Genomic DNA, 122,235 nt, shown 5'->3' with positions numbered 1-122,235 from the left:
TCATAAAGCCAAAACACCAACCTTATGCTGAAACTTGAACATGCATTTTGGATCAACATGGCGTTGAAACTCTATTTCTTCTACAACCAGAAACATGCCCTTAGGTCAGAAGACGCTATCAGAACACATCCGTAACAGAGTCTATGAAAAGGAAGTAGTTAACGATGGAATTTCGCAAAAACTAATTTAAGGGAACAACAAAGAGAGAAGAACCACATATGCTAAAACAACAATTGCAATGGAGCTCTTGGCTTAGCTAACATTACCAGAAATGATTACAAAGTCATTCGTTACGCAAGATCCTGTCCAGCTGAAGCAGCTGCCTACACGGCACCAACTGCCTTTTGTTACAACACTTCAGAATATGGTCAGGGAGGAACATTCTAATGGTAAAAGAAAATAAATGGGTGCTTATGCAACAATTGCCAAAGCAAATCTTCAAAGCTGCCTACCATATTGTACATTTTTATATCAGATCATCTAGAGTAACCTACTAACACCTAAATCTCTACTAGACACAACTTCGTAAAAAATATATATATGTAGACCTGAAATGGTACAAGGGAAAAAAAAAATGTACTACCAACTTTAAGTGGCGCTGGAGTAGCCACTTCAGGAGTTCATGGCTATCTGTTGCGCGAAAGCTCCTTCTCTATAGATTCAAATTCTTTGAGATTGTTGATTACATTCTGAACTTTCTTTGATAGGTGGTCACTATGCACTTCCACAACCTTCATAAAAGTTGTTAGCTGTTCTTGATACAGTGCACAAAGCCGTTTCTTATTTCGAAGCTCTACTGTCAATTCCTGAATCTTCTTATCTTTTTCATCCTATAAAAGTTTAAGCAAAACAAACAATTAAAACCAAATTTGACAAGTAAAAAGCTATGCACCGTTTGTTTGGAGAAAAGCACATAGATGCATGTAAAAGAAAACACTATGCATGACCAATTGATGACTTGATTCCATCAATGGGAAAGTAAATGCACTGTATTTGTATGTTCATGAGTGTCTGCAAAGACTAGAAAAGACAACTAATAAACAAAAGAGGTGGAGAAAACAAATAGTGAAGTCAGGGCTTCTCGAATGCAGATGAGGTTGTCATTCTATTAAGAGAACAGGAAAAAATGCTTATATATCAAAAGTTATCTACATAACAAATAAACAATAAGGTAAATGACACATGGACCCCCAACGTTTGATGATTGTATCAGATGCAGACCTGTGGGCAAAATAAGTGACAGATAAACCCTTTGCTGTTACTTCTTCTGCTGACAGTTAACTGCACTGAAGTAAAACCAGGTAACTGGAAACAATCTCTATCTACCAGACACTAAGACGTACCACAATTTTTATTTTGCTCATTGTTAACCTTATGGTTGTCTATATCAAATTATTTTCTTGGACTATTAAACAAAAAAAAAAAATTACTACACTAAAGTCCCATTTTTTGAACACAAATACTGCCACTCACCCTTACCTTATGATGAGTTTTCACTTCTTGAGATGACTAAATCGTTGCTAGTTTCAATATCTTCAGCTCCAAAAATGATAAAGCTACAAACCATTTTGTACAAAATTGTTTACAAATTGATGTGGCATGAAGAGATTGGCTAAAAAGTATAAAAAGTAATAACGGTTACTTTTTTCAATTATATGTGCCCTATAATGGTTTTTTCCAACCAATCTCCTCATGCTCCTCATACGACGTCAGTTTGTACACACTCATTTGTACAAAGTGTTTGTAGCTCTATCATTACTGTTTCAACTCTTTGTCACGTAAATTTCTCGTTTTTGTTGCTGGGTATGTGAAAATTTGTTGAGTCGTCAAGATTTTCCAGGAAATCATGGTGAATTGGTTTTGTATAAAGTGATTACCAAAGAAATGTCTAAAACCTGACTTAGTCCACACAACATTCACATGACAATGTTGACATGTGTTGCATGTGATATTCATCATGTGCCACAAAATAAAATAAAAATTAAATAATTAAAAAAAGTTAATCACAACAGATTAAACATTAAATATTTTTTCTCCTAGAGTGAAGAGAACATTGGTGACTAGGAACTGGCATCTGCATTGCCCAGTAGATTTCAAACAACTTGTGAATTACAGTATTAGCGAAACCTTGGCAAAGACCTCGACATAAAAATCTATTAATCAAATCCTACAGCTTACAAACTCCTTACCTATCAAAGAGTGGAAACCTGTTTACATTATTTTTTTTTTAAGAAACTTAAAAACTGTTGACATTATCACTTACACATACTATTCAGACTTATGCTAACTGTATTTTCTTGGATTCTTCTTTTGTCTTTGCAGGCTTCATTTTTTATTATAGAGAAATATCTACATATCTATTGTTCAATCAATACTCTACCGACTTCCTAGTAAATCCATACAACAAAGATAACCATGAAAAGCAGCAATTCTAAAAGAAAATTTTAGTCAATTTGAGTTTAAAAAAGTTGTTCAATTTAATAAGACCGAGCAGGTTTAAAGAGACTTCTAGTTTTGTTTTGTCTTTTAAGCAAAATAAATTTATCAAACTGATTCTGGACTAGCCATGCATATATGCATCCCAATTCTTTGGTTTTTATCCTTGTATCAATTTTTTTTTTAATCATAATGGATTCAATAATTCCAGCCAAATGAGAGAAATATCCAAGAAATAGAAAGTAAGGATTTAATACAAAAACTACACTGAATAGATACGTTACTTCTTAAAAGACTGTCAATACCCCAGCATGAAGAATCAGACAACTCAGAAAGAGTAAGACTAACATATTTAAACATCAAATTAGTAACAAAAATAGAAAATTACAGCAAATTACTGCTAATAACTTCTATTAGCTTCTAAACAACTGATAACCAGCATCTAAATGACTAATGGCAGCACAATAAAACTCTGTCAACAACTTCTTGTTTTGGTACTAGCGAAGTCTTAGCTAAGACCCTCAACATGAAAATACATCACTCAACTCCAGCAACTGGTACAGATACTTATGTACCTATAAAAAGTGCACAATGTGCTTAAATTATCAAAGAAGTAGACAACTCAAGCTTTAAGTAAATGTCGTTGCCGGAATTCTATCTTATTTATCTATAGGCTTCATTCTCAGCTAATTGAGAAGCATCTATTTATCAGCTGCTCATTCAGCACCCAATGAACTAGTTGGCAAATCCACACAACATAAATAACTGTGATAAGCAGCAACCTCTAAAGAAAATTTTGGTCAATCTGAACTGGAAACAGTCAATTAGTTCAATAAGACAATGCAGATTCTGAAGAGACTTCTCATTTTATTGTTTATACAAATACTTTTCACACACCATTAATCTACTTTGGGCTAACATCCTTCTTATAGTAATCAATCTCTGCTTGATCCGGCAATTTTCACATTAGCATACTAATTATCCCACACCAGACTCAAATTTTCAATTGCACCGAATCTATGCCTTTCCCTTTCTTTTTTCTTTTTCTTTTTCTTTTTAAAATAAGATAAAATAAAACATATTAATAAAAAAGGAAATTACAAAAAGTTGTACCACCAGTCCACAAAATATGAATAAAACAGGAAGAGAACCCAAAACATAAACATCATTAGAAAGCAGTTTTCCAAGTTTGATAAATAATGAAGAAAGAAACCCCCTTGAACTTCCGCAACCCAATGAGACCCAAGAAAATGCACCTATGCCTCTCTAAGACACATTATTTATTACAACAGGTTGTCATTTATTCATTTACACATAAATTTATCCATTTATTCATTTACATGCATTAAACTTCTTTTTTATTCTTTGTACAAAGTAAATGGCATATCACAATGAATTCAATAATACAAGCCAAAGATCATGAGAAATTCGGAATAATAATGATACAAACACCCATGAATACATTACTCCTAAAATTACTGAATTTGGAGAACCGAATGATGCACTAAGCCATACATCAAATGAATTAAGAAAATAACAACGTCACAATGAATTACTGTTAATAGTTATAAACAAAAGGCATTACCATAGTCTGACGAGCTTCACGCGGCGCCACCACAAGTGGATGATTGTGTTCCTTTACAAATTTAGTTATCACCCACTTTCCAGATTTATCAAACTTTACATGAATCATTGCCTTACAACCTTCTCTTGTGCTCGGTCTAGGCTTTCGAACTGGCCCAAATTTCCCTCGGATACTAACACAATAACCCTCTTTATTACATCCAAGTCTACGTGCAAGAATCCTACCATCTCTTTCTGAACGACGACAAGACATCACACGCATGACAAACCCTACTCTCCGTGCATATTCATCATAGAATATCTTGGCAGCCTCTTCTGAATCAAATTCCATTCCCTCACATGGCTCTCTAATTGAATCTCCTTCGAATATAATCAACTGTCTTCCAGCAGAGCCCTCTACTGCTCCAGCTCCCTCATCTGAATCCACTGCCACACAATAACATCAGCTGTAACTTTTATTCAGATTCCAAAACTAAACTTATATACATGAGTTTTTGTGTGTGTGTGTGTGTCCCAATTTGGAGAGCAGGTTCTCTTCTTCTCTTCTTTTTATTTTTAAGGAAGTAAAAACCACTGAAGTCATTTACCGGAGAACTGAAAAGCATTATTAATCAAAGCTAGGAGTTAAAAATAGGGGAAAAAATACAAAAAGTTTCAAATGTTGAAAACCTTGATAAAAATCTATTTCAAACATAAAATTGCACCAAAGAAGCAGAAATGGTTTTTCAGCAATTAGACGGCGAGCAGAGATGTACAGATATGGCAATTATCAAAGGCCAAAAAAATAAAAAATAAACTCCCTTCTAAACAATTTTATGAATAATTAGAGTCACATTCAAAAATAATAATAATAATAATAACAAAACAACATAAGTGAGAAGTACACCGTAATATCGAATAACAGTTAAAATAGATAAAATAGAAACCCAAATAAATAATTCGTTTTGAAAAACTTATTCAATCACTCTAATTGTAAAGCAGCAAAGCATTTCATATGCAGCTAAAAGTACACTCTTTTGTCTCAAAACAAAGCCAAACAACTCAATATAAATTGAATCCATTTCAATTCAAACCCTCTCTACTCTAGTCTCTTAGTTTCCATCTAAAACAATACACCAAACAAAGCATATTCAGCAAAAGCAATTTCTACGACAAGGGGTTAAATGAAAAAGAAACAAAATTTAATGGGTACGCGTTAAAGTTGTCCAAAGAACTGTGACTTACTGGATTGAAGAATCAGAATTAAGGAACCTTGTTGCAGATCTTCTTCGTAATTTACAGATATTGGCTCTAAAAATTGAAATTTGGCGTAAATTCAAAAAATTTGAAGGAACTTTGTTAATTAAATTTTGTTTTTATGGGGGCATTTTGGGAGTTTTAAGAATAGTGATAAAGTGGATCAGGGTGTAAGATTGTTTATAGTGGATGTCCACTCATTTGATGCCACTTTTCTTTTCTCGAGATAGCGACACGCCACTATATTTTAAATACGGTTCGGGGTCGGGTTTTGGGTTTGTCTGGATTTTGGTCTTGGATCCAAACAAGCCAATAAGCCCAGACCAAGATTAGATGCTTACCAGTATATTTTATTCTTGAAAAAAAAATTGAAAAATTAAATAGAACGTTTGGGGGGGAAGAATTAGGGGTGGCAAAGCAAAAAAATGAATTAAATTTTGAATCGAATCGTAAATGAATTGGGTCAGAGTTCTATTGATTCGGATTTGATTCATTTATCGAATCAAAATCTCAGGATTTGGATTCAATTCGTTTATTAAATAAATATTCGGTTTGATTCGTTTAATTCGTTTAATAGAAATAATAATTTAATTGAATTGAATTGAATTCGAATTTATTTATTATTCGTTTATCATATTATAAACCCATAACGAATCGAATCGAATCTAGATTCATTTAGAAAAATATAATTAATAAACAAAATTAAGCAAAATAAAATATAAAAAAGCCACAAATTATCCTACAAAATACAATTAATCCAACTATATTCTAAAATTAAATATACAGTCATCCAAATACCAAATTATGAATTCTTAACAATACAAATAACAGTAATTAAAATTCAAGTTATAAACCAAGATAATTTCTTTAATTATCTTCATTTTATCTTTGTCGCCTAGAAAACAAGAATCTTGCACCAAAAGTAAATAAAATGATATTAACGTGCTACAATACTAGGGTCTGCCTACTGTGCAACAGTTGCACGGTATCCCATTTTTTGTCTTTTTTCAACTCAGCCAATGGATCAATGGTTAAAGTGTTCAACGGCCAGGATGTGTTCAATTGGTTATTAACACTTAAGTCCTTACTGTTTATTACAAAATCATAAAAGTTAAAAGTTTTTAAATATTCACTTACATAATTTTTGTTGTTTTAAATTTTTTAAAGTTTGATCCATTGACTTAATTTGATCATAAAAATAATTGATGGTGTAAATATAATAATGTAATATCACATAAAATTTTTAAACACATGAAAATTTGATAAATGTAAATAATATTTTTTGTTATATAATATATATTTAATGTAAAATAAATAAATTGAATATGTTTTAAGAATATAGGTTATTAACCTTTATACTTTAGAAAATTATAAAATAAAAAAAGTGAAATTTCAAAATAAGAAACATGTAAAAAGTCTTAGATTGTAAAATTTTATTATTTTAATATTACAAAACTTTACTTTTTTATTACATTTTTGTTTTTAGCATTAGTTGACATGTTAGTTTATTTATACATACAATATGTTAATTTACCTATAAAATATCAATATATATATAGCCCAACAAAGTTATAGAAAGATAAATAAAGAATAACATAAAAGGAAGTTAGTTTATTTTTTTAAGAATATTTCAAAAGCATTTGAGCTTCATATTTCTTGAGAATTATCATTTTTTAAGATATTTGATCTTGTGAATCTTGTTGTAATGATAATTTATTATTTATTCTTGATTAAAAATAATTGAACAGTAAATTTATTGATTTCCAAATGCTCTTTTAAATGTAGGGTACTTGGTTAATTTTTATTGTATTAGCCTAAACTTTGTGATGATAGCTAATCAACCATTGTCAAAGATCTACTAGGATTATTTTTACTTTCTCTACATCCCTCTAGACCATCATCACTCAAAAAGTTAAAGGTCCGTTTGACACACTATATTATATTGTATTATGTAATGCACATGTATTATATTATATTATATTACATTAGCAGTATATTATAATAATTATAATAAAATTATGCAACATTTGGTAATTGGTATTATCCTGTACAGTATTAATTTTGTACTAATATTAAACTAAAATTATTTAAATTTATTATTAATTATATTAAATTATTATTTTCATATTAATTATTTTTAAATAAATATAATATGATATAATAAAATAATATTATAGTATAATTAATTAATTAATTTATTTTTTATTATAATAAAAATAAAAAATAATTAAAATATATGTAATGCTTAATTAAGGCAAAATAATAATAATGACAGTGGTATTATTTAATAGTCAAACAAAAAAAAATTATAAAGTTTAATGATGATGATGACGACGACGACGACGACAACATTAATATAAATATAATAATTAGAATAATAAGATTAATAAATTTATTAATAGTAATAAAATAATAATTCAGTAATAAATTTAATATATTTTAAAAATAGTGATGGTAATAAAATCAATAAATAATAATAATAATAACTAATTAAAGCAATCATAACAATTAAAATAATAAATTTTAATAATATTATAATAATAATAATGACATTAATAAATAATAATAATAACAGTTAAATTTTTTTCAAAAGTCATTTTATAATTTTATCCAGAGAAAAGGACCTATATATAAAGATTTGTAACTTATAGTATCTATTCAGCTTTCTTATAAATATAGGGTAGTGTAGTGTAATTGTTGGAAACAGACAAAATTCAGTGGTACCGTGCAACTGTTGCACGGTAGGCAGACCCACAATACTAATAATAGTCACTGTTATATTTCAAAATATCAAATATATAGCAAATTTGTAGTATTGTTAAGGAAATAATAATTAAATTTATAAAGCCAAGAAAAATAAATAAGATAAAACTTTACCTATTGCACTCCCACATTGTCATTAGAATAAGATAAACAGTAGAAACAATAGTTAATCTTATTAAATAAATCATCAAACTTTTCAACACATTTCATTTTAGTTATAATCCATTTTATCAATTATGAGATGGAAAATTAAATACAACCAATCATAAGCTTGAATAACTTCTAAGCTGAAAAAACGAATCACTACTAAAGGCTGCATCTTGATGATAGTGCATTTGAGGAAAAAAAACAAAAGAAAAAGAATCATATGAATTCAAATCTCAAAATGTGTGAAGATAAATCTCAACTAATGGAGAAATTTAAAGTCAAAGAATATACAATAATGTAAAATATTTAAATCTAGCTAGAGTCTAGTAAATTTCATATCGAAATGAGTTTATTTTAAAAGATAAAAATAAAAGTCTAAGTAATAGTACTTCTCAGTAATTTCCACTTGCACAACAACAAACAAATCAACTATTCATTTTAGTCTTAGTCCAGGTCCAAGTCCAGAGCTGAAGAAAAAAGAAAATAATGTAACCTATCAGCATCTTGAAGCCCAATTTTTCAGCTCCAGTAACCCATCAAAATTGGCACGCTTTTGTTTCAAACCATTGAACTTTCGGATTGAATATTGAGTTATTCCACAATGTTACCTTTACTATTATGAGTATTGTTAGGTAGCAAGAGGGACGGGAGAATGACGAGAGAAATGGCAGCAATTGCTGTCGTTTCACCTCTCATTCCTCTCGCTCGTTAAAACATTAAAAAAATTAATAAAGAAATGGCGCGTGAAATCTAGCAGGGTTTCACTTTCCGCACGCAGGCTTTCACTTTCCTCTCTCATGCAAATCACCATTATCGTTTACTCACGACTTTTGACCAGCCAGCCTTTCGACTCACGCAAATCACCATCTTCTCAACTTAGCAACTGTTCATGGCTTCTTTCTCCAGCCAGAGCAACTGTTCACGACTTCTCTCTCCAGCCAGCAACCGATAACGGCTTCCCTCTCCAGCAAGAGCAACTATTCACGGCTTCCCTCTCCAGCCAACAACTGGTCAACCGGTCACTACTTCTCTCTCCAGCCAGCCTTTCACGACAAGTAGCACTGTTTCCCCCTCTCTCTCGGCTCTCTCGGCAAACATTAAGTGAGCGGTGGCTTTTTTTCAGCTTGTTCTTTTTCTTTTACTTTTCTATTATGTGAAAGATCTGGCACGTCTTGTGGAATTTAAGCTTGTTCTTTTGGTGGGTCTCGTTGGAATTTAATCTTTTGGAATTTAAGCAATGTAATAAGCTAAGTTACTGGAATTTAAGCTTGTTATTTTGGTGGGTCTTGTTGGAATTTAATCTTCTGGAATTTAAGCAATGTAATAAGCTAAGTTGCTGGAATTTAAGCTTGTTATTTTGGTGGTTCTCGTTGGAATTTAAGCTTCTTGAATTTAAGTAATGTAATAAGCTAAGTTGCTGAGCTTGTTCAACTTTGTTGTTTCCATAAGTTTGTGTGTTTATCAAGTGACAACATTAGCAGTTAATGCTCTGTAAATTTCCTGTTTCACAAGGATACTTTATTTTTGGTTATCTATTTCTGCATGCAATGTCATATGTCAATTTTGAAAATGATTCTGCTTCTGGAGCTGTTGCGATTTATGTTATGAATTTTGTTTTATTTGAATTCTATTTGGTTTAGAAATTTTGTAAATTTAATTTTTTTAAACTGAATATAAATGTTAATTATTTTGTAGGAATGAAAAATTTTGAAAATGAGCGTGCAATTGAAGATGTGCCAGTAGAAAAATTTGAGTCAACTCTTGGTATGTTATTCGATGGTTATGAGGAAATGTTTGAGTTTTACAAAGCGTACGGTAGACAAGAAGGGTTTCCCGTGAAGAAGCTAACGAGTAAGAAAGGGAGCGATGAGCCTGTAAAATATGCGACTTTTGCATGTGACTGTAGCGGCAAATCAGATAGTAGATCTACTAATATGTGAAACTGAAACCTATTGTGAAAACTGGTTGTGAAGTTAAAATCGGAGGTTGTGTAAATGAAGAGCGAAAATGGATTCTTCAAACTTTAAACATTCAACATAATCATGGATTGAGTTTGGACAAAGCAAGATATTTCCCTTGTAACCGTAGAATTAGTACAAGTGTAAAAAAGAGAATTGAAATGAATGATTTTGCGAGAATTAACATTGCCCAAAATTTTAATTATATTGTTGTCAAAGCTGGTAGGCATGAAAATGTGTCATTTTTAGAAAAAAGATTGTAGAAATCTTGTTGATAAAGCAAGACGATTACAGCTTGGAGAAGGAGATGCTATGACAATTTTAAAGTACTTCGAGAAAAAACAAGCAGAATGCGATGGTTTTTTTTTTAGCATTGACTTGGATGAGCAGGATCGATTGAAGAATGTATTTTAGGCAGATCTAAGGAGCATGACAGCTTATAAATATTTTGGGGACGTTGTCACATTTGACACCACGTATCTTACGAACAAGTATGATATGTCGTTTGTCCTTTTTGTTGGAGTTAATCATCATAGGCAATCTATTTTGTTGATGCGGCTTGATTTCTCACGAGGATACGAAGATATTTACGTGGCTATTTGAGGCATGGCTATCATGCATGTCCGATTCTTCTCCCATTGGTATTATTATTGACCAAGATAAAACAATAGAAAAGAAAATTGAGAATGTTTTTCCTACAACTAGGCATCAATGGTGTTTGTGGCATATAATAAAGAAGATGCCTGAGAAGTTAGTGGCTTTTAAAGAACGTGAATGTATTATTTCTTCGTTGTTTTCTGCTATTTATAATTCATTGAGCCCTGTTGCATTTGAGGAAGATTGGCATGACATGATTACAACATATGATTTATGAGATAATGCTTGGTTAAATGGTTTATATGATGAGAGGTATCATTGGATTCCATGCTATTTGAAAGACAATTTTTGGGCGGTAATGTCAACAATTCAGCGAAGTGAAAGTATGAATGCATTTTTTGATGGGGTTGTTAACTTAAAAACAAATTTAAAGCAGTTTGTGAAGCAATATGAAAATGCATTACGAATGAAAGCTGAATTAGAATGGCAAGCAAATGCCAAGTGTTTCAGTAAAAACACTCCATATGTAACAAGACATAAGATGAAGAAACAAGTTAAGAAGTTGTACACAATTGCTAAGTTCAAAGAATTCCAGCAAGAATTAACTGCACTAATGTATTGTGATATAGTGGATTCTATTTGGGTCAATATATGAAATCAGTGAATCACTTAGGCAAGGAAAGAAAAAAAAACTTTGAGGTTGTTTTTGATGAAACTGAATGTGAAGTTAGCTGTATTTGCTCAAAGTTTCAGTTTATGGGAATTCTTTGTAGACATGCCCTTTCAGTGCTGATACGGCACGGTATTGAAATACTTCCAGAGATGTACATTTTATCAAGATGGATAAAAGATGTGAGGAGATGTTATAGTAAAGTGAAAGTTAGTTATGGTGTGCATAATTTATCCATTCAGCAGGAGAGATATGACAAAATGTATACTGATTTCACCGAGGTTGCAAACATAGCTACTGATGATGAGAGTAATTTCAAATTTGTGTTGGATTAGATTAATAAAACAATGAATGATCTGTCCAAACAAATTCGGTGTGCAAGTGTGGAAACAACTGTTATTGGTGAAGTAAGTTGTAGCTGCAACAACATTGAACATATAATTAATGATCAAGTAGTGGCACGTCGTAAAGGGCATCCTCCTTGTTTGAGGAAACAATCTTCACTCCAAAAAAAAAAAAAAACCTACCCAAAAGAACAAGACAGCCGAAAAAAATAAGGTTTGTTTAAATGCATATATATGTTTTATAATTTCATTTTATCTTAATTTTATTGTATATTATAATTTTACAGGATTTGCAAGAAAATGCTTCAGCGTCTTTTGAAATAACTAATGAAATCTCCACACAGTAGAGCAACATACATCAGAGCAACATGGCCATGGTATATTTTTGTGAGTTTTTATTATTAATGTTAGTTCAACTATTTTGAACATATGTAATTAAGTATGTTGTTGAATATATGTAGACGTTTCACGAAGGAAGCACTGTAAGTGCAAATCTCAATCAGCACGAGAGTTTAGGCTATTATAATGTAAGAAACAAATTCACAAGTAAATTTTAATTTTAAAATTTTAATATGAATTTTATAATTTTTTTTAGGTACATGTATACCCATTTGAAGTTGATGGAAATAATATTTACCAGCCAATTCTTTATAGCTGGCACACGACAAGTATACTTATATTTATAAATTTATTAATGCATACTTATATTTTCGTTGTCAAATTTTTAAAATGTATAATGATATTTTAATTTCTTGTGTATTATAGCAACCAGTCCCACCGTATGCTTTGTAGTCACATTATTCTTCTCCTTCGATGACGCATGAAGGATCTGTAAGTGAGAATTTTCAACAATTGTTACATCAACAATGTAATGAAGACAACAATCGCCACAATTGGTGTTTGACTTGTATTTGTTTCGATTATTTTCACTATCATTTCAGTTAGATTTGACTTGAGACGACAAATTCATGTTTGACTTGAACTTGTTTCGATTATTTTCACTATCATTTCACTAATATTTGTGTTAATGTTTACAAGTATTTTACTTTCATTCCATGGCTTGCATGTACAAATTTCAACAGGAATTCCCAAGACTATACCAATTTCAACGTATCTACAAAAATAGAGTACATGCAAGAGAAAGTAAATATAAATTAAAAACTACAGAATGAACTAGAGATGTTAGGTGCATCTTCTGGATCAACGGACATCATGTACATATCTTTTTTCGACTCATTTTCTGGATCTTCCAAGATGTCCCCCTTCAATGCCACAAGTATAAAAGAATTAGAGAGATTAAATATGGATTTTTTTGTTACAGGAACAGGCATGTTGTGCTTCTTAGCATATTCAATAGCATCCATGGAGCCACAACATTCAACTTAGGATTTAAAGCAAAGAACAATTTTGTTGCATAATGAATGTATCACCAAATTAGAACAATTTATAACCAAATTACAAGTTTTTTCAGTTCATAGTACAAATTAAAAGAACTTAAAAAAAATTCTTGAATATAAAACATAGTAAAATAATTACAAGTATTCTAATCAAATCATAACATGATGTTTGTCTTTTTTGAAGTTCATCATTAAACAATCCCTTATGGGCTTCACATAATTGAAACTTAACAGACAAGCATTCAATCTCCAATGATAACTTTTTAACTTCTTGCACTAACAAATCAATTTTCTATTAACTGCATTTATATTCTTTTGCCCATTCAAAGTTCTTACATCCTCTATATTTCCAAAATTTACAATTTGGATTCTTTGTAGTACGTGACGTAAACAACTCCATTTGTTCACTGCATTCATTACATATTTGCAATGAATTCCGAGTTTCATTTGTACTAGATGACATTGTTATTCATAAACTACTTAAACTGCCAAAATATAAAAAACAAAGCATTAAAACACAAAGCCCTCATAAGACAATATAAAAGCCTTTCCCCTTTAAATTTCCAAAGATAATCACAAGCACCAAAAATTACAGCAAGCATGCAATCTTGGAAGTTAAAAACAAAGCAAAAATTACAGCAACCATGCAATTAATCGATTGTTAAAAACAGAGCAAAAATTACAGCAAGCATGCAATTAATCGATTAAGTTGAATTTGCTATTCATTTATACTGAAAGATACGACTTTTAACAAGCACATGGAATACAAAAACAAAAACCCAACAAATTATAGATTCAAACTTCTCATTACATTCCAAAACAATTTTGCATACCAATTTCTTACAAACTAAAACGCTAAAACCCAAATCAGATTTAGATACAAATCAATTAATCGATTAAGCTCTCTCTCCTATGATTCTCCAACCAAGCTTACTTAATGTTTGCCGAGAAAATGCAAGAAAAGTACAAGAAAAAGAACAAGTTGAAAAAAGGCACAATTTTGCTTACTTAATTTTGTCGAGAGAGCCGAGAGAGAAGAGGAAACAGTGCTGCTTGCTATGAAAGGCTAGCTGGAGAGAGAAGTCGTGAGTGGTTGCTGGCTGGAGAGGGAAGCCATGACCAGCTGTTGGTTGGAGAGGGAAGAGTCGTGACAAGTTGCCGGCTAGAGCGGGAAGAGTCGTGACCAGTTGCTGGCTAGAGAGAGAAGCCGTGACCAGTTGAGTTGCCGACCAGTTGAGAAGATGGTGATTTGCGTGAGGAGGTGATGGTGATTTGCGTGAGAGAGGAGCGTGGGGGAGAGAGGAAAGTCAGGGTTAGAGATAAGGTAGATGAGGTTTGGATTTCCCTCCGCACGCACCGATTTCTTTATTCATTCTTTTATTTTTTTAATGTTTTAACGAGCGAGAAGAACGAGAAGCGAAACGGCAGCAACTGCTGCCGTTTCTCTCGTCATTCCTTGTTCCTTTCGCTCCCTAGCATTTTCTTACTATTATTTCTTTTTTAGAATAAAAAAGGTAATATATTTCAGGGATAAAGTAAAAGATAAAGGGCTTTCATAATCCTCCTATCACTATAAGAATTGACAACATCGGAGAGCAACTTAATTAAAATATCAGAGGTAGAAAACACAAGCCCTTGGGATTTTTTGAACTCCGAAATGATGGGCTTGGAATATGCAGCGCCTGAATCTCTGAAATACTTCAAGAAAATTCATTGCAAGTGTAGCTTCTATTGAACATGAGTTGAGCCATTTGTAGTAGGAATGGCAAAATGTCGGGTCGGGCTCGGGCTTGGCTAAGCCCTACCCGATCCGATCAAAAGAAATTTGAAACCCGACCCTAAAAAAGCCCAAACACTATTTAGTTAGGGTCGGGCCGAATCGGTCCAACATCGGGTCGGGCCCAACCTGACCCTACCAAAATAGTTAACCCCACAATTCAATTCCCATTTCCCACCACCATTTCAACCAATTCGGCAATTACTCAACAATTTCAAAAACAATTCAATTCCACTTTCCACAACCATTTCAACCAATTCCACAACTATTTCAACCCCACACACAAATCAATTCCAAAATCCAACATGAAAAATACACAATGCAATTAAATTAAAAACACACAATGTAATTCCACAACCATTTTACCCATACACAATTCAATTCAACAACCCAACATAAAAAATAAAAAATAAAAAACTCATGTCTTATATAAATAAAAACACAATGTAATTAAATTAAAAACACATAATGTAATTCTACAACCATTTTAGTCATACACAATTCAATTCAACAACCCAACATAAAAAATAAAAAAAAACTCATGTCTTATACAAATAAAAACACAATGCAATTAAATTAAAAATACACAATGTGTGATGTTGTGAGGATGTGTAGGGTCGAGTCGGCATTAAACCCGACCCTGACCCTAAATTTATTTGGGCCTTAAAAATTTGGCCCTAACCCGACCCTAAACTTAAAAATTTGGGTAAAAATCTTAAAAATTAAGGTCGGATCAATCGGACTAAAAATAAAATCGAGCTAAATTGTCAATATATTATTAATGGAGATAAACAATTCTTGTCAGTAGGTCGCAAGCCAAAGCCCAATGGCTCATGCCTCAGCCTTAATAATAATAGCAATATCATTAGAAAAATCCATTGATCAACCACAGTAACAGCCATGGCCTTCTCCTCGCTAATACAAATCACAGCACCAAAAGAACCATCGCAACACGTTCCCTGTCAAATGCTATGAAAAGTTGTCTTACTATTACCAAGCCGTCAACATCACGTTACTATCATATATATATAGTCCAGAATTATATGTTGTATGAGTCAACATTCGCAAAAAATTATAGCTAATGAAATTAGATCAATTTTGTGATGTATAGCCAAAAGTCCGACTATCGATCGGATATATCCGAGACCGAGACCGAGACGAACTGCTTTGCTTTCTTCAATTTTCTTTTTCTCTTCATGTTTTTCAATTGCCAGAAAGTTGGTGGGGGGTCCTACATGAGTCGGATCATTCGATTTCTCTTAGACTCATTACGTTATGCATAAAAAAAAAAAAAAAAAAACCAAACAAACAAACGTAAGTAAGAAGTACACCATCATTTCCAATAACAGTTGAAATAGATAAAATAGAAACCCCAAATAAATAATTAGTTTTTAAAACTTATTCAGTCACTCTAATTCTAAAGCAATAAAGCATTTCATATGCAGCTAAAATTACACTCTTTTATCTCAAAACAAAGCCAAACAACTCAATATAAATTGAATCCATTTCAATTCAAGCTCTTTTTACCCTAGTCTCTTAGTTTCCATATAAAACAATACACCAAACAAAGCATATTCAGCAAAAGCAATTTCAACAACAAGGGGTTAAATGAAAAAGAAACAAAATTTAATGGGTAAGTGTTAAAGTTGTCCAAAGAACTGTAATTTACTGGATTGAAGAATTAGAATTCAGGTAACTTCTTGTAGATCTTCTTCCTAATTCAGAGATACTGGCTCTAAAAATTGAAACTTGGAGTAAATTCAATTTTTTTTAAGGAACTTTGCTAATTAAATTTTGTTTTTATGTGGCTATTTTGGGAGTTTTAAGAAAGTGGATCAGGGCGTGAGAAAGATAATAGTGGGTGTACACCCATTTGATGCCACTTTTCTTTTCTCGAGAGAGCAACACGCCACTATAATTTAAGTATGGTTCGGGATCGGGTTTGGGATTTTCTGGATTTCGGCCTTGGATCCAAACAAGCCTACAAGCCCAAACCAAGATTGGATGCTTATTAGTATATTTTTATTCTAGAAAAAAGTTAATTTTGAAAAACTAAATAGAACCTTTCGGGGGAAATCTTATTTTATTAGTACTTTCATTCCTTTAATTTTTCTTTTCCCCCTAAAAACTCTATTTCTCATGACTAATTTGTGGAATTAAGTGGCACCGGAAACGCGAGGATGTAATGTCGTTTCAGCTTCTAAAATTTTTGAAAAATAAAAAATCAGGTTTCCATTGAGATAAAAATAGTTTTAAAAAAAAAATCCCTATGCTCTAATTATGCTTATTTAGTGCGTTTCGTCAATGCTCACAGCGGATATCCGAGTTTAAGATACACGTGTCGTCTCAAAATAAAAAACTTGAAATATGAATTTTGTTTGCATTATATTGTTACATTACTATTATTTATCGTTTTTGGCTTTTTGTCTTAAGAGTCTTCTTAGCCAGTGACCCAAAATTTTTCCGAACATAAAGCAACTAACTTTAATATATCAGGGAAATCAAATCGGATATTCGCTAGCTTTGGGTCATGTGGGCTATCTGCTAGCTTTGAGATAACATTAGCAGCAGCAAATTAAATTGACATTTAAAAGCACACAAGATCAATAATAGTATAATACTATTAACTCAGTTTCATAATTCAACACAGTGGCACAAAATTCACATTTTAATGAAAGAAGTACAGCGTATTTAAAGGAACACAAGTTAAACAACAACAATGAAGGGTGCCCTCCCTACTTCAATGGAAGCTTGACACGCACGCTTTTGGGGTGGTGCTGCACTGATAATCTCCCCATCAACAACAAACAAATAATATACTCATCAAACGCAAACGGTATCTCAGCCTCAGCCTTACATGGAAGCTTAAACTCGTTTGGATAGATAGTCGTATCAGGATTCACTGGAACAAAAATATTTATTAAGAAAGGAGGAGACAGGAGAAGAGCCTGTTGGAGTCAGAAATCTTTTTGATGAGGTTAACAATTTCATCGATGAAATTGCAGACGAAGATGGTAAGCAAGGAGAAGGCGTAGAGAGCCCAGGCTGCGTACTTGAGCTTTGCGGAATTCGCGACATATGGAATTGTAGTGGCCAAAACCAATGTACTGGCTGCAACGACGATTGCAGCTTTCTCTAGCGCTTGGGATGCAGCAGCAAACTTGTGGGCAATAAGTTTAGAAACAAAGAGAAAAAGGAAGGTCAGGAAGATGGCAAATGAGAGCACGCAGAAAGAAGGGGACAGTTCTTTTTTAGTTTCAGCAGACAGGATAGCGATCTGGAGGGCTGATGAAAAGCAGAACGCCATGATCACGTTCTGCCATTCAAAGACTTGATCATTGGCTTCTTCGTCCATATGGCGGGTTTGGGTTTTGGTTTTGGTGGGGTTGATTTAGTGAAGAATTGGGTATTAATTGGTTTTGTAAATGCCGTGACTGAGCCATGTGATGATTTTGCTTTATTTATAGAGTGACACGTAGTCGGATCTTCTTCGGACTGAGTTTGAACAATTTGTGTTCCTACCTATGTCGTGTGTGTTTTTTTCAACTTTTGAATGATTTGTCGATGTTGATTATTGGGAGAAATGTCCGGATACAAAATAAGTTCGATTTAATGAGAGTAGTGAACAATGGGTTCCACCAATTTTAATTTTTAATTGGAGAAAAAATCGTCGTGAAACGAAAAAGTTTCTTACCAGACTCAAAATGAATGCAGCCTTCTATCAATAAAAAAAGAATAAAGAAATGAATGTTACCTTTCAACATCTTGGAAGCCCAATTTTTCAAGCTCCACTAAACCATCAAAATTGGCACGGCCTTCTTCTCTCCCTAACACAAGTCACAGCACCAAAAGAACCATCGCAACACGTTCCATATCAAACGCCACCAAAAGTTGTCTTATCATTAACAAGTTGCCAAAATCACGTTACTCTATGATATATATTGTCTAGATTTATATGTTGTGTAAGTCAACATTCGCAAAAAATGATAGCCAAAAGCCCAACTATCGATCGGATATATTCGAGACCGAGACCGAGACAATTGCTTTGCTTTCCTCAATTTTCTTTTTCTTTTCATGCTTTTCAATTGCCACAAAGTTGGTGGTTCCGCATGAGTCGGATCATTCGATTTCTCTTAGACTCATTACATTATGCATCCAAAAAACAAAAAAAACAAACAAACGTAAGTGAGAAGTACACCATGATATCCAATAACAGTTGAAATAGATAAAATAGAAACCCCAAATAAATAATAAGTTTTTGAAACTTATTCAATCACTCTAATTCTAACGCAGCAAAGCATTTCATAAGCAGGTAAAAGTACACTCTTTTATCTCAAAACAAAGCCAAACAACTCAATATAAATTAAACCCATTTCAATTCAAGCTCTTTTTACTCTAGAATCTTAGTTTCCATCTAAATCAATACACCAAACAAAACATATTCAGGAAAAGCAATTTCAACAACAAGGGCTTAAATGAAAAAGAAACAAAACTAGAACTTATTGGATTGAAGAATCAGAATTCGGGAATGTTATTGTAGATCTTCTTCGTAATTTACAGATATTGGCTCTAAAAATTGAAATTTGGCGTAAATTAAAAATTTTTGAAGGAAATTTGTTAATTAAATTTTGTTTTTATGGGGGTATTTTGGGAGTTTCAAGAATAGTGAGAAAGTGGAGCAGGGTGTAAGAAAGATTTTGGTGGACTTCCAATCATTTGATGCCACTTTTCTTTTCTCGAGATAGCGACACGCCACTGTATTTCAAATACGGTTCAGGATCGGGTCTGAGTTTGTGTGGATTTTGTTCTTGGATCCAAACAAGCCAATAAGCCCAAACCAAGATTGGATGCTTATTAGTACATTTTTATTCTTAAAACAATTAATCTTGAAAAATTAAATAGAATTTTTAGCTAAAAAATCTTATTTTATCAGTATTGCAACTCTTTTAAAATTACTTTCATAAAAACTCCACTTCTTATACACGGAATAACATCACTAATTTGTGAAATTAAAGATTATTTTCTTTTGGACAACCAACTACTTCCGGGTTGAAAGCTTGAGAACCCATTAAACGGCAGCAGAAACGCGAGGATGTAATGTCGTTTTCGCTTCTAAAATTTTTAAAATAAAAAATCAGGTTTCGATTGAGATATAAATGGTAAAAAAAAAAAAATCCCTGAAATCTGACCATGCGTCTTTAGTCAATAAAAAACGCGTGTTGTCGAAGCTCATTGCGGACATCCGAGTTCAAGATACACGTGTCGTCTCAAAATCGAAAACATGAAATACAAATTTTATTTGCATTATATTATGGGTAATTTTTAAAAATCTCCCCTGAGGTTCGAGGCTGTTGCAAGAAGATGGCCAAAATCGTTTTATTTGTAAAAGACCCCTTACGATTTAGTTCCGTTTGATTACCGTTTGACTAATTAGGGGCATTATTGACATTTTATATTGTCATCAAAAAGTTGCCGTTCTTCGCGAAAGCAGAAGAGAGAAGCCGTTCTTCGCGAAAGCATAAGTAACCATCCCTGTCCTGAGGCAAGGCATTGGAGTTGGAAACTGAGTTCTGGAAAATCAACAACTGAGAATGCTTTCTTTAGAGGATCATAAATTGCATTCTTGGTTTCGCCGGAGAATTCACCCAAGAAAAACAGCAAAGGCGACGGAGCTTGATCTTGTTGTAGTTGACAAGGCTGACCCATGGCTGCTTTAAGTGGATGTAAGTCAAGTAACAAAGACAATTTTTGAAGTTTTGGCTGGTTGATGTGCGGAAATGCGATATTCAAAGCCAAAAGAAAGAAGGAAATTTCACAAGAATTTCTTTCCTGATTTGTTTTGTTCTTTTGTATCTTGTTTCCTTTTTTGTTTTGGTTTCCGGATCAGATGTAATTTTTCGAAAAATTTATGGCTGATATTCATCTCTTCCTCCTAACGCCCCCGTGGTGTTGTTGACTACCCCTTCCATTGACCCGCAAGCACCAATCTCAAGATGTTGTTGGAGTTGCCCAAGAGAGAAAAGGAACTTTTTGATAAAACGGCAACTTTTTTATGACAATATAAAATGTCAATAATGCCCCTAATTAGTCAAACGGCAATCAAACGGAACTAAAACGTAAGGGGTCTTTTACAAATAAAACGATTTTGGCCATCTACTTGCAACAGCTTCGAACCTCAGGGGAGGTTTTTAAAAATTACCCATTATATTATTTATTGATTTTGGATTCTTGTCTTGAGTCATCTTAGCCCACATGACCCAAAATTTTTCCGAACATAAAGCAACCCACTTTAATATATTAGAGAAATTAAACCGGATATTCGATAGCTTTGAGTCACGTGGGCCCACCTGCTAGCTTTGAGATAACAGAAGCAGCAACAAATTAAATTAGAATTTTAAAGCACACAAGATTGATAACATTATTAAGTAATTCAGTTTCATAATACAAACACGGTAGCACAAATTCACATATTAATGAAAGAAGTGAATTTTAAATTCAAGACACACGTGTGATTTTTAAATTCACATATTCACAAATTCACAAATTTAAACAAGTCATGCAAATTTTAAATCCAAGCTTTTGTCGGAGTCGTTTTTGCCTTTAAACTTTTACAAATAAAAAATAAGGTTTCAAATGAGATAAAAATAGTTATAAAAAAGGAAAAAGAATACCTAAAATCTAATTTTGCCCATAAATCTAATTATGTTTCTTTGGTCAATAAAAGAACGAGCTTAGTCAAAGCTCGATGCGGATATCCGAGATATATTATATTATTATTATTTATAGTTTTTGGTTTCTTGTCTTGAGTCTTCTTTGCCAGTGACCCAAAATTTTTCCGATCATAAAGCGATTAACTTTAATACATTAAGGAAATCGAATCGGATATTCGCCAGCCTTGAGTCATGTGGGCTAACTGCTAGCTTCGAGAGAACATAAGCAGCAACAATTAAATTAAAATTTTAAAGCACACAAGATCGATAATACTACTAAGTAATTCAGTTTCATAATACAACACAACGACAAAAAATTCACATATTAATGAAAGAAGTACACCGTATTTTAAGTAACGCAAGTTATACAACAACAATGAAGAGTGGTCTCCCCACTTCAATGGAAACTTGACATGCGTGCAGTTGCGGGTGCTGCTGCATTGATCAGCTTCCCAAGAACGATATATATACTCACCAAACACAAATGGTATCTATGCCTAGGCCTTACGTGGAAACTTGTATCAGTAGATAGTTGTGTCAAGATTGATTGAAGCAAACATATTTATTAAGAAAGGAGATGACAGGAGAAGAGCCTATTGGAGTCAAAACCTTTTGGATGAGCTTGACAATTCCATCAATGAAGTTGCAGACGACGATGATAAGCAACGAGAGGGCGTAGAGAGCCCAGACTGCGTACTTGAGCTTTCTGAATTTCGCGATAAGTGGAATTGTAGTGGCCAAAGCGAACGTAGTGGCAGCAACGAAGATAGCAGCTTTTTCTATCGCTTTGGATGCAGCGGGAAACTTGTGGGCAATAAGTTTTGAGACGAAGAGAGAAAGGAAGGTCAGGAGGATGGCAAATGAAAGCACACAGAATGAAGGGGACAGTTCTTTTTGAGTTTCAGCAGGCAGGATAGCGATCTCGAGGGCTGATGAAAAGCAAAACCCCATGATCACATTTTGCCATTCAAACACTTTTTTGGCTTCTCCGGCCATGGCGGGCTTGATTTAGTGAAAAACTGGGTATTGATTGTGTTGTAAATGCCAGACTAAGTAAGTTATAAGATGATGTTGCTGCTTGCTCTAATGCTCTTATATTTATAGTGATTTATCGGATATATCCGCTTGCTTTCTTAAACTTTATAGTTGTTGAAACAATCGGATACATCCGATTGTCGGATGTCCGGTACGAAGACGATTGCTTTCTTAAATTTTCTCTTTCTTTTCTTGCTTTTCAATTGGGAGAAAATTGGGATGACGTGGAGTCGGATTTTCTTCGAACTTATAAACAGTGCCCAACCATCGAACTTGCGGATCGGATACTGAGTTATTATTCCACAATGCTGACTTTTTATTGTTTCTTTTTTGGAATAAAACGGGGTAATTTATTTCAGGGATAAAGTAAATTAAAAGAAAAAGGGTTTTGATAATCCTCCCATCAGCATAAAAATTCAAGACATCAAAGAGCAAACTTAATTAAAATATCAGAGGTAAAATAACAAGCCCTTGCAATATGTTGAACTCCGAAATTATGTCTTGGAATATGCAGAACCTGAATCTTTGAAACAGTCCAAGAAATTTCACTGCATGTATAGATTTTATTGTAACATAAGTTGAACCATTTGTAATGAATCCGACTCCACCACCAATGGAAATAAAGGAATCTTATTGATAAGATGCATGGCGAAACCTAACGCCTGAGCCTCAATAGTAGCAATATCATTAGAAAAATCCATTGATCAACACTCAAAGCCATGAGTCCATGACCTTCTCCCCAGTATCGATTTATATATGTTGTGAAAGAAATTAATAGCTAGGGGAATTTAATAAATTTGAATGAAATTAAATAAATCTTGTAAGATACAGCCAAAGGCCCAAAATCGATCGGACAGATCCGACACAGAGACAATAGCTTCCTTCAATTGGCAAAAGGTTGGTGGCTTCATGGGTCCTAGCCACAGAGCATTTGATTGAAAATTCTCATACATTACATTTCGAAGAAAGAAATCAAATGATCCGACTCATGGCGTTAGATCGGACGAATCGCTTTTACATTAAATATATAATGATGTACTGGTTGTTTTACGTGTGCATTTGTTCAGATTGACTAAGTTTTGTCGAATTTAAATGGATCCAAAAATAAATTGAATTTCTCGTGAAAAAAAAAAAAAGAATTTGGTAGCCGTTGATTCAATTCTATCCAATCTTATAGTTCTTATTTTCAAAAGAAAATCTAATTAGAGCAAATGATCAAAGGATCAAGATTAAAAGATACATTTAATTAATTTAGACTGGAATGAAGCCGGTGTATAGTTAAAAAAAAATAGTAATAATCAAAAAGTATGGTCACTTTGTACTATTTTCGTGTTCCGTCCAAGATGCTTGACCACGAGCTAACTTACAGCATTTTTGCTTAATATTGGTCGATTACTTAATTAATTAATTAATTTTTTATTATAATTAACTTAAAATTTATTTTTATTTATTGTATATGATCTAATCAAAATGGTACTGTTACTCCTACCAACTTTTGAGATTAAATTTTTGGAAAATTGTATAATGTCGTAATGAGAATTACGACATCAATACTATGATAAACATAAATATTATAAATTACACATAAAACTAATAAATGTAAAGTAAAATCAGTAAATTCATACAAGATTATTAATATTTAAATAATTAACATTGTTTCTACAAAATTTTAGTAAAAAATATTCTATTCATTTACAAAAAAAAATTTCTTTAATTAAAAAAATTACTCATTAATTAAAAAATTATATTAAAAATAGTGGAATACATTTTATTGAATTGGTTACCATAAACTATATTTTTATTCTAGGACATTCATATACTTTTTGCCCCATTTTCTATAATGATATTTATTTATTACACATGTTAATTAAGTGCAATTATTTACTTGATGTGGATCAACTAAAAACAAAATAAAAAAAATATTCTTATATTACTAGACACATATATGACATATCAATAAAATTATATCTAATTTTGAGTCTTATGTATACTTTATGTAGTTTTCAAATTTTTACTTGTATTTAGAGACCATTTAAGGTTGTTGAGAAAGTGTAGAAAGACACAAAATAACCTCATTTCTTACAACAACTATGAAAGATATTAAAATAATATTTTTTAAAATCCGATTTTGAGCATAAATTTCATCCTTAATAAAACATCACATGTATTATATAAATGCAAAACTAACATTATTCAATTTAAATAAAAAATTTAATAAATATATAAGGTAATAAACCTTATAACGAGTTTTTGTTTTACAATTGTGATTTTCTTTTTGCAGTAACTCTTATATTAATTTACTTCTTTTACCTTTCATTCATAAGTTTTAGGCATAATCTACGAACTTTATGTTTTATTTTGCACTTAATGTTGTTTACTAGTTTTATATTATATTTATGACTTTTTATTTTATTTACTAGTAATACATCAATTTACTAATTTTATAGTAATTTACTTGTTTTACCTTCTATTTACAAGTCTTTTGTTTCATTTTCAAAATTTGTGCTTTATTTTACAATTAATGTTAATTTACTAGTTTTAAGTTGTATTTGTAAGTTTTTATTTTGTTTACTAATAATACATCAATTTACTAGTTTTATATTGATTTACTTGTTTTATTTTCTATTTACAAATCTTATGTTTAATTTCTAAAATTAATGTTTTGTTTTGCACTTAATGTTATTTTACGAGTTTTATGTTATATTTTCAAGTTTTTGTTTTATTTACTAATAAGACATCAATTTACTAATTTTATATTAATTTACTCGTTTTATTTTTCATTTACAAGTTTTATATTTTAATTTCTAAAATTTACGTTTTATTTTACAGTTAATGTTGATTTACAAGTTTTATATTTCATTTACATAATTTATATTTAATTACAATATTGATGTCATAATTTTAATCATGGCATAATAGAATAACCCTAAATTTTTGTTACTTGTATATTTAATAATTAATTAATAAAATTAAATATTTAATTATTTATTACTTTATTTTATTATATTAAATTTAATAATTACTAATATAATATTAAAAATAATCATGAAAATTAGATGTTTAAATGTTGAGGGTTGAGCATGGGAAGAAATGTTTCGGATCCCGAGTTCGATTTCATGAGAGCGGTGAAATGACGTTTCTTCCTACTCACCTTCTACCAAAAAATTTTTAAAAAAATAAAAATAAAAATAAATGAGTGGTTACCTGACAATATCTTGGAAGCCCAATCTTTCAAACTCCAGTTCCAGTAACCCGTCAAAAATTGACATGCCTCTGTTCCCAACTATCGAACTTTCACATCGAATATTGAGTCATTACACAATGTTGCCTTATTATCATTTCTTTTTTTTGGAATAAAACGGTAATATATTCCAAAGAAAAAGTAAAAAGGTTTCGATAATTTTCGAATCGATATAAAAATTCGAAACATCGAAGAGCAAATTTAATTAAAATATCAACTGTTGAATAACATAGCCTTGGGATATCTAAAATTATGCTTATAACACGCAGCACCTGAATCTATGAAATAATCTAAAGAAAATCCATTGCATGTAAAACTTCTATTGGACAGAACTTGGACCGCTTGTAGTGAATCTGACTCCCATCATTAATTGAGATAAACGAATCTTATTGGCCAGTCGCAAGCCAAAGCATAACGCCTCAGGCCTCAGCCAATTGGTATGCAAGACAACTTTTTGCATTTTTGCTTAGCTTGCCTCAGAAGTTTAGAAGATTCATTAGTGGGCTCTAAATTTTTATATACACCATGGCTTTTAAAAGCCCAACAAACATATTCCCAATACAACTCGGCTTTACTCCTTACACACCCAATGCAAGACAATGGCCCATTATTACGCAAGTAGTAAATTAATTGCATTGTATTTTATCAAATACAATCAACCTAGAAGTGACTAAGTGAACATAAAGGATCAAACTCTTTTGAAGATGACAAACATTACCATCAATGCAAGTTATATACGCGTGTCACTTGGGATATGAGAATTTGCGACATAATCATACGTTTCTTTTAGAATATAAATTATAGTATAGTTGAATTAATTCGAACATCGAACAACAACTTATTGTAATGAAATTAATTCAATTACAACCATATATGTTGAAATGTAATAAATAATTCAATTTTACATTTTTTAAAAATAACAAAACATTATTTAATAATATAAACTAATTTAATTGAATGTGGCTCATGTGATAACTATAAAAGAAAAATACATATACACGCAAACTGATTGTTGATATTGGGTTTCCACTATCTTATCCTTAAAAAAAGGGGCCCGAAAGAAGGCTGGTTCGATGGCGATGGCGTTATATCTGCTGTGCTTGTAGTTGTGATTGTCTCTGCTGTCAGTAATTTTAAGCAGAGTAGACAATTTCAGGCTCTTGCTAATGAGAGCAGTGACATAAGAGTTGTAAGTTGTGAGAGATTGGCAGACGCCGGGGTTTGTCAATCTTTGATGTTGTTATTGGTGAAGTTGTTTGTTTGAAGACTGGCGATCAAATTCCGGCCGACGGGTTGTTCTTGAATGGCCATTCCTTGAAGGTTGATGAGTGTAGCATGACAGGGGAAACTGACCGATGGCTCTGGCTTCGTGCTCGTCACTTCTGTTGGAATGAGCACTGCTTGGGGTGAGATGATGAGCTCTATTAGCCATGAGACGCCACTGCAAGCTCGGCTCAACAAGCTGACTTCTTGCGTTGGGAAGATTGGATTAACAGTGGCTGTGCTTTTGCTTGCGGCTTTGTTGATTCGGTACTTCACATGAAGCACAAGAGATGAGATGGGAAACAGAGAATTTCTTGGGACGAACACGAAGGTCGATGATGTGATCTACATTATTGCTGCTGCTGTCACCATTATTGTTGTGGCAATTCCTGAAGGCCTGCCTCTTGCTGTTACTCTTACGCTGGCTTTTTCGATTAAAAAAAGAAAAAAATGATGAATGATCATATGCTATCATCAGAAAGCTCTCTGCTTGAATTGTGCAGGCCAATAGTGTCCTTATAGCTCTCTGCTCTCTGCTCTCTGTCATTCCTTTTCTTCTTCACGAGATGTAGGGGGTGGCTCACCCCCGAATAGTGTCCTTGTAGCTCTTTTAACAGAGCCCCTATTGAATCAAAAAAAGAAAAAAAAAAAAAAAAAAGCTCTCTGCTTGTGAGACTTTGTGCTCCGCGACAACCATTTGCACTAACAAAACAGGCACTCTCACTTGAAATCATATGAAGGTTACAGAGTTTTGGATTGGAAAATAAGCAAGGAAGGGCGATGCTAGTTGCTCAAATTAGCACATAATCTGTACGAGTTGCTGCAAGAAGCAGTTGGTTTAAACACCATTTGTAATGTTTACAAATCGAATTCTGAATCGGCTACTGAGATTACTGGTAGCCCAACTGAGAAGGCAATTCTTTCTTGGGCTGTGTTTGATTTGGGGATGAACCGAAACAATACTGTAAAGTGATCAAAGTGGAGACCTTCAATTCAGAGAAAAAGAGAAGTGGAGTGTTGATGAAGAGGATCAATGAAATGGCTGTTCACACACACACTGGAAGGGAGCTGCAGAGATGATACTAGCCATCTGTTCTCATTATTATGTCAAAAGTGGGACAATCAGAGTCCTGGATGGTCAAGCAAGAGAGTAAATTTAGATAGTTATCAAGGACGTTGCAGCCAAGAGCTTGCGATGCATGGCTTTTGCTCGCACCAAAGTTGCAGAAGCTGATGATGAAGTAATCGAAGGTGTGCAATTTAGAAATCTCTCAGCTGAAGAAGGAGTGGCAAAGATTGAAAATATCAGAGTAACGGCAAGGTCTTCCGTACCAGACAAGCTTCTGACGGTACAAAGCTTGAAGCCGAAAGGCTATGTTGTGGCAGTGACTGGCGATGGCACAAATGATGCTCCTGCTCCAAAGGTAGCAGATATTGGACCCTGGATGGGAATTGAAGGAACTAAGTGGGCAAAGGAGGGCTCAGATATCATCATTATGGATGATAACTTCACCTCTGTGGTGACAGATCAGAGATGGGGCAGATGTGTCAACAACAACATTCAGAAATGCCTTCAATTTCAGCTCACAGTCAATTTTGCTGCTCTTATCGTCAACATTTTTGCTGCTGTTCAGAAATTCAGAAATTCGAGCCAATAAGCCCAGACCAAGATTAGATGCTTATTAGTATAATTTTATTCTTGAAAAAATTAATTTTGAAAAAATAAATAGAACTTTTTTTGGGGAGGGGGGTGGGGAATGTATTTTCATTCCTTAAAAATTATTTTATTTTCCCCTACAAACTCTATTTCTCATAAACAGAATGACACGACTAATTTATGGAATTAAAGATTACTCCCGAGTGCAAGCTTGAGAACCCATCAAAGGCACCAGAAACACGAGGATGCGATGTCGTCTTTGCTTCTAAAATTGTTTTAAAAAAAAAATCAGGTTTCAATTGAGATAAAAATAATTTTTTTTTTAAAAAAAAAAGAAGCCTAGAATCTAATTACATTTCTTTACTCAATACAAGAACACGTTTTGCCAAAGCTCGTCGCGGATATCCGAGTCCATGATAAACGTGTCGTCTCGAAATCAAAAACACGAAATACGAATTTCATATTCATTATATTATTTATATTATTATTATTATTCATCGTTTTTGGTTTTTTGTCTTTTCTTAGCCAGTGACCCAAAATTTTTCCGAACATAAGGCAACTAACTTTAATATATCAGGGAAGTCAAATCGGATATTCGCTGGCTTTGAGTCGTGGGCTATCTGCTAGTTTTGGGATAACATAAGCAGCAGCAAATTGAATTGAAATTATAAAATATTAAAGCACTCAAGATTGATAATACTTTTATGTATTCAATTTCATAATACAACACAACAACATAAGATTCACATATTAATGAAAGAAGTACAGCGTATTTAAAGCAACACAAGTTATACAACAACAATGAAGAGTGGTCTCCCTACTTCAATGGAAGCTTGACACCCACGCAGCTGGGGTGGTGCTGCACTGATAAGCTCCCCAGCAACAACAAACCCATAATATACTCATCAAACACAAACGGTATCACTGCCTCAGCCTTACATGGAAGCTTAAACTCGTTTGGATAGATAGTCGTCTCAGGATTGACTGGAACAAACATATTTATTAAGAAAGGAGGAGACAGGAGAAGAGGCTGTTGGGGTCAAAACCTTTTTGACGAGGTTGACAATTTCATCGATGAAATTGCAGACGAAGATGGTAAGCAAGGAGAAGGCGTAGAGAGCCCAGGCTGCGTACTTGAGCTTTGCGGAATTGGCGACATATGGAATTGTAGTGGCCAAAACCAGTGTAGTGGCTGCAACGACGATGGCAGCTTTCTCTAGCGCTTGGGATGCAGCAGCAAACTTGTGGGCAATAAGCTTAGAAACAAAGAGAAAAAGGAAGGTCACGAAGATGGCAAATGAGAGCACGCAGAAAGAAGGGGACAGTTCTTTTTTAGTTTCAGCAGACAGGATAGCGATCTGGAGGGCTGATGAAAAGCAGAACGCCATGATCACGTTCTGCCATTCGAAGACTTGATTATTGGCTTCTTCGTCCATGGAGGGTTTGGGTTTTGGTTTTGGTGGGCTTGATTTAGTGAAAAATTGGGTATTAATTGGTTTTGTAAATGCCGTGACTAAGCCATGTGATGATGCTGCTTTATTTATAGGGAGACTAGTCGGATCTTCTTCGGTCTGAGTTTGAACCATTTGTGTCCCTTCCTATTTGACTGTCTAGTGGCTGTTCCTAGTTTCCTATGTGATTGTGTGGCTCTTTTAACTTTAGAATGATTTGTCAATGTTGATTATTGGGGGAAATGTTCGGATCCGAAATGAGTTCGATTTCACGAGAGAAGTGCAATGACGTTGCTTCCTACTCACCTTCTATTAAATAATAATAACAAAGGGAAGGAAAAGGGTAGGCGGTCTATGCTCCCAATTTTTCAAACTCCAGTGACCCATCTAGATTGGCACGCCTTTGTTCCCAACTATCGAACTCTCGGATCGAATGAGTTATTCCACAATGTTGCCTTATTATCATTTCTTCTTTTTTTCTGGAATAAAATGGGTAATATATTTCAAAGTTTTGATAATTTTCTTATCAATATGAAAATTCAAAACATCGAAGAGCAAATTTAATTAAAATATCAACTGTTGAATAACAAACCCTTGAAATATGTAAGAACTCTGAAATTATGACTTACGGCACGCAGCATCTGAATCACTGAAATAATTTAACAAAATCCATTGTATGTGTAAGCTTTTATTGGAAATAAATTGAACCCCTTGTAATGAATCCGACTCTTATCACTGGTGGAGATAAACGAATCTTGTTGGTGAGTCGCAAGCCAACGCCTAACGCCTTAGGCCTCAGCCTCAATAAGAGCAGCATCATAAGAAAAATCCATTGATCAACAGTCGCAGCCATGACCTCTCCCCACTCCAATACGGTTCCATGCCAAGTGCCATGAGAAGTTGTGTTATTATTACCAAGCCGTCAAAATCACGTTCGTACATAATTTATATAGTCTAGATTTTATATGCTGTATAAGTCAACATTCACAAAGAGTAATAAATTTTGTATTTAAGTATAGCCAAAAGCCCAACTGTCGATCGGATATATCCAAGGCCGAGACACAGACAATTGCTTTCTTCAATTTTCTTTTTCTTTTCATGCTTTTCAATTGCGAGAAAGTTGGTGGGTCCCCCATGAGTCGGATCGTTCGATCCCCCTTAGACTCTTACATTACAATTCACATATTCCAAGAAAGGAATCGAATGATCCGACTCATGGCGTTCCATCGGACCAAATCATTTTTCAAATTAAATATATAACGATGTAAGGGTTGTTTTGCGTGTGCATTAGTTCAAAAAACCTACTATTTTTTGTCAAATTTAAATGGATCCAAATAGAGTACATTGAATTTGGTAGCTGTTGATTCTATTCGATCCCATCTTGCAGTTCTTATTTTCAAACGATAGCCTAATTAGAGCAATTGATCAAAGGATCAAGATTAAGGAATACATTTAATTAATTTAGAGTGGAATGAAAGATGGTGTGTGGTTAATATATATATATATATATATATATAATAATAATAATAATAATAATTGCGATAATTATAAAGCATAGTCACTTTGTACTACTTCCGTGTTCCGTCCAATTTGTACACGGCTAACTTTTTGCATCTTCGCTTAGCTTGACACAGAAGTTTGGAAGTTCATTAATGGGCTCTAAATTTGTATATACATCATGGGCTTTTAAAAGCCTAACAAACAAATTACCCAACACAACTTGGGCTTTATACACCCAACCCAAGACAATGGCCTATAATTACGCAAGGAGTAAATTAATTGCATTGTATTATATCAAATACAATCAAGTATCAACCAGTGATTAAGTGAACATAAAGGGGTCAAACACTGTTGAAGATGATAAACATTACCACCAATGCAAGTTACATGCGTGGGTCATTTGGGATCCAAGAATTTTTTTATTAAAAAGCATTGAAATGTTTTTGTTGGGCATGGGTGGCTAGTTCAATATCGGGTTGGCTATGGTGGGTTGACCCAACCCATGAGAACTAGTGACATAATCATACGTTTCTTTTAGAATATAAATTATAATGTAACTGAATTAATTTGAACATCTAAGAACTTCTTACTGTAATTAAATTAATTCAATTACAACTATATGTGTTGAAGTGTAATCAACAATTCAATTCTTACATTTAAAAAAAAAATCATTATTTAATAATATAAAATTAATTTAATTGAATGCGGTTCATATGATGACTGAAAAAGAAAAATACGTACACACGTAAACTGATTGTTGATATTTGGTTTCCACTAATCTTATCCTTAAACAAGAGGGCTTGAGAGAAGGCTGGTTCTGTGGCGGTAGCGTTATATTTGCTGTGCTTTTTTAGTTGTCATTGTCTCTGCTGTCAGTAATTTCAAGCAGAGTAGACAATTCCAGGCTCTTGCTAACGAGAGCAGTGATATAAGAGTTGTAAGTTGTGAGAGAAGGCAGGCGCCGGGGTTTGTCAATCTTTGATGTTGTTGTTGGCGAAGTTGTTTGTTTGAAGACTGGCGATCAAATTCCGGCCGACGGGTTGTTCTTGAATGGCCATTCCTTGAAGGTTGATGAGTGTAGCATGACTGGGGAAAGTGACCGATGGCTATGGCTTCCTGCTTGTCACTTCTGTTGGAATGAGCACTGCTTGGGGTAAGATGATGAGCTCTTTTAGCCATGAGCTGAATGAGGAGACGCCACTGCAAGCTCGGCTCAACAAGCAGACTTCTTGCGTTGGGAAGATTGGATTAAAAGTGGCTGTGCTTTTGCTTGCCGCTATGTTGATTCGGTACTTCACATGAAGCACAAGAGATGAGATGGGAAACAGAGAATTTCTTGGGACAAACACGGAGGTCGATGATGTGATCTACATTATTGCTGCTGCTGTAACCATTGTTGTCGTGGCAATTCCTGAAGGCCTGCCTCTTGCTGTTACTCTTGTTGTGGCAATTCCTGAAGGCTTGCCTCTTGCTGTTACTCTTACGCTGGCTTGTTCGATAAAAAAAAAGAAAAAATGATGAATGATCATATGCTATCATAAGAAAGCTCTCTGCTTGTGAGACTTTGTGCTCCGCAACAACCATTTGCACTAACAAAACAGGCACTCTCACCGGAAATCAAATGAAAGTTACAGAGTTTTGGATTGGAAAATAAGCTATGAAGGGCGATGCTAGTTCCTCAAATTAGCACATAATCTGTACGAGTTGCTGCAAGAAGCATTTGGTTTAAACACCATTTGTAATGTTTACAAATCGAATTCTGAATCGACTACTTAGTTTACTGGTAGCCCAACTGAGAAGGCAATTCTTTCTTGGGCTATGCTTGATTTGGGGATGAATGTTGATGAACCGAAACAATAGTGTAAAGCAATCAACGTGGAGACCTCCAAGTCAGAGAAAAAGAGAAGTGGAGTTTTGATGAAGATGATCAATGAAAAGGCTGTTCACACACACTGGATGGGAGCTGCAGAGATGATACTAGCCGTCTGTTCTCATTATTGGCATTGGCCACCGAGCAAATTAAAGCTGCAATGGAATAAAAGCAAGTTAAAGCTTTAAGGTCCAAATACTGCATGCACCAGCCGTTGGATGCATTTAATCTCAGCCATAAGATTAGTTTGTAAAACTAAAGGTGGAATGACAAATTACAAAGCGATTATTCCTAAATCTGATTTTCTTAAAATAATTATAAAACTAACCTATATTGTTTTCACAGTCTTTTTCTCCATTATAAACACTTTAAAATCTACAAAATTCGAAAAAAAATAATGAATTGTCATAGAATAGGAAGTTGATCTAAATACAAACTAAATTTTTATAGGAAAGATTATTTGGTGAAGTTTGTTTACTTAAGCCAATTTTTTTTTTCAAATATGCATATGCGCGTTCTTGTCTGCTTTATTTATATATTTAGGTTATTACCTACTAAGAAAAACAAAGATATGGGGATTAAAATCAGAAATTTATTAATGCTATAGCAAAGAAGAAATTAAAAGTTTGAAACAAGAGATGAGTGACAGAGCGTGCCCTGACGTAATTTTTTATTATTTTATTTTAAGTACTACACAGGGGTTTATTAAGAAAGTACAACAAATGAAGGTTATTTTAAGAGTATATATATATATATATATATATATATATATATATATATATATATATATATATATATATATATATATATGCATATATGTATATGTATTGCTTATGTATATTTGAATAGTAAAATTATTTTGAATAAGTTTTATTTGATTTTTTTTACCCTAATAATATAAAATAACCCAATTGCCTTAAAAATATGAGCTTTTAATTGTATCTAAGACTTTAGGTAATAAATTTGATTTCATTAAATCTCCAAACTTTTTTATATGTATTTTTTAAAAAATAATGTTAACTTATTATCATTATTTCTTAAAAGTGAGGTGGGTATTAAAAATTTGAGTAATGATAAACATCCCAATTTTTATTTTTTAAAAGTGAGGTGGGTATTAAAAATTCGAGTAATGATAGACATCCCAATTTTTATTTCTTAAAAGTGAGGTGCCTATTAAAAATTCAAGTAATGATAGACATCCCAATTTTTTTTATCCTGAATAACTAGCTTAAATCATTTGGCATTCATTAGTTGGTTAATAATTCTTTACAAAATATAAGTAAATTAATTGTATTATCTCACAAATGATTGATGAATACCATATCATTTGGGATAGTTATTTGGGATAAAAAATTTGAAATGTATAACACTATTCTAAAAATTTTGGGTTGAAACATTACCCCACAAAAAGAAGACAAATTCTCCTTTAGTGCTTAGGGTTTGACCCAATTACCTAATTAGTCTATGCATTTAAAAAATTACGTAGAATGTCCTTGTTGCTACTTTGATATATGTTGAGTACGTGATCTAACTTTTCGAGGATAAATTTTTCTTTTCTGTATTACAACTTAAGATTGAAAGAAACCTAACTTAATATAACAGTAAAAACAGATAATAATTAAGTAGATTTAATGAAAATAGATATAAAACTAAGACATTAGGGTAATTTTAAAAAATATATAAAAAAAATAACAATAATTGAATCAAAACCTATTAACTAAATAAGCATATTTACCCTACAAAACAATTTATTAATAAATCGAGATGGGAAGATAACATTAACCTTACTAAAATCACTCTCAAAACCCAAACAAAGAAATAGTAAAACCCAATTGAACAATGTAATGTCAGGTGGCACCCAGAGTTCCCCCAAACACTTCAGTGGGGTGACAAATTTTCTCTAAATGATCATATAGCCCCAATGAAGTGATCGGAGGAACTCCCGGAGACAACTGACTGAATTTTTTTCTCACGGTTAATTTCTTATTACTTGCTGCTGCAGCCCTCACTATTTATAGTGAAGGATTCTACCTTCATATTACTTCACATGAAGAGTTCAGCTATAGCCAGCCATGCATTTGGCAATTAAGGGACCACGGATGATAGAACTTTGAAGATGATAGAAATCCACTCAAGGGAACTAAGTCACTGATATATGTATCTAGTCAGAATGCTGGGAAAGATCAAGTCTGGAGAATAATTTTTTGGCCCATTCTTATGCCTTTCGTTTTTTCTCATCACCTCCAATTCCAAGGATATCCTTTTTGATCTTTCTCTCTCTCTCTCTCTCTCTCTCTCTCTCTCTCTTTTTAAAGATAAGTAATTAATGAAGCTTTATGAATTTAACCCACTCTCTCATACTCAATTAAGTACATTAATTAGCTAAAGAAATGAAATCTTTACAACATCGATAATTAATTAATCAATGGTAAACCCTGATTAGGGGAGCTCGCAAAAGGGCAGATTACATGCATGCATAAGGACTTCAAAATTATTCCTTACGTCCAATCTAGCATTGAATTGCGTCCAGATTCACTATTCAAAATATTATCCTTTCATGTATCTGTCTTTAAACTGGCTATGTTGTTCATACCACCATATTCGAGTTTCCAGCAATTTACCATGGTCTTGGAAAAAAAAATCATAAATAAGTACCATCGCAGAAGCCGAAGATCACAAAGTTAATCTTATGATATTGTTAATTCACGTACTGTTGAATTTAACGATTTTTTTTTTAGGGTGATTCTACTAAAGAAAAAATTTTAACAAATTTAATTTATAAGATAATAGAATTGGTGTTCTGCGTTGCTTCGATTTCCTATAGTTCTTCTAATTCGAGTTTGTAGCTTTCAGTTTCAACTTGGCATTAAAATTAGGATGAAGAATTAATTACTTAACAGTTTCATGAATTAAAAACCTTGAGCACATGAAGAAACTATTTGTAAGTTTGTTTCATCAGAGCTTATAGAGGTAGGGTGGTTTTATAGGCTTTCACTCATGTGATTTGCGAGGTTCGTACACCATAGTTTCGTTTCAACTCAAGAGATGTTATAAATTCAATTATTTTATCACCCACAACAAATGAAATTGCATTCAACATCTTGACCTGAAAAAAAAAGAAAAGAAAAGAAAGAAAAGATAATCATGTTATGATGTCAAGATGATGTAGGAAGTTAATTTAGGAATTTTAAGATTTTAGAATTTTATTATTTTAAGACTTTTTATTTTAATTGGAGTCAATTATGGTAGTTTATTATTTTAGAACTTTCTATTTTTATTAGAGTCAATTAAGATATGAGATTTAGTTAACTTAGATAAGGAGTATTTTATTTCCATTATGATTGTGATTTAGTTTTCTTTTTTAAGTTAAAGGAAGTGGGTTTCCTCTATTATAAATAGAGAGGCCTTGTCATTGTTTTGATAACTTCAGATTCAGTTATTCAATAAAACTCACATTTTATAATTCCCTCTGAGATTATATATCAAAATCTCTCTTAAAGAATCGTTTGGATTAGAGCGTCATCTAATCTCGCATTACACATATTTAAAAATCTCATTGAGTCATTTGAGTTAGAATGAGATATAATCATGCTTCGATTAGAGCATAACCTAATCACTTTGACTTGGTCCAGTACCAAAACAATATCTAGTTTTCCTACCCTATCAATTTCTGCTTTTGCTATGCCTCACTCCATTACAGGATCTTGTTGAAGAAGTTGCATGGAAGCAAATTGTCATGAGATGAGTTTCGTTGCGCAGCAACCTGTGCGGCACTTAGGCAACTTCTAGCACTCAATCACTACGTAAGCCTAAAACACTTCTCAAATTAACGAAGCAAGAACGCTTGCAGAAAATACTAGAGAGAAGTAGAGCAATGTGGCCAAAATATATTTTATTACATACTAAAAATAATATACAAGAGAGCTTTTATGAGAGAGCTAGAGAGCTTGTGTGTGTTGGTGTGTTTGTGTATGTGGTGTGGTTGGTGGGCAAACAAGGGGGCTCACCCATATTTATAGGTGTTGGAATGGTAGGTCTAGAGAGTTCTATGCAACTTGTATAAATATCTTAGGGGTCTAAGTGAAGAGTTCTAGAAACTTCTAGCTTATTTAAAATTATAGAGAAATTTAGAATTCGGGCCAGGCTTGGATGGTCGCTAAGCGCACCATGGTTGGCTTGTTATGTTGGTGGCCAATTTCTAAGCGCATCCCTCTTCTAAGTGCATCCTGCCTTTAGTGCTAAGCGCACTCCACTTCGAGGCAGACTTTTGCTAAGCGAACCCGTGTGCGCAAAATTAACTTTCGATTGCGGGAGATTTGAGCGGCCCGTGACAGAATGCTATGATCGCAGACTCTTTTCTTGAAGAAGTTGCAAATCATTTTCATCAAAGCACATCCTTGCTTCAATTCCATCCCCATCTTTAATGTTGAGTTATGCCCCATATTAGTTTGTAAAGGAGAGTTGTTTGGGTTTATAAGTAAAACATATCTCTCCACTCAATATTTAATATCAATCAACACAATCATCTCAACTTGAGATTGAGCATGGCTAACTTGGAACAACCATTACCCAACTAAAATTTGGATAAAATTTTATTCCACAATTACTTGTAAAAGACTAGGGTGCATTTGGTATTATTTTTCAAAATGTGTGTTTTTTTTAAATTTATTTTATAATATAGAGGAATGATTAGTTTCTAGTGAATTTGAAAAGCCGTTTGGTAATTATTTTCAAAATTATATCTGAAAATTAGAAGTGCGAATGTGTTTGGTTGTTTGTCTGGAAAAATGTAGACAATAAAGAGAATGAGGAAAGACATAATATTATAGAAGATAAGTATTAATTGTCTTTATTAGAAATTGAATAATTAGTATATTCTTAGTAAAAAAATTATTTTAAAATATATTGTTTATTTAAATTTTATGTATTCTTTATCTTAAATGCATTTATCTATAGAAATTTATTTTTTTAATTATGATTATTTTTAGTGGCGTCAATGTATGTGATCTTTTTTCAGATGATACATGAAAACTTGATGGAACAAAATAATAGTAACTGAATATTAGTGTAACTAGCTTAAAATTTTAAAAATTGAAATTAAACAGAAAAGAGGCCGAATCAGATTAAATGAAGAATTTTAAAGTTACCATGTTAAAATAAATTATTATAGTACAAAAAATAAAAATAAAAAAGAAAAAAAAAAGCAATTGACCATAAAAATTTACAAAAGTCACAACAAATAAAGATTTAACTGTAATTTTACTAAAAGAGAACATAGAGATAAACAAGATTTATGTGCTGTCAAATTGCCCACAGTAAGTGTAGGACCCATACACTAATCACTATGTGTAAAACACAAATTTTCAGTTTTCTTATTTTCTTGAAAACTTTAGAGAACAAGCTGTTATTGTTTTCACACATACAAAAAATGCTACAATAAATAAGCGTTACTAAACAAGTTTTTCAATTTTTCTTTTTAACAAAAAGAAAAATGATGAATGACAAGCGATACCAAACAGTCCCTAAGCATCTAATCGTCTCTATCGAATTCATCGGTGTCTAACTCCTCTCCTGGAATTGTTCACCATCAAGAAAAGTCAATAACACTTTTCTAGTTTCTCACACTCATTAATAGTTTTTGTTATTGCAAGATACCAAATTAATCCTGAAACTTCATGCTCCTATTGTTCTTTCCTGAAAATAGATAACGAACATTTTAGCCCTTTATTATACGTGCCAAATAATCGATAACGAACGTCTTCACTCTTCATCAATCCTGGCTTCAGAGGAGGCACGTATCTGCTTTCAGGCATCATATCTCTTGTGGGTAAAACTGTAAAAGCGTTGCCAAAACGAATCTGGGATGAATATTATCGACTCCATGAATCCCAATTAGGCTTGCTTTAGTCCATTCATCTAAGAATTTCTGCAATACGGTTGCCTCAAGAATCCTGTGTGAAATGCGCAAGCCGATTATCATTCCTCCGCAATCGAATAAAACTCTGCATTGTCCGAAATTGTTGTTTGAATTTTTGTGACGTCGTTAGTTTGCGTGGCCCGCAACTTCTTCAATTACAAGGTAATTGGTCTCTTTCAACCGTCATTACCTATTGCGGAAGAACAAATAGTCATGACAGTGTTAATTTGTACAAAATGATATCACATAAAATATTAATTTATTAAAAAACATAAATTAAAATAATAAAAACGAAATGGCAATAGTAGAGTTATAAATCATTTTAGATTAACTAATATGGTACAATTATTTGTTCTGGTTAGATGAAGACACAAAATAATAAAACATTAATCATATGAGCCATGTCATTTTCATCCACCACTTAATGCATTTATTGCGCATTAGTTTGTATAACTCTATCTTGTGGGCCTTATGATATTTTAATATTTAGATTAAGATCTTATAGTGATTTGAACTTTTCTGAGTTTTTAAAGATTTTGTACCACTTATCTTTTAGTGTTAGTAGATAAGTAAGATTTAATTACTTTTATTTTTAATTTATTAATCCACAATCACTTGAGTGAATTTTCCTGAGAAGCTGATGATTTATCAAATCATGAGAGGAGATCTTGATCCTGACTTAAACCAACTATTATTGCAAAGTCACACTAGCCAAAGCCCAAAACAAAGCAATAGTAATGCCGATCAACATTGTAATGTCAGGTGGCACCCGGAGTTCCCCCAAACACTTCAGTAGGGCGACGAATTTTTCTCCAAATGACCCCAATGAAGCGTTTAGAGGAACTCTAGGGGGCAGCCGACCGTTTTCTTCTTGGTTTCTGATTACTTAGAGGCGAAAATCTCACTATTTATAGTGAAGGCTTCCGTATGCATGTTATTACTACGTGCATGAGTGTGTAGATGGAGAGAGAGAATTCAGAAATAACTAGACAGCCATGCATTTGGCAATGGGGACCATAGATCTTTGAAGAAGAGAGAAATCCACTTGAGGGAAGTTACTGATCATATATGTATCTAGCCAGAATGCTGGGAAAGTTAAATTTCGAGAATAATTTCTTGGCCGAATGCCTTTTGTACTTTCTCACCGGTACCTCCAATTCTAAGGCCTATCCTTTTCGATATATATTTTTTTGTATATACGAATTTTCTTTCTTGGCTAATCTCAAATGTCCGAGAGGAGAGTTTCATGAACTTCATATATACCCAATTAAGCTAGAACGATGAAAAAAAATGAACTCAGTCTACTAAAAAATAAAATATTACATTAAAATATGCATTTTTTATATTATTTTAATTTAGTCCTCATTTTATTTTACTACGGCCTTGTAGAATCATAAAAACTAGGCAAGTACGATCCCAGAAGCTAAAGAAGAACGCAAAGCCAATCTTTACTAAGCCAATGCCCGTTTTAACACACCATTGAATTAAAAGAAGAACTTAAAGATGAATTTTATCAGTGCATGGAAAACTTCTCTATGATAATCATGTACTGTAAAATTTATTTTACAGTGAGCTTATTTGCACCCAAAAAAAAAAAAAATAACAATAATAATAATACTTTGAATTTCCAAATTTTAATAAGTGCAGTTGGCGGTCGGTGTTGCTTTATAGGATGAATAATTAATTACCAATTGTATTTTAAAATCCTAAAGTATGAAGAAATTATTTATAATGCTAATGCGTATGTTTGTTTCATCATTCTAAAACCTCCAATTGAATTGAAGAGATTTTACCAACTAAACTATTTATAACACAATTCAACATGCATCTTGAACGCAAAATAATTAGACGATCATTTGATATGGAAGCGAAGTCTGTAATGTCAGGATCTTGTTGAAAAAGTACATAATGGAGAATGAAGCTGGTACATGGATGATATATTTTCAAGCAACTTCGAAGGTTACTAGGGGATGGGTTTGCTGGTTTTACCAACTTCTTGAAAAGGATTTGAAGAGAACTTTGAGGCTGCATTTTTTAACTCTTTGTTTTCTGAAATTTTTATGTCAGAAGCTGGGATTTTAACTCATAATAAAAATGATACCCGAGGTATATGAATGTTAACCATTATTAATCAATACGTATAAATATATCCCAAATGATTGTTGACTCAATTGGCCTCCAGCTTTGCCATGTGTCATGAAGTCATTTGTCCATGTCAGAATCCAAATTCCTCCCCAAACAAACACTATTGAATCAAATTAAAAAAGAATTAAAGATTGATTTTATCTTTGTTGGAAAAGCTTATCTTACGATATCGGTAATTCATATACTATTAAATTTGATACAAATTTAATGCAATTTATTTCATGATGAGATTATTTGCACTTAAAAAAAATTGCATTCCTAAATTTTAACAAATTTAGTTTATGAGATAACAGAATTGCTGTTCTGTGTCGCTTCGATTTCCTAAAGTTCTTCTAATTCGAGTTTGTAGCTTAGATTTTCAACTTGGCATGATAATTAGGATGGCGAATTAATTAATTAACAGTTTCATGAATTAAAAACCTTGAGCTTCCACAGACATTATATTTATACGTTTGTTTCATTAGAGGTTATAAAGGTAGGCTGGTTTTATAGCCTTTTCACCCATGTGGTTAGCGAGGTTCGTACACTAGGTTTTTGTTTTAACTCGAGATATTATAAATTAAACTATTTTATCTCCCACAGCAAACACGAAATTGCATTTAATCTCAGCTAAAAAGAAAACCAGACAATCGTACTATGATGTCAGGATCTTGTTGAAAAATGAAAAAGTTGTATGGAAGCGAAGGCCATGATGTCAGACTCTTCTTGAAGAAGTTGCAAATCATTTCATCAAAGCACATCCTTGCTTCAATTCCATTCCCATCTTTAATGCTGAGTTACGCCCTATATTACATTGTAAAGGAAAGTTGCTTGAGTTTATATCTCTCCTAAAGAATATGTTTCTCCACTTAATATTTAGTATTAATCGCTCAATATTTAGTATCAATCAGCACAATCATCTCAACTTGAGATTGAACTTGGCTAACTCCAAACGGCCTCTCACCAACCAAAATTCGGATAAAATGTTATCCCACAATTATTCGTAAAAAAATTAAGGTGCATTTGGTATTGTTTTTCAAAAGGCTTTTTTATTTATAGTATAAAAGAATGATTAGTTTCTAGTAAATTTGAAAATGTATTTGGTAGTTTGTTTTTAAAAATTGTATTTGAAAATAAAAAAGTGAGAATGTGCTGGTTATTTGTTTGGAAAAATAGAGGCAATAAAAAAGAATGAGAAAATAAGGAATATAATAAAAAGAGTATTATTGGTCTCTATTAGAAATTTAGAATATTAGTATATTCTTAATAATAAAAAAGTTAATTAAAATATATAGTTTATTTTAAATTTTATAAATTCTTTATTTAAATTGTATTTATCTATAGAAATTTAACTTTTTTCGTTATCATTATTTTCTAGTGGCGTCAATTTATGTATTTTTTTTTCAAAAACGAAATGTAAACTTGGTAAAACAAAATAATTATAACTGAATATTAGAGTAACTAGCTTAAAAAGATTTTTACAAATTTATAAATTTTTAAAAAAATTGTAATTAAAAAGAGAGGTTAAATCGGATTAAATGGAGAATTTTAAAGTTACCATGTTAAAAAATTATTATATTACAAAAACTAAATAAAACAAAAAAATAATTAGAAAAAAGCAACTGCCCGTATAAATTAGCAAAAGTCACAACAAATAAAGATTTAACTGTAATTTCACAAAAAAAGACATAAGAGAGAAATAAGGTTTGGGTGTTGTCCAGTTGGGCCCGATAAAAAAATTACATTCGTTAGATGTTAGGAAGTGAAAAACTAAGTCTGAGACTCATACATAAACCACTACAAATATTTTATTGTTTTCTTGTTAGCTTTAGAGAATTAGTTGTTGTTTTCACACATATAAAAAATCTAATAGGAAACAAGCATTGCCAAAAAATTTTTTGTAAAAATGATGAATGAAAAAAGGTACCAAACACTCCCTAAGTACCTAGTCTTCTCTTTTGAATTCTTCGCTGGCTAGCCCCTTTTCTAGTTTCCCAGACTCATTAATAGTTTTGCTTATTGCATCACCTACCAGAGATACCAAATTAATCCTGAAACTTCATGTTCCTGTTGTTCTTTTCATAAAAAAAATAACCTGACGGTAACCAGCATGTGTGGGTTTCCGCAACAATTATCTGATATGGGCAAATGAGTAGTTGGCGCGTGAACAACGAGGGACGGCCTTAATTTATCATATTTAGCTGTCCCCGGAGGCAAACGTTTTAGCCCTTTATTATCCGCAATTGATCTGCGATTAAGTGGGTAGTGCCAAATGATCGATAACAATTAAACGTCTTCAGTCTTCATCAATCCTGGCTTCAGAGGAGGCACGTATCTGCTTTCGGGCACCATATCTCGTGTGGGTGAAAGCATAGCCAGACCGAAACTGGATGAATATTATCGACTCGATGAATCCCAATTCGGCTAGCTTTGGCCAATTCATCAAAGAATTTCCGCAATACGGTTGCGCCAACAATCCTGCGTGAAATGCGCGAGCCAATTATCATTCCTCCGAAATCGAATAAAACTCTGCACTGTCCGAAATTATTGTTTGAATTTTTGTGACGTCGCTTGGGAGTTTGCATGGGCCGCAACTTCTTCGTTAACAGGATAATTGGTCTTTTTCAACCAACATTACCTATGGGAGGAGAACAAATCAACAAAGAGTACAGAGCAATGATGGGGTTAATTTTTACAAAATGATATGACATAAAATATTAATTGAATGAAAACAAAAGATAATAAAAAATAATTAACTATGCTATAATCATTTTGTACTAACCGATATGGTGTGATTATTGGTATATAATTAAGATTTAATTATTTTTATTTTTAATTTATTAACCAGCAATCACTTTAGTGAATTTTGCTAAGAAGCTGATCTCATGATCCTGATTTAATCCAACTCCTGTTGCAATGTCACTAAGGATGGCAAAATGTCGGGTCGGGCTCGGGCTTGGCCAAGCCCTACCCGACCCGATCAAAAGAAATTTAAAACCCGATCCTAAAAAAGTCCGAATACTATTTAGTTAGGGTCGGGCCGAGCCCGACCCTAATCGGGCCAACATCGGGTCAAGCCCAACCCGACCCTACCGAAATAGTTAACCCCACAATTTAATTTTTATTTCCCACCACCATTTCAATCAATTCGGCAATTACTCAACCATTTCAAACACAATCTAATCCACTTTCCACAACCATTTCAACCAATTCCACAACTATTTCAACCCCACACACAAATCAATTCCAAAATCCAACATAAAAAACACACAATGTAATAAAATTAAAAACACATAATGTAATTTCACAACTATTTTACCCATACATAATTCAATTCAAGAACCCAACATAAAAAATAAAAAATAAAAAAACTCATGTCTTATATAAATAAAAACACAATGTAATTAAATTAAAAATACACAATATAATTCCACAACCATTTTAGTCATACACAATTCAATTCAACAACACAACATAAAAAATAAAAAATAAAAAAACTCATGTCTTATACAAATAAAAATATAATGCAATTAAATTAAAAACACACAATGTGTGATGTTGTGAGGATGTGTTGTGTGCATGTGTTAACTTGTGTTAATTTTTTTTTTTAAATAGGGTCGGGTCGGGTCGGCATTAAGCCCTACCCTAACCCTAAATTTGTTTGAGCCTTAAAATCTTTGCCCTAACTCGACCCTAAACTTAAAAATTCAGGTCAAAGCCCTAAAAATTAGAATTGGGTCAATCGGGCCAAAAATAAGGTCAAGCTAAATTGCCAAGCCTAAATGTCACACCAGCCAAAGCCCAAAACAAAGCAATAGTAATGCCCAATCGACATTGTAATGTCAGTTGGCACCCGGAGTTCCCCCAAACACTTCAGTAGGGCAACGGCATTTTCTCCAAATGACCCCAAAGAAGTGTTTAGAGGAACTCTAGGAGGCAACTGACTTTCTTCTTGGTTTCTGATTATTTAGTGGTGAGGCCCTCACTATTTATAGTGAAGGGTTCCGTATACATGTTATTACCTCCATGCATGTTGCAACAGGGACCATAGAGCATTGAAGATGAAGAAAAATCCTCCCAAGGGAAGTTACTGATAATATATGAATCTAGTCAGAATGCTGGGAAAGTTAAACTTCGAGAATAATTTTTTGGCCCAATGCCTTTTGTATTTTTCATCGGCGCCTTCAATTCTAGGTTCTACCCTTTTCTATATATCTTTTCTTGTAGATACGAATAATTTTCTTTTTCGGCTAACCTCGAAGGTACGAGAGGAGAGTTTGATGATGTAGATACGAAATTATTTGAGCTTTACGAATTTTAATCCACACTCGAAGTACATTAATTACCAAGAGAAAGGAACGAAATCTTCATAACATGGATAATTAATTAATTAATTAATCAAGGACAACCCCCTGATACTGTGATGGATATGAGGGCAGAATAGCGGCATGCATAGCATGTGGACTTCAATATTATGCCTTACGTCAAATATATCTACCGCTGAAAAGCGTACAGATTCACTGTTCAACATATTATCCTTTCACATATATGTCTTCTAAGTAAAGCTGTAATTTACTAATTTTCGGGTGGTTAATGTTTGTGAATAACATCAGTTTACTTAATTGCTTAAGTCATTATCTTATGATGAGTAACGTTCATTTTAATCACAAACTGACGAGGACCAAGCTGGAAAGACAAGAAAACATGAACTCAGTTCACTAAAAAATAAAATATTATGTAAATTTATTACTTTTTTATCTTTTAATTTAATCCTTATTTTATTTTACCACGGCCTTGTAAAATCATAAACAACTAAACAAGTATGATCGCAGAAGCTGAAGAAGAACACAAAGCCAATCTTAACTATGCCGATGCCGGTTTCGACACACTATTGAATTAAAAGAAGAACTTGAAGATGAATTTTATCTCTGCATGGAAAACTTTTCTATGATAAATCCTGTACTGATAAAATTTATTTTAGGGTGAGGTTATTTGTAAAAATAAAAACAAAAATGCCTTGAATATCCAAATTTTAATAAGTGGAGTAAGTTGGTGTTCTGCGTTGCTTTATAGGATGAATAATTAAGTACCAATTGCATTTTAAAAACCTTATGTACGAAGAAATTATTTATAGTTCTAACGTGTGTGCTTGTTTCATCGTTCTAACCTCCCTATAAATGAATGCGAGATTCGAATACTCAAGTGATTTTACTAATTAAACTATCTATCACACCATTCAACATGCATCTTGAACGCAAAACAATTAGACGATCATCATACTGCTGATTTGACGTAGAAGAGTAGTCTATAATGTCAGGATCTTGTTGAAAAAGTACATAATGGAGGATGAAACTGGTAAATGCATGATATATTTTCAAGCAGTTGCGAAGGTTACGGTTGGGATTGCTGGTTTTACCAACTTCTTGGAAAGCATTTGAAGAGGACTTTGAGGCTGCACATTTTACTCTTTGTTTTCTGAAATTTGTATGTCAGAAGCGGGGATTTGAACTTATAATTAAAATCACACCCAAGTTATATGAACTTTAACCATGTATTAATCGCTAAATATTAATATATTCCAAATGATGGTTCAGTCAATTGGTCTCCAGCTGTGCAAGGAAGAGGTTAGGGTTTTTATTTTTATTTTTTATTTTTTAATCTATAGTTTATGGCAATCTAATTTTATCACCACTCATATGCAGTGGCGGACGCAGAAACTAAAATGAGAGGGGCTTAGTTCAAAAATTTTTATTTAACTTAGATTTTTTTTAATGTTCACTCGAATACATTTTAAGTCTTATAAACTCAAATTTTATTACTTTTTTTTAAATTCTAAATAATAATAGTAATAAATTATTATTTTTTAAATGCGTGAAAATATCATTTTTTGAAGTAGTATTTTAAATGCGTGAAAATATTATTTTTCGAAGTAGTTTCCATAAAATATTTTAAAAAATAAAATAATGTGGCTAATGGGATTTGAACCAAGGTTTTAAAATCATTAAATAGCACTCTTACCATTGAACCACAAGTCTTTTAATATATGAAAAATGTGTCCAAATTGTTTTATCTAATTTTTTCAAAAGGGGCTTGGGGTGCATTTAAAAGAAAACTTAATGGTCCAGGGGGGCTGAAGCCCCTCCTGGGCCTTAATTGGGTCCGCCCATGCCCATATGAGTGGGATTTGAATCTCATACCTCTCGTTCCTACTTAAAATTTAAGTGAATAAATTTGATTTAAAGTGAGTTCAAGATTTAAAATAGTATTTGGATACAATGATGAGTTGTGTTTATCTCTCATAATCTTTAATGACTGTGCATTAATTTATACCAATATATAGTTAAAATTTAATTACATATTATTTTTTATCCCATAACTACCAATCTCATATTATACTTTATAAAGAAACTCAATACAAAGTTGCACTGTGTCCAAATCCTTTAAGAAGAAGAAAGAGAAACTTGTTTGTTAATTATTATCAATTGACAATTGATAGGGTGGTCATCAAATTTGATTTCTTTTATTCTTCTAAAAGGTAGTGGTGGATAAAATTCGAATTAATTTTTCAGCCTCTTAATAACGACGCTAAATGTGTGGGGCTGAAGAAGAGTGGTTTTGCTGGACTGAAGCACTGATAAGGTTGCGCTATCCGAAATTAATTGCATGGGATTTTCGTGGTACGCACATAAACTTCTTCGTCTTGTGAAGCGCTGTCAGTGTGAACAGAAGCTGTTTTGCAGGATTAAACTCTACATTTTCTAAAATTTCGTCTTTTCATTTGTGACGTCCCTTGGGAGTTTGTATGGACCAAACTGAAGAAACATTTAAAGTTAAGTATATCATGACGTAAAAACTATAAAATATAATAATTCAGGTGGGAAAATGTCAACAACCTTAACAGCACCCAGAGTTCCCCCAAACACTTCAGTAGGGCTGACAAATCTTCTCTAAATGACCCCAATGAAGTGCCCAAACTCCGGAAGACAACAGACTTTCTTGCTTCTTAAATTTGTTTCTGATTACTTAGCGGTGCAATCCTCATTATTTATACTGAAGGTAGGGCTCTGAATACACGTCAATAATTCATATATGCATTTCAGAAATAGCCAACCATTTTGGCAAAGGGGACCATAGAATGCTGGGTAGGTAAGATCAAGTTTTGAGAATCAATTTTTTGGCCTGTGCCGATAATGTTTGCCCCTGCCTTTTGCGCTTATTATTCCTTGTGTCCAATCTAGTATCCAATTGCATCCAGGTTCACTATTCTGGTGGATGTTTGACTCATTATTTTTGCAATGTTACTATATATTTACAACTTTCTCAGGATTACTTATTTTTCAGACATATTATCACCAACAACATCACCAAAACGAAAGACATAGAAGGAATGGAGTAGTACAGGCAAATGGTCGTTACTAGTTTCTGTTATAATTCCTGAAATTAGGATGAGGAATTAATTACCAGTTTCAAGAATTAAAAATTTATTGCACGAAGAAACCATGTGATTAGCGAGGTTAGAACACCAGAAGTTTGCTTCAATTATCACCCAGAACAAACACAAAATTTCATTTAACATCTTGAGCGCAAAAAAATTGGACAGTCATACAGCTCCTCCTGCTGTGTGGAAGTGAAGGTTATAATGTCAGGATCTTGTTGACAAAGTTTCATATCATTTTCATCCAGGCATGTCCTTGATTCAATTCCATCCCCAACTTTAGTACCAATCAGCACAATCATCTGAACTTGCGATTGAACATGGCTATCTCGAACAGCCTTTCCCCAGCTAAAATTCTGATAAAATGGCATCTCACAATTACTTGTGAAAAAATAAGCATCTAATCCACCTCTTTCGAATTCTTCGCCAGCTTCTCTACAGGAATAGTTCACCATCAAGAAAATATCATCTCCCTTATCTATTTTCCCACATTCGTTAATAGTTTTTGTTGTAGCATCACCAACCAGAGATACCAAATCCTGAAGCTGAATGTTCTTGCTCATTTCCTGAAAAAACCTGATGAAAATCGGCTTGATCGGGTTCCCGCAACAATCATCTGATATCGGCAAAAGAGTCCTCCCCCTCAGATTTAGCATGTGAGCGATGAGAGACGGCCTTAATTTCCCATGTTTAAGAGCTTTCCATATAACTGTTGTCACGAACTGCAGCCCAGAAGGCAAACGTTTTAGCCCTTTATTATCCGCATTTGTCCAGAGACTGGATATTGCCAGACGATAGAAAACAAACGTCTTTGATGCAGTCTTCAATCCTGGCTTCAGAGGAAGCACGTACATGCTTTCAGGCACCATTTCTCTTGTGGGTAAAAGCATAGCCAAACTGAAACTGAGTTCAATATTATCCACTCTATGAATCCCAATTCGGCTAGCTTTAGCCCATTCATCTGAGAATTTATGCAATACAGTTGCATTAACAATCCTATGTGAAATGCACAAGCCAATAACCATTCCACCGCAAACGAACATGTTGCATTGAATTGGTAGTAATGGACTAGTAATTGACTCTGTTTGATACGGACTAAAATCGATTAGCTGCTTGCTATCAACATTTCTGTCAAGAAATGGAGCTAGAGAGCTAGCTACTTTGGCTTCTAGATATTCGAACCCAAGATCATTACGATCGATTGAGGGATTCTCCTTAATATACCTTCCAGCTAAAGGATAAAACAGGGTTAAAATTTCTGATAGAAACTTCTCCAACTGCTTACTTCTTCCTGGAATTTTGGCTCTCCTTCCATTTGTGTTTTCAGCTTGGTAACAAAAGGTTTCGGAGACGTATAATGGAGGATGAAACTGGTCAATTGGATGAGATTCTCAATCAGCGAAGCTTATGAGGAGTTGGTGTTTCTGATTTTATCATCTTCTTGGAAATGATTTGAAGAGGAATAGTTTGAGGCCTAGAAGAATTTGAGGTTGCATTTTTACTCTTTGTTTTCTGAAATTTGTATACCAAATGCGGGTTTAGGCATAAAACGGTATCCAAGTTACATGAAAGTTAACCTTGCATATATAAATTAATAAATACTAATATATCCCAAATGATAGTCAAATTGATTGGCCACTAGCCATGGAAACAAAAGGATAAGGATTTGAATGTAAGTGAATAAGATAGGGTGGAGATTATGGCTACAAAAAAGATTTAAAATGGAATTTGGATCTAATATTAAGTTTACACCTTATTCTTTTATAATATTATGTTAGGTGTGTGTATATTACAGTATATGGGTGCATTTAGTACACTGTATTGTATTGTATTAATTGCATTGCATTATGGCATACATTAATTTATATTAAGTTATAATGCAATTAAGTTACAATGCAATATTATGTTTGTTGCAACATAAATTGTATTATATGTTCTAATTTTTTTTTATCATTAGTTATATCACTATTAATTTTAAATTAATATTATTCATATTATTAGTAGTTAAAAGTATTTATTACTAGCTATATTAAATTATTTAAAAATAATTAATTCTAATATCTAATTTATTGTAATATAATTAAATAATGTAATATTATATTATATTTTTATTTTAATATATTATTTAAGTATTCATTATTAGTTATATTAAATTGTTAAATAACAATCAATTTTATATATTAATTATTATAATATAATTAAATAATACAATATTTAGTTATATTTTTATATAATAAAATAAAATTTAATATTATATAATATAATATCATTTTAAATTAAAAATTATATTTATTTATTATTATAATAAAGAAAAAAAAAACTAATGTGGCTAATTGCCACATAAGCTAAACCCGACTGAGAGTGGGGTTGCTGCACCAAACATGAGATTGCATTGCACTCGTGTTATGATGGACGCCAAACACCCCCTATATACATTTACTATGTATGATCACATTATTTTACTCCTACTAAATATCAAACAAATGAAAAATAACTATTATATATATATAGAGAGAGAGAGAGAGAGAGAGAGAGAGAGATTGTAGCAATTCAAAAGGAAAGGGAAAAAAAAAGAAAACAAAAGGATACAACTGTAATGTCAGGTGGCAACCAGAGTTCCCCCAAACACTTCAGTAGGGTGACGACTTTTCTCTGAATGACCCCAATGAAGTGCTCGGAGGAACTCCAGGAACCAACTGACTCTTTTGCTTCTTAATTGGTTTCTGATTACTTAGTGGTGCAGTCCTCGTTATTTATAATGAAGCCAGGGTTCTGTATACACACATGTTACTGATTCATGTGCACTTCAGAAACTGCCAGCCACGAGTGGCTTTGGCAAAGGGGACCATAGAACTTTGAAGATAACTGGATGAGACAAATACTTACACTCAAGCGAAAGTTAATGATATGTGTATCTAGTCAGAATGCTGGGTAGGTAAGATCAAGTTCTGAGAATCAATTTTTTTGGTCTGTGCCGACGATTTTTGCCCATGCCTTTTGCACACACTTGTTTCTTATTCCTTGTGCCCAATCTAGTATTCAATTGCGTCTAGATTCAATATTATAATTTTCTCAGGACTACTTATTCTTCATGCATATTATTACTCGCAACATCGCTAAAAAGAAATAAATAAAAGGGACGGAGTAGCACAGACAAGTGATCATCATAGTTTGTGTTACAAATCCCGAAACTACAAGTTCCTGTCCTTTTCGAGACAAAAAAGTTATTAATACCAACCTGACGCAATGAGAATGTCATATACAGTGTTTCCACACATTAATAAAACGCGGAAACCATTACTAAATAAATACTGTACAAAAGTGTACGTATAAACATGATGGGATGAGATTTTTGCAACTAATTAACATCTGGCAATAAAAAAGGGGAGGATAATTTTATATCCTGCTCTCATCCTGACTTTAAGTTGAGACATAATAAAATTTCCTAAATCTCGTCCCATTAGAAATGAATCCCATCCCAAATGAAAAAGAATGAGAACTCTCTCTTAATTTTGTTTTTTCTCCCAGCCTCTTCTAGTTTAATGAATGTTCAAGATTGAATTGTAAATTTTGATGTTGACAACCAAGTCAATATTTTTCATTAGGTTCGGAAAATTTTGATGTTCAAGTTTGACAATCAAACTAATGAAGGAATCCACTCTCAAATACATTGATAATAAATCAATGCTATTTACTCAAATTCTTTAAGCAACCTTGTCCCAATAAACCATTAAGGCTGAGAAAAAGAAAATAAATACTTCAGATCTAGTTATCATTTGAATGCTATACAAGACACATCAAACTCAACAAGTACTAACAGAACACTGGAAATAATTTTATAACTTCCTCTAGGATCAACCCAATGCCCTAAACTCTTGGCATTTTTAGCACAACTGCACAAAGAAGGGCTCGAAAAACTGTACAATGAGACCCTAATTTCTTCTGTGAACCTGGTGCTCCAAAAAACGGAGCAAAATTATACAAGTTTTACAATGAATACCCCCAATTATTTCCATTTGATGATTCTGAAAGAACACCTAAAAAGCTAAGAAAAAGTCAGCATGAGATTTCTAAGCCAATCCTAAAACATAATACTGACTGCTTTACGCAACAGAAGTCCCTATACCAGTTTGGTTTAGTTTTCCAACAAAATGGGAAGAACTAAAACTGCAGATACTATGTACAGCTCTTCTGCTCTTCGTCTTCTATGTTCTTCACACTGTCAACTACGTGTTGGATCTTCTTTGCCAAACTCTCATTGTGCTCCTCAATTTGCTCAACTATCAATTCCAGATGCCTTTTATAATTTGCAGCCCTCTTTTTCTCAAGTGCCAGCTGCTGTGATAGTTCTCGAATCTTATCGTGCTCATTCTACAAAAAATAGATTAAAAGAGGTTAGTTGCAATAAGAACCTGGGTTCTATCAATAATTTTAATGACTTCAAGACAAAAGTCATGTCCCAAGAATATAATCATTCTACACAGCTATATTATCTGTCACTATTAATAGAAGTTCATCAAGTTTCCAATACCATTGGCTGATTTTCTGCTGAACATTTTGTAATTAACGTCAGAGAAATCTGGCCAACTTTGTGGCTCTAAAACTTCAAGTGCAACGAGAAAATGAAATAAAAAACTTCCGGAGTTTGACTACGTAACTAAATTGATACACTCTACATACTTAAATTAACACACCAGAAAAGCTACACATGTTAAATTTCACATTAATAGGATTCTGAACCTGTCAACTCATTTTAGGATTATATAATGCTACTAGGTCTCTTCGAAGTCTTCATGGTTGATGATTCACATGAACCATTTAGTCACCAAGATTAGATTCTCAGAAGGGAGGGAGAGTGAGACAGAGAATTGAAAGACCACACCAGTTATTACAACTTCATAATAATAAATATGATTGTACCGTGGGGAAAGAACTCATATAAACAAAGAATATATTACACAAAATACATTGCTTTAAAACTCCAATGCCATGTTAGAAAAGATACACTTGATAATATACCAGCAAGGAATCAAATGGATGCAGTAACAAAGAACCATGAAAATAAAGTAACGGTTTGAATCCCAAAGGACACCCAGAGAATCCTAATGTAAGAGATATACAGTGTAGTTGCAAAAAAGAAATGTAAGTACAACGTAAGGGTCAATAGACCACCTAATAGCACCACAAGGAATATGACCTGTCTAACTGAGAAAGAGAGGTGCGATTTATTTAACTAAATTCCAAAGAAACCTACAAGAGAACAATAAACTGAAGTCCGAAAACCCACAGCACCACGACGGGGTTAAATATGCCAAATGCTACATATATATAAAGTGCTTGTATAATGGTAATTATTGCAAAACCCTCAAGGACTAACAGAAACCAATAGAACCATGCAAATAGGGATTGAACAATGGTTGTATGAGAAGAGGCAGGTAGAACCATGCAAATAGGGATTGAACAATGGTTGTATGAGAAGAGGCAGGTGCCTCTTCTCAATTTTCATTTCCACTAAATGTCTAATGGATGCAGCGGATATGGTATTATATTTTGCAACTTTTCCCCTCCTCAATTTCTTGTCTAAGTTTACACAAATCATTGAGTCTCATATTGCCCCCATATTCTCAGAGAAACAAGTCATGGGTTCAACTAATGTGTATCCACATGCTTATAAATTAAAACATTTAAGTAGCAAATGTAATCTTATCATATAAACAAGTCAAATCAATCAACTAATCAACATGTTTATCTTATTCAGTTAGATCATATTTGATACTCGCCAGTTTTTAACTTTTTAAACATTTGCTCTTAATAAACACATCAACATTATCCATAAACTGTTTATCTATCTCTATCATATATCTTATTGCATTATTTTTCCTCTTCAACACCCACCCCAACCTTTTTTTTTTCAGTTAAAATTTTTTTAGCCCCTTCAGAAAGGAATTTCTCTAGCTTCATCCCTGCATGCAAGAACCTAATCCAGCAGTACACAAGCAGCAACAGATATGCAATGATGGCTACCTAGGTCCATATTTCAATGTATAGTCATCTTTTTCTTGGTTCCTTCAAAATGTTTCAGGGTAAATTGGAGAAATTAGAATGGAAAATCTATCTGGCGAAAGAGTCTGTGGCAACTGAATCTACCACCGCTCTAAAGTTTATAGATGAGACACCATAAAATCTCAAGCAATCCATAAAAATACTACAAGATATTTTTTATACTCAATCTCACTCCCACTGATATGGGATTGAAGTTCAATTAAGAGTATAAGCATCATAATACTCATGTATAAGTTCCATTCTAATATAATGCAGTTAATAATAATGTAATAATTTCCCGGATTTAATGTTACGTGCATAACAGTGATTTACAAATCGGCCATCAATACAAGAAAGTAAATCAGCAATCTGATAAAGGCATCCAAAGTTTATATAGCACCTTCCCTCCATCTTAAGTCATCTTCCCTTTAGATGATAAGCAACACCCAAAGACTGAACCATTTTTATTTAGCCTAAAGTTGCATAGGACCAAAATGTCTAGCATCAAATATAGCCTATGCTCTCAAAAGTCCAGGACTCACATTATTACCTTCCCACTAAAGGAAAATATTCTATTGCACACACATAAACAACTAAGTTAAGCAAGATTCTATTGTTTCTCACAAACATTACCAATGATAACTTGGTTTCTAGAAATTATATATGCAAAATGTCTTGAGGGCTACAACTACTAACAGGTATAGATGAAAAGAGCAAAAACTAACCGGATATTGATCATAAATGCAGTCTTTTCGACCTTTACCAGGAGTCAGGGGATGAGTGTGCTCCTTCACAAACTTCGTAACGACCCATTGACCAGAATTTACTTTCCTCACCAAAATCATTGCCCTGCAACCAACCCTTGTCTCAGCCCTTTGTCTTACAATCTTCTCACGTTTGTCAGGCAGTCTGTAACCCTCTTTGTTACAAACAAGTGCACGGCCAATAGCAGATCCATCACGCCTTGATCGAGAGAGCTTGCTTACCCGGATGACAAATCCTACACGTGTAGCATAGGCATTATAAAATGCATGAGCAGCTGCTTCAGATTCAAACTGCTGTCCCACATACGGCTCATCTGCCTGAACTGACGCTACAGATGGTATCCCCTCTGGGATTGTTTCCAGTGCCAAAGAATCTGGATCCACTTTATTGTCTTGATCTTGATGCAATGTTACTTCAACAGAAGTTCTATAAATTTCATCTTCATTCCCCACCCTATCGCCCACGTCAACAGAATTTCCCACCAATTCACCATTGACATTGCTGTCAATCCTGTAATCCACTGTAATAACAACCAAATTTATTATCATATCCAAACACACATGGTTAATATTAACTATAACACAAAATTAGCATCCCTCCCTTCATTGGTAAAAAACAAAAGGAAAAATGGAAATTGCATAAGCAAACTCTAACGTCCTATTTTGTACTTTCAAGCCCAAACGTGGAAGATATAAAGCTCAAATTCACAGGGTATAACACTTGTAAGAGTCTCACCACAGTTGCTATCTATTTTTATTTCTTCTTTTTTCTTTTTTCTTTTCTCTTTTTTTAATTTTTTTAGTTAATTGAACTTTGCAACATTAAAAGAAAATAAAAGCTGAGATGTTTGTCACCCATATTCTCTTCCACTCGTTTCCCTTTAACCAAATAAAGCAGCTCATTACATTGAAATTTATGAACCCCCAGACACATTGAAATCAGAAAATTTTAAATACTTAAACATTTTTGGCTGCTCACAAACAGCTATCAGATAAAGCAAACTCCTTATTTAATTACAAATAAATCTAAGAAAATTAAAACTGAATAAAAATCTTTCAGTCTTAACTTCATTGTCAATCCCCATAAATAAAAAAAAAAAAATCCAAATAGCCTCCAAAAACAAAAGAAAAAAAATCTTTATACTTCTTAGAAGAACTGACTGATGCTAACTTAAAATTTTAAATTTGCTTCTCATTTTCTTTTTGGGCAGTTCCTTGGCAACCAAATAAGTCCAAACTCAATTGTTCTTGATAGCCACATGAAATTCTTCATTTAAAAAAAAAAAAAAAGAAGTCCGATTTCTAATTTATTTTTTAAAAATTAAAGATATTCTAACTTAACATTTTTACATTCACTCACAGATTCTCTACAGCTAAAAAAATATCAAATTCATTAATTGTAAACTAAAAACAAATAAAATTTGACAAATCGCTCTGTATTATATCAAAAATTAAATTAAATTATAAAAAACCTTAACCATAATCAATAAAAGGAAAGTAAACATAAATAAAGAATACAAAGCTTTTTTTTAAAAAAAAAAAAAAAAACTTACTTGAAAATTTTGTTGCTTATCAAGCTCGACGATCAAATTTGGTTCGCCGATAGGTAAAAAAAAATGAGGTGAGGGTTCAGGGCAACCCATTATAGGGACGCGGGGGTAGGGTGACATGGCGCAACATGATTCGTTTAAAAACAATAGAAGTCAACGTTTTTAACTGGATTTAATATATTATTGACACGTCGTCATCGATATGGAAATCGTCTCGTCAAGTGACTGCTTTAAAATGATCCGGTTTATTGTTTGACCCGTTTACTCAACCCGGACCGGTTCAACTTGAGCGTTAGGATTATCAGATCAACGTCACGAGAAGTACGCAAGCTGTGGGACCCAACTTTTGGCGTTTGTCCACCGTATTTGTCCCGCTTTGAGCGTTGAATAATGAAGAGCAGGTTAATTTTTTTTTCTTTTTTCTATTATTAATTTTTTAACTAATTAATTGTTTTTAAGTATCAAATAAAGGTCGAGCCGTCAGTCGCTGCCATAACATGAGTGAGGGTAGCGGTTCAATTTCCTTCCCCAGTAGTTCGATTGGATGAAGGCAGATTTTTCTTATAGTATGAAATAAATATTATTTTAATAGTGGAAGTAGAAATTTAGATTATATCCTAAGATTAGGAATGGTAATTTTGCATGTTATTATCCATTTATTAAAATTCACTTGCTGTGAATAATTTTGCAGAGTAATAGGCCATTTTGGTAATACAAATTAAAATCTGCTGCCAAGCAATATACAAGTTTGATAAAGAGGAAAATCCAATGGATACTCGCGTGGGTATTCACTAGCCGCGTTACTATTTTTTATTTTTTAAGTTACTTGATTTTCAATATTCAAGCATGAAATATTCAAGTTAAAATTAATATTACAGGAGCAAAGTTATCTACTGCAAGTCGCTATTGAAGCACAATTGTAGCACAGCTGGAACATGATGTTGCTCCCTGTTACATGATGGCTCATTTACCTCCACAATTAGCCTCCAGTTTGTCGCCGAATTTGTATGATTCTTTCCATCCCAGTTTGTGTAGCAATTATGTTATTTCCATTTCTGGTTTGTAGGATTATGCATATATATAATTAGGGTTGGCAAAACCCAGGTCTATTTGGGGTGTCACAATGTCCGGACCCCGTCTAAATGTAATTTTTAATTGCTCGGGTAAGGTTTTTTAAACCCGGCACCGGGCCGGGTTTTGGTTTTGTATTTTTAATATTATATATGTATAGATTTTATTTTTTTTATAATTTTATAAGTTTTAAATTTATTTCAATAAAATTTGTCATGAAAATACAAACTTTAAGTGTCTAAAACTTTAGATATGTTAATAGATGAGTCAAATAAATATAACTATTTAAAATTATATATATTATAATTTTTTTTAATAAAATCCGGGTTCCGAGCCTGATTCTAAGTTTATCAAGTAATGCTCGGGACCGGCCCAACTTCATACTCCAGTTAGGTATTACCCAGCTCACAACACCCAGGTGCGGTTCAAGTCTGGAGTCTGGACCGAGCAGGTATTTTTACTACCCCTATATATAACATCTTGCCATTGTAATAGAACTCAAAGAGGGCAAGTGACGGCACTAAGCTTTGTAGCCTTGTTCTGTTAAATAATTAATGTATTAGACCTAATCCTCATTAAAATTACTTAAGATAGACTTACACATTTAGTACTTAAATTGGAGAATTTATGTTGGATTAATAAATTTTATGTATTTGTTTTAATATTTAAATTTTAAACTCTCGTTTAATCCGATAAAAATTAGAATGGAGTATTTTATATGTATTTTAGGCAAATTTTATAATTTTATAGTTTGAATTTTGTAATTTACATTTTTGAGCTCGGGAACCTATCCATTGAGTACCAGTGCTGGTAATTGCTCAAATGCTCGGTAAACTTTTTTTTTTATAAAAAAAAAAAAATTGAAACCTGCGGTTGATAATTTACTTATTTTGCTGGTGCGGGTATGGTATTGGCAAACATGCACCCTACCCCACTTATTTTGCATGTGGTGAGTAATTAAGTAAGATTATTTATTTATTTTCTACATAAGATTTTATATCTGATTTAAGTTAATCCTAGCAGATTTCTAAATGTAAGTATCAATAGCATTTTGATAATTATGTATATATATCAATATTTTTAGTTGGTTTAAATAGGCCCACCTACAAAATAAATGACAAAGACTGAATTGACTTTTTTCTCCCCGAATATAAACGTAATTGACATAAATATACTGATTTGAAAAATTAATTTATAGCCGTTGACAACTTACGAACCGCCAAGAAATGGAAGCCACGTGGCATTCGCCCAATGCCTACTTCGTTTAGGAAAACGCGGGATTCGCAACACTATATATATCCTGGCAAAGCCAGAAACAGAACGCAATTAACAGAGCCATTGAAGTTTTACTTTAATTAATCTTCGAGGCGGGAAGAAAAAATAATAATAATTCAGTAATTCACAAACACGCGTCCCTTCACACAGTCTCTCCTCAATTTCAATCATTCCTTATTTCTTTCCTTGTTCGACGATATCAATTTGGTTCCTGAATCTAAAACAAATTTGAAAATTAGAGTTCGTCGTTTTGGAAAAATCTCAGGTTTGCAGCAATATCTCTATTAATCAATCAATGAAGCTTATGTCTTTGTAATTAGGGTTTCTTTATCATAATCTGCAATGATGATCAGATCCGACTGCGGTTATGACTCGACGTGTGTTAGCGTTAGGGTTCTTCTGATATCATTCATTCTCTCACGGTTACGGTTAGGGTTAGGGTTTTTTGCTGAGGATTTTGCTGTCAGATAATGATCGAGTTTTAAGCTTACCAAGAATTTGATTGTGGTTATGATTCGACATATATGAAGCGTTAGGTTTTCATTCTTTCATTTAGGTTAGGGTTATGGTTTTTTGCGGAGGATTTTTGGGTCAGAAGATAATGGTCGAATTTCAAGATCATCAAGAGTCCGATTCTTGTGGCCATCGGCCGGCCCATTCTGTATTTAGATTTTGGAATTCCTGTTAGTGTTTACCTTGCAATCACTTATATTTGGATTTTCTAATTGGAATGGAAGATCAAAGGATCGAAAGGTGGACCGTGCTTTGTTCTTCATCTTCACTTTTTGTTCTGATTTTGGATCTTCTGCGATGGGATCGTCGATTTTCTTTGAAGGAACCGTTGTATGCCTTGTCAATTAATTTCATCTCTGTCTCTGTCTCTCTCTTTTCTTGATCTATAGTATGGACGTTAAGGCATCCAAGAGATTCACAGATCAAAGAGAACGATCATTCTTTAATCCAATTAATGGACAAGCAGGAGGCGGGGTAGGAGGAGGATGGCCCACCAACAAAGTTGTATGTGTTTACGTTTTAGAAGGAAGGTGCAATCGAAACCCCTGTAGATTTGCCCACACTGAATCACCACCCCTGCCTATTAGTAACCCTAAGCTTGCTAAGAAGAGCCCACCTGGCTATAGTCGTCTTAAGAATAATGTATGGGTTTCCAGTGGATCAGAAGATAGAATTCTCCATGTTCGAAATAGAGAAAACCCTGGTTATACTGGTCCTAAGAACTCATCATCGGCTTCTTCTACTCTAAGTGATGAGTCTGGAGATAAAAGTACTTCTAACAGGACTACCCTGAACAATGTATGTCGCCATTGGCTGTTGGGTAATTGTGTAAGAGGTGATGAATGCCGGTTTTTGCATTCATGGTTTTGCGGGGAAGGGTTAACAATGCTGGCAAAGCTGGAGGGGCATGAAAAGGCATTGCTTGGGATTTGAAACTTTTTTTGTTTTTTAATTGTTATATGCAGTAGTATAATTCATCATTGATTGATGACTTTTGACCTTTCATTGACAGGCTGTCAGTGGAATTGCTCTTCCTTTAAGGTCTGACAAGCTTTTTTCGGGCAGCAGGGATGGAACAGTATGACTTTGGGACTGTAATACTGGTCAATGTGCTAGTGTGATCATTCTTGGTGCTGGGGTTGGATCTTTGATTTGCGAGGGCCCATGGTTGTTTACAGGCATGCCTAATGTTGTTAAGGTTAGAATAGAACTTAGTATATTTTGTCTTCAATTGACAATGACCTTCTTTTTATCTCTATCTAGTTAATTTTGTGCTCAAAAGCTCATTTTCTATGTGTTGGTGATTTTGCAGGCATGGAACATTGAGTCATCGGCTGAATTTAGCCTTGACGGACCTGTTGGTGAAGTCTATTCCATGGTTGTTGCTAATGAAATGCTCTTCGCTGGGGCACAGGTAACTAGAGCATATTTGATTATCATTTGGAGCTGACATGGTTTCTTCCCTATGGTTTGATATGTCATTGCAAAGTATTGGCACTTGTCAGTGTAACTAGGTTACATTCATCATTTACGATGAATATCTTAATGATAACATTTTGAAATCACAGTTGAGAATATCACTTTGAAATTTGGATGTTCACACCATCCCCCTGCATCATCAGTTTGTTCATTCATTGCTCAGAAATGTTTAATTGTTTTGGACATGGCAGGATGGTAATATTCTGGTCTGGAAAGGCATTCCCAACACCCAGAATCCTTTTCTAACTGGCTACACCCTTGAAAGGCCACACTCGTCCTGTGACATGCTTAGCTGTTGGACGCAGTAGGCTATGTTCTGGTTCCATGGATAATACGATAAGGGTAAGTTGGTCTTATACAGAGATTTACCAGCTATTCTTTTCTTCCTGCTGTTAGGGATGGTGTTTGTCAGGGAGTCTTGGATATCTGAGGATATGTTCATGTTATGTGGCACTGGCCCGTTGGCTTACTGAATATTTATTATCATATAATTATTTCAGTTTGCTTTGTCATTGCTTTCACACCTTTTATTTTTAAATTCTATTCTTGCAAATGGTTGGTATCTTTTATTGGAACTTCTGTTATATGTGTGATCAATCTGAACCCTTTCATTGTTTTCTTCTCTCTTTCCACCAGGTTTGGGAACTTGACACCTTGGAGCCTGTAATGACATTGAATGATCATACCGATGCACCAATGTCTCTTCTTTGTTGGGATCAGTTTTTGCTATCATGTTCGTTGGACCACACAATAAAAGTTTGGTTCGCTACTGGAAGGGGCAACTTGGAAGCTGCCTATACACATAAAGAAGATAATGTATGTTGAGTTTCTTTTGCTATATATATATATTGTTCCATATGTTTATTTGCTTGGCAAAATAGAAAATTTTGTTGATTATACAATGCAATGTATGTTGCTGCTAATATGCTAAATGCATTTTTCTGTTGCTGTATGGTCGGATGTGAATATGTATTGGCTCCTTCTTTGCCAAATATTGTCTTCGTATTTGCTTCATCGAATGCCATTTTTTAATTTTTTTATTGCTTCAACTTCCTGCTGTGAAAGTGCCCGGACACATCCCGTCTCACCTGTTTATGGGTTTTACTGTTTCATTGATTATTTCTAGTTTCTTGTTCCAGGGTGTGCTTGCACTTGGTGGGCTGAACGATCCAGATGGTAAGCCAGTTCTGATCTGCGCTTGTAATGACAACACCGTTCACCTATACGAGCTGCCATCGTGAGTCTCATCTCTGTGCTGAAAGTGAAATCCATTATCCATTTGGCTGAAGTTTCTTTCTCTCTTTGCTGCTGTTTAACGAAATTGAACTCTTTTGTGCCAGGTTTATGGAGAGAGGCAGGATATTTTCAAAGCACGAAGTTAGAGTAATTGAGATCGGACCTGATAAGCTGTTTTTCACCGGTGATGGAGCTGGGATGTTGGGCGTATGGAAATTGTTGGCAAAGCCAAGCTAAGAGACGTCGTGAATAATTATTATTGAGGAATAAAATATACGTATATGTAATTGCACGTGATTGGGCCAAATTGGTCAAAAACTTGTATATAACAGATGTTGAAAATTTTGGTTATTTGCGTCATATATTGAATTTTTCTTATTTAAATAACAATTCTTCAATTTCATTTTATTTCTTTGTAACACGATAACTATAAAAAAGACTGATGCAACCTAAAATTGCAAATGAAATTCATTTTAGTGTTTAATTATAAAGCCATAATAATTTCATGCTGTCTCATAAATGTAATTCATTCCAAATAAAAGTTAAAAATTACTTCAACTGGACGGCTTGCAAATCGTATTATGTTTCGAATTAATCAGGGTGGGATGTGCTTTATCACGTAAGTCCCTTCTTTTCACTGTTTTGTTAAATAATGTTATCATTATTCAAATTTTTATCAAAGAGGTCACCGCTGCTGCTTTGACTTTGATGAATATAAATCGGGACCAAAAGGTCCGGCCTGGGTTGAGGCAATTTTAAAACACCTGTTCTCATACTCTTGGCACACTGTTAATTTATTGGAATGGCAGAGGCGTTATTATTTCATAATCTTCGAAAAGCTTCTTCTCTTAACAAATTCCTCTCTCTCAGGTACTCTCTTGCTCTCAAATTTTTTTATTTAAATTTGATCATATACTAATGTGTATAAATTTGTTTGGTTTCTTTTCTTCTTCTTTTTTTTCCCGAATTCAACTAAATTCATTCGAACCGAAACCCCATTTTTTCTGTCCGTTGAAGCACTGAAGTTCTCTCATTTTATCATACATTTATGGGTTGTCAATTATCGTTAATTAATATCGTTTCTGGATTTAGCAAAATCTGTATGGATTATGATTGCAAGGATTCGTATGCTTGCTTTGCGTTTGTGTAATTGTATTGAGCAATACAATCTGTACGTGTAGTATTTACTGATTTCATCTGTGCGGTGTGATTTTCTGTATCTACTAGATCGATTTTGCGAGCCCCGGAATCAGTTCTGTGTCCATATAGTCACTTAGGTCCACCAAAACCGATAAATCCTTCGTGGGTTTGGAGAAATGTGAGTCATGGAGCTGTGAACCTGGTCATTTCGGAAGGAAAGCCTAAGTTTGAAACACATGAAGTTGACCCTCCTAAGAAGGAGAAGTGGCAGACCAAAAAGAGGTTCAAGTTGAAGAAGAAGAGAGAGAAGCAGAAGAGAAAAGATGCTAATAAGAGGGACCCTCGTCGGCTTACTGTCAAAGGGAAGAAGAAGAAGCAGAAGTTTGCCAATGCAGAGGAGAGAATAAAATACAAGCTTGAAAAGGTCAGTGTACCTTTTCGGAGAAACTGTATTTTGTTTGAAAGCTTGAGCTTATCTAAGCTACATTAGGTATTTTTAATAATATCTATCCCATAATTAACCTGATTTACATTGAGTAATTAAACAAACCCATCTACTGCAAATAATTAACCAAGCAGTTTTCTGCCAAAATTGAACAACCAGCCAAGCAAAATCATCTGCATCACTTGGCAACCTAAGTGCTCAAACGACACCACCAGGCCAACATAAACATGTAGTAAAACTGAACAAACCCTTTAATTTGGGGTCAAGGATGGACTAAAAACAATAAGCATAGGACATTTCATGAGTTGGAATTATGGCAGTGTAATTTCTGTCATTATTTCCTTATTATTATACCAAAACCACTCTTGCTTCTAGTTTATTATGTTTGGTTGTATACAAAGGTGTTTTGGTGAAGCACTTGATATTTTTTTTTTCTAGAATTTTATTTTATTTATTTTAGTAATGGCACTTAAAATGCTTTTGGAGGAATACTTACGGGGTGCTTTAGTAGAAAGCATTTTTCATAAGTTGCTTTGTTTTTCTTCAAGATTACTGTTTATGGCTTAGTTGATGGTAGATTAGAGGAGCTAAGGAAGGTAAAAGTATTAGCCTCTTTTGAAAATTAATTGAGTTTCTTACAATAACAAAAGTGCAGTGTTTTAGACATTAGTTATTTAATTATTTTGATGCTATTTCCCTGGGTAGGAGTTATCAGGTTGAGAGTTCTCTTGAAAAAGGAGTTTGGTCGTATGGGTTGAAATGAGACACTAAAGAGGGTCATCTCATCTCCATCACAATTAAAAGAAAGGTTAGGGGGTTAATTAGGTAGAATGGATGAGCTTGCCTGGTTGCAAACTAAATTCTTGAAATTGAGTGCAAGAGCAAATATTCCAATTTTATGTTGTTGGTCTGATTTGTTTGTTTGAGTTTAATCAATTTTTTCTGGATCATCTAAATACAACTGCCATGAAATCTCTGGGCCGAAGCATGGAAAATACTAGTTTCAGATCCTATTATGCAATTATTTTTCTTGTTTACATTAAATTCATTTTACAATTTATCGTTGTTGGAGGATCAACTAAACAATTTTGGGATGCAACCGGTGTGTTCAAACACACCATGTCATGAGATAGTGGGCGCAATTGAAAAGGAGTTCCATGATAGTCTATGTATTTCCAGGGGTTGAGTCACCACCTCCAACCACGACAGTCGCCACCTCATGACAAAATTGTTTACTGAGGTTTAGTTGTCTTTGTTGTGTGAATTTGTATATTAATCTCAGTGTCTTACATTCATTTCCTTCTTTAGCTTGTTGCATCCCAAAATTGTTTCAAAATCAAAATTCTGTTGCATGTTTATGATATAAAAGTGGAGAAAAAAATTGATTTTTTCTGAATGTGGATATTCCTCTGACTTTCATACACAGCATGCTCTGTTATGGATTTTTGATTGATGGACCACAATCTTGTTCTTAGTTGTTGGTAGTTGATCCTTATACATGTTTATATGGAACTTTCTAAAAAATAATAATAATTTCAGGCCAAAATTAAGGAAGCCTTGCTGATTGAAAGACTTAAGCGGTATGAAGTTCCAAAAGTACAGGGTCCTGTGGTTAAACCACATGAGTTGACCGGTGAGGAACGTTTCTATTTCAAAAAGATGGCCCAGAAAAGGTCTAACTATGTGCCGATTGGCAGGAGAGGAGTATTTGGGGGTGTTATTCTTAACATGCATATGCATTGGAAGAAACATGAAACTGTTAAGGTCTTCTGCAAGCCTTCTAAACCTGGCCAGATACATGAGTTCGCTGAGGAAATTGCCAGATTAAGTGGTGGAATCCCCATACAGATAATTGGAGACGATACTGTAATCTTTTACCGAGGGAAGAACTATGTGCAGCCAGAAATAATGTCACCTATAGATACATTGTCCAAGAAAAAGGTGCATTTTCCAACTTCAGCATACTCTAATTTTACTTGCATGTTAATATTATGAATAAAATTTCATTTTAATTTCTGATCAAACAATGAGGATGAGAGGAAGAAATTACACTGCCATAATTCCAACTCGTGAAATGTCCTATGCTTATTGTTTTTAGTCCATCCTTGACCCCAAATTAAAGGGTTTGTTCAGTTTTACTACATGTTTATGTTGGCCTGGTGGTGTCGTTTGAGCACTTAGGTTGCCAAGTGATGCAGATGATTTTGCTTGGCTGGTTGTTCAATTTTGGCAGAAAACTGCTTGGTTAATTATTTGCAGGAGATGGGTTTGTTTAATTATTATTAGTAGTTAGTTTCCATCCTTTTTTCACCCCTTCCAAAGGAACATGTAGTTCTTCACAACTAGGCATACATTCAGTTGCTATGAAGTGTAAATCTTGGTGGCGATTTGAACCAAATAAACCTAATATGATGTTAGTGCCCCCCTCCACCCCCCACACACAACCAAAAAAAAATTGTAAAACTATTATTAGTCATAAAAGAAAGCCAAATAAGAACTGCATTATCTTTGGAAATTGAACTCCTCTGTACATTTGACGAAATATAAGTGAAACAGAGATCTGAGTAAATGGAATACACAAGTTGCCTTTCATGCTTTGTAATGGAAATCTCAAGCTGGAAACACTAATCCCTTGGGTAATATAGCTGAGAGTACTTTCCTCAGCTTGTTTTGGATTAGGTGAGCGTGCACTAGCATACTTGCTCTTAGCAAATCCAGCTCAATTCACCCTCTGATTGGAGTTTGTCTCTCCAATGGAAAACTTTCTTAGTGTTTTCTGTTTATTTTCAAACTTATCTTGAGAATTACATGTGAAAGTGATTAAATCCTTAATATGAACGAGAATGAAAAAGCAAAACGTTCACAGAAACTGTTGGAACACACTGGAGGTCACCAGATGAGTGATGAAATTTTCTGGGAAACTTTTTGTTCCTCAATTTAACTATTAGATTATGGCCAGTGGCAACTTGCCCCATTAGCTTAGATAAGTATTTTCTAGAACCCGCCTTTATTGGTGTCAACATTGACACACCCCCCCCCCCCCCCCCCCCCACAAAAAAAAAAAGAACACCCCTCATTAGGTTTTCTTGCTCATAATTTAAACGGTAATAGAACAAAGGAGAGTAATCAATAATATCAAAGTATTACAGTCCTTATTTTGTGGAACCTAATGGACTAGTACAAAAAAAAAATGATTGAAAAAGGAAAAGCACAGCCCAACAAAAGTCCCAGCACAAATTTCTATTTCCTTTTTCGCCAACTCAGTCACCATCATCCAAGTAATTAGCAGAAAGGCTGTGACCTGCCGACTGATGTGGGAAAATTAATGTTAATTTGCAAGAAAATTGCAAAATGCATCAATATAGACGAGCCTTTTTGTTCTAGAAATAGCGATTGTGCTGGTAGAATCTCAGTTCTTTTAATGCAGTCTTCAGATTGGAGCACATGGTATGGTGGGGAGATGCAAATGAGCTCTGTGAGTAAGAGCTTGTTGATTCATGAGGTTGAGTTGGATGAACTTATAAATTCATTGTTTGACCCTCGCTTTGCCACGAAACAATCCTTGGCAATCCTTTATTTTATTTTATTTGTTAAACCTCCAATTGAAAGATGCAAGATTCAGCATTATGTCATGGCCCTAATGTGATGAAGGATACTGGAAAAAAGAGGAGTGGCAAAAAAGAAAGTGGAGGTATTAGGATTTAGGAGTGCTTTGATTTAGTTTTCCTTTTTATTCCCCTTGATCTCTGCTTTGGTTGGCAAGCCAATACGTCCATGCAAAACATACAATGAAAGGATTATCTCTTAAAATTGAAAATGAATTCCTTTTTAGTTTTATCTTTCATTTTTCTCCCAATTCCTGCACTGCCAATGCCTAATTCTATTTTATGCATTCTGGTGTAATTATTTTTCATTTCCTTTGATGTGTAGTATGGTTTATTTGGTGAACGTTGGAATCGATATAGGAGCATTTTTGCTCTAAATTTAAGTTTGCATTTCCTTTGCAGGCACTGGAAAAATCAAAATACGAGCAGTCACTGGAGTCTGTTAGGCGCTTTATTGCCATGGCAGAGAAAGAATTGGAGCTCTATTACAGGCACATAGCACTTTATGGTGACCCAAATAATCGGAATCCCATGTCAATCATGGACAATCCGTCTAAAGTTACCAAGGAATCATGGAAATTCAAAATGGTGGAAAGGAAAAGCCTAGACTCCACCTATGATGCTTTATCTCCAGGTGCCTCAGAGGCAGAAAGTGATTCCACTGATCAAGCACTATCAGAACTTGATGATTATATTGAAGACGAGGGCTTATCCACAAGTGAATCAGATTCTCAAGATGACAGCTCATCTGATTTTGACTCTAAGGAAAGCCAAGTAAGCTCTTCTAGAGTGCGAGAGCTCTCCTTTAATATGTCAGGTTCATCATCTATGTCTAAAACCTTATATGATTCTAATAATCAAAATTTCATAGGACGAAATAGAGACGTCAAAATTTAATTCAAAAACTCATTTTACTGGCCTAGGTTGGTTTGCTCTACCTAATTTTTTTTTTGTTAGTATTTTTGTATTCTAATTCTACTAATTGAGTATTATTGTAAATAGCAGATTGTCTTCATGTGATGTTTTTGTTCATTGTCTACATATATGATGGGAAGAAATTATCTAGTTCAGAATCTTGGACCAGATAAGTACTCATATAATAGGGTGCCGTCAATTACGTGAATTATGATTTGAATCAAACAAATTGCGTATTCATATTAATTTTGAATAAGAATTGTGTCCTTTTCAACTATTATGGGATCATTTTGTTAAGGCCTAAGAATTAAATTTGAACTTTGTAAGGTTAATTATTTTTCTTTTCAAAAGTATTTCATTTTCATTTTCATTTTATTCCTTTTTCTTTTCTTTAAAAGTTTGTGCGTGGCGGCCTCACCACTGTACTTGTTGTATCTTGTTTGATATTGCTCTTGATTTTCTTTTTGTCCTTCTACATTCTCTGTGGATGATGACAGAGTGTCTCATTTGCAAGTTGTTTGTTTGTAGCTGCTTTTTGACCTCTACAACAAAACCTCTCTTTTAACTTTCCTATTTTCTTAATTAATTGTTTTGCTCTCTCTCTCTCTCTCTCTCTCTCATTTGAGTATACTTTATTTATCTAAGATTTTATTGTTCCACCACACTTTTTCTAATCACATAAATGGATTTTTAAAAAAATGATACAATAATCTTTATGGAATTTATATAATGCAACACAGATTTACATGAGTTGATATTCTGAAAATGATGGAGATAATTGTGAACCGTTAAAAAGAAAATGAACCTAAAGTTGCCCATTTCATTTTATATTGAGAATTATAATATTCAGTACACATATTGGGAAACAATATTTGAGTGCTCGTAGGAATTTATACCCAATTTTTCCCCTCTAATTTGTAAATAAGGAATTACTGTAAGAATAAAATAAAATAAAATAAAATAAAAAAGAATATCTATCTTATCACAATTTCTCCAAAATTATCCTCCAGAGTGATTATGGACCCAATTTTTTTTTTGTACTTATTGCTAGTGACTTGGCATTTAACTATGAAGGTCTTGCCATATGATACGAATTTTTCCTTTTCTCATTCCTTCACGAGGTGACATTTCATATTAGAGGATCAAAACACACTATTAAGACTATGATGCCATAAAAAAATTGTCAAATTTCGTCGTTTAAGGCCTGAAAAGAATATTTCAAGTTATTTTTTCTAATTTTTTTAAAAATAATTGGATTTTAATCTTTTTATCACGAAGTTGGTTCTAAGTTTTTTTTTTTTCGTTTTAGTTAGTTATTATTTTATTATGATCAAATATATAGAGTTTGCTTGATTTTGTAAGTTAGAATTATTTAGGTATAAAAAAAAGTCCAAACCCTAGCTATTGTTTTTTTTTTTTAAATGAAAAAATTTCTCTTTTGAGTGTGTTCTTTTCTATTTGTTGCTTTCACTCCATCAGAATTCTTTAAATATTTTCAATTTAACATTTTCATTTAAATACAAGATATTTAAAAAATTTCACATATCAATGTTGGACACTCAGAGGTACTTTTTAACGTATTGTTGCATCTTATGGTAAATAAATTTATAAATATGAAAAAAAAATGAATGTATAATGAAAAACTTGAGAAATGTAACATAAATTTTAAAAAATTTATAATATACAAAACTTATATCTTGATAAGATATAGTATTATTCTAATTTCTGCCTCATGTATTTTAGATATGATAATCAAATATCTTTATGGTAAAAGAATTGGATAATATTGTCTTCCTAAGGTTAAGGAGATATGGTGGGTCAAATTTATCAATTACAAATCCAATACAAATATAAATTAAGAAGATTTTCTCATGCATCTCTTTTCGTGAATGCATTGACTTTAATGTAGCTTCAATTCCGGGAAGATTGGTGTGGATTTGCAAAAGTGAATAGCTTCGCATCAAATCAATCAAAGGCAGGCTAAGGGTTTCTTTCGATCATATGAGCTACAAAATATCAAACGAATTTAGGAGGAAGTGCTTATTCTAAAGTGCTTTTTGATTGCGTCGCCCAAACTCACTAATTAATTGCTTGTTAAAGATAAAGCTTCGATTCTTAGAGGGTAAGTAAGGACCTAATTCTACTCACTTTTATTTTCTTTTATTATTATATTTCATAGTACATTTTGTTAAAGAAAAGTTTATTGAGATTCGCATAATTGAAGGTGAACTGGGATACAAAACTTTCAGGTTTGAGATACATAAAGATGAGGGATTCTTCAAAATTGGGTGGAAGTACGTGGAAGCTAGTAGGGGTTATTTTTATATTAATTTTTTTTTAAAATTCTGCTTAAGTGTGAGTAAATTTATTAAAAAAAAATGGTATTGGAATCATTTTTCTAAATTATTAATTTGTATTGTTAATGAAATAATTTTTTTATATCAGCCCTTATCGATCTAAAAGGCGGCATGTGTGACCATTTATCAAATTAAAAGAGAATTGATGTCCTTTTCCATTCATTAAAAGAAAATTCTAAATGTTACATCCCAATGAAGGAACTCACCTCCTTGAAAAAACTTGTAATAAAATATTTGTCTTCATAGTAACACGGGGCGTCAAATTAGATATAGTTAAGTAAATTGCCTTCATTCTTTAATAACTAAATTGTCTTTACGTATTATTATTATTTTATTGCAAAAACTAAAATAGCAAAGATTTTGTCTCCACCAAGTACTCATTTATGTAGGATTTTTCCTTTTTTTTTTCAAAGTAATGTTTCTATTTCTGTATTTGTTGCCTTTTGGAGTAGGGTTATTGGTGTCTCCCGATTTCAAACAAACTCATCATTTTCTTTTATTGTTTTTCAAGGTAATAACTTGGGCAAAAAAATTGAAAAGAAGACTTCGTACATTTTTTTAAATATTACATAGTAATTTTTAAAAAAATAAAGTTCTAAATAGATTTGAATTGCATTAGAATAAATTAATTGAAACTACTTTAAAAGAGAGAGAAAAAAAAAAAAGAGTTTCTTGCAAGCAACATGGTATCTGCCGATTTGGCAAATTGTAAGTTTGCAAAACAGAATGCACTAATCATGAGATATAGTGCTTGTTTGGTATGCCAGATTTGATTGGATTGGATTGAATCGAATTGAATAAGATAAAATTGGATTGGATAACATTAAATTATCTATAATACTATATTGTGTTTGGTGCAACATTAGACTAAACTATAAATAATCATATCTTTTGTTTGATATAATGTGGGATTGTCTAGTAATTAATAATATTTTTTATATATTAATTTATTAAAATTATCTTAAATTTATTTTAAAACGATATGAAATATAATCTAATTAAATCAATAATTATTAGTAAATTTATTAAAAAAATACAAAATCTTTCCCTATTGTTTTTTTTATAGTTAACATATTATAATTTATAAACTTAAATTCCTCGTCGTAAACATAACAAGAATATCATCAACAATTATAGGAAGAATATTGATCTATAAATTAAAAAAATTATTTATTATCCTGTGAACAGTGATTGGCTAAAATTATAAATACCGCTTCCCACTTGCTTCTTCGTCTATCTCTGTCATTAAACTCTCTCGGAGTAAACTCTCTCTGTTCAATATACACCGTTTCGATTTTCGTACAAATGCCGACAGACGGCGCCGTTTCATCCTCCTCAGGGCTGATCGTCTCCTTCGGCGAGATGCTCATCGACTTCGTCCCGACGGTCTCCGGCGTCTCCCTCGCCGAGGCCCCGGGCTTCCTCAAGGCCCCGGGCGGCGCCCCCGCCAACGTCGCCGTAGCCGTGGCTCGCCTCGGGGGCAAGGCAGCCTTCGTCGGCAAGCTCGGCGAGGACGAGTTCGGTCGCATGCTCGCTGGGATCTTGGAGGAGAACGGAGTCAGCGCTGACGGCATCAACTTTGACCAGGGTGCCAGGACTGCCCTTGCATTCGTGACCCTGCGGGCTGACGGCGAGCGTGAGTTCATGTTTTACAGAAACCCCAGCGCTGATATGCTCTTGAGACCCGACGAGCTTAATCTCGAGCTGATCACATCTGTACGTTATTTTTTTTCATTAATTTTTTTCAATTCTGTTTTTACTTTTGTGATCTTTTTCTTTCGATCAGTCACACGCCGTGCGAGGAATCCAGTCACTCACCGTGATAGTGGATCCCACTTAATTTCTTTTTCATTCCCAATTTCTCGATCCGGGGCTGGATTTTCTCCCTCGGGTCCGAGCTGAGCAAAAAGTAAATAAATAAATAAATACTGAATATTGGATTTTTGCAACGGCGGCGCTAAAATCACCTGTTGGCCTGTCAGTTAATTGTGTCTGTCAGTTGATTGTGTCACAGGCATTGACTTAAAGACACATATTCAGTTAATTTTCTGTTGATCCCGCTAACGTCATCGCAGGCGGGTCCCACTTGAGGAGTGAATCACGACATCAAGTGGCCGTTGTTGAATTTCTAAACAGAAAAGCTGACTGTGATCATTATTCTTTTTTTGGGATGAGGAGTATACCGGTTTAGGTGCTAACGTCACGTGCGCCTGAGCGAAAAACTCCAAAATCTCGACACGTCAGACTTATTAGTGTGGGACCCGACATGAGTCCTGTATCGAGATCTAAGGTGCGTTTGGGATTGAGGGTAGGCCGTAATTTTTAAATTATGTTGATATAATTTTTCACTTGTATAATATAAAATTTATTATATCTTTAATAATTTTATCAAAATTATTATTTAAAATTTATATTTATTATATATTATTAACTTTTATTTCATAATTATAATTTTTTTTTCACAACAATTATAACTTAAAAACTACCGCACCTCAATCCCAAACGCAACCCTAATCTTGTAGTTTTACCCACCACCTGGATTGCGTTATTAAATCGTGGGTCCTTCGTGGACTGTCTTTGATGGATTGGACTCGTGGCAGTAGCGTGGCATGATGACGTCAGCAACTTTAAAAAAAATTAATTAACCATTTTAGTTCTTAAACGCTCAAAACATCAGATATTTTAAGATAAAATTTCAAACACCAAAACACCACAACAAACCAGGTGATTAGTAAGGAGAGTAATTACCAAACTTTTTATCCCGATTTCATGATGTATGTGATTAAATATGGTGTATATTATGTGCAATTGTAAGTACCACTTTTATTTCGAAATTGACCCCTAATGGTTATTATTTTCTATTACATAAAGCACTAAAATACATACTAAATTAGAATTAGTTACTATATAAAAATTTTATTACCAGTTAAGGGACTTAAGGGTGATTTGTTAAAGGTGATGGATATTACATAACTAATGCTCATCACCACTTGTCTAATGTACTAGATAATGATAACTTATGGAAGATGGGGTCTAGGTTGTATTGCATTCAAATACTAGTCATATTTCAAATATAATCATTTAATTTTTATTATTTAATAAATTCTAAATTTGTTAAATATTAGTTTATATTTATATTTAAATAAATATACTAATTTAAATAATAATAATAATAATATAAGATAGTAATAAACTGAAATATCTAATGAACAAATGATAGTACTTTATTTTATTTTCATTACATAAAATCATTTTATTATTGTTATACTAAGTAAAAATAAATTTATAGATTTTATTTAATCATTTATTATTTACAAACACACTAAATTCAAAAATAAATTTAAATTAAACATTTATATTCGACATAATTATCCTATATTATAATAACTAACATATAGAAATAAATTATATTATAGTATAGTAATATTAATAAATAACATAATATTTTATTATTTTATTATTTAATAATAGTTTACTATTAAATCATTTTGATTATAAATCTTAATATATAATATAACATGTTCTTTTAATATATCATTTTGTTCTATACTTCAAATATCGCTTAAGTGTAATCGATTTACAATATAACATGTTCTTTTAATGAAACTAAATTCAATATAGTTAAATCCTATAATGTATACCATATTTCAAAAATGATTCGACTTCTATTTGTTGCTATCAAAAGTGTTAATGTACTACGAAGAATCGAATTAAAAAAAAAAATTAAAGTTAGTCCAATTACTACCTTATTCTATTAAAAAGATTTTAATTTATTTTACTATAATTGGTTCTATAACTTTAAATCCAATTTCAAAGTGAGTTCAAATTATATTATTAATGAATGTACGTTGGTTCCAATTGTTCTATACAATTTTCTTTCCCTTTTTTTTTTTTTTTATGAATCTCAATGGGATGAGGGAAGTTTTATTAAATTAAAAACATAATCAAATTTAACTAGTCATTCAGCGTTTTATATTATTATTCGAGTTACATTATGTTTTGATTTCTAATTAAAATTGTTATATTCTTAATAAATTAAACCCTCGGCCGTGTGGATATTGATTCTGTTCAATAGGGCGTAGAAGATGTATTGTTAACTAAAAATATTATTATTTTTTTGTTAATTACAAGGAAAGTTTTTTAATTTTCCAGTTTAATAAACCCTAGATCATTCCCTCTTCATTTTCAACATTTTTCGCTTTACAAATCATTTTCAAACCGTCTCATCCAATAGCCCACCACTTAAATTAACATCATCCGTGGAATTCAAATTCAAGATATCTAACGGTTTCGGATTAGTCAGCCGATAACTTAGGAATTGCCTTAAAATATTCATGAAATATTTGTGTTTCAATGCCAATATTGACTTCAGTAGGAGCTACTTTTTGACTAAAATCCTCACCCGCCACCTTGCATTCGCGTTTCACACGATTTTGTAATTTTATTTTTCGATTTTGTTTGTGTTTATTGTTTATTTTAATTTTATTTTTCGTCTGCGAGCAGGCCAAAGTTTTCCACTATGGATCAATAAGCTTGATAGTGGAGCCATGCCGATCAGCACACTTGGAGGCAATGAAAGCAGCCAAGGAAGCAGGAGCCCTGCTCTCATACGACCCCAACCTCCGGCTGCCGTTGTGGCCCTCGCCGGAGGAGGCGCGTGAGCAGATAATGAGCATCTGGGACAAGGCGGAGGTGATCAAAGTCAGTGATGTGGAGCTTGAATTCCTCACCGGGAGTGACAAGATTGATGATGAATCAGCATTGTCGCTCTGGCACCCCAACTTGAAACTCCTTTTGGTCACCCTTGGTGAGCATGGCTGTAGATACTACACCAAGGTAAAAAAAACAATATATATAAAACTTGCCAGCTAAGCTGAATTCAATTTCTTTATTTAGTTGGATTGTTAGTTGAATAGATGAAGGTTGCTTAAATTTTAGACTTTTAGCAGTAAACAGTTGGTATGGTGGTAGGTGTGATTCGTTTTGATAAAAAATGGAGTAGACCCACTTGCACCCAGCTGGGTAGTCACTTGTGAATTTATGATTTTGTGGGCTGATTTTAGGTTGCAAGTACTAGAAAAGTTTAATTCTCGGAAAAAAGTAGACTAATGAGGTGCTGGGGAAATTTGAAGTTCTGGTTAAAAGTGTTTATTGGTTGAAGAGCCATTAGCAATAGGTGGTGATGTCTCTTGGCTGATGTTAAAAGGACAAGTCCTGTTGTTGTTTTTCAAGTTCTTTTTCCTTGGAACCGAATCTGCTTGTGGAAGTGAGGAGCCCCCACCCTCCAACTTGAATTTTGGTGAAATATTTTATCTTTATTTTAATAATATTAAGGGTGTGTGGGTAGAATTTTAACCCCACCTTGAAGTTTTAATAATCGAAATGGTTTTGTTTGGACCATAGATAGGTTCACTTCACTATTAGCATATTCAATTCTAATAATAAAACAGTATTATAACCTTATGTTACTACCCCTTAGTGTGGAGTGGGAAACTATACTCTAATTAGTCTTCTTGGCTTCTGTGAAAATTGTAGAGTTTCAAAGGAGCAGTGGATGCTTTTCGTGTGAAAACAGTAGATACAACTGGCGCCGGTGATGCATTTGTCGGTGCTCTTCTGTGCAAGATTGTTGATGACCAATCTGTTATTGAGGTAACTTGTTCTCATATATATATTTTTTAATTACACAAGACTATTGCTCAGCTTACAACATATTACGTGATACTATAACTTATATTTACAATCAGACAATTATTGGAACTAATTTACATCAACCATTTCTAAGATTTAAAGGACGTCAACTCCACTCACATTTCGAGAGAGAAAAGACTATCTTCACTCAAATTTTGAAGAAGAAAATTAAAATTAAACTCACACGATACTTTTAGTGGTTCGAACCACAGTCTTCACACTTGTGAGAGAGTAAGTCTAGCCACTCGGGCAAGGCCGAGTGATTATTCTCATAATTATTATAACAATTGCTATTTATTAATCTTGATTTTAATTTTAAGGTAATTTATCCACTTTTGGTTTTTTTTTTTTTTTTAACTCCAGGATGAACCAAGGTTGAGGGAGATATTGAAATTTGCAAATGCCTGTGGAGCCCTCAGTACCACCAAGAAGGGAGCAATTCCAGCTCTACCCACAGAGTCTGAAGCTCTCGCCTTACTCAAAAGGAGCACAATAATAGACAAAATTATGAGTTGGATTTTTTTTTGGTTTGTATTTTGAATTTTCTTTTCGTTTCTATATAAGTTGCTTTGAAATTCAATGAAAGAAAGGGCTTCTTCTAGAGCTATCAAATTTTCTCTGCCATTTCTTGTTTTACAATCTTTTTTTTTTCTTTTTTTGGGTTCTTTGTTTCAATGTTTGGGTTACTTGTCTTTCCCTGTTTGTAACGATGGAAGACTTGTGCTCCAAGGCTTCTGCTCTGCTTTAGTGAATAAAAATATCGTTTCTCATGATTGCCATCTCATCAAAAGGGCTTGCAGCCATCATTTAAGGAGCTGCCTTAGTTTTCTTCGCTCGTTTCTCATAAAAGGATCCCATAAAAGGACGACCTAAGTGGGGAACATGATATTGAAGAGGGAAAAATGTCCATTAAAAATGAGATTTGAAATATTTTCTATGAAAAGCTTAAAAAATGAAACGTACTTTAAGATGGTGTGTTGATTCATCTTGTATTGCATTAAACAGCCTTGTTGTTTCAATTTTATAGTCCATTTATCCCTCGTGTGATCAAGTGCGGACTAGGGAGCTCTCTTCTTGGATGCAAATGCTAAATGCCGTCGGCAAAATCATTGCTGTTACTTCACACTTCCCAGCAATCCAAAGAAATGATTTTTCTTTCTGCTGAAGCCCTCTTTTGAATCAAATCTTTGAAGTGGTTAATCTTATCCCTTTCCTTTTGTAAGAATATTTTTCAACTCATTCTAATAAGATAAGACCCTGTGGTGTTTGGGTTACTTTTTTCCTACAATCGTTTTGTATCTGTAATATTTAGTCATATTTTATATTTTCACCGCCCTTCATTGCTTTGTTTCAAGGCTAGCAACATGAAAAGTGCAAAATTTTCCATGCAATTTTATTCATTAGAAGGGAGCATTCATTTACCTTCATCCGCAAAGTCCTACTTTGATTGCATTTTAGCCAGAAACATCTCTGCCCATGGCTCATTGCTTCCCTCCATGCTCAATTCACAAGGCACAGAGAAACTGTTAAATATTTTTCACATGGAAACAGATGTCAGCATGTAGTAAATAGATAATAATATCTCAAAACCCGTTAAGCAAATAAATCATCACTCAATCGCTAACAATATTCTGCTTGTAATAACATCCCTGCTTTCTCTTAAGGTAATTAAACTAGTTTTTGTATTATCTCAGTCCAGATGCATATGCCTCTCCCATATCTGACAATCAACATTGATAACCAAGTGCACGTCACCATAGATTCTTCTGAATAGCACGTCAATGAAGAATCCTATAACTATTGACTAAAACAACAAACACAAGGAGAATCATATTAAGATGAGCAGTGAAACATATTCAGTCCCTTTCAATTGCAGTACTGCACAAGTGGATCACTTAAAACCTCATATCTAAAATATTTCCTCCAACACCTCCATACTTCACCTTGGAGGCACAAACAGTGTGGTGCCTTCAGACATTCATCTTGATGCATCAAGGCAAGATTTGTATGTCGTTACATCTATTAAAAAGAGGTAAACCATTAAGAAAGACAGTGCACCAAACAAGCCCCACTTGAAGAAAATTGATGCCTCAAAACCCAAAGAATAATCGAGATGAGGCAAGAAGGTTATCTGGCATCATCAGATGGCATGTACTCAAGAAATTCAGCACAACTGGAATCATATTTAGCATATTTGATGGAAATACTTTCAGCTTGAGATTGACCTGATTAGAGAATTGTACCCTTCCGCAGCTCTCAAGTTGCACTAGTAAGTTGTACTGATGACAATGTGCCACATCATGGTGCATATTGAAATAAATTCCATCACTCTGCTAAAGTCAGCAAGTATACACCTTAATGCCAAAATATGCCCAACTGGATTATAATAACTAGACAATATGAAGGAAGCTTAAGTGTTTTTATATATGAAAGGCACACTTGCATTAGCAGTCATACCAATGATCTTCGCAGACTAATTTTGGCTTACTTGCCTACTTTTTAGAATCTTAATTTAGGAATAAACTATCAATCTGTCTACATATATTTGACCTGAAACACAATCGTTGACCTCTCTTAAAAGTTTACTGATTATTAAACCGAGGACTGGTACAGGATCCTACAATCTTGTAGTGAAAAAGTTATGGGATATAACATCCCAAGTATGTGACCCAACCCTACCCCTTTTAAAAACAAGGGTCTTCATATTTTGTTTAGACTAAATTCTACGAGCTAAAATTAAAATAATAAATGTTGCCTCATCAGTTCTTCTGGCGTAGACTCTTTACTCGAGGGACCATTCCTGCGAAGTTCAAACTTTGACATCAGACAATTATTAACTTTAGAGTCAAGGAAGATCATAAGCTACTACTTGTCAAATGTTTGATGAAATAAACTTTTAAGAAAATGTTTGATGAGGAAACTGTCATCTTTGGGTCACTAATATAAAATTGAGCAACAGTTTTCTGATAAATCTAACAGTTTTTTATAGATCAATTTCCTGAGCACATCCATGAAACGTGATCTCCTTTCTTTCAAGGGAAAGATTGAAAATAAGAGCCCCTTGCAATAGCAGTTAAAGTACTTCAGCTTTTGGAATGAAAACATTATTTTCGTATACCAACAAGAAGATCAAAACAAATTCAATGTAATTGCAAAGTTTGAAATAGAGATAATTGGACCAAAATAAATATTCTTAGAAAAACTTGACCCTTTTATAACTAGGCCACTATTTTTATTATCATGAGCAGTTAAAATCATTCTTCAGTTTCTAGCTATGTGCATTGAGAGATAAGTTGAGGAACAACAAGCCTGGTGACCAGAATTTTGAAGATACAAAGAGACTGGGTTGAAAGATTATAAATAGCATCAGCAATATGCTCCTTGCCAAACAAATACACAACTGGATAACCAAGAAGCCACGTGAAGCATATCAAATCCCAGTGTTTTTGCACCACGGTATGATAGCAACATCTAATACTAGTTTATAAAATTTCTGAAACAAATTGAGTAGTTAGTTCTTTGTATTACAATAAGAAGCTGCTAATGCATGTGCATGATAGACAAATTTCTTGCGAGGAAGATCCAGAATACAAGAATGCAGCAAACTTGTCACAACTCAAATGGGACAATTCTGCTTATGAATGACCTCTTAGACAGTCCATGCTCTGATCTCAGAAACTTGTCACAACTCAAGCAACTCTAATATAGTCCAAGTATCCAACAGGTACAAGTATAAAGGATTCCCTCTCTGATTGGAGTTTGTCTCTCCAATGGACAACTTTCAAAGTGTTTTCTGTTTATTTTCAAACATATCCTGAGAATTACAAGTGAAAGTCATTAACTCCTTAATATGGACGAGAATGAAAAAGAAAAGCATTCACACAAATTGTTAGAACAGACCGGAGGTGGCCAGATGAGCGATGAAATTTTCTGGGAAACTTTTAGTTTCTCAATTTAACTATCAGAATATGGCCAGTGGAAACTTGCCCCGATTAGTCGTGTCAATATTGATTTTTTTTTTTTTTTTTTTTGGGTTCCAAGAACTCCCCTCATTAGTGCTCTGTTTAGACTGGCTTTTCTTGCTCACAATTTAAACAGTAATAGAACAAAGGAGAGTAATCAATAATACCAAAGAATTACAGTCCTTATTTTGGGGAATTTAATGGACTAGTCCCCAAAAAAAAATGATTGAAAAAGGAAAAGCACAGCCCAACAAGAGTCCCAGCACAAATTTCTATTTCATTTCTTGCCAACTTTAGTCCCCATCACCCAAGTAATTAACAGAAAGGTTGTGACCTGCCGACTGATGTGGCACAATTGACGTTAATTTGCAAGATAATTCCAAAATGCGTCAATATAGAATTGGTTAAAACTCTAATTGAGAAATGCAAGATTTAGCAATATGTCATAGCTCTAATATGATGAAGGATCACGGAAAAGACAGGAGTGGCAAAAAAAGAAAGTGGAGGTATTAGGATTTAGGAATGCTTTGATTGATTTTTCCCTTTTTTCCCCCTTGATCTCTGCCTTGGTTGGCAAGCCAATGCATCCATGTACAAAATGCAATGAAAGGATTATCCCTTAAAATTGAAAATGAAATTCCCTTTTAGTTTTATCTTTCATTTTTCTCCCAATTCCTGCACTGCTAATGCCTAGCTCTATTTTAAGCATTCTGGTGTAATTATCTTTCATTTTCTTTTGATGTGTAGTATGGTTTACTTGGTGAACGTTGGAATCGATATAGGAGCAGTTTTGCTCTAAATTTAAGTTTGCATTTCCTTTGCAGGGGCTGGAAAAATCAAAACATGAGCAGTCACTGGAGTCTGTTGGGCGCTTTACTGCCATGACGGAGAAAGAATTGGAGCTCTATTCCAGGAACATAGCACTTAATGGTGAAAAGCGTAGAATCCACCTATGATTCTTTTTCTCCAGGTGCCACATGAGGCAGAAAGTGATTCCACCGATCAATCACTATCCGAACTTGGGGATGATATTGAAGATGAGGGCTTATCCGCAAGCGAATCAGATTCTCAAGACGGCAGCTTATCTGATTTTAACTCTTAAGGAAAGCCAAGTAAGCTCTCATAGAATGCGATCGCTCTCCTTTACGATGTCAGGATCATCATCGATATCAAATAAGGTTATATGATTCTAATGATAAAAAAAATTTCACAGAGACGAAATAGAGACGTCAAAATTTAATTCAAAAACTCGTTTTACTTTGCCTAGTAGGCCTCGTTTGCTCTACCTAAATTTTTTTATGTGGCACTATTTTTGTATTCTAATATTTACTAATGTAGTATTATCGTAAATAGCCAATTGTCGTCATGTGATATATCTGTTCATCGTCTGCATATATGATAGGCAGAAATTATCCATCTCTCTATCCTAAACCAGACAAGCATTCATGTAATAGGGTTACCACCAATTACATGAATGATGATTTGAATCAAACAAACTGTGTATTTTTTTTTTTTTCCTTTTTGATAAGAATTTTGTCTGCCTAATAATTAAGTTTTATGTAGTTAATTATTTTTTCTTTTTTCAAAAGTATTTTATTTTAATTTTATTCCTGTTTCTTTTCTTTAAAAGTTTGCACGTGGCAGCCTCACAGGTATGCTTGTTGTATTCTCTTTTGAATATATTTTATTTATCTAAGAATTTATCCTTTCCACCGCACTTTTTTAATCACATAAATGGATTTTTTTTTAAAAAAAAAGAGGATAGTATAATCTTTATTGAATTATATAATGTAGCACAAGTTGACATGAGTTGATATTCTGAAAATGATGGAGATAATTGTGAATCGTTGAAGAGAAAATGAACCTAAAGTTGCCCGTTTTATTTTATATTGAGAATTATAATATCCAGTATACATTTTGGGAAGCAACATTTGACTATTTGGGTGCTTGTAGGAATTTATACCCATTTTTCCCCTCTAATTTGCAAATAAGGAATTAATGTAAGAATGAAATAAAAAAGATTATCTATCTTATAACAAATTCTCCTAAATTATCCACTAGAGTGATTATGGACCTAATTTTTTTATGTACTTATTGCTATTGAGTTGGCATTTAACTATGAAGGTCTTGTCATGTGATGCATTCTTTTCTTTTTAACATATTATTGCATCTTATAACAATATAAGTGCATAAATATGAAAAAAAAAATCGAACATACAATCAAAAACTTGAGAAATATAACATAAATTTTTAAAAAATGTATAATACACAAAACTTATATTTCAATAAGATATAGTATTATTCTAATTTCTGATCCTTAAAGATGGAGTCTGGTGTGGTGGGGGGGAAGGCGTGTCACATGCCTCATGTATTTTAGATATGATAATCAAATATCTTTATGGTAAAAGAATTGGATAATATTGTCTTCCTAAGGCTGAGGAGATATGGTGGGTCAAATTTATTAATTACAATTCTAATAGAAATATAAATTATGAAGATTTTCTCGTGCATCTCTTTTCGTGAATGCATTGACTTTAATGAAGCTTCAGTTCCGGAAGTGTATTTGCAAAAGTGAATAGCTTGGCATCAAATCAATCAAAGGCAGGCAAAGGGTTTCCTTCTTTGGATCATATGAGCTTCAAAATGTCAAACGAACTTAGGAGGAAGTGTTTATTCGGAAGTGCTTATTCGGAAGTGCTTTCCATATCGTCATCCAAACTCACCAAGTGCTTGCTAAAGACAAAGCTTTGAATCTTTGAGGGTACGTGAGGCACTAAGCTCTGGAAAATTATGACCACTTAGAGAGTCTTGTCACACGTAATCTATATTTAAACATCTCGACATCTTATCGATCAAATTTTGTGAAAACGAGATATTAATTTTTATTTCAGTAAAATAATCTAAGGAATGATCTGACTCAGTGACTCTACTCACTTTTATTTTCTTTTATTATTATATTACAAAGTATATTTTGTTGAAAACGTTTACTGAGATCGCCCCTATTATTAAGAAAAAAAAAAAAAGATAAATTTTATTCTTGTAACACACTTAAGGAGACTTAAACTCTCAATCTCATTATTTAGATGAGGAGGTCCCAACGCTATTGAAATGATTAAGATATTGTTTAGTATCAAGTTGCATGCTCTTATTTACGATTGAAAATGAAATACTGGGGATAATTTGGTTATTTTTAAAGCAGTTAGGTTTCAGATATATAAAGAGGGAGGATTCTCTAAAATTGGGCGGAAATACGTAGAAGCTAGTATGGGTAATTGACTCCACTCAATTTTTATATTATTTTTAAAAAATTTGTTTAAGTGGGAGTAAATTTATGAAAAAAAAGGTATTGGAATCAATTTTATAAATTATTAATTTGTATTGTTAATGAAATAAGTGTCTATATCAAGCCCTATCTCTAGATCTCTAAATTTGATTTTCGGTGGCTACAAAATCTGTAATTAGTTTCTGTTGGACCAAAAATAAAATAAGTCTAATAAGGCCTAAATAAATTTAATCTCAATACGGTCCATTTAATAAATTTTCTCTCAATTAATCCCACGAAGTGGCGGACAAACCACCTAGAATGATCTTCCTAAGTAATAAGCCTTCAAAGCCCAAAAGATGTTGATATTATAGGCTCTTATCCTAGGACAAACCTCCTAAGTTTGAAGGCTCATATGATCCTAAGGTCTTAGTAAAAATAACCTAAGGATAAAATATTTCTTCCTTTAATCCGTAGACAAGTTTGTATATCCATGTGTCAATCAACATGGGTACTAAAAGACAAGTGTTGCCAAATGTCACAAGAACAATGACATTTGTCATCAAAATAACTAGGACTCAAGTCAAATCAGTTTGGCCGATGAATATGTCTTTCATTCTCACTAAAAGGTAAGAAGAAAGAGACTCAAAAGTAAAAAGGGCTAACTTTCTCCCTCTAATATTTCTCTTTCTAAATTTATATTTTCAAAAGTCCAGTGACTGATTTGACCGTCGGAGAGTTTACGCCGGCAAAGCCGACCCTCTTATATTTTTCTCGTGTTTATAGAGTATCATTAGATAAGGACATTCTGATTGCCTAAAGAAGTAAACTCATAATAGGATATATAAATACCCATTAAGATCAACCAAAATGATAAACTCACTATCATCAAATCCAATAAAGGGAACCCAAGTCCTAAGGGGGTCGTCCTCAGTCGAAATTTCTACATCATAAGTTGGGACAAAATTTGTATCAATAGTTTCTAATAAAACAAAATACAGTAAATGAATAATACACATATAAAATTGGGATAAAGTTTCATATACGAAGTAACGTGATATTGGAAAAATTCATGACATTAATAGAGACTAATATACCATAAGAATATTCCCGTCATAATTAAAAAACAAGATAAATTAATTAAAGGAAAAAAAAGACACTAACACTCTCGTGATATGGTGAAATGGTTACAAAAACTCTATATTTTTAAAAATAGTCACATACACCCCTTTTGGAACACGTAAATTCTCTTTCTAGACAAACCATGGGGGTCTATATGAATGTGTAATTATTTCTAAATATAAAAATGGGTTTATATTTCTAAAAAATAGTTCGTATAATTATTTTTAAACATATAAATGGATGCATGTTATCTTAAAAAATAACATATGTGAATGTTTATCAAACTAAAGGAGAATTGGTGTCATTTTCCCTTAATTAAAATAAAATTCTATCTTTTATACAAAAGGAACTCGTTCGCTTCCCTCAAACATATGTCATCAAACATTTGTCCTCAGATATAAGGTTAATATATGGGGTGTCAAATTAGATGTAGTTGTTTTGAACCATAGTTTCTTTAATAAGTAAACTGTCTTCATTATTTAATAAGTAAATTGTCTTCATATACTATCCTTATTTTACTTCAAAAACTAAAGTAGCAAAGATTTTGTCTCCACCAAATTGGCATTTACGTAGGACTTTTTTCTTTTTTTTTTTCAAAATGTTGAAACATGTTTCTATTTCTATATTTTGTTGTCTTTTGGAGCATGGCTATTGTCGTCTCCGATTTCAAACAAATCCATCATTTTCTTTTACTGTTTTTCTAGGTAATAACTTGGAAGAAAAAAAAAATGGAAAATGAAGTTCGTATTTTTTTTTTCAATATTACAAATAAATTCCTTAAAAACAAAGTTCCAAATAGATTTGATTTGCATCAGAATAAATCAATTGAAACTACTTTAAAAAAAAAAAAGGGTTTCTTGCAAGCACATGGGATCTGCCGATCTGGCAAGTTGCGGTGCGAGTTTGCAAAACAAAATGCACTAAACACGACATATAATAATTACAAATAAAAAAAAGGTGTTTGGAAAAAAAAAAATAATGCACATGTTGTAGAAGAGAGTCATGATCAACTCATCAAATACGACAACTAATATTTGACTCACTGCCCACATTCAGAAATTTAGTTAATAAATAAATACAAAAGTAAACTCAATCAGAAAGCATAGCTGCAACCAATCGGAAAGCAATGACTTATCAAATTTAGAAAGAGATTTTATATGGTTTATATATACAAAAAAATATATCCTGTAATGTAATTTACATGCTGTTTGTAATATGCAGTTTAAAATTTTTAATATAGCTCAATAATTGGGCTCATCTTAACAATAAATTTTTAAAAATAAAAATAACTCATTTAAAGTTTAGAAAAAAAAATTATAAATAAAATTCCAAATGAATTTGGTGTGGAGAGAGTGTTGTGTAGTGGTAGGGACTTGGGACTTGGGACTTTGGGACTAGGGGAATTTCTTTATAAATTTCATTCTCGGTTCTGAGTTGTGACAACAAAAAGACTGTCTGCTGAGAAATTTCTGATAAAAAATAATAATTGATCTTCACCAACTGCTGTAATGTGCACAACAAGCAAGTGGCCAGCCACTTGAATGGTTTTATAATTTTTATTTTCAACGTAACATAACAAGAAAATAAAAATTAAACTTATAAAAACTATGGGTGACGGACGGTGACCCACCATTTTCATCAACTCAGACTTTGTCTAAAAATGTGGGTTTTTATATCATCTGTGGTTGTGGGATCAAAATCAACCCACTGAAAAACAATTTTTTTTTTTTTGAGAGAAACTGATTGGGTAATCGTAAAATGTTAAATTTGAACCTAAATTATCTGAATAGATAGATGAAATTGAAGATGTTGAATGTATGATAAAATGTTAAGGTTTGAGTTTGAGTCTAATAAAAATTACGATTAAGGTATTAAAAAAAAAAGAGTAACAATTGGATAGGGGTAACTTACTCTGCAGGGATAATTTTAAAAAATAACAATGAATACAGAAGTTATGTCTTCCATTCATATATATATATATATATATTAAGGATTTTAAAGTGCAGGAAAGTTTTAAAACCGCACGGCTTTAAAGGCTTAAAACTGTAACTTTGTCTTTAAAATTTCGAACTTGAATATTTTTGTATATATATATATATATAAATTTGCCCATGATGTATTTTTATGATTAAATAACTTTTTTCCATAATTTTGTTATCAACATTATACAAAATGTCTTTCTTAATAGACTAGGATTAGGGCCATTGGATTTTTAATTTCAAGTTATTGAGTTGTTTAAATAATTTTAAAGGTCTTTGTATTCCGTGATAAAATTTATAAATTCTACTAAGTGTTTATAATTTTTTTAATAAAAAAATTATGATAATTCTGAAGATTCCAAGAGAGTCTTAGAATGAATTTTTAAAATTAGAAAAATGTCTCAACAAAATATTAGGGCTTTTCAAGTTCGATTAGACATTTAATTGGATGAATTTTTGGATGAATTTGTTTTATCCAAAATCAAAATCAATTTCTAGATAGTCCTGCTAATTTGATAGATAGACTTGAATAAATCACTTGATAAAGGTGTTCTGAACTAATCCAAAATGCAAGAATATGATCCAAATCCAATTGAATCTTTCACATAAGATAACAAGTTTAATGGAATAAGAAACCTCAAGAATCAGAAGTTTAATTAATAGAGGATTGCGGATACCATTCTAATCCTTTTGAACGGATTCACTTTCTTTCTTTGAAGTAAATTTAACTAAAAGAGATTATCTCTAAAGGAAAATAGGATTTTTGTTTTTTAATTTATTACTCCATACATTGATTTTCCTATAAGGGGTTATCCTAATCTAGCAATCTTTCTAGCTCGTAAAGAAAAAAGAAAATTGTTAGTTTATCGACTTAATGATGAAGATTCTGTCTAAAAATAAATAACATTTACAATCATTATTATTAATTTCTTTCACTATTTTAAAAATAAAATTAATAGATAAAAAAGGGAAAAAATAATTATTTTAAACGTTTATTTGATAAATAATTAATAACATATTGTATGAATGACTAACAAAACATTCGAGACATGAGACCAACAAGTTGAGTGCATTGTTTTCGACTATGTTAAAGACTCTGTTTTTTTATTTATTTTCAACATTTGAATTGTATTTATCTGTCATTGCGTTTGATCAAGGTAGGTTCCAGTAAATTTCTGTCAAAATTAAAAATTAAAAATTAAAGAAAAAAGAAAAAGAAAAAGTCACGGATGAGTAGAACATTCTAGAATACAAGTTGGATTTTGTCATGGGAGTGGGCGATTTTGTGTTGTTAATTTATTAATTAATTAAACACCGACTAATGTTAAAAAAAAATAAATTAAAATAAAGAAAAACCACGGTAAGATTAGACAGTATTTGATTATTAAATTTGTTTTTTTTTTTTTAATAAAAAGAAGAAGATGAATGTGTCGTATTATATTATTTGTTCAATAAATGACAGCCATTGCCCATTGGGCAACGTGATTCTCTCTATTCACGAGCTACGTAAACTTGTAACCCATCCCCTCACTTCCAACATGCTTTCTTCAAATATTTTTGGATTATTTAACTTCATTAATTCCAATTTTTTTTGGGTATATTTTTTTAGATAAAATTATTAATCTTCGTTATTCTTTATTAATAAATTTGTTAAATGAATAATAAATTTATGAATTTTCTTTTGTTTCATTAATATAATAAACATCATATCAAGCCACTTCAAATTATTCAGTGTGCATTGTGAAGGAGACCGAAAGTTTTTAAAATAGATCCAATCTATTACGAATCGGATTTTCAATCGTAAATATTAATTCAAAAGAAACTCATAAAGCTATACTCTGTAAGTAGTTAAACTTAGGGACGATAATGGGGAGAGAAGGAGAGGGGACCTATATTTTCATACTCAATCTCAATGTTCTGCATATGTCTTTGTTCCTTTCATGCCCCCATTAGAATTGCTTGAGGAGAGGAAATGAAATCCATGATTCTCGAATAATTGATACATTTTTAATTTCTAAACTTAATTTAATCATATTAAAAAAATTTAAATAAAAGTAAAATTTGATAATATATCTTACATTAACATTAATCCATTACAAAAGTTATACTATAAAATATAAATCATCATAATCATTATTTTAGTCAATTTTCATAATTTTATAATAAAAAAATTACTTTAATGTTAATAATGAAATAAATAAAATAGATATAGGTACTTAAATTATTACTCTTAATAAAAGCTCTTACCTCTTACTCCTCTGTTTGTGGATTGTGCTTTGAGTTGTAGTTAAATCTAAATTACATTAAAATTTTTATCTTAATTAATATTTATGTTGTTTGAATAAATATTATTTTACAATTTCAATTTGATTATTTATTTTTTAATAATTTTAAAATAAAATAAAAAATAAAAAGATGAAGATTTCACCTCATTCCCTCCATTCCTACATTAAGAAATTAAATATAAAATCATTTCCTATCCTTTTCACGTCTGAAAGTCTCCTAAGTCCCTACTTAAACTTAAATCTAAAATGAGAAACAAAATTATAAGAATAAATAAATAATAAATATTGCATGGACCCACAAATAAATATCTAAAACAAATTATTATCCAAACCAATTGCAATTACAATCGAAGATAAGAAAAGAAATTCCGGAAGGAAAAAGATCTCCAATTAATGTCACTTACCCATAAATTACGCTTACTCTTTTTTTTTTTTTTTAATTATTTTAATTTATAATTATTAATTAAATTTAATCCAATTTCTAACGACACCCACCAACTCCTCTCTATAAATACCCCTTCCCACGTACTTCTTAATCTCTCTCTCCCTCTATTGATATTATTTCTCTTCATAAACTCTCTCTCTATTCAATACACAACGTTTCGATTTTTGTACAAATGGCTACAAACGGCGCCGTTTCATCCTCCTCAAGCCTGATCGTGTCCTTCGGCGAGATGCTCATAGACTTCGTCCCGACGGTCTCCGGCGTCTCCCTCGCCGAGGCCCCTGGATTCCTCAAGGCCCCCGGCGGCGCCCCCGCCAACGTCGCCATAGCTGTAGCTCGCCTCGGAGGCAAGGCAGCCTTCGTCGGCAAGCTCGGCGACGACGAGTTCGGTCACATGCTCGCTGGGATCTTGAAGGAGAACGGAGTCAGCGCTGACGGCATCAACTTTGACCAGGGTGCCAGAACTGCCCTTGCATTCGTGACCCTGCGGGCTGACGGCGAGCGCGAGTTCATGTTTTACAGAAACCCCAGCGCTGATATGCTCTTGAGACCCGACGAGCTTAATCTTGAGCTGATCAGATCTGTACGTTAATTTTTTTTTTAATTTCGTTTTTACTTTTGTATCCTTTTTCATGAATCTCACGCGCGGTCTGCGGGATCTTGCCACTTACCGGGACAGCGGGTCCCACTTACTCCCCTTTTCACTCCCAATTTCTCTCGCTAGATTTTTTCATTCGAGTCCGAGCCAAACAAAAAAAAATTAAAATAAAAAATATTGACTTTTGGATTTTTGCAACGGCGGCGCTAAATCACCGGCCGGCCCGTTGGTTGATGGAGTCACAGGCAATGACTTAAATCTTTAGACACATCTTAAGTAATTTTCTGTTGATCCAGCTTATATCATCGCAGACGGGTCCCACTTGAGGCGTGAATCATGACATCAAGCGGCCCTTGTTGAATTTCTAAATAGAAAAGCTGACTGTGATCATTATTCTTTTTTGGGATGATGAGTATAGCGGCTTAGGTGTTTAACGTCACGTGCTCTCACGTGCGCCAGAGTCGAAAAATTAAAAATCTCGACACGTCAGACTTATTAGATGTGGGACCCCGCATGCGTTCGGCACTCAGATCTAATCGTGTAGTTTTTACCCACCACCTGGATTCCATTATTATACCGTGGACCCTTCCTACGGATTTCTTTTTAATTGTTGTCTCTTTCCCACGCGCCCACCATTTATTTACATTTCCGAAATTAATTATTAATGTCCCAAAAAATATTAGTTAATTCGATATGGTTAAAACACTCATGAAATATTTGTGTTCAGTGCCATTATTGTCTTTAATAGTAGCTACTTTTTGACTAAAATCCTCACGCGCCTTGCATTCACATTTCACACGTTTTTTAATTTTATTTTTGGATTTTACTTGTGTTTATTGTTTATCTTAATTTTAGTTTGGTCTGCGTGCAGGCCAAAGTTTTCCACTATGGATCAATAAGCCTGATAGTGGAGCCATGCCGATCAGCTCACTTAGAGGCAATGAAAGCAGCCAAGGAAGCAGGAGCCCTGCTCTCATACGACCCCAACCTCCGGCTACCGTTGTGGCCCTCGCCGGAGGAGGCGCGTGAGCAGATAATGAGCATCTGGGACAAGGCAGAGGTAATCAAAGTCAGTGATGTGGAGCTTGAATTCCTCACCGGGAGTGACAAGATTGATGATGAATCAGCATTGTCGCTCTGGCACCCCAACTTGAAACTCCTTTTGGTCACCCTTGGTGAGCATGGCTGTAGATACTACACTAAGGTAAAAAAAATATATATATAGAAATCTTGCCAGCTAAGCTGAATTCAATTTCTTTATTTAGTTGGATTGTTAGTTGAATAGACGAAGGTTGCTTAAATTTTAGACTTTTAGCAGTAAACAGTTGGTATGGTGGTAGGTGTGATTTGTGTTGATAAATTGTGTTGATAAAAATGGAGTAGGCCCACTTGCACCCAGCTGGGTATTCAGTTGTGAATTTATAATTTTGTGGGCTGTTTTTAAGTTGCAAGTATTAGAAAATTTTAATTCTCGAAAAAAAAAAGTCTAGTGAGGTGATGGGGAAATTTGAAGTTTTGGTTAAAAGTGTTTATTGGTTGAAGAGCCATTAGCAATAGGTGATGCTGTCTCTTGGCTTGATGTTAAAGGACAAGGCCTGTTGTTGTTATTCAAGTTTTTTTTTTTTCCTTGGAACCGAATCTGCTTGTGTAAGTGAGGAGCCCCCACCCTCCAACTTGAAGTTTGGTGAAATATTTTATTTTTATTTTAATAATATTAAGGGTAGGTTGGTAGAATTTTAACCCCACCTTTAAGTTTTAATAATCCCATCGCATATGTTTCATCTGTAGGTTCACTTAACATTAGCATGTTAAATTCTAATAATCAAACAGTATTATTACCTGTTAGTATGGAGGGGGAAACTGTAACCTAATTATTCTTCATGTTTTTTTTTTCCTGAAAATTGTAGAGTTTCAAAGGAGCAGTGGATGCTTTTCATGTGAACACAGTAGATACAACCGGCGCCGGTGATGCATTTGTTGGTGCTCTTTTAGGGAAGCTTGTTGATGACCAATCTGTTCTTGAGGTAACTTGTTCTCATAATTATTATAACAATTGCTATTTATTAATCTTGATTTTAATTTTAAGGTTATTTATCTACTATTGATTTTTTTTTTCTCCAGGATGAAACAAGGTTGCGGGAGATATTGAAATTTGCAAATGCCTGTGGAGCCATCACTACCACCAAGAAGGGAGCAATTCCAGCTCTACCCACAGAGTCTGAAGCTCTCAACTTACTCAAAGGAGCATAATAATAAACAAAATTATTAGTTCCAAATTTTTTTTTTTGTTTGTATTTTGAATTTTCTTTTTGTTTCTGCGGAAGTTGCTTTGAATTCAATGAAAAGAAGGGGGTTTCTTCTGTATTATTATTATTTTTCAATATTTGGGTTACTTGTTTTTCCCTATTTGTAATGATCGAAGACTTGAGCTTTGAACTTTGAAGGCTGCTGCTCTGCTTTAGCGAATAAAACTATCGTTTCTCGTGATTGCCATCTCATCAAATCAAAAGGGCTTGCAGCCATCATTTAAGGAGCAGCCTTAGTTTTCTTAGCTCATTTGCCATAAAAGGAGGACTCAAGTGGGAAAAATGATGTTTTAGAGGGACCAAACTGCCATTCCTCTCATGAACTAAAGTGTTTGATTGAAACATGAAAGTTGTCCATTAAAAATGAAACTTGAAACCTTTTTAATAACAAGCTTCAAAAATGAAAACGTACTTTAAGCATTAAACAGCCTTGTTGTTTCAAATTTATAGTCCGTTCATCCCTTTGTGATCGAGTGGGGACTGGGGGGATCTCTTTCTGCCCTTTTACATGAAAAAGTAAAAGATGAAATGACTCCGTTTTCTTGCATGCAAATGCCAAATGGCGTACGGTCAAAATCATTGCTGTTCCTAGCAGCAATCCAAAGAAATGATTTTTCTTTCTGCTTAAGCGCCTTTTTGAACCATATCTTTGAAGTGGTTTAACTATAATGCAATTGCTTGTGGAAAGCATTCACTTACCTCCATCTGCAGTGTCCTCCAAGTTGGCTTGCATTTTGCCCACTTTGATTGCATTTTAGCCAGAAACATCTCTGCCCATGGTTCATTGCTTCCCTCCATGCTCAGTTCATAAGGCACCGAGAAACTACAAAACAATTTTCACATGGAAACAGATATCAACATGTGGTAAATAGATAATAATATCTCAAAACCAGTTAAGCAAATAAATCATCCCCTTAGTCGTTAACAATATTTTGCTTCTGATAATATCCCCACTTTCTCTTAAGGTAATTAAAGTAGTTTTATATAAATGTGGTCCAGAAGCATGTGCCTCTTCCATATCTGACAAACAACATTGATAACCAAGTGCATGTCACCATAGATTCTTCTGAATGGCATGTCAATGAAGAATACTATAACTATCAACTAAAACAACAAACACAATGAGAATCATATTAAGATCAGTGGTATAACATATTCAGTCCATTTCCATTGTAGTATTGCACAAGTGGATCCCTTAAAACCTTCTATCTAAAATATTTCCCCCAACACCTCCACACTTCACCTTGGAGGCACCAACAGTGTGGTGCCTTCAGACATTCATCTTGATGCACTAAGGCAAGACTTGTATGTCATTACATCTATTAAAAATAGGTAAACCATTAAGAAAGACAGTGCACCAAACAAATCAAATTGAAGAAAATTGATGCCTCATAACCCACAAGATAATCGAGATGAGGCAAGGAGGTTATCTGACATCATCAGATGGCATATACTTTAAAAATTCAGCACAACTGGAATCATATTTGGCATATTTGACGGAAATACTTCCAGCTTGAGATTGACCTGATTAGGGAATTGTACCCTTCTGCAGCTCTCAAGTTGCACTAATAAGTTGTACTGATGACAATGTGCCACATCATGGTGCATATCGAAATTCCATCATTTTGCTAAAGTCAGCAAGTATACATCTTAATGCCAAAATATGCCCCAACCATGTTATAATAACTAGACAATATGAAGGGAGCTTTAAGTGTTTTTATATACGAAAGGCGCACTTGCATTAACAACCACACCAATGATCTTCGTAGACTAATTTTGTCTTACCTGCTTATTTTTTATAATCTCAATGTAGAAATAAACTATTAATCTATCTACATATGTTTGTCCTGAAACACAATCATTGACCTCTCTTAAAAAATTTGACAAAGTACTAAACTGAGGACTACTACAGGATCCTACAATCTTGGTAGCCAAAAAATTATGAGATATAACATCCCAAGTATGTGACCCAAAGGTTTTGAACCCCTACCTCTTTTAAAACCAAAGGTCCTAATAACTCACTCCAAGGGTCATATCCTTATCTTAAAAAAAAAAAAAATTTAAAAACAAAAGAACCTAGGATGTGATATAATCATTATCACATCCTCCCAATTTCACAATTTGTAACTATTTCACCTCAAAATGCACATTTCTTGGGACTCAGAGGCCATCATATCTTGTTTAGACTAAACTCTACCACTAAAATTATAATAATAAATATTACCTCATTAGTTCTTCTGGCATAGATCCTTTACTGAAGGGACCATTCCTGAAAAGTTCAAACTTTGACATCAGTCAATTATTAGTTTTAGACTCAAGGAAGATCATAAGCTACTTCTTGTCAAATATTTGATGAAATAAACTTTTAAGGAAATGTTTGACGAGGAAACTGTCATCTGTTTGTCACTAATGTAAAATTGAGCAACAATTGACTGGTAAATCTAACAATTTTCTATTGATCAATTTCCTAAGCACATCTATGAAACTTGATTTCCTTTCTTTCAAGGGGGAAGATTGAAAATAAGAGTTGAAAACATTCTTTTTGTATACCAACGAGAAGATCAAAATAAATTCAATGCAATTGCAAAGTTTGTTCGAAATAGAGATAATTGGACCAAAATAAATATTCTTAGAAAAGCTTGAGCCTTTTATAACTAGGCCACTATTTTTATTATCATGAGCAGTTAGAGTCATTCTTCAGTTTCTAGCTATGTGCATTGAGAGATAAGTTGAGGAACAACAAACCTGGTGACCAAAATTTTGAAGATACGAAGAGACTGGGTTGAAAGATTATAAATAGCATCAGCAATATGCTCCTTGTCAAACAAATACACAACTGGATAACCAAGAAGCCATCTGAAGCATATCAAATCCCAGTGTTATTGCACCACGGTATGATAGCAACATCTAACACTAGTTTATTAAATTTCTGAAACAAATTGAGTAGTTAGTTCTTTGTATTACAATAAGCAGCTGCTAATGCATGATGCATGATAGACAAATTTCTTGAGAGGAAGATCCAGAATACAAGAATGCAGCAAACTGCATTTTTAATTTAAGTCGGGTTTCCAGAAGACTTCTCAAACGGGACAATTCTGCTTATGAATGACCTCTTAGACAGTCCATGCTCTGATCTCAGAAACTTGTCACAACTCAAGCAACTCTAATATAGTCCAAGTATCCAACAGGTACATATAAAGGATTCTCTCAACATTGTATTTCCAAGTTTACAGAAATTACCCATTCAAAGTTGGAATAGTGACCTGACTGTCGCAAATGCAGCTACTGAGGTCAACAACTTCAGTAGATTGAGGAGAGATTGTAATGTTAGAAGATGTGGCTTCAATGGTGTGATCTGTCCTGTTAGGTAACCTAATTTCATCGGTCATTCCATTGAGTGGAAAAACTAATGAAAACAATTTCTGAACTGATATTAGTTGCATCCCTACTGAGCTTTTTTCTTTCAGTGTTATCATCTGGTAAAGGAATGAAATTGTATTCAGTAAAGAGGAGAAAAGAGTATATTCAAAGGGTGGCAAAAAAAAGGAATTTAAACCTATAGGGGGCAGCAACCTTTGGTGGATCCTGCTCTAGGTCCACGAAGTGCAGTTCAGCTTCTGAGCTCAAGCTTGAGCTAACATATTCGGCAAGTCCTTTAACATGTATCAAATATATCATATCTTCTATAACCATTACTCTTAGATGCTCAAAAGAGGGTGATTCCTGGATAAACAATAAATATTGAAATCTTGATAGACAATAAGCTCTTAATAAACAGAAGAAAAGTTAAAGATAAAATGATGCTGTATTATTTACAAGTATAACCACAATATTAACATCTAACCATCCAATAAGAAACGGATAGCTATGCTTAGATGTTTTAGGGTAATGCATGTCTACAGAGAACAGGTATAAGAAAACACCATGACTGTGTAAGATAACAACATATACTTATCAAGAGATAACTGACATAAAATTTGATGACCTATATAATTACATAACAAACAGTGAGCATCCCACAATACAACCATGTTGACTTTATCTATTTACAGAGAGTGTACACAGTGAGCATCCCGCTTTCACAGAACAGATCAACCCATCTAACACTAACACAATGTCAATATATCACATTTCTCATAAACTTATCCAGTGAGTAAGCCAGGAGTCAAACCTTTTGACAGCGCTTAAGAAGTTCACATAAGTGCTCTTGCAGTTCAGGCATCTTTCCACCATAGTCTACCATTATGACTGGCCTCATCCCTGTGCATAATGCTAGAATATCTGCCAAAAGTTCCAACAATTCAAGTTCACTATAAAGTGAATACAATTCAATATAATAATATTAATGAACATGCACATATCCATATGACCTCAGTATGAGTGAACGTAACAATCATAGTCTGTAACCTCAGAAGTGATGCAAAAAGCAATGAAGTTCCTAAACCTTGCACCGAAACCTATCAGGTTAATGCAGTAATGCAGCCAAAAGAACGTTGCACCAATCGTTTCTGGCCAACGCAAAAACACAAGGCAGTTATAAAGTAAATTATGAAGAACCTAAATTTCTTTACAATCATTTTGTTTTCTAACACTTGATGCCATTGAGCAGAACAGAAATTCAGGATGCAAGCATAAAAGATAAAGCATTCAACAACTTCAAGAATTTCTTTCCTCTCTCCTTCACTTTCTCATCTACCAAACAACAGCAGGGAAAATAAAAGAAATTCCCATGAGTTCACAACTACAATAAAAGCAAAAAACGCAGAAAGTAAACAAAATTCCAAATTTTGAAGGTGACCCAGAAAACTAAATTACAGTGGAAATAAATTCAGATACTAAACAAAATGAAAGAATCAGTAAATTATAAGATGTAGTGGGACGACAGATCATGAAAATAATAATAATAATAAAAAGAGGGAAAATAAAGATGACCAATCTCCAGTCGAAGCTTAGAGGAGGATTTGAGTCGCCATTTGATATGAGAAAGAGAGCTCTCCAACGCCTTCAGTGTTTCCTCCATTTACATTAAAATTGAGTGTCAGCAGCTAAAAATCAACTTCACTAAAGATAGCTCGAAGGACCAAAAAATTATCATGTTATTATTATTTTTTATCAACTTTGTGAAGTTTAATAATATGCCTAATTATTTTAATCACCAATCCTATTCTTATTATAAAAAAATAAAATTTTACAATAAATAATAGATTTAAAATCTATTTTTCTTTTTATATAAAAATTTTACAGACATAGATAATTAGAAATCAAATGATAATATCAAACCATGTCAAGACCCAAAGACTCAATTCTATTGAATTTATCTTAATTTAACCTCTCTCTCTATTCTCCAAATCTTCTCCCTCAACAATGGCACAAAAAATGTACTTTCTACCTATTTTGACTAAGGATCAGTTGTTAAAACTTAAAAGGTTGCAAGTAATATTTACTAATTCACTGAATTTGTAAGTAAATCATTGAGTATAAAAGTTTGGTAAAAGCTTTTATTTATTCAAATGACATTACAATTATAAGACCCTTTGATTACACATAATCTCTCGTTATTAGTTATTAAGATAACAAGACATCAATATTCATAATTTGAGTTATTTTCTACCCAAAAAAAAAAAATCAATAATCATGGATTGTTAATTTGTAATTGGTTTTTCTTAAAAAGAAAAAAAAATTGGTGATTGGTCAAGTGATGCAAAGAAATTTCATGTGCGGCTGCACGCGAGATGCACGTGACACTCACTCTTCGCTTTTTAACTTCTTGATTCTTTACTTCTTCTTCAGCGTTCTCTCCCTTTATCGCCGTTACATCTCGTTCCAGTTTTCAGAGTTTACACATCCAAGCGGTCGAGCTCCGATCAAACGTCGCCGGAAAACCCACCAGTCTCCGATATTCTGCGGCCAAACTATCCGGTAATTAGCTTTTCATATTGAAGGTCCTTTCTCAGATCCAAATCAATTTCTCCTTGCAAATATATATTCTTGATCTGTTTTTGATATTGGTTAATAGTGAATATGTGGATTCAAACATGATTCTGAGACTGTACAGTTAAATGGGTTTTTGGGAATTAAGTTTCAGTGATCAGAATCTGAAAATTGTTGTGTTTTGAGCTTTCACGGCTGATTTGTGAAGTAGGGTTTTGTTCTTGTGGCTTGTAGAGGCCTAAAGTTTGCATCTTATTTCTTGGGGAATTGAGAGTGGATTTCTTTTTTGGCAGGTTATGCATTTTTATAATTGAAATGTCGATCATGAGAAGAAGTTGAATTGAGTGATATTAATGTTAATGTAACTGTTGAATGTCTTAGGAGACCTACTGAAGTTTAGGATTTGGTTTTTTCTTGAGAATGCTCGACAATGACAACTTCTTGTTAGAGATGGATTTGGATTCTTGACAATGACAACTTCTTGTTAGATATGAGATGCCATTTGGTAATCGTAGCTGGTTTACGATTTTTCGTATGTGTTTGCATATCAGTTTCTTTGTACAATTTATGCTTGTTTTTGTATTTTGAATTCATTGACACCAAAGTATATACAATTTGGTATTTTTTGAATTTACTTCCAAGAAACTAGCCCTATATTTTCTTAGTGATTTTGCTTTGCTTTTTCTTTTTTGATTTCGGGTAACTGTAGTTTGTTACACCTTCTGCTTCAATAGTGAAATGTTATCATTATTGAGCAGACACTTGTGTCTAGTTGTTTCCTACGAAAGGGTATTCTGGACCTTTTGCTTCTGTTGAGTTCTTAATGCATGTTGAACACAGAAGTGTCTTCAGCAGTCTAATTTGAATAATAGAAATTGTTGTTTACGGTTTTTGGTAGAAGCTGTAGTGATGAAAGTTCAATAGAGGAGTCAGGTACTGTAAGTTCTTTTAGGGATTTGAATTTTCTTTTGATTTGATCCCTTTCTTATTCTTCTTATTCAAATCACAAGTTAATGATTCTTTCCTCTTTGTTGGTCCTAAATGATGCAGGAGCTAGGGCTTCTAGAGGAAGAGAAAGTTCAGTATAGGATATTGTAGGAGCACTGTGCAGGTTTATGTAACTAAGGCTGTTCAAGTGAGTTTAGGTTTTGTTTTCATTTTTCGAATGCTATAGATGTACATATAGGATTAGGATTGCTGTTATGAGTCAAGAATAATGTCTATTAGAGTTTTGAGATTTTGAATCTATATAGGTACAACTGTTCAAGTTATAAAGACTTACAATGATGCTTATTCTTGCTAATAAAAAATAACAAATTATGGCGTTCCCCACATTTTCCTAGGGATTATGATTTGAGAAGAGTTGTTGAGATTTTAAGGGACTGGTGCATTTTACTGCCATTTTCTGACTCATGGACTATAGGGAATGTCCTTTCTTAGTTATGTGATTTCTATGCCAACTTCTGAGATCACTTTACATTTTTCTTTTATGAATAAAGAAAAAGTGTGCTCTCAATCTAGCACCCAATAATATGCTATCTTTGGGAATGATTAAAAAAAAAAATGAGAGAGAGAGAGAGAGAGAATATGTCTAATCACGTGGTAATTGTTACTGATGAATGTATTGGCCATGCAAGACTGCAACAATAATAAAATCATTTGAGGTTAACCAATATGGGAATGAGAATCTGTTGCTAAGAGATGTAGAAACTTAGGGAGATGATGAGTTTAGACTCTTCTCAAAGCTTGTTCTGACTGTTATTTTCTGATTACAGAAATGTATAGCAATATGGGAACACAGCCTGGGCCTGGGATGCCCAGACCAGCTGCGGATGCCCAGCCCAATCCGTTCGGGAATGCATTTTACGGTGCTGGTTCAGGACTGATCCGAGGTGGACTGGGTGCATACGGAGAAAAGATATTGGGATCTAGCTCTGAGTATGTGCAAAGCAATGTAAGCGGCATGCCAAGACTATTACTGAAACACTTTTCTGGCCAAAGCTATGAAAAATAAATGTTTCATTACAAGTGTCATTTTGCCCATGCACATACACAATATGTTCACACAGTTAACTAGAATGTTGTTTTTGATGGTCCTCACTGCATTCTTAACTGCTAGTTCTTTTGGAAAGTTTTCATTCGTAAGGAAAGACTACAGTTTGAACTGGTTTAATTGTGGTCTGACGTCCTGATATATGAGTATACATGCTATAATTACCTAAAAAAAAATAAAATTGAATTTTGTAATGGAAAAAGTTTAAAATGTCTTAAAATGAAACAACAACCGAGACAAACCAAAAGTTTAAAATGTCTTAAACTGAAACAATGGCTGAGACAAACTAGTAAAACATCAACACATATTGTAGTGATCTTTGATATATATTGTGCAAGTACATTGGTTTGTGTCATTTTTATGAAATTTGCTAATACCATCATAGGAACGCCTTCTGAAGATTTAAATCCCGATGCTTCCTTAAATTTTTAGTTCTACCATGCAGAATCGTTTTCCTTGAAGTATGATTTAAATGTTTTTGTCTATGATTGATATTATCTTTTTAATGCAGATAAGTAGGTATTTTTCTGATCCTCAGTATTATTTCCAAGTGAATGACCAATATGTGAGGAACAAATTGAAGGTTGTTCTCTTTCCATTCCTTCACAGGGTAAGCACTAATTCTTTACATCTGCTTTGTATAGTTTCTTTCCCCTCATTCTATGGGAAGTAATAGTTTTTTGTTTTTTCTTTTGCCCAAATATTAGGGCCATTGGACACGAATAACTGAGCCAGTGGGTGGTAGGCTTTCTTATAAACCTCCAATATATGATATAAATGCACCAGATTTGTACATTCCATTTATGGCATTTGGCACCTATGTCGTCCTTGCTGGCTTCACATTGGGTCTTCAAGGAAAGTGAGTGTTATCAAATCTTTCAATATTATGCTGCTTCTCATTTATCTTTTGGAATTTGAGGGTCTCCTAACTAGATTTGTCTAGTAATGAACACTTTTCTTTTCTTCACTCCAAAGATTTAACTGTGGCACTCCTTGGTTCCAGCTCCTAATGATGGTGTTATACAATTAGTAAAAGGAGCAAGATGTAACTGTTATTTGCTTGCATGTGTAGCAATGAATTTTTCATTTTTGGTTCCTATTTACTTCTATTGTTGTGGCATTGAACATAATGATGAGTCGTATAAAAAGATAATAAAAACTAAACTATGATGTGAGAAGAGTACTACTTAATAACTGGAAAAGTCATAAGCACCTAATGTTGTTGGTGACAGCAATTATGGTGGTGGCAGTGGAAGCATAGTTAGTAGCAAAACTGGTTTAGAGACTTATTACCACTGCGTTTCTTATTTATTTTTAATGCTTAAAAGGCCTTTTTCATCCTCTTCAATTAGCTTAGTTGGAAAGTACAATGTGTTTCCAAGTTGCTGGTAGTTTTGTCTAAAGTTTTCAGTCTTGTTTTGTATTGGTTTTATTTGGTTTTTGGCTTTGCCTTTTTAACTTGTGGCTTAAAACACTCCATCATTGGATTACATAACATCAATGGATGAGAGTCTGTGTGAAAATTCTAAGTAAACTTTTTATAGACATAACTCATATGCTTGTGGCTTATAGGCAAGTGAAAGAGTATGAGTTGAGGTCTCACTGTAAACATAAATTGCTTTTTCAAATGGTGTCCGAAAAAATTGTCCCAGTTAAATGACTTCCTTTTTAGTTGTTGTGGTTAGCTCTTGTACTTAATATTGTGGTACATTTCCTGCAACAATTTTCATTTTTCCTCCCAGGTTTACTCCAGAAGCTCTAAACTGGCTTTTCATCAAGGGATTGTTTGGATGGTTTATGCAATTCATGCTGCTGAAGGTCACTTTACTTTCATTGGGTAGTGGGGAGGCACCGTTGCTGGATGTTGTGGCATATGCTGGGTATACTTTTACCGGACTTTGTCTAGCAGTCCTTGGGAGGATTGTGTTCAGTTACTCTTACTATTTTTTGATCCTTTGGATGTGTATGTGCATGGGTGTCTTCTTGGTGAAAACAATGAAGAGAGTCCTATTCGCAGAGATGAGGACACACGATTCAAGCAGACATCACTATCTCTTGATCTTTATTGCTTTTGCCCAACTACCGCTTTTCTTATGGCTTGGCAACATTACTGTTAATTGGCTTTTCTAAACTGCCTGCTTTTTTTGTTGTAGCAAGAAACAATTCTGTCTATAGCTGATTTTTAGAATGTTACAGGCATTTTGGCTCCTACTTTATTATCTGGTTGTTATATTTCATTCATTATATTCATATGCTGACTTCCATTTGCTTCCAGATTTTAACAATTACAAAATTTTCTATAAATGATTTTTTTTGTTGGTGAAGAATATTGGTGGAAAATGTGATTTTAAGTTCGAAATGAGAGTCTTTGAATAGATTCTCTTCATTGGAAATGTATTGGTGAAAAAGATGCTCAGGAAATCAACCAAAGAAAGCAAATGATACATAATTTTATTTTCTATTTATTGATCACAAGAGTCGTAATTCTATATTCCTAGTTTTGAGGGGTAAGATTCAGTTAAGGAAATAGTCTTCACTAGAAATTAATAGTATTTCCCAGAAATGAATTGACCTAGGACGGTTTGCAAGTATACTCTAAAATTATTTAAAATCTGCTTCTGAATGTATAATATTTCTCACTCTCTATCATTCTGTCCTACACATTCTGAAGCTGGCCTTTGCCCTCCATGGCACAATCGAATGGTTTCGGGACAGCTTAGGCAATTTTTTGCCAAACTTCCTCGAATCCTCGTTATGCTACTAGAGAACTCTGGTGGAAGATTTCCCCATAGAAAGTTGTGATCTAAGAACAAACTTCTCCAGGAGCTTCCCAATTTTGCTCCATACTCTTTGGGAATATGACCAGATAACTGATTACGAGCAAGGTTAACAGAGGTCAGATTCCGAAGGCTCACCAAGTTGATCGGCAAGTGACCCCGCAACAGGTTGCCTTGTACATCAAGCTCCTGAAGATGTGTGTCTCCAGATAATGTGGTCATCTCTATAGCAGTCAAGCGGTTGACTGAAACGTCGATGCTAACCACCTGTGGCAAGGTAAGTACCTCATGACTAATGGCACCAGTAAACCTGTTGGAACTCAAATCCAATGACTTAAGGTTCACAAGATTCCTTAGAGAAGAGAGATGTCCTGACAGTAAATTATGGCTCAGAGACAGAGTTCTCAGGCTTGTGGGAAATTTGGGCAAGTTTCCATAAAGCTGATTGCTGTCAAGGTCTAGTGTGTGGAGTTGCCAAGCTCCAGTAAGGCTAGGAATCTTGCCTGAGAATGCATTATGTGACAACCTTAGGGCGGTCAAGCTTCTTAGTCCACTAAGTTGGGCAGGAATTATGCCTGAAAGGCTGTTGTGTGACAGGTCTAAAGTCTGAAGCTTTTTGAGTCTGGTAATTCCTACAGGGATATTGCCAGTGAAGAAATTGCCTGGAAGGTAAAGTGTAGTAAGCTTTCTTAGGTCGGTGATGGTATCTGGTATTGGCCCTCGGAAGTTATTTCGGCTTAGATCGAGGGTGGTGAGCTCTGTTAGGTTTCCGATTGATGGTGTTAGAAACCCATCATATCCGCTGCTGTCAAGATAAATTGCTGTTATTCTACTTGTTGAATTGTCTGAAGGAATCGAGCATAAGATTCCCAGAAACTGTCCTCCGGAACTTTCACATGGATCCAACTTGAAGTCCCAGCTGTCGAGGAAGGAAGATCTTGGAATAGTGTTAGGATCGATGGAACGTTTGAGCAGCCGAAGAACTTGAGTATCTGTAGCTAGAGTTGCCGAGTGGACAATGGTCGGAACCAGAGCTGCAAACGCTATTAATATGATACAATGGAAACACGAATGAAAGATGGAATGCATGTCTATAGAGATTGTCAATTTCTGGGAAGTTAAAGACCGATTAATTTGTTGGTTTTCTGGTTGTCAAACTCAAAAGCTCGTTTTTAAAGGGCTTGTGGTAGCCGGTGATGCATGAAAGATTCATTGCAAACCTAAAAAGATGCTTTGGTTTACACTAAGCAGTTGCCTCATGCCAGGTAGCTTTACTCGACTACCAATTGTTTAATGCCAATGAAATTTCAAATTTCAAATAGTAATATTCTGACCCATGAGGTGTAGGTTATCAGACAAACTAACTTAATTACAACATCAACCTTACAAATAAAATGGTTTTACTAACACAATCGCACCATTACTTATCCTCGGGGCCTCAGGAATCATAGTTAAAGAACTCCGACTTTTATCTGAATGTCCTATCCTACCCTATCAACTGTAAAAAGATGCTAAATCCCAAGCCCTAAGCTATATCACCCAACATGATCACTTCTGCCCCTGTTTTGAGGAGCCGAAACAGTTCAATGATATGAACTTCGCATTGAAGAAACCAAAAGCTACAGAGATGGCAAGACCTGCCTTTGAACAGCTGCTGATACAGTAGGCATAGTATTCTTATTAGACCAAGTAGTGTGAATTATACAGCCATAAGCATGGGTAACACATCTGAACTTTCAATGCCAAAAAGAACAAAACACTGCACATCCATGGCCGATAAAGAAAAGTAAAATTGCTAAACAAGACCTTTGCTCAGCGTTGGGATTGATGATACTCCTAAAAATGTATTATAACACATAACATGTGTCTAAATACATATTTATATGTACGTGTACATAGGAAAGTATGGGTAGTTCATCAACCTATGAATGACTGTAGATATTATTTCTTTCTGTTTAACCAAGATCTGGGACAGTGAAATGCTCATCATCATCATCTGGGATCTCAATCCTTGGCTTCTTGTATGGCATATTGAATTTTGTGGGCCTGTATGATGATATTAAGTTGTTGGACTGGGACACCGGGAGTTGAGGTACTTCAGCAGCTGCTAGAGCCTCCTGAGGAAGTTGGTCGTTGAATATTCCCATGTCTGCTATCCATTCAAGCTCTCCAAACTCGAGTTGCTCTTTCTACAAACAGAGAAGAGCAAGGACTTGATAGATCAACTTTTCTGTGTTCCACCCATATTAGGACATTCTTGTATTCATAATAGAATATGCACTGTGCAAATGTTCTAATATGATGATTCTATTGAGTATCTACATATATATCTTTATTACCTTTCCGGAGGATTCAAAATCTGAGAATTGTAAGAAGTCGTCCACGGCCCAAGGAGATGAGATGCCCGAAGATTGCTGTGTAGGCATTTTTACTGAAGTTTGTGATGCTTGCTGATTTGGTGGCTCAGATATATTCCTTTCAGCATCTTTGGAACAACTAGAGCTTAAGGCTACTCGGATTCCGGTGGCCAAAAACCTCTGATGGTTAGCAGAAAGACTACCAGGTGAATGGATAGGTTCATCACAGTCCTTACAGAAGAGTGCTCTGTCTTCCACACAGAAAATGAAAGCTGCCTTTTCCTGAACATCATATAAGACACACAGTAAGCATTATGCAACTATCAAACCAGAGGAATCAGTATTAGGCATAATTAAGAAGCGAAAAGCTTAAACAAGTAAACAAGAGTCCAGCATTGGTGTTTAAAGTCTTCACAATTCCCATCAATGGTAACACCAATAAATCGATTGAGATCAAGTAAGTGTAGACAAGTCACTTGAAACACAGGATCTCGGCTCTGATACCATGTTAAACAACCTCATGAACCTACACTAGCACTAATAGGTAACAGAACGACAACCCCTTAAAATTTAAAGCCTAAGACTAACAATATATTAAGACAATTCCCCAAATTAGTAAAACAATAGCGTCTGCAAAGAGAATTTCCATATAATATCCCAGATTCCTAATCTCTAACAATTTTTGGGGCATAATCATGGGTGACTATAATATACACTAGAAGCAAAGAGACCACAAACATAACATAAATAAAAACAAAAATAACAGGAAAAAATCAACAAATTACATATCAAAACCAAGGAAAATCATAAAAAGAAAGAAAACAAATAAAAGCAAAAAAGATTTTTAAAAAATGGAAGAAATGAAATTACTTGGCATATATCACATGGAGGAAGCTTATTGGAAAGACACTGAAGAAGAAGCCTCTGGTGCTTGCTAGCTAGCTTGTTTGCTGCGTGAACTTCAACATCACATTTAGCACACAAAGCAGCCTCATCTGCACAGCAAATCACTGTTGCTGGAGCTCTCTCACACACATCACACTGTATCTTCATCTTTTCACTCTTTATATATATTTACACATATAAAAGGAAAAATAACCAATCTATTCAAACTCAAGATTAAATTTTCATCCTTGAAACTTCTTTTGAAGAGAAAATCCCAATAGCCCTTTAAAGAAAATCTGGAGCTACAGTGGAGAAAGGAAAGGAAAGAAAAGAAAAGAAAATAAGACAAACGATAAGTGAAAGTTATAAAGGAAAGGAGAGTATGAGACTGTGGAGATGTATAACCTTAGCTAGCTAGAACATGTGGAGGAAACAGCTAGTGAAAAGATTGGGGGAGAATCTGTGAAGATAAGGGGAGTCAGATTTTGCATATCAGAAGCAAGGAAGCTGGCGTGTACAGCAAAGCATTCGTGGGGTTCAGAATCAGAAGCAATGTGTGGCTGTTTGCTGACGGCAAGTCGATTAGTGGTTGATAGTTGTTTTGGATTTTCTTGAGGAGACTGGAATGTAGTGTGGTCTCGCTCGTTTTGTTGCCGTAAGTTGTCGGTTTATAGATAGAATACTGATCGTCGGATGGAGGAGGGTTATGATGTGATGATGAGGAAATTGATAATCACATGGTTTCAACCAACGTTCAGAATACCTGGTGGTTAGATAGGGTTACTTTCATTGAGTACCCCTAATTTTAACTTAAATGTGAAATATACGGCACAAGTTTTAAAATCACTGTATTATTGATGATGATGCGGTAGTTTAGTGTTGTATTCTTGCAAGAAACTCCATCATTCAACTGGTGCATTTATAAATTAATAATTAAAATGGACTAAAATAAAGATGAGTTAGAATTTGAATGAAAAATAAGAATCAGAATTATTTGTTTAGTAAGAACACAAATTGAAATCGAAAAAAAAAATTATATTACTATTGGAAATATTCATTTTTTCTTGGAACAGGAATAAATGAATTACAAGTTATTAAAACATCTTTAATTTATTATAATAATTATCATTATTTGTAGTGCTATTTATGATGTTATTATTTAAAAAATTATTGTTGATGATAGCAACAATAATAGTGGTAACAACCAATTAATAATAAAAAATGCATGTTGTGATACAATAATGAGAAAAAAAAAACAATAATAGTAGTAGTAGTAGTAATAATAATAAATAAATAAATAAGTAATAACAACAAAGTGGCAATCGAAATCAAGCGGGCAAAGCCGGCAGCAATGACATGCAACAAGGGGCGAGTGGTTGCAACAGTTGCAGCGAGTGGCAACAGCAACGATGGTTGGCAGCAAGCCATAAGTAGCAACCAGAGACAAAAAAACAACCAGCGATAGTGAGAGCAGTTGTAACAATGAATTTTAGATTTTTTTAAAATTTTTTTAATATTTTAAGTGAGACAAACTGTAAATTTTTAAATTTGAGTAGAAGTAATTTCGTCGATATCTTAAGAATTAGAACCGAGGGAATTATTCCCAAATTGGTGAGTAACAACCAATTTGATTCCCAATCCCTGCTTGTCATTTTTGTTAATAAACAAATTAATGAATTACATTTCATCATTTTCATTCTTATTTCCAATTAGTAAATATGTTATAAGAATAATGATAGATATTTTAAATTAGAGAAAGTTTTTGATGTTTTTGGCGTATTTCTACTTATCCATCTATTATTTGTCACATCTGTATGGATATTATCACGATTAGTTAAAACATACACATGAGACAAGGGATGAATTGAAAAAAATGTTGTTAAAACACAAAAACTTTTCTCCCAAACATGCCAACCCCATGATTGAAAAAAAAAATTGAACAGAAAATTTACCTATCCTATGTGAATTTCAAACAAGGTCCCTTCATAATTTTATAATTTTGTTATAGCCTATAGATTCTATAGTTTATTCAATATAGCCTTCACTATTGGCCTCTTCAATTTTATAGATTTATGTTATAGCCTAGTATATAACTCTTTGGGTCAAGCAAAATTTTGGTTCTACCACTGCCCAAATTTTATCCAAAGGTAACAATTTAAATGCGGATTTTTTTTTATAAATAATTTATCCATTATAGCCAAATATCATCCTTTGTTTTTTTCATTTCCGATAAAATTTTATAAAATTTTCGATTTTAAATTTTGATTAAATTGATGTTATAGTAATAATTAAAAAAGCTTGGCCAGCCCCGATTCTGGCATAGGAAAACATAATTGAATTTATTTTCTTTATAATTTCATGCACAATTCAAATAAAGGAATTGTAATAGGAATGGAATTAACAGGCACTTCTGGGAAAGCTGAATTCATGACAAATACCTTTCTATCATCTGGAAGGGCTTTGTAACAATACGACAACAACCTCATGCAAGTATTATCATCAAAACTACGAATCATCCACTGCAAAATGTACATCTAAAATAAATATGTAAAATGGTATCAGGGTGGTATTAGTATTACAACAAGCTATCTATGTCAAAAGCCACATGTAAAATGCTGTCCAGAGAGTAACAGAGATTGAAGCCACAACATAAGTCCACAGTAGAATGTAAGAGGATTCACTCACACCAATCTCTAACAACTGGGAGATTGTACCTGTTATAAAATAAATTAAGTCAGCGCATGCCAATATGGGGCTCTTGATTAACGGGCGTGGATGTCTTAAAATTTTTAACCTCATTTTTGCATTATTGCATCTATTCAATCCATTGATCTAGGCGTAAAATGAGCAAAGCAGTAATAAATAGAACGCACTGTCAAAAGGTAAAATGTGTTATTTTCACATCAAAACTAATTAAAGTCTATATGACGATTATTATTCAACCGTGTGTTTTTGTAATTAGAATCGAGAACGAAATGAGGTATTAAAAACTTTCAGGAGCTCAAACTGTGAAATGAATTTTTAAGCGAGACCCGTGGCAATCACTCCAACATTAATCAGAGCGGCATTCACAACATTACAATACCTGTAGTCATTGCTGGTGGAACAGCAAATTGAAGCAAAAGCATGAATTGATAGAATGAATCAGATCCCACAATGCCGAAATGGCAAGCACCTTTAACAACAACAATGCCCGTGAGAAGGATGAGTGTATGTTGTGCGTGGAATGCGGAATCAAGTGCATCAAATAATCACAGAAAAATAAAGGATACAAGAATTACGTTCGGTAATTATGCCTACGTCTACAGGAACAAGAGAAAATAATTATATAATTAGCAATTATTGGAGTACAATATTTGAGTAATGAAAACCTCACTTCCCAAAATCTAAATACACCCAAAGTACTCTCATACATACTCTCCAATTGTTCACACTCTCATAACTCTAGAATTGCTTCACTTGTAATTTCTCTTAAGCTCTCAAATTTTTGCGATGTTATGGAATGAAAAACTGGCTTCAATTTATAGGCTTGAAGCTTGCACTATTCCACCTACCCCAAGCAAATTGTCAATGGTGCCCATTTGGCAAATTTGACAAATTTGCCAACTTTTCATTTTTTCTTCATTTGTTTGGTAGCCTTCTGAAAATTTGCATGCTTTCTTGAAATTTGGATGCCAACATGCATGTGCCCAATGCTTTTCAACAATTCTCTACCTTGACGAAAATTTGTTCAAATCTGAGCCGACTACCAATGAACCATCATCCCTAATGAAATCCTTCAATAAGGATTCAGAGCCGACGGTTCGTATTTGTGGAGATACGGTACTGTTCATATATACGATACTATTAATGTACAATGCTATTTACGAATACGATGGAGATGATCATTTGTACTTGGGAGACAATTTATTGTAAATAGTGTGCAATTATGCATGTTTAGGAAAGTTTTATCAACAAGATGATAAGAGTTTAAGGAGTTTGAGTTTTAAGTGAGACTATTGTGACCCCTCTATTCTCCTAGAAACTTTCTTGGTGCATTTATTCACGCGAAATTAACATCATAGAGGCTGTTTTTCAAGTGGAAATAATTTGTTGAGAAAATGGTAGAATGTACAACTTTCAGAATTAGGGAGGGATTTATCGAGACTATTTCATAAAATACTTCAGATGGAAGGCGAGATTTGTCAAATTGTTATTCAACACCTATTATAGTCGGCCAAAATATCGATGTTGAAAAGTTTGATGGGAAAATCAATTTCGGCATGTGGAGGCGCGAAGTTATGGATGCCCTTATTCAAATCGATCTCGATGTTATTTTGAAAAATTAAAGATTGTGATGAAGAAACTTGGGATCGCATGAACGAGAAAGCCTCTGGTCAAATCAGATCTTGTTTAACTAAGGAGGTGAAATACTTGGTGAAAGATAAGGAGTGTGCAATGACTTTGTGGCGTACATTGGAGGAGAAGTACCAGCTGAAAAGTTCTGAAAATCGCCTTCATGCAATGAGCCAGGTATATGACTTTTGAATGAAACATGGGGTGTCAATGCATGATGTCTCAAGATTTGAGAAGTTACTTGCTGATTTGAAAAATCTTGATGAAGCTATTAAAGATGAAGTCAAAGCTCTGATATCACTTGTTGTGCGCGGAATGCGGAATCAAACGCACAAAACAATCACAGAAAAATAAAGGACACAAGAATTACGTGGTTCGGCAATCATGTCTACGTTCATGGGAGCAAGAGAAAATAATTGTATAATTAACAATTATTGGAGTTCAATATTTGAATAATAAAAACCTCACTTTCCAAAACCCAAATACATCCAAAAGCACTCACACACACTCTTTCTAATTGTTCACACTCTTAGAACTCTAGAATTGCTTCACTTGCAATTTCTCTTAAACTCTCAAATTTTTGGGATGTTATGGAATGAAGAAGTTTCAATTTATAGACTTGAAGTTTGCACTATTCCACCTAACCCAAGCAAATTGTCAATGGTGCCAATTTGACAAATTTGACAAATTTGACAAATTTACCAACTTTTTCATTTTTTTGGTAGCCTTTTGAAATTTGCATGCTTTCTTGAAATTTAGATGACACATGCATGTGCCCATTTCAACAGTGTATACCGCACTGCCAGAATCCGTACCACAAGTAATGGACTTACTCCTGATCCTTTTAAACCTTCAGCCACAAAAAGAATCACAAGAATCTACAAATAAGTGTACATTGACTTTTTTCAGAAGGCAATGTAATGAAAAATATATATTAAATTTACCTCGTCGAAGATTTGCCCCAAGTAACAGAATAATTGACGGAATTGCTGCTTCTCTGTCATATATAATCAGATTTCATTTACAAAAGGGAAATGTTAAGGAAGATTAACACTTTCTCCTTACAGTTTTTATAATACTCTTGTTAGGTTTCTGACGACACGAAATCTCATTCCAGCGACCGTAAGACAACCATACATACATACATACATACTTGGGTTGAAGTTTTGACATCAATAAGTGACAGGGTCGGGTATTATGAAAAACTATAGTCTGTGAAAGGATAAGTGGCAAAATCACGAAAAGCTGTGGAGGAAAATTAAGCATCAGAGTCGTAGTAATTGAGGGTGATCATACCCAAGCAAAGATGCAGAATTATCAATCAAGCGAAGAAGAGCATTATCACCAATCATTGCCTTTCGGATAGGAGGGACTATCCTAATGATCAACCCAACAACCTTTTTATTCAAAGAAAATAAAAACCATTAATACTAGATCTAAAAAATTATAGTATTATTATTGCTTTTTAATAAGTTGTTATTTACGATCATAAAACATTTCATGTGAATACTTTGAAAACATATATTGATAATGAACTTTTGTATACCGCGGCAATAGTGGTTGGATTGAACACCATCTTCAGGTTTATCTCCGCTAGAAACATCTTAATGTAGTGAATTTACCCTTCCCGGAAATAGAACCTGTCCAAATAATAAAATTAGATATTCATTTAAACCCAGTAATTGTTTTTGTGGTTGTGTGTGTATAGAAAAAATGAAGCAATGAGCACCAGCTCAACAAGTAGCACAAATATGTGACTCCCTGTGAATAAAACTGCAATTAACTAGACGTGCAACGGATAATGTCGCTCGTCATAATGTGAGCACTGTCTCCCACTAAATTATTACTCTATTTTAATGATTAAATTAAATTTTCAAACAATCTGTGCATTTAATGTAACTATTTTTAGCTTTAATATTACATTGTATCTTACCAAAGATCCAGTGCGAAGCATTTCAATAGAGTTAGAGCAATCCTTCGAACAGGGTAGAAGTGGTTCGGTGAAACTCTCGGAGCGTATTCGTGATGAAGTTTCTGCAGAAGATGATATGCTGATTGTGGAATCACCATCTGTTCGTCTTAATGATACCATTTGCAAATCTTGCCATGATGGCACACACGTATGTCCAAACATAAAATCCCCCAGTCTGTAACACCAAACCATGAAATTCAATTAACTAGACTCTGTCTGAGTACCACAAATTGATATAATTAATTATTGATAGGCACATATTAATATTATTACATTGAAAATTCTGGAGCATATATATGTCAGAACATCTTTAAGGGTATAATATGGGTTTGTGATTATTCTTAAATAGTGGGACTGTTCTAATTTAAATTTTTAACTTAAAATTTTGACAAAAATCTTGGGCCATTGATTTCAAGTAATCTAATGGTGGATATTGAAAGTTAAAGTAGCATTTAATGATAATTATTCATCCACCGCCATATTTCTTGAAATCAATGACTCAACATTTGTATCAAAATTTTAAGTCAAAAATTTTAATAGCCTAACACATTTTAAAATAATAGCAAAAATATTGATAATTACAATTAAAAAAATCTAACAGAATCTTTTATATGAGCTCTATACATGATGGTCTAGCTTGGGTATCTAGGTTTAGAACTGAAAGTTTGAAAGAAAATGGGTAAATGTTCCCTTAGTCGTTGGCCCGAGTTCGAGTCAGCTAATAAATTTGTCCTTGAATTTTTTTGAAAATACCTAAAACATTGATATTGCATATTTGTTTGCATTAAAATCAACTTAAATATTCTCAACTATTCTTATGTTACTGATCAAATTTATTTGAATTTTAGTTATAATTGTCTTTGATAAATTAAATCCAACAACTATGGAAAGCTAACTGGTAACCCAAACCAACAGCGAAGCTATTAATGGACAAAGTTGGGCTATAGCCTAGCAAAAATTCAGTAAATTTTTTTAGTTTTTTTACTTTCATACTAACGTTGCTCACAAATTAAATTATTATGCAGTATTTACAAAACTTGCTATCACTCTCATACTTTATAAAATTGTCAAGAGTAATATTTACAAGTTTATATCATTCAATTTGTTTTAGAATTTGGCCACTATCATTTTCCCCAGTACTTCTCCCTACTCTATCTTGTTTTAGAAGCAATATAGTTTTGCCTCAAGTAAACTTTGATGACAAGATATTTATCACTCATTTGGCTTTTAATTAATTCTTTAAAGTTAAGGTCTATCTATGATTTCTTAATAGTACTGTACTTCATAGATTGAGTACCATCAAATAATTAAAATTTATTAAAAGTCATTAACTAGAACCATCCAAGGAAGAAAGCCACCCACACCCCCTAAGGTTTACTTAAATGGTCACACAGACCCCTTAACTTCATAAATAGTCATATAGGCCGTTAATTTCATAAATGACTATTATATCTTTTAATTATAACCAAATAAATATAAACATAGTAATAAGACAAAAATAATAAATAAATATCATATGGCACAAATAAAAATATTACAATAACTATAACTAATAAAATAATGTATATAATGAAAATTATTTTAATATTAAGTTATTATTAGTCTATCCCGATGGATTTTATTAATCCAAAATTTGATTTTAAGATTTATACTAATATAGACATAAATAAAAAAGATATTGTAAATAAAAGAATATGAATTTTATAAATTATTGTAAATGTTAGGTATAATTATTATAATATTATTAATATTTCAAATAGGTTTGATTATTATTAAAAGAATATGACAGATTAATAGCGTTAAAATAACATTTTGATATTTAAAATAATTTATAAAATTTATCTTATTTTATGTATTATATTATATTATATTATTTTAATTTATATTTATATTTATTATAGAAGTTTATTTAAACTCAATTATTGGGTTCTTGTAATTAATGCTCTAATAGTCAAAAAGAGGTTCATACATGTGACTATTTATAAAAATAAAGGGGGCATTTAAGCAAATCTTAGAGGTGTGGGTGGCTTTTCTCCACCATCTAATAGTGCTACGCTGTGGGGTATGGTACCCGTATGATACCGTAGTCATAAATTGATAATTTTTTTGGTTAAATGAACTTAATAAACAAGATATTTCTCATACCCAAAAAATTGTTAATTTGAGTTATTGTTTTGATTTAATGACTTTACTTGAAGATTCTTTTTCCTTTTTACTTAAAAAGAAATTATACATTTATACTAGCCTAGCCTAGAAAAGATTCCGGGCTTCGCCCTGGCCCAAACCCCAAAGATTAAGGAAAACTTGTTTGAATAACAAGTTATATCATGCAAAAACATTATCTTACCTTTGACAAGTTAAACCAGCAACCATGAAGTAGTGATAAAGACATCTTTGGTAATTATAAAAAAATGCTAACTCTTAATTGCCCAAGCCTTAAGGTCTAAAGGAAAATTTGATTTTGCTTTTTTTTTTTTTAAAAAAAAAAAACTAATGCAAATTGTATACAACTCTTTTTATTATTGGATTTTATAACCCAAAATACATATGCTAAACTAGGGGAACCCTAGCTTATAAAATTGTCTACAAATTCACCCACTAACTAGGTAGGATATTACGACTTCAACCCCTACACATCCTATATTCGCATGCACGAGTGAAAAATGAGGTGGTTTACCATGCAACTAAGCGGTTCCCAAGGTTGGAGGCTCGAATCGGACTGACACTAGAGTTTGAAATAAGATTTTTGTTGAGACAAAATTTGGAAATTTAGGAATGCTGTTTTATTTAATTAAAGAAGTAATCAGACTATCATACCGCCATAGAAAGTAAAGCATAAGTTTCTCCGTCTGAGGAGCAAGCAGATGAATCTCCGAATGGACTGTTTGACATTTCACATACCGCTGGAGCAATTACGAGAAGAAATAAATAATTCCCTGTGAACAGACAATTAACTCAAATATTAGGGCCCTTCCTCAGATCAATGATAATTAAAAATGTAAAATGAAAAAAAATAAATCAAAGTCAAGAATAATGTACCAGAAGAACAGCAACTAACGACAAGGCTATAGAGATGTGGAGGGGTTCGTGTGAGCTTAATAAGAATCAATGCAAGTGAAGAACCAATTATTAGTGAGACCAAAATATTCACCGGGATGAACCACCTAAGAACGCATGTGTTTGCAAAACATAGGACAAGAAAACTAACTATACATAAAGGCTCCATTTGATCTTGCTGTCTAAAAGATAGTAAAGTGTTTGATAATTAGAAATTAAGGTACCCACAAGAGAATTAAAATTTCAGAGTGTGATATTTTATGTTACCTTTATATTTATCTATTACCCTTTTTTGACAGAAGGCTGACAAATTTATGATATTACTTCGTAAATTTTTTTGTTTTATGTTTAAAAATATCTTTTTATACTAATTCTTGGTGGCTGCATGAATATTCACACATAACTGATTTTCCCTTTTTGGATACAAAATGAACGTCACAGGAAGTATAGTGCAAGTAGATACAGAGAAACCAAATAGAAAAAGAACTCACAAGTTTCGGACAGGCTGCTCAACATATATGCTGGATTGAACACAAAGAATACAAGCTGATAAAGAAGCCAAGACAATTAAACAGCTTTCAGTACTCTATTAATTTGACTTGATCGTGATTATTCATGATTAACATTGTTTAAATGCTAACATTGAAAATTGGTGCCTGAGAGATTGAAAAATTGTTAACTTACATTGTTTAAATCACGCATTGTGTTAGGCTCCAATAATTTTATGTGATCTGTCGAAAGAAACAAGCCAACCCCCGCCACCAAGAGCACTTTCAGAACTGCCATCAATGCCACAATCAACAGATCTAGAATTTCCATGTTCATTCCTCTGAAAGAAAACATTCAGTGGCATGCAAAAGCTAGCATATACATATGTAAAATATAGTTTTAATGGAAATAAATGATTAGCCTAATCTATAACTTTTTATTTATTTTGATAATAAAGCACACTCTTTTATGACCTATTCTTATTAATTATGTTATCGTAGATATCCATGCTAGAATCATGCTTTGATAAATAGTATTTAATTCCACAGATAAATGGAATGATACGTACCCATATGAGGGTGTAACGTATGAACTTTCAGAGTCTTAAATCTAGAAACTAGAAAGAGGAAATAAATTAATAAATTAAATTTGAACACACCATAGATATATTAGTATTTCTCATCAAGTTGTACGAAGAAAAGCTATATATATATATAGAGAGAGAGAGAGAGAAGATTGTCACATTTGTCAATTTCCTCTATTGACATTAAAACAAATAATTTGTCTCTTTATTATTTTCATAATGCCTAATAATCTCCCTAACACCATCATTTTAAATATTATTCTTATTTTTAAATATTTTTTTATTCATATTTTTATAAATTAAATAAATCATATAAATTAAAATTTATATAAAAATTAAAATCGTAAAAATAAATAATATAAGTTTCGGTATAAATAAAAAATTAATAATAACATATTTTTCTTGTACTTTTTGTTATTTTTTAAATATTTTTCTTATAATAAATATATATATTATGTTATAAGATCAAATGCAGTAGAATCTCGATAATTTAATAGTTTTGGGATTATGAAAAATCTATTAATTTAGTGAATATTAATATATTGATAAATTAATAACTATTAATTTAATGATAAATTAATAGTTTATTAATTTATAAAGATAATATCATGTATATAATATGAACTTTCATAAAGCATAGAATTAGTATAAGTAGATGATTTAGTGATTATGTCAAGCTGTACGATACAATTTTGATTTGATCTTGTTGAGTGAATCAGTCACTTGATAATCCTTAATTTGGTTGGATTGCATGGTTGGATCATGCTATTTAGGAACTCATTAGAGAAAACTTTTTGGAGACAATATATTAAGTCAATCTCTCTTATTTCCCTTAATATAGCACATACAATCAAATAGAAACTTCTCATCTGAACGGTGTAAAGAAAGCAATAATGACCAATGACATGCGTAAAGCATTATACCAATACAACAACTAAATCATAGACATATTATATGTATTTAGTCTCAAATTAGTTAATTATTAATTTATATATTAATTGGGTCCTAGAGAAGAATAATATTTTTTGAGAATTTATTATCTAATAAATTTATCGAATTATTAATTTTTCATGTTGGCCTCAAGCTGGGACCCAAAAAGTTATTATTTAATGGAGGTTATCAATTTAAAAGTATTAATTTAACAAGATTATATATATGTATGTATGTATGTGTGTGTGTGTATGTATGTATGTATGCATGCATGCATGCAAGCTCAAGAGACAACTATTAAACACACTTTTAATTCCTTGGATTAAAGAATAATAAAGTGTCAAGATTTGATGATATGAATTAATATATTTTAGTTAACATTTAGGATGATAATTAATTTTATTTTAAAAATAAATAAAAAGAAAATAGAAAATTGAAACAAAGTATAATTAATTTTATTTAGTATGATTAATTAATTGAAATCATATAAAAAGGTGTGAACTTTGCACTTTCTTATAAAATGGGAATTAACTCTTTATAGCTGAAAAAACTTTCTAATAAGGAAATGCTCATTTAATATTTTATTAAAATAAGGACAAAATTAAAAAAATAGAAACAACATAAATTTTAAAATATTAAAAGACTTTTTTTTTAGTAAATTCAAATTTTATATTTTCCTATCTTTTAGTATGATCTTCATTTTTTTAAAATAAGGACCTTATTATTAAAAGAATACTCTATATATATGCATGTATACATGTTTGTATAAGTTTCTAATAATCCAATGGCCCTCCGAACTCTATAATCTTACTATTAGTCTAACAGTTATGTTTATCCTCAACAATAACATTTGAACATTAAAATAATAATGTCGGTGATGTAATGTGTAATTAAAAAATAATAGGACTTAAGTGGTAAAAATTAGAAACAATAATAATATGAAAGTCATTCTCTCATAATTTGGTGAAATGGTTATTAAATCCCCAAATTTCGAGGTAAATAAGGAATTAAAAAATTAATTCGAGTTTTGCACTGTACAAAATGGGGGAAAAAAACAAAGGTATCACAAATTTGTCACTAAATATATTGAAAAAAATCTCTTTTATATCTCACTTGCCAGATAAATGAAATCGTCTCCGTCTTGATTTCGACTTATTGATTCATTTTCTATCTTTAATTAATAATGGATTTTCTTAAAAAAAGACTAGTTAAATTAATGAGTAGTGCTATACAATCCAATTTTTTGTCCCAAAAAATTATCGTAAATGATGCGATATTCATCAATTAGTTGGTGAGATAATACAATTAATTCATTTTGAATCTTATTAAGAATTACCAATCATTCAATTAATGACATATCATTTGGGATCACATTTGGGATAAAAAAATTGAAATGTCTATTGTTACTCAAAATTAATTATACATATGTATGTGCCTTCCATTGTCAACAGACTCTACGCTTTCTTTTTCATGCCCAATTGCTTTTTCTAAGTAGCAACTTTCAATTGTTTCCCTAATTCAATTTAGCTCTCTTTTCATCCACGCTTGTTTTTTGGTTTTTAAGTTGGACTATTTTCCCTAATTTAATTGTGTTACTGATTGGTGTAGGACTCAATATTTGTGAAAAAGCTTGGACTAATGATATAATTGGCAGCTAACCAGCTGTATACAATATGATAAATTTTAGAATACATCTGATGCTTCATGTCATTAGATGACGTGGAACCATTAATTAATAATTTTTTAACGTGTGTCAATAATTTTAAACCTAAAAATTAACTTGTTAAAAGTTAAATAATTCCCCACCTTCTTTCTCCTTTCTCTGATTTTAAAATTTCATCTTTCCTCTTCCAAATTCTAAGAATAGAAAATAAAGAAACATTAATTTATTAGAAATTATAAAAATAATGAATTGAATAAAGTGCCTTTGCAAATCTCGCTCCAGCCCTTAATTTGTTGTCATCTTGCAACTCCTCTAACCGCATCTCGTTTGCTTCATTGTCATAATGCTGAACAACTATAATGAGCCCTGTTGTTTTTGCCGGAATTTGATGAAAAATATTATTTGTACTCTCACTTCTCGAGGTTGACTTCATATTTGCAGTAAATGTATCCAAACTAAAAGCCAAACATCACTTCTCTTTAGAAAAATACAAAATTTTGAGCTATGAGTGATCTGCTAATTTGAATTTTTTAATCATCTCAACCCAAGAAGCTTCAAATTCTATTGCATTACTGCACCCATAAAAGCACTTGTTGTAATATTGCTTGAACCCAGGTCTTGCATAATAAGTAACAAGTTGTTGTGTGGCATTTTTAGCAATATGCCATGTACACAATCGTTGATGTGTCTATGAAATCACTATTTCGATTGCATTTGACATTGCTTCATCCTTGTGTGTAAAAATGCATAAGTAAATTGAGGGCTGGAGAGAGAATAATGTTTCTTGGAGAGAGATTTTCAAACGCACTTTATCCAATTTATTATTTAATAATTTTAACTAAATTAATATTTTTTGATTTTCTATTATTGGAATTTGGAAGAGGGAACAGGAATTTTTGAAATAAGAGGAAAGGGAGAGCAAGAGAAGGAACTATTTGACTATTAATAAATTAATTTTTAGGTTTAAAAGTTTTTGACACATGTCAAAAAATTATTAGTTAATGGTTCCACGTCATCTAATGACATTGAACATAAAATATATTTTAGATTTTTTTCCTCAAATAGATAATCTTGGATTTTTTAAAGGTATGGGATGAGAAAATTTCAAATTAATTTTTTAAACTCGCGTGATTAATTAAAGAAAATTCTCGCTCATTTTAACAGCTCATAACAGTCTTCCGCATGTGTTGAACATGTGAGTTACTTAAGTGAGCTAGCGGCATCTGTCTCTGTCGTTTCAAGCTTCTAATGTTTTAATCGAATCGCATGCAACGCACGTCTTAGCTACCGCATGCGTATGACACGAGATAAATGTCATACGCGTGATCAAAGCAAGACACTGACATGTCATTCAAAACCTAACTTGCAAGTCGTCTGACACTTAGTGTCTTATCTGACATTGTCGTTTGTTATAGAATTAAGATTTTGGTTCATACTTTGACAACCTTTAATTTATTCAAAGAAAATAAAAAGCATTAGTAGAGGATTTAAATTATTTTTGTTATTATCATCATCATCATCATCATAAATTGGTAATCATTATCATGAAGCATTTCAAGTGAATTCTTTGAAAACGTATATTGATAAAGAACTTTTGTTAGCACGTGGAACCGCTGCAAATGTATATAGATGGATTGAACACCATGTTCAGGTTTATTTTCTTCTCTAAAGTTAACACAAAGTATCTTAATGTAGTGAATCACCTTTTCCGGAAACGGAACCAGTTCAAATAATTTTAAAATAACCAATTAAACCCAATATGTGTATGTGTCTATACATTAAGTCCGGATATTAATCTGTATCGTATCAACGGTAAATTAGTTTGAAATATGATTCATTTTCTACGGTGTATAGAACTATATTTTGACTAGTTCATAAATCATTGACAAGTAGTTTCATCATAAACCAACCCTAAAATCATAGACTCAAGAACAAATAATAAATCAGTTCCTAAAATCATAGGCAAATAGCTACGTCATAAACCAATTACTTAGAGCAAAAATGATCCCACAATGAATTGAAGAGGGAAATATTATAAACTTGCATACA

The 122,235-nt window shown here is 33.1% G+C and overlaps 11 protein-coding genes, 2 non-coding genes and 3 pseudogenes across 21 annotated transcripts; 8 read left to right on the top strand and 8 right to left on the bottom strand.

Moving 5' to 3' along the window:
* Positions 1-222: 222 nt before the first annotated feature.
* Positions 223-16,585, bottom strand: LOC102616789 (protein FAR1-RELATED SEQUENCE 5). Of its 4 annotated transcripts, none has more exons than XM_052438885.1 (3): positions 16,579-16,585; positions 4,022-4,446; positions 223-830 (listed from the first exon to the last, which is right to left on the bottom strand). In XM_052438885.1, coding segments are annotated over exons 1-3 (630 nt in total). In that variant the 5' UTR covers positions 16,580-16,585; the 3' UTR covers positions 223-626. The 4 variants fall into 4 exon arrangements, with proteins under 4 accessions (XP_052294845.1, XP_024955241.1, XP_024955243.1 ...); XM_025099473.2 differs by lacking the exon at positions 16,579-16,585 and adding an exon at positions 5,245-5,412; XM_025099475.2 differs by lacking the exon at positions 16,579-16,585 and adding an exon at positions 5,245-5,397 and having other exon boundaries at positions 4,022-4,437.
* A 10,319-nt stretch (positions 16,586-26,904) lies between these two features.
* LOC102617087 (putative calcium-transporting ATPase 13, plasma membrane-type) lies at positions 26,905-27,612 on the top strand (annotated as a pseudogene).
* Positions 27,613-28,357: 745 nt separating this feature from the next.
* On the top strand, positions 28,358-28,816 carry LOC127900907 (calcium-transporting ATPase 12, plasma membrane-type-like). The gene has a single exon (XM_052436276.1). The coding sequence runs from the start codon at positions 28,358-28,360 to the stop codon at positions 28,814-28,816; it is 459 nt and encodes a 152-aa protein (XP_052292236.1).
* A 3,741-nt stretch (positions 28,817-32,557) lies between these two features.
* LOC102617387 (putative calcium-transporting ATPase 13, plasma membrane-type) lies at positions 32,558-33,709 on the top strand (annotated as a pseudogene).
* A 1,778-nt stretch (positions 33,710-35,487) lies between these two features.
* Positions 35,488-35,587, bottom strand: MIR395A (microRNA MIR395a). The gene has a single exon (NR_129312.1). It is a non-coding gene; the product is annotated as a microRNA MIR395a (primary transcript).
* Positions 35,588-49,246: 13,659 nt separating this feature from the next.
* On the bottom strand, positions 49,247-50,137 carry LOC107177142 (acetyl-CoA-benzylalcohol acetyltransferase-like). Its single transcript, XM_052436052.1, has one exon. It carries the CDS (start codon positions 50,135-50,137, stop codon positions 49,247-49,249), a length of 891 nt encoding a protein of 296 aa, XP_052292012.1.
* A 1,558-nt stretch (positions 50,138-51,695) lies between these two features.
* On the bottom strand, positions 51,696-51,826 carry MIR395C (microRNA MIR395c). Its single transcript, NR_161530.1, is given in 1 exon segment — positions 51,696-51,826. It is a non-coding gene; the product is annotated as a microRNA MIR395c (primary transcript).
* A 1,016-nt stretch (positions 51,827-52,842) lies between these two features.
* On the bottom strand, positions 52,843-57,630 carry LOC102624315 (protein FAR1-RELATED SEQUENCE 6). Its single transcript, XM_006478653.4, has 3 exons — positions 57,472-57,630; positions 55,880-56,439; positions 52,843-53,483 (listed from the first exon to the last, which is right to left on the bottom strand). Coding segments are annotated over exons 1-3 (756 nt in total). The 5' UTR covers positions 57,473-57,630; the 3' UTR covers positions 52,843-53,288.
* A 2,237-nt stretch (positions 57,631-59,867) lies between these two features.
* LOC102624611 (zinc finger CCCH domain-containing protein 48-like) lies at positions 59,868-63,449 on the top strand (annotated as a pseudogene).
* Positions 63,450-63,757: 308 nt separating this feature from the next.
* Positions 63,758-71,543, top strand: LOC102624888 (uncharacterized CRM domain-containing protein At3g25440, chloroplastic). 2 transcript variants are annotated; one of them, XM_025099455.2, is made up of 6 exons: positions 63,758-63,912; positions 64,270-64,606; positions 66,167-66,568; positions 68,635-69,006; positions 71,057-71,269; positions 71,397-71,543. In XM_025099455.2, exons 1-5 carry the CDS (start codon positions 63,845-63,847, stop codon positions 71,129-71,131), a joined length of 1,254 nt encoding a protein of 417 aa, XP_024955223.2. In that variant the 5' UTR covers positions 63,758-63,844; the 3' UTR covers positions 71,132-71,269; positions 71,397-71,543. The 2 variants fall into 2 exon arrangements, with proteins under 2 accessions (XP_024955223.2, XP_006478718.2); XM_006478655.4 differs by lacking the exons at positions 71,057-71,269; positions 71,397-71,543 and having other exon boundaries at positions 68,635-69,261.
* Positions 71,544-72,694: 1,151 nt separating this feature from the next.
* On the top strand, positions 72,695-77,968 carry LOC102625168 (probable fructokinase-4). Its single transcript, XM_052438113.1, has 4 exons — positions 72,695-73,220; positions 76,008-76,340; positions 77,040-77,156; positions 77,559-77,968. The coding sequence occupies exons 1-4, from the start codon at positions 72,810-72,812 to the stop codon at positions 77,733-77,735; spliced, it is 1,038 nt and encodes a 345-aa protein (XP_052294073.1). The 5' UTR covers positions 72,695-72,809; the 3' UTR covers positions 77,736-77,968.
* A 12,365-nt stretch (positions 77,969-90,333) lies between these two features.
* Positions 90,334-93,335, top strand: LOC102625452 (probable fructokinase-4). The gene is made up of 4 exons (XM_006478656.4): positions 90,334-90,833; positions 91,720-92,052; positions 92,756-92,872; positions 92,970-93,335. Exons 1-4 carry the CDS (start codon positions 90,423-90,425, stop codon positions 93,096-93,098), a joined length of 990 nt encoding a protein of 329 aa, XP_006478719.2. The 5' UTR covers positions 90,334-90,422; the 3' UTR covers positions 93,099-93,335.
* A 169-nt stretch (positions 93,336-93,504) lies between these two features.
* Positions 93,505-98,479, bottom strand: LOC102625729 (uncharacterized). Of its 4 annotated transcripts, none has more exons than XM_015530523.3 (8): positions 98,087-98,479; positions 97,326-97,435; positions 96,728-96,877; positions 96,395-96,630; positions 95,900-96,010; positions 95,379-95,423; positions 93,854-93,977; positions 93,505-93,742 (listed from the first exon to the last, which is right to left on the bottom strand). In XM_015530523.3, exons 1-8 carry the CDS (start codon positions 98,172-98,174, stop codon positions 93,731-93,733), a joined length of 876 nt encoding a protein of 291 aa, XP_015386009.2. In that variant the 5' UTR covers positions 98,175-98,479; the 3' UTR covers positions 93,505-93,730. The 4 variants fall into 4 exon arrangements, with proteins under 4 accessions (XP_015386009.2, XP_015386010.2, XP_006478720.2 ...); XM_015530524.3 differs by having other exon boundaries at positions 93,505-93,736; positions 98,087-98,478; XM_006478657.4 differs by having other exon boundaries at positions 93,505-93,977; positions 98,087-98,472.
* Positions 98,480-98,905: 426 nt separating this feature from the next.
* On the top strand, positions 98,906-103,412 carry LOC102626203 (uncharacterized). 2 transcript variants are annotated; one of them, XM_006478659.4, is made up of 6 exons: positions 98,906-99,073; positions 100,136-100,220; positions 100,861-101,039; positions 101,650-101,748; positions 101,846-101,997; positions 102,881-103,412. In XM_006478659.4, exons 3-6 carry the CDS (start codon positions 100,863-100,865, stop codon positions 103,266-103,268), a joined length of 816 nt encoding a protein of 271 aa, XP_006478722.1. In that variant the 5' UTR covers positions 98,906-99,073; positions 100,136-100,220; positions 100,861-100,862; the 3' UTR covers positions 103,269-103,412. The 2 variants fall into 2 exon arrangements, with proteins under 2 accessions (XP_006478722.1, XP_006478723.1); XM_006478660.4 differs by lacking the exon at positions 100,136-100,220 and having other exon boundaries at positions 98,907-99,073.
* A 362-nt stretch (positions 103,413-103,774) lies between these two features.
* On the bottom strand, positions 103,775-105,004 carry LOC102617686 (leucine-rich repeat receptor-like protein kinase PEPR1). Its single transcript, XM_006478711.4, has one exon. The coding sequence runs from the start codon at positions 105,002-105,004 to the stop codon at positions 103,775-103,777; it is 1,230 nt and encodes a 409-aa protein (XP_006478774.2).
* A 566-nt stretch (positions 105,005-105,570) lies between these two features.
* Positions 105,571-107,718, bottom strand: LOC102626697 (B-box zinc finger protein 25-like). Its single transcript, XM_025098815.2, has 4 exons — positions 107,563-107,718; positions 107,143-107,459; positions 106,255-106,554; positions 105,571-106,104 (listed from the first exon to the last, which is right to left on the bottom strand). The coding sequence occupies exons 2-4, from the start codon at positions 107,323-107,325 to the stop codon at positions 105,871-105,873; spliced, it is 717 nt and encodes a 238-aa protein (XP_024954583.2). The 5' UTR covers positions 107,326-107,459; positions 107,563-107,718; the 3' UTR covers positions 105,571-105,870.
* Between the last annotated feature and the right edge of the window lie 14,517 nt (positions 107,719-122,235).

The sequence above is a fragment of the Citrus sinensis genome, chromosome 3 (assembly GCF_022201045.2).
Source record: "Citrus sinensis cultivar Valencia sweet orange chromosome 3, DVS_A1.0, whole genome shotgun sequence".
Taxonomy (NCBI): Eukaryota; Viridiplantae; Streptophyta; class Magnoliopsida; order Sapindales; family Rutaceae; genus Citrus; species Citrus sinensis.
The sequence above is the reverse complement of the archived record's forward strand: the minus strand, read 5'-3'. Positions and strand labels throughout refer to the sequence as shown.

Excerpts from the sequence above, each read along its gene's own strand:
- LOC107177142 (XM_052436052.1), bottom strand. The coding sequence starts at position 50,137 with ATGGTTATTGGCTTGTGCATTTCACATAGGATTGTTAATGCAACTGTA.
- LOC102626203 (XM_006478659.4), top strand. The coding sequence starts at position 100,863 with ATGTATAGCAATATGGGAACACAGCCTGGGCCTGGGATGCCCAGACCA. Across the intron at positions 101,040-101,649 it reads CTGAGTATGTGCAAAGCAAT|ATAAGTAGGTATTTTTCTGA; the intron begins GTAAGCGGCATG and ends TTTTTAATGCAG. Across the intron at positions 101,749-101,845 it reads TCTTTCCATTCCTTCACAGG|GGCCATTGGACACGAATAAC; the intron begins GTAAGCACTAAT and ends CCCAAATATTAG.
- LOC102625452 (XM_006478656.4), top strand. The coding sequence starts at position 90,423 with ATGGCTACAAACGGCGCCGTTTCATCCTCCTCAAGCCTGATCGTGTCC. Across the intron at positions 92,053-92,755 it reads GCTGTAGATACTACACTAAG|AGTTTCAAAGGAGCAGTGGA; the intron begins GTAAAAAAAATA and ends TGAAAATTGTAG. Across the intron at positions 92,873-92,969 it reads ATGACCAATCTGTTCTTGAG|GATGAAACAAGGTTGCGGGA; the intron begins GTAACTTGTTCT and ends TTTTTTCTCCAG.
- LOC127900907 (XM_052436276.1), top strand. The coding sequence starts at position 28,358 with ATGGCTTTTGCTCGCACCAAAGTTGCAGAAGCTGATGATGAAGTAATC.
- LOC102616789 (XM_052438885.1), bottom strand. Across the intron at positions 831-4,021 it reads GTGAAGCTCGTCAGACTATG|GATGAAAAAGATAAGAAGAT; the intron begins GTAATGCCTTTT and ends AAACTTTTATAG.
- LOC102625168 (XM_052438113.1), top strand. The coding sequence starts at position 72,810 with ATGCCGACAGACGGCGCCGTTTCATCCTCCTCAGGGCTGATCGTCTCC. Across the intron at positions 73,221-76,007 it reads ATCTCGAGCTGATCACATCT|GCCAAAGTTTTCCACTATGG; the intron begins GTACGTTATTTT and ends GTCTGCGAGCAG. Across the intron at positions 76,341-77,039 it reads GCTGTAGATACTACACCAAG|AGTTTCAAAGGAGCAGTGGA; the intron begins GTAAAAAAAACA and ends TGAAAATTGTAG.
- LOC102617686 (XM_006478711.4), bottom strand. The coding sequence starts at position 105,004 with ATGCATTCCATCTTTCATTCGTGTTTCCATTGTATCATATTAATAGCG.
- LOC102625729 (XM_006478657.4), bottom strand. The coding sequence starts at position 98,174 with ATGGAGGAAACACTGAAGGCGTTGGAGAGCTCTCTTTCTCATATCAAA. Across the intron at positions 96,878-97,325 it reads TTCTTAAGCGCTGTCAAAAG|GAATCACCCTCTTTTGAGCA; the intron begins GTTTGACTCCTG and ends TTGTTTATCCAG. Across the intron at positions 95,424-95,899 it reads TTCAAAATTTTGGTCACCAG|GAATGGTCCCTTCAGTAAAG; the intron begins GTTTGTTGTTCC and ends TGAACTTTTCAG.
- LOC102626697 (XM_025098815.2), bottom strand. The coding sequence starts at position 107,325 with ATGAAGATACAGTGTGATGTGTGTGAGAGAGCTCCAGCAACAGTGATT. Across the intron at positions 106,555-107,142 it reads CTCCATGTGATATATGCCAA|GAAAAGGCAGCTTTCATTTT; the intron begins GTAATTTCATTT and ends TATGATGTTCAG. Across the intron at positions 106,105-106,254 it reads ATTTTGAATCCTCCGGAAAG|AAAGAGCAACTCGAGTTTGG; the intron begins GTAATAAAGATA and ends CTCTGTTTGTAG.
- LOC102624315 (XM_006478653.4), bottom strand. Across the intron at positions 53,484-55,879 it reads GCATTTATGATCAATATCCG|AATGAGCACGATAAGATTCG; the intron begins GTTAGTTTTTGC and ends TATTTTTTGTAG.
- LOC102624888 (XM_006478655.4), top strand. The coding sequence starts at position 63,845 with ATGGCAGAGGCGTTATTATTTCATAATCTTCGAAAAGCTTCTTCTCTT. Across the intron at positions 63,913-64,269 it reads AACAAATTCCTCTCTCTCAG|ATCGATTTTGCGAGCCCCGG; the intron begins GTACTCTCTTGC and ends TGTATCTACTAG. Across the intron at positions 64,607-66,166 it reads TAAAATACAAGCTTGAAAAG|GCCAAAATTAAGGAAGCCTT; the intron begins GTCAGTGTACCT and ends TAATAATTTCAG.